General features: G+C 43.4%; 2 protein-coding genes across 4 annotated transcripts; both read left to right on the top strand.

Moving 5' to 3' along the window:
- Window positions 1–525: 525 nt before the first annotated feature.
- On the top strand, window positions 526–72,673 carry evla (Enah/Vasp-like a). Of its 3 annotated transcripts, none has more exons than XM_024429650.2 (14): window positions 526–971; window positions 30,191–30,359; window positions 30,733–30,910; window positions 39,040–39,094; window positions 50,040–50,116; window positions 50,749–51,660; window positions 51,989–52,251; window positions 52,520–52,638; window positions 52,886–52,913; window positions 59,001–59,031; window positions 59,153–59,213; window positions 70,868–70,925; window positions 71,052–71,109; window positions 71,443–72,673. In XM_024429650.2, exons 1-14 carry the CDS (start codon window positions 967–969, stop codon window positions 71,478–71,480), a joined length of 2,052 nt encoding a protein of 683 aa, XP_024285418.1. In that variant the 5' UTR covers window positions 526–966; the 3' UTR covers window positions 71,481–72,673. The 3 variants fall into 3 exon arrangements, with proteins under 3 accessions (XP_024285418.1, XP_024285417.1, XP_024285419.1); XM_024429649.2 differs by lacking the exon at window positions 526–971 and adding an exon at window positions 8,001–8,381; XM_024429651.1 differs by lacking the exons at window positions 526–971; window positions 30,191–30,359; window positions 30,733–30,910 and adding an exon at window positions 33,544–33,845.
- A 29,884-nt stretch (window positions 72,674–102,557) lies between these two features.
- yy1a (YY1 transcription factor a) lies at window positions 102,558–109,935 on the top strand. Its single transcript, XM_024429647.2, has 5 exons — window positions 102,558–103,158; window positions 104,160–104,322; window positions 104,743–104,803; window positions 106,774–106,932; window positions 107,792–109,935. Exons 1-5 carry the CDS (start codon window positions 102,657–102,659, stop codon window positions 107,972–107,974), a joined length of 1,068 nt encoding a protein of 355 aa, XP_024285415.1. The 5' UTR covers window positions 102,558–102,656; the 3' UTR covers window positions 107,975–109,935.
- Window positions 109,936–121,896: the final 11,961 nt, after the last annotated feature.

Raw genomic sequence — 121,896 nt, 5'->3', positions numbered from 1 at the left:
ATATGAGTTCTGTTATACTCACAGACATCATTCAAACAGTTTTAGAAACTTCAGCGTGTTTTCTATCCAAATCTACTAATAATGCATATATTAGCAACTTGGACTGAGTAGCAGGCAGTTTACTCTGGACACGCTTTTCATCCAAAGGTAAAAATGCTGCACCCTATCCCAAACAGGTTAAAGACATTGGAAGCCTTGCAGGGTTGGTTGTTGTCATTGTTTGGGTGTATGGAAACGGATGCAGAACACCCCCATTCAGAGTGAATGTAAAATGGTTTATGAATACACGTATGAATACAGTAAACACAGTGTTTGACAGTAAACACCATTTTTTGGGACTGATTTTTGGTCCTCTTCTTGATTTACATTTTGAAATTCCAAAGTTTATTTTAGGTGTGATGAAATGATTGGGAAAGGAAAGGTCATATTCGAATATAATCGAATTATATTGTTCTGAGAGAGAGCGTGTGAGAGAGAGAGAGAGACAGATGAGGGGGAGGAGGAGTAAGATGAATAGGATGCTTTTCTCGGTGGTCGTCGCAAGTGGGCAGCAATGGACCGGTCGCATGCTGATGTCGGCTATTTTATGAAATCTCCACTTTCCAAAATACCAGAAATACGGAGAAAATATGGCAACTCAGAGGCGCAGTCAACCACAATCCCCCCGTCTTCTAATTGAGACAACAGCGACCATCTTTTGAACATGGAATTAAGGATGCAAGAGAATAAACGGAGTGCAAAGCTTTTGAGAGAGAAAGAGAACGTTCGTATCCTCACATTGCATTTCAGCAACAGACTGACATTGCATTGCCAACAGGCATACATAATTGGTGTAGCCTACATTGGTGAATGATCTTTTAGTTATAGTGAATTAGAACGTTCTGCTTTACAAGGTAAAGCTGACAGGTAAACATCCACATACGTCCATTTTTTTCATGTCATCGTCTCATTGAATAGGAGAGAAAAATGAGGTAAGCAATTGCGCATGTGTTGGGTTTGCATTGTGGCATCATTTGTCAGAACGCGACATGTTCCTTTATAGTAATGTGTATGTGAACGTTTCCACTATATATTGTATATCAGTCATCACAACATGGTAGGCTACATTTTCAAAGTAGCCAATTCATACATTAGATAATTTAAACAATAGACAAATCCATTATTTGTGAAGGATCACTGGTAAAATGAACTACAAACCCCTTTCTGCGTTTGCAAACATTGCTGCACGAGGGCGATTCGCGCAAATTGGTGGCAGAACAAGGGTGCTGTTCTTCTAGAATGCCAGCAAAACAAACTATATTTACATGTTGCTTAGGTGTGCATTTCACATTACTTTTGAGGCTCGTAAGAATGTCCTGCTTAATATGTTTGTTTTTTAAGTATAATGGCTCTTTGGCCATTTTACTGGTCTAGCTAACAATTGATGCATCCAAAATAGTAATTTTGTAAAGATCCCAAACAAATAGTCTTAGCAATTGTTCAAGCAAGAAGCAAAACATCACTGTAAGCAAAACCCCAAAATGTTTTTGTTTCGAAGGAATAACTTAAATATAGCCTATGTTGAATGGCCACAGATGGTGATGGCTTTCTTACTGCCGCCAATAGTCGTGCGTGAAGTCAGTGTGTCCTGTACAGGAAAGGGGTCTACAGAACTATGGAATCAACCTTTTTTCCTACTCTAGTCCATAGCATACTATTCCATTAATCTTTCTTCTGTACACACCTATCCATTTCCTTTATTGGATTGTCTGCATGAAATAGCAATGTCATTGAAAGGAGACCACACAAACTATATTATTGACTGGTTTAGCTGCATTTATTTATTTTTCTTTAGGGGGTAGATCAGCTTTAATAATGCAGATAGACTAGCTTCCATCAATGTAACTGTCTGCATCAATTCCAATCCCCCATATTTTTTGTAAATGTATAAAATGCAGTGCCTACGGAAATTATTCAAACCCCTTGACGTTCCACATTTCGATACATTACAGCTTTGTTCTAAAATGAATTAAATAGTTTGTCCCTCATTCTACACACAATACCCCATTAATGGAAAGCAATAACAGGTTTTTAGAAATGATTGCAAATTTATTTTTTAAAAGTACAAAAAACAGATCACATTTACATATGTATTCAGACCCTTAACTCATTAACACCTTTGGTAGGGATTACAGCCTCGAGTCTTCTTGGGTATGACGCTACAAGCTTGGCACATCTGTATTTGGGGAGTTTCTCCCATTCTTCTCTGCAGATCCTCTCAAGCTCTGTCAGGTTGGATTGGGAGTCTCTCCAGAGATGTTAGATCGGATTCAATTCCGGGCTCTGGCGAGGCCACTTGGCTGTGTGCTTAGGGTCGTTTTCCAGTTGGAAGGTGTACATTCTCCCCAGTCTGAGGTCCTGATTGCTTTGGAGCATGTTTTCATCAAGGATCTCTCTGTACTTTGCTCCGTTCATCTTTCTCTCGATCCTGACTAGTCTCCCAATCCCTGCCGCTGAAAAACATCCCCACAGCATGATGCTACCACCACCATGCTTCACCACAGAGATGGTGTCAGGTTTCCTCCAGACGTGACATTTGGCATTCAGTTCAATCTTGGTTTCATCAGACCAGATAATCTTGTTTCTCATGGTCTGAGTCCTTTAGGGGCCTTTTGGCAAATTTCAAGTGGGTAGTCATGTGCCTTTTACCGAGAAGCGGCTTCCGTCTGGCCACTCTACCATAAAGGCCTGATTAGTGGTGTGCTGAGATGGTTGTCCTTCTGGAAGGTTCTCCCATCTCCACAGAAGAGCTCTGGAGCGCTGTCAGAGTGACAATCGGGTTCTTGGTCACCTCCCTGAGGCCCTTCTCCCCTGATTGCTCAGTTTTGCCAGGCGGCCAGCTCTAGGAAGAGTCTTGGTGGTTCCAAACATCTTCCATTTAAGAATGACGGAGGTCACTGTGTTCTTGGGGACCTTCAATGTTGCATAAATGTTTTTGTACCCTTTCCCAGATGTGTGCCTCGCCACAGTCCTGTCTCTACGGACAATTCATTCGACCTCATGGCTTGGTTTTTGCTCTGACATGCACTGTCAACTGTGGGACCTTATATAGACAGTTGTGTGCCTTTCCAAATCATGTCTAATCAATTGAATTTACCACAGGTGGACTCCAATCAAGTTGTAGAAATGATCGATGGAAACATGATGCACCTGAGCTCAATTTTGAGTCTCATAGCAAAAGGTCTGAATACTTATGAAAATAAGGTATTTCAATTTTTAATAAGTTTGCAAAAATTTCTAAAACCTGTTTTTGTTTTGTCATTATAGGTTGTGAGTAGATTGATGAGGAAAACATGTCATTTAATCAATTTTAGAATAAGGCTGTAACTTAAACTTAAAAATGTGGAAGATCTAGCAAGATCTTATCTATTTTTGCCAACTGTCTATTAAAATGTATTGTAGTAAGATCATTTATTTATTTTGGGATATAAATATCGAGTATGTCCACTTCACCGTCACACTATTTATTGGTAACCTACACAGTAAATGTAAAAGTTGTATTTTTTAGTGATCCAATATCTAGCTGCATCATTATGGTAGATCAGCTCAGTCAACAAACAACAACACACCTAAAGATTAGTAGAGACAATAGAATGATTGAGAGCTTTGACACAAATTACAGTTCTCAGCTCTCTGGGTAGAGAAAGAATATTGTAAGGCTACTGCCTTAAAGTGTCAAATAAATCCTGTGCCCTGTGGGTCAATTGTATTTTGGGACCTTTGGTTATGTTGGTATGCAGCAGGCTATACAGTCACCAAGACCTGAATACTCTATGGAAAAATACAGTAGGGAGTCTCTGTAAATTTATCTGTGCAATCTCTATCTGCTTGTGAAAACCAAAGCAATAATTCAAGAGATTTTTAAAAATGTAACTAGGCATGTCAGTTAAGAACACATTCTTATTTACAATGATGCCTTACCAGGTAACAGTGGGTTAACTGCCTTGTTCAGGGGTAGAACAAAAGATTTTTACCTTGTCAGCTCTGGGAATCGATCCACCAATGCTCTAACCACTAGGCTATCTGCTGCTCCAGATTTGAAGCTTTGGATATTGTTTTTTTCCCCCAAATCAAATCAAATCAAATTTTATTTGTCACATACACATGGTTAGCAGATGTTAATGCGAGTGTAGCGAAATGCTTGTGCTTCTAGTTCCGACAATGCAGTAATAACCAACAAGTAATCTAACTAACAATTCCAAAACTACTGTCTTATACACAGTGTAAGGGGATAAAGAATATGACATAAGGATATATGAATGAGTGATGGTACAGAGCAGCATAGGCAAGATACAGTAGATGGTATCGAGTACAGTATATACATATGAGATGAGTATGTAAACAAAGTGGCATAGTTAAAGTGGCTAGTGATACATGTATTACATAAGGATACAGTCGATGATATAGAGTACAGTATACACGTATGCATATGAGATGAATAATGTAGGGTAAGTAACATTATATAAGGTAGCATTGTTTAAAGTGGCTAGTGATATATTTACATCATTTCCCATCAATTCCCATTATTAAAGTGGCTGGAGTTGAGTCAGTGTCAGTGTGTTGGCAGCAGCCACTCAATGTTATTGGTGGCTGTTTAACAGTCTGATGGCCTTGAGATAGAAGCTGTTTTTCAGTCTCTCGGTCCCAGCTTTGATGCACCTGTACTGACCTCGTCTTCTGGATGATAGCGGGGTGAACAGGCAGTGGCTCGGGTGGTTGATGTCCTTGATGATCTTTATGGCCTTCCTGTAACATCGGGTGGTGTAGGTGTCCTGGAGGGCAGGTAGTTTGCCCCCGGTGATGCGTTGTGCAGACCTCACTACCTTCTGGAGAGCCTTACGGTTGAGGGCGGAGCAGTTGCCGTACCAGGCGGTGATACAGCCCGCCAGGATGCTCTCGATTGTGCATCTGTAGAAGTTTGTGAGTGCTTTTGGTGACAAGCCGAATTTCTTCAGCCTCCTGAGGTTGAAGAGGCGCTGCTGCGCCTTCTTCACGATGCTGTCTGTGTGAGTGGACCAATTCAGTTTGTCTGTGATGTGTATGCCGAGGAACTTAAAACTTGCTACCCTCTCCACTACTGTTCCATCGATGTGGATAGGGGGTGTTCCCTCTGCTGTTTCCTGAAGTCCACAATCATCTCCTTAGTTTTGTTGACGTTGAGTGTGAGGTTATTTTCCTGACACCACACTCCGAGGGCCCTCACCTCCTCCCTGTAGGCCATCTCGTCGTTGTTGGTAATCAAGCCTACCACTGTTGTGTCGTCCGCAAACTTGATGATTGAGTTGGAGGCGTGCGTGGCCACGCAGTCGTGGGTGAACAGGGAGTACAGGAGAGGGCTCAGAACGCACCCTTGTGGGGCCCCAGTGTTGAGGATCAGCGGGGAGGAGATGTTGTTGCCTACCCTCACCACCTGGGGGCGGCCCGTCAGGAAGTCCAGTACCCAGTTGCACAGGGCGGGGTCGAGACCCAGGGTCTCGAGCTTGATGACGAGCTTGGAGGGTACTATGGTGTTGAATGCCGAGCTGTAGTCGATGAACAGCATTCTTACATAGGTATTCCTCTTGTCCAGATGGGTTAGGGCAGTGTGCAGTGTGGTTGAGATTGCATCGTCTGTGGACCTATTTGGGTGGTAAGCAAATTGGAGTGGGTCTAGGGTGTCAGGTAGGGTGGAGGTGATATGGTCCTTGACTAGTCTCTCAAAGCACTTCATGATGACGGATGTGAGTGCTACGGGGCGGTAGTCGTTTAGCTCAGTTACCTTAGCTTTCTTGGGAACAGGAACAATGGTGGCCCTCTTGAAGCATGTGGGAACAGCAGACTGGTATAGGGATTGATTGAATATGTCCGTAAACACACCGGCCAGCTGGTCTTCGCATATTCTCTGACAGATGGACACAGGTGTAGTTCCTTGTCCTATACTCTTTGTTTTTAGATATTCGCTCATCAGCATGTGCAGGGCACTCTTTTGTGTGTGAACTATTTGTGCTTGCACATGTGATTGTCTTCATGGTGACAGTGATGGCATGTATGGCTGTATATGCGCTCATAGAGCTGTATAGAGCGAAGAGTTATGGCTTTATATTAACACAGTCGAATGCCCTACAGCGGTCAAATGTTATGTTCCCACGAAGTACATCAGACTAATATTAAACATGGGTAGCTATCAGACTAACCCTAGTGTACACACACACACACATGCACACACCACGTGTGGTCATGCTTTCTTTGTAGCCATTTGGCACCACTGTGACGTTGTTATAGGCCTAAGGCACAGCTTTCCATTTACCCCAAATGATGAAAGATAGATAAGGTACATCCTGATAAACACTGCACAGAAAAATGTCACATTGTTCTAAGGATACATCCCCATGCCTCCAAATCTGCTGGAGTGTAACATCACTGAAACGCAGTTGATACATGTTTGACAAGTTGATGCATCTCATTTAACACCATAGCATACATGTATTATATGATTCATATATTGTCTCATTGTATAGAGGGATGAATGTGTGCAAGTGTCTTATATCATGCTTTTTGAAGCTCTCCATGTGTCCTGTAGCCTATGTCTGGCCAGAGGCTGTTCTTTCAGTCAGGAAGCCGAAGGGAAGTCTTACATCTTCAGGAAACAAGGTGACTGGAAAGATTTAATTAAATGATTTATTCAACCTCAGTGCTTCCATTGCAGCCACTGCACTCCACTGCTGTCCTATGCACGGCTATTTATAGCTTTAGCATTAGTGTTTTATCATGCTATGATGACTTTGTATTCTCCCTGCCAGCCATACTCAGTCATTGCATATGGAGAAAATCTCCTGGGAAACGTTAATGCCGAATGATTTTTGAGCGCGGTTACCACGGTGACTCATCTGCTGGGAAAAAAGGTAGCTGGCGATGTGAAAACGCTGAGTTATAGGTTTTCCTGCAGGCTTTTCAGATTAGTGGCTTCTCGTGTGATCCAGCTCGACAAGCCCTAACCTTATCATATGCATCGTATTCTACTAAGATGATGTCCTCTGCAGTTTATTGATGAAGATCCAGATTCCGCTTCTTGTATTCCCACTCCATGTAGAAACCAACCATACATGTAGAAGAGTCCTTATTTTGCATGTTGTTTTCAGTGTGTGTGTGTGTGTGTGTGTGTGTCAGGATCATCATCAGAACAGACCCAATACACCCTGGTTCGACTGTCTTTTGGACTATAGATTCCCACTAGCATATTGTTTCATTGTAGTAGCAATTAACCCTATATATGGCTCCTTGAAGGCTCCTTGAAGCAATGAACCTAAACCCTCCTTTGCAGGGCTGAGAGAATGCTTTTTGTTTTCCACACTTTGCTTTGTTGCATAGCAGTTTATTGACCTATGCTTGCATCAGACTGATGGAATCTCATTGAGGAAGAATTCCCCTAGTTTACGATGCCATAAATAACTGCAGTAACACTAAGTGTAGAAGCTGTGCAGTGGCAAATAGGTCAAGTGAAAGTCATGAAAAACCTGCTTATCCATATTAGGCATATTAGGTTCTGACAGAAATTAGGCTAAATGACCAGAGTTTTAATTTATTTGGCAACAGAATGAAATTAATCAAATGTTAATGTGAAATTGTGTAGGTATTTCAGCAAACATACTAAATCTAAGATAGGTGCATGTGTGACAGTGTTGCCAGGAGACATTTTTACAAGTTCCTATCATGCCGTTAGACTAGTCCCTGATCTGCTGTTTGGCATTGACAAAGACTATAGTCGTTGGCTATAGAACACAAACAGATCTGGGACCAGGCTATCATGCCGTGCTTATACACTGGTTACAGGGATCATGTGGCTTTTCAGTGCTTTCAATGGGCGAGACTCCTCAGAAGCAGATAGGCTATACAGACCTCCAATCCTTTGAGTGGACGTGGGTATAGGCAAGGTGACTGGGCTGGCGTGATCACATGTTCTCTGTTCTCTCTCTCATTCTCTCTCTCTGACTCTCTCTTACTGACTTTCTCGCACGCACTTGCTATCGCCTTCTCTCTCTCTCTTTCCCTTCCTCTCTCACTCTCAGACAAACACACTGTCACGCTCACCTCTTCCATTTCTCTTCACTCACTCTCTAAGCCAGCTGCACTCTTTTTCCTTCACATCAGTTTAATGAGGATCCTTGTGCTTCTAGAATGATTATTTATTTTTACCTGTCTGAAGAAGATAGAAGATGAGGTGTGCGTTCCTCATACTCTCCAGTCTCACTAATGCTTTCCTTTCCATGTAATCGCTGCCACTTTTCATTTTATGCAAAAGGATTTCACTTCTACCTCCTCCATTGACACCACCTGCCAACCATGTATTCCTTTGATGACTTCGGGTAAGGATAATTGCTTTCTCACTGTGTTGCTTTTGCCTTGTCCATCTGCCTCAGAATTTTCTGTTTATAGTATATGTTCAGGAATAGGCTTGACTTTCTCATCCAAGATGAGAAATGGTTTTGGTAGCTAGTTATTAAAAATAACACTGAAGTTGCTCTCTGTCACAGGGTGGCAGGTAGCCTAGTGGTTAGAGTGTTGGGCCAATAACCAAAAGGTTGCTAGATCAAATCCCCGAGCTGACAAGGTAAAAATTCTCCTTCTGCCCCTGAAGTAGTCAGTTAACCCACTGTCATTGTAAATTTGTTCTTAACTGACTTGCCTAGTTAAATAATAAATAAATAGTTCAATATTTTACTATTCAGGTGTGACATGTGATTGGACAACAATGTAAATACAATAATATCAAATGTTTATGGCCTAGAAGAAAATGGTTTTGGTAGGTAGTTCCTATACAAAACGGAATCTCTGTTTTCAGCTCGGTAAGAAACCATTGGCTGTTTGTGTCAGTAAAAACACTGAACAGTTCCAAGGAGTGTTTCCTTCAATCCACTGAGCTGAGACTACAGCCAGCTGTTCAGAGGAATGAGTTTGATAAATCTCTCCATTCTTCCCAGAGGAAAAGGAGATGAGTTTCAATCAGTGTGTTAGCTTTGCCTCAGAGAGGACTGATCCCATCTTCGCTTGTGTACAGACTGTCCATGCTCAGGAATACTAAGCTAATGCTAATTTGTGTAGTATGGTGGGATTCCCACCACAAGCTAGCTGGGTCTCAAAAACAAAGGAGATTAGAAAGACTGGGACCAGGGTTGGGGTCAATTCCATTTCAATTCAGTCAATTAGGGGAATAGGAATACTTCTTGAATTGAAATGGAATTGGCCCTGACTAGGACATGGTGATTTGTGAGGATTGGATTTTTAGGGTTGTGTTCATTAAGTGCCAAACGGAAGGAAAAACCGGAGTTAAACAGGGAAGGACATCCTGGAGATTTCACTACAGAGTGCCCTATTGAACACAACCCAGGTGATGTCGTCAGTATGCGGGAAGAATAACCTAGGGATGCTTTATATGACATCACTGGGATTTTACAACCTCGTTGTGTTTGTGCATTGTTTGTTGATTTGAAGGAGGGGAATGTAGCTGTTTTATGACTTTCTTGATAAGGTCCAATGCCATGTTTCACACATAGGACTGTGGACAAATCTTACAACTGACTGTAGGCACAATGATGCCAGGAGTAACAGTTTTAGGAACATTGTCACTTGACAAACTGAATGCATTTACTGCCAAAGTGAACTCAGTTGGAGACCGCTGAACATTTTAATGGTATAATAACAAGCTTATAATATATATTATCCTTATGAGCTTGTGAAAATTGCATTTGGTCGAAAATAACAGTCCATATAGAATGACAAGCATATAGATTTCACTCTGGTCAGGGATCTGCATTCAGGAGGCACAACAGGGCCTGACAACCCTGGGGAGCTTTGCTGTTGCTGAACCTGCAGTTATTGGCTTTTAAACTACCTCAGCCTCTCTCTCCCACCTCTCTAACCCTAACTCCCCCTGCTCTCGTTCTCTCTCTCTGGCATTCTCTCCCCCTCTGCTATCTTCCTTACCTTTCAGTTGACGACTGACCCATAACATCAAACAGATAAGTTGTGTTAGCTGCTAGCCTAACTCCCTAGTGGTAGTGCTTCCTCAGGCCCTTAACTAGCTAGTCGCTACAGTACCAAATTAGCTGCATTTCCCTTTAAGGATAATGATTAGTGACAGATAGGGACCTGCATTTACAGAGGGCTTGGGGTGGGGGAAGGGCTGGATCCAGTAGCCATGTGTCTACTACTTACTTACCCCTTTCTTATCCTTGGTGATCACACACCATGTCATTACTGCAATTCCTTAAAGTTTGGAAGACTTGAGATGACCCACCCATCTCTGATGTGTCTCTCTCCAATGTTTGATACCAACAATATCTTTGCCACAGGCTATATGTTAGCATCGTGGATCAGTTTTTTTTTATTCCTGGAGCGACAGAGTCACTTATAGTAATTCAGCTTGACAATGGCCTATGTTCAGCCTAGTTCGTCCCAATACTCAGCCCATCCAATCCTAACTGAGGAGGACTAATTTAACCAATCCAAAACAGTGGTTCAACCCATAGTGGTGCTCTCACCCTCAGCGACTCCATGTCAACTAGTCAGAGTATAGCGTAGCTATCATAATAACATTTGAGATTGTTCCGCTTTTTTTCTGACACAACAAGAAATTGTGTTATTGAGGGTGTAGAGGGTTGGAGGACGAAGCATGGGACGGCTCATCCACACAGTGCAGTTTAGAGACGGCCCTATGGCTCATATGTCAACCACCCACCATTACTCAAATCACAACATTCCATTTCCAATTAAGTTGTATGTGTCATGGTACTTTATGTCTACTGAGATGCGTGTATGTGTGTGTGCTTGCGTGTACAGTGCATTCAAAACGTTTTCAGACCCCTTGACTTTTTCCACATTTTGTTACGTTAAAATGGATTAAACCGTGTTTTTTACTCATCAATCTACACACAATACCCAATAATGACGAAGCAAAAACAGGTTTTTAGAAATGTTTGCAAATGTATTAAACATAAAAAGCTTAAAGATCACATTTACATAAGTATTTAGACCCTTTACTCAGTACTTTGTTGAAGCACCTTTGGCAGCGATTACAGCCTTGAGTCTTCTTGGGTATGACGCTACATGCTTGGCAAACCTGTATTTGGGGAGTTTCTCCCATTCTTTCTGCAGTTCCTCTCAAGCTCTGTCAGGTTGGATGGAGCGTGTCGCTGCACAGCTATTTTCAGGTCTCTCTAGAGATGTTAGATCGGGCTCAAGTCTGGGCTCTGGCTGGGCCCCTGAAGGACATTCAGAGACTTGTCCTGAAGCCACTCCTGCGTTGTTTTGGCTATGTGCTTAGGATCGTTTTCCTGTTGGAAGAACCCTCCAGTCTCAGGTTCTGAGCGCTCTTGAGGAGGTTTTCATCAATGATTTCTCTATACTTTGCTTTGTTCATTTTCCCCTCAATCCTGACTAGTCTCCCAATCCCTGCCAGTGAAAAACATCCCCACAGCATGATGCTACCACCACCATGCTTCACCGTAGGGATGGTGCCAGGTTTCCTCCAGACATGACACTTGGCAGCCAGGACAAAGAGTTTCATCTTGGTTTCATCAGACCAGAGAATTTTGTTTCGCATGGTCTGAGTTCTTCAGGTACCTTTTTGCAAACTCCAAGCGGGCTGTCAAATGGCTTTCGTTTGGCCACTCGACCATAAAGACCTGATTGGTGGAGTGATGCCGAGATGTCCATCTGGAAGGTTGTTCTGTCAGAGTGGCCATCTGGTTCTTGGTCACCCAATGGCCCTTCTCCTCCGATTGCTCAGTTTTGGCTGGGTGGCCAGCTCTAGGAAGAGTCTTGGTAGTTCCAAACTCCTTCCATTTAAGAATGATGGAGTCCAATGTGTTCTTGGGGACCTTCAATGCTGCAGAATTTTTTTTGTACCCTTACCCAGATCTGTGCCTCAACACAATCCTGTCTCAGAGCACTATGGACAATTCCTTCGACGTCATGGCTTGCTCAGACATGCGCTGTCAACTGTGGGACCTGTATATAGACAGGTGTGGGCCTTTCCAAATCAAGTCCAATCAATTGAATTTACCACAGGTGGACCCCAATAAGGTTGTAGAGACATCTCAAGGATGATCAAAGGATACATGATGCACCTGAGCTCAATTCGAGTCTCATAGCAAAAGGTCTGAATACTTGTAAATATTTTTATTTATTTATTTATTTTTTGTAAAAAAATGTGCTAACGTTTCTCAAAACCTTTTTTTGTTTTGGCATTATGGGGTATTGTGTGTAGATTGATGAGGATGTGTATTTATTTCAATGATTTTTAATGAAGGCTGATACATAACAAAATGTGGAAAAAGTCAAGGGGTCCGAATACTTTCCGAATGCAATGTATATGATTGTCTGTATGTAGACTAATTGACTTGCGTGCCAGACAGATCAACTATATGTACTTGACGTTATTCAGATGGCCCCCTTCCACAAGGTGACAAATGCAAAGTGCAAACACTCATCACTCCATCATCGTCCTATTATCTTCATTGTAAATCCAGTGCTGGATGGCACAGCAAGGGGCATCCCAATTAAAACAGACTATACGAACAGACCCTGCATGCTGGGTGGCCATGGCGACAGCTCGCTGCTGGCTGGTTTAAGGGAAGAGTGTGTGTGTGTGTGTGTGTGTGTGTGTGTGTGTGTGTGTGTGCGCGCATGCGCAAGCAATCTGTAAATTCTCAGTGTGTGTATGTTTGGTCTACACCCTGTCACAGCTGGGTGGGGGGTTGGGGTAGGATATAGGCTAATATCCCAGAGGCAAACAGAAGAACAACAGGAGGACAACAGCACTCAGGGGGTGATGCCTACAGGAGCAGCACTACTAGGAGCATCAGCCATCTGTAATATCACAAGCCGTCTGCAGCAGGCCCTACAACAGGCCTTTCAGTGACCTCATCGTCGCTAATCTCTTTGTTGCTGGATTTGTGTTTACTCTGCACTCAGACTAGAAAAAAAGGGGCATATTTGGGGGGGTTTGTGAGAGTCCCCTCTTAATGAAAAAAAAAACAGTTTTATGACTACTGTCAAGTTGTTCCCTGATGGGTTTGAATAATCTTTTGAGGATAATAAAACAACTGATCTGTAGAGTTACATTTAAAGTGTGGTATGGCATTCTGGAAGCAAGCCCAGTAATGTGACAGTTTTGCAACAAAAACAAAGAAGGTGTTTTTCAAAAAGAAGTGGTTTTTTTGTAATCAATATGGATAGCCACCAGCTCCAAGCACTACGGTTCTACATGCCTCAGAGTGTCAGTGATTCTGGACTCTTCTACAGCAACTACTCAGCCAGGTTGGTTGTGCATTCATTTGGCAACACTTCATGATCATTAATGAATAAGCATGAATACATGTTTTTTTTAACAGTTTGCAAGTTGTTAAAAAGTATTAATAAGCATTTATACATATTAGCATTTGTAATGTCTAATTCATTAATGTTTTTAAGAAGAATAACCAACACATTTTACTATGACCAATTGGCAACTGTTAGGGAGTTAATGAGAGTGACTTAGTTATTCTAAACAAAAAACTAAAACATTGTAAACTTCTAATGCTAATGTCACTATAGATTATAATGCATACAGCAGCAAATCCCCTGGTGTTAAAATGTTAAATGGACCTTAAATATGCTGGATTCATCTCTCAGTATTCTACCATTTAAAAACAATATTTTATTATTGATTGAAAGGCATTTATTTCACTGGAATTGTAATGCAAACACAAATGTTTTGCAGATGTAAGTGGTTGACAGAACTTTTGAACATTTCTATTTTGACCTACTGAGTACTAACAAAGGTAGCTTCTTCATCCAGGGAATGACAGATGGACTTGACTGAAATGACGTGGAAAATTACTAAAATGACCTTGTGACTGAAATGACTGCCTGACTAAAATGACCATGTGTCTGAAATGACACATCCAAAGGAATACTTCTAATATAGTCTCTAATCATTCTAATCATTCTAACCCCCTGGTGTTAACATTATATGTTAAAGCAACCAACATCCACCCACTGATCATGATAAGAATAGAACAGCATGTGAATGCTACACTGAACAATCTTTTTTCAGGGTGCACTATATTCTCTGAATCTCTGAAAAGACACTGTATAAGGAACCATGTTTAATTTACACTCGTATTGAAGCACGGCTTCAGGCTAAACTCAACTCCAATGCCCTTCTTATGTTCCTCCTGAAAAGATGGATGGAATGTTTTGTTGCTGTCCCAGATGGAGATGGCTGTATACAGTGAAGACTACTGTTCACCTGGTTTCAGATCTGTTTGTGCTGTCTATAATAGGAGTTGGCTATACAGCACAAGTGATCATGAATACAGTACAACTAATTTGGGACCAGGCTTACAGTAGCCTTCACTTTCCTTTAAGCATGCATTGTGCATATGACATCATGCTGGTTGCTTAGTGAGTACTGCTTCCTCCTGATTTGGCTCGCACCAAGGCTCAAACCCAGGACATCTGCCTTGCTAGCACACATAACCACCCTCCCAAAGCATCTTACCAGTCAGCAACACTTGAAAAGCTAGCTATTTGCTGGTGCAAGTTGGGACTCTTCAAGCTGAGGAGTAAGTTTCACACATCCCCATGTGATACACATACATTAGAGACTGGTAATTAAACCTGATTAAGTCGAGAATATGTTTTTGTAGCGTCAAATGGAAATTTGCTCACCTAACTGTTACCTCGACTTTTGTCTAGTTTGCGTGACACTAGTTTGGACTAGAGGTCGACCGATTAATCGGAATGGCCGATTAATTAGGGCCGATTTCAAGTTTTCATAACAATCGGAAATCGGTATTTTTGGACACCGATTTGGCAATTTTTAAAATATTTTTTTTTACACCTTTATTCAACAAGGCAAGTCAGTTAAGAACACATTCTTATTTTCAATGACGGCCTAGGAACGGTGGGTTAACTGCCTTGTTCATGGGCAGAACGACAGAAATTTACCTTGTCAGCTATGGGATTCAATCTTGCAACCTTACGGTTACTAGTCCAATGCTCTAACCACCTGATTACATTGCTCTCCATGAGGAGCCTGCCTGTTACGCGAATGCAGTAAGAAGCCATGGTAAGTTGCTAGCTAGCATTTAACTTATCTTATAAAAAATCTATCATAATCACTCATTAACTACACATGGTTGATGATATTACTAGTTTATCTAGCGTGTCCTGCGTTGCATATAATGGATATAATGGTGCACATTTGCAAAAAAGGACTGTCGTTGCTCCAACGTGTACCTAACCATAAACATCAATGCCTTTCTTAAAATCAATACACAGAAGTAAAGATTTTTTAACCTACATATTTAGCTAAAAGAAATCCAGGTTAGCAGGCAATATTAACCAGGTGAAATTGTGTCACTTCTCTTGCGTTCATTGCACGCAGAGTCAGGGTATATGCAACAGTTTGGGAACAGTTTGGGAACAGTTACACCAGCCTAATCTCGGGAGTTGATAGGCTTGAATTTATAAACAGCAGAGCTGCTGGCAAAACGCAAAATTTCCGATTTCTGATCGTTATGAAAACTTGAAATGGCCCTAATTAATTGGCCATTTCGATGAATCTGTCAACCTCTAATAAGAACATCCAATAGTCAAAGGTATATGAAATACAAATCTTATAGTGAGAAATAGTCCTATAATTCCTATAATAACTACAACCTAAAACTTATTACCTGGGAATATTGAATGATGTTAAATGTTAAAAGGAACCACCAGCTTTCAAGGAACTTAAACGTTAGCTTTCTTACATGGCACATACTGTATTGCACTTTTAGTTTCTTCTACAACACTTTGTTTTTGCATTATTTAAACCAAATTGAACATGTTTCATTATTTATTAGAGGCAAAATTGATTTTATTGATGTATTATATTAAGTTGAAATAAGTGTTTATTCAGTATTGTTGTAATTGTCATTATTACAAATACATTTAAAAGATCTGCCGATTTAATCGGTATCTTTTTTTTTTGGTCCTGCAATAATCGGTATTGTTATCGGCATTTAAAAATCATAATCGGTCGACCTCTAGTTTGGACACCATTCGATAGTTCTTCATTTAGGACAGAGGCACACACAATTTGCACAAACTATCTACCATTACAATGTTAATTTAAAGTTCTTTCTGAATAGCATGCATGTATACCTTCATCATTTGTTTCTGAAAATCATTCCAGCAATATGGTGACTCTGTTTCACTTCAGCTGAAGTCAGTGTCACTCATGCCAAACACAAATGTGCCAGCCATTGACCTACATACAAAGTGGTCCAAGTCAGCTTTAGCTGTTTCTGTATCATTTGAGTGGGAGTTATAGTTGACAAAACATGATATCACAGTATCTGATTGTTATTGAACATCATTGGCTTTAGACACTGCAATTTGGGTGGTACATTGGCTGGTGGGTTGTGGTGGAGGAGGCTTAGAACTGTGTGTGTGTGTGTGTGTGTGTGTGTGTCGTTTTTTCACAAGCAGGGACATTTAGCTAAGAAGATAAGCACATTAATGGAGCAGGAGGAAAAGACCATTAAGGACCACATCCCTCTCTCCTATATATGGCTTATTTCTCATCCATTCAACGTGCTATACTTTCATATGTAAGAGTGGTGGGGGCAGGGTAAAACATTGAGCTTGTCTATCATGTGGTGTCCATCAAAGTGATTCCTAGGGATTGAAGTTGGAGTTTGGTGACAGAGTATTCTGTACTGTTTGCTGAAAAAAATGCAGTGCATTAATGAGCACAAAGGTTTCTTTTTTATGTATCTTTTATTTCAATGCTCAGTTTACAGCTATGTAAATCCTCATACTTTATGGCATTATTGTGCAATATTTGAAAAAGTCTCAAAGAAGTTTACCATTGTCCGAAAATGGTCTTGGCAGTCTGTTCTGTCCCTTATATAACCACACTTGCCACCAGGTCTTCCAACAGAGTGGAGTTCAATAGGTTACACTGTAACAAAACATTTTGTTATGGAAAACAAGTGTTTATTTTTGGACAAAATCATGTAGTCCCTCCCTGTTTCTGTCCATTTTCTACCGTTTGGTGCCTAATGAATACCACCCAGGCCTTCTGGGAAGTTGCCCTCCCTTCCAGTGGGACTTTCTCTGTGCTGAGATTACAGCCTGGTGCCTAAATGAGAGATAAACCCTAGTTAATTTAGCCTTAAAACAGGAGTGAGGTAACGATCTCCTCGGAAGTCGCCTGTAATCCCGCCACTGAGTTGCTCTCTGTCAGCTGGTGCGTGTGTGTGTGTTGGAGCTGCCCAAAAATAATTATACTGCACTGCACTCTGGGAAAAACACTAGTGTATAATCCACTCGGAAGTCGCCTGTAATCCCGCCACTGAGTTGCTCTCTGTCAGCTGGTGCGTGTGTGTGTGGTGGAGCTGCCCAAAAATGATTATACTGCACTGCACTCTGGGAAAAACACTAGTGTATAATCCACTCTATCCCCTCCCTGCTGCCCTCTTTTTAATAACAGGGAAGGAACTCCACTTCTCCTTTTTTAACTCATTCACCAAAATGTGCATGCTGCTGTTTTTCTTCATCGTCGTGTGTGGAGCAAGGAGTCAGGGAGGGTACAGAATACAGACTGAATGGGAGAGGAAACTTTAATTAAGTCTGCTGTTCTAATGGGAGTCCCCCTCTACTGCTGATGGGACTGGCAGCTCTGGTTTCATTCTCACTGGTCTCTCTACTACACCTGAGGATGAGTACCTGTCTGTGTAAGACAAGAGACAGTGCTGTACTCCACAGCATGCATGTGTGGGACCTGTATTGAGAGACACTTATTTTGACAGCGTAGACTCTGGCTCTGAAGTATAGAGCAGGGGTTGCTGGGAGATCTCCAGTTTAGATTTTGGTGCCACTGCAGGTGCACGATCTCTGCTTTTATTCTTTGTATGTTATTTGTCCCTTAGGCTCGATAGTCTCTAATTAATCCTTGAAGTCTAATAATGAAGTCATTGTCCCTGGATCTTCATTTTTTTATCATCAGCATTACATTTGGAGGCAGCTGTGGAATTTCTTAATCTGCCTTACACATTTTTCATTACAGGTCTCATACTTTATTTTTGGCTTTGCACTTGATGTGACTGAAATGTGAACTACAATTAGCAGAATAGCAGGCATATCATTGTTACCCCGTAAACGGATTGAGCGAGAAAGGCCTTACAAATCAATCACATGATGCAGCAGACAGAGAGAGTGATGTTGTGTTCTATTATTTGGGTCTGTTCGGGTACGTTCCACTGAACCAGCAGCATTAAACAAATACCCTACCTGTCAACAAAGGGTTTGCCCCCTGGCTGGCTGTTCATCACCTAGGGTTGTTGTTCTCTCACCGCTTGATGCCCGCTCTGCCTCCAGGGTTCCCATGGAAACCCTGAATATGTCCCAGGCAAAATGTTATTTATTTGTCATGATGGGGAAATTAGGCCAACAACTTCTGTGCCAAACCGGCATCCTGCTTTTAGAAAAAACGCTGCTTACTATTAATTTAACCCATCCCCAATTTGAGTATCCCTGGAAAAAGCCGGTAAACCAGGAGTGTGCACACCGCAGTAAAAACGGTGTCCAACTAAAAACATTTTGCAACAAAAAATAGCGTTTCTTATTGGACAAGTTCAGGTTAGTACATCCCTGTATCTGCCGTTTACTTCCGTTTGGTTCCTAGTGAATACATCCCAGAACTGTACTACCAGAAAGTACCCAGGTAACGGATGGGGTACATACAGTACATTACACCGAAACCCAACATCCATGTTACATGAAAGACCCTGTGTATGTGCGTGTGCGTATGTACAGCAGAGGCTTGCTTTGTGTGTGTGTGTGTGTGTGTGTGTGTGTGTGTGTAGGGGCAGAGCTTGCTTAATTCAAAAGGCTAGAAACATGGTGGCCTCCTTTATCCAGTTCACCCATGAGGCTTATTTGACATGGTTAAGCACTCAATGTAGCAGAAGCCTCCATCCAGCATCTCACTCCCACTCTTCTAGCTAGAACATGTCTGGAGGCTAGCCTTATCACAACTTCTGCCTCAAGATCCTTATAAGCCATCATAATGGATGTTGTACTACCTCTGTGTAATAGGTATTTCAAGGTATCCCCAAAGAAAACGCAAATACCGTATTATAATAGTGATGTGTCTGAGCACTCCTGTCCAATCCCAGTAAGCAAAGCTGGTTGTAAAGATGTCATTTCAACTGCAAAACTGGTTAAAAGTACATATTTTCAACTGATTTTGCTCAGTGGGATAGGCCTATACACTTACACAGGTACAGGGGTGATTTTAATTGTATTTAACTACATTGTTATTGACTGGCTATATTGTTTTGAGTGTTATATTGAATGGATGTTCCTTAAAACGAAATAAGTCACACAAAAGTCTCCAATAGATATTACACACACATAGCCTGTCAATGGTCATTTAATTATTTAGGGATGTTTAGAAACAAAGACCCCATATTATTGTCTGTTTTGTTCCTGTCACGTTCTGACCTTAGTTCCTTTGTTTTGTCTTTGTTTTAGTATGGTCAGGGCGTGAGTTGGGGTGGGCAGTCTATGTTCCTTTTTCTATAATTTGGGATTTCTGTGTTTTATGGCCTGGTATGGTTCTCAATCAGAGGCAGCTGTCAATCGTTGTCCCTGATTGAGAACCATACTTAGGTAGCCTGGTTTCACTTTTAGGTTGTGGGTGATTATTTTCTGTTTAGTGTGTGGTGCACCTGATGGAGATGTTTCGTTTGATCTCTTTTGTTACTTTGTATTTCAGTTCAGTTTATTAAAAGGATGAACACTTACCACGCTGCGCATTGGTCCGATCCTTGCTACTCCTCAGAAGAGGAAGAGGAAAGCCGTTACAGTTCCCCTGATAATTCTGTTAATTTGTGTTTTTTTATCAATATTTTGACTAGTATTCATGACTTGGGCATGAGAAGTGCTTATCCATTTTTTAAAGGTCTTGAGTATAAGTGTCACACCCTGACCATAGTTTGCTTTGTATGTTTGTATGTTTTGGTTGGTCAGGGTGTGATCTGAGTGGGCATTCTATGTTGGATGTCTTGTTTGTCTATTTCTATGTCTGGCCTGATATGGTTCTCAATCAGAGGCAGGTGTTAGTCATTGTCTCTGATTGGGAACCATATTTAGGTAGCCTGGGTTTCACTGTGTGTTTGTGGGTGATTGTTCCTGTCTCTGTGTTTTGCACCAGATAGGACTGTTTTAGGTTTTTGCACGTTTGTTGTTTTGTTAGTTTATTCGTGTACAGTTTCTTTATCAAAGTACAATGAATAACAACCACGCTGCATTTTGGTCCGCCTCTACTTCACCTAAAGAAAACTGACAGGGTTTAAGCCCATAGTGATTGACAAGGAGAGCCACAGTCGCCACTTACGTCCTCACTTAACTTCTACATTAATGTGGATGCAACCATGATATTTGTGCGTCAGTAACTTTCTCACTCATCATTATTCACGATTCATTCAGGATTATCCGTAATCATGGTAGCATCCACATTAATGAAGTGTTCAGAAACATATTCTATTTTCTATTTACAATAAAAGTGACTCCAAAATGACACAATACATTATTTTTTATTCATTTCTATTGGGCACAAAATAATCTGAAACAAAACCAAAACAAACAGCAAATGCATCCAACACACAAGCTTGATGTCGTCAGTGTGTGCCATGAATGTGGGACCAAATACTTAACTTTTTACTTCTTTAATACACAAGTGAATTTGTCCCAATACTTTTGGTCCCCTAGAATGGGAGAACTATATACAAAAAGTGCTGTAAATTCTAAACGGTTCACCCGATATGGAAGAAACTACCCTCAGCTGACAGTCTGCACCTTAACCTCATAGCCATTGTATCATTTCAAATCCAAAGTGCTGGAGTACAGAGCCAAAACAACAACAAAAAATTGAGCTCATTGTATACTGTTTATGATTTGTAGGTGCAGTGCGGTATGCGACCTACGAGAATCGGTCTTGGATCAGGAAGATGTTGATGTTTGTATACACACCCACTACCACCAAGTGCTAATATTAGCATTCTCTAACCACAAACCAGTCAGTGGAGGCTAACCCAATATAGAATGTGTTAAAAATGTGCTGCAGTTGTATGACTAGGCCTTTGTATTAGTTCCAGTGCAAATACTGTTACCATCGTGCTAAAGTGTGATGCTCATAGTTCGTCAGGGGCAGTGCAGGAGTTTGCAGTCTGTATGATTTGACCATTCCCATTGTGTCATGTAGACATTGCCCACTCTGTCACCCTAACTTGCAGTGCTGTAGCTCCCTTTAGCTTAGTTGTATTTGTCAGGCTGCCCTTTTCTCTAAGTTATTTTTACGTCCCCAGCGACTGCAAAGTATTTGAGTTCTTTAAAAATGGCTTTGGAGACAGCCACTAGTGTCAGATGACTATTAATAAGAGATCTGTGTCTCTTTTAAAGCATGTTATCAGGAAGCAAGGTAAGACCCAAGTGCAGATTGTGTGAAGTAACAATGTTTATTGTAACAGGGGCAGACAAACGACAGGTCAAGGCAGGCAGGGGTCAATAATCCAGAGTAGGAGCAAAGGTACAGGACGGCAGGCAGGCTCAGGGTCAGGCAGAGTGGTCTGGCGGGCGGGTACAGGGTCAGGACAGGCAAGGGTCAAAAACCAAGAGGACGAGAAAAAGCGAGGCTGGCGAAAGACAGGAGCTGACAGGAACAAGCATTGGTAAGCTTGAAAAACAAGACGAACTGGCACAGACAGACAGAAAACAGGTATAAATACCCAGAGGATAAGTGGGGGAAGATGGGCGACACCTGGAGGAGGTGGAAACGGGCACAAGTACAGGTGAAACAGATCAGGGCGTGACACATGTGGTTGTTGTACAGCAAGTATCCTCATTAAGAGTGGTCATAACCCAAATTATATTCATAGCTCTAATGTGGATACAATAGCACTATCTTCTGTAGTGGTGGAAGTCTGGTAGAAGACAGGAATCTGAATTGAGAGTGACAAGCCTACATCAAATAAAAAATGTCAAAAGTATGAAAAATTGTGAACATTTGCACCCCAAAAATATATATTTTTGAAATGCAATAACAATAATGAGGCTATACAAGGGGTACCGGTACCGATTTAATGTGCTGGGGTTACGAGGTAGTCGAGGTGATTGAGGTAATATCTACATGTAGGTAGGGGTAAAAGTCACTAGACAATCAGGATAGATAATAAACAGAGTAGCAGCAGCGTGTGTGAAAGTGTATATGTATGTGTGTGTGTGTGGCATCAATATGTGTGTGTGTGTGTGTGTTGGAGTGTCAATGTAGCAGCAGTGTGTGTGTGCATAGAGTCAGTGCAAAAAAAAGTCTGGGTAGGTATTTGATTACCTGTTCAGCAGTCTTATGGCTTGTGGGTAGAAGCTGTTCAGGAGCTTTTTGGTCCCAGACTAGGACGATCCGGTACCGCTGGTCATGCGGTAGCAGAGAGAACAGTCTATGACTTGGGTGGCTGGAGTCTGACAATTGTTGGGGCCTTCCTCTGACACCGCCTGGTAAGAGATCCTGGATGGCAGGGAGCTCGGCCTCAGCGACATTCGAGGAGCCTACAGTCGTTAAGCTTTAAGTTGCATCACATGCGATGATTGAGCAATGTCAGTCAGACAAATTGACGGCGCTATGCTTTATTTCTGACTTAGCCTGGTGGGGTACTGAAACCAATGCTTCACAGAGAAGGCATATAAACCCTCGACTCCAAATGACTCCAGAAATAGGGCTTGTTTTTGTAAGGGGATCTGTCAGACACTAAAGAACTGAGTATATCCTCAGGGACATGGGTGGTCTCTGTACTGTGTAGAAGCACCTGTTATGTGATTAGATTGAGCCCTACTCAATTTAGAACCAGATAGAACATATCTTTATGCTCTAAGTCCCAGTAATGTCTTTGAAAGCTTTGAGTAAGGAAATCCGTCTTGTGTAGACTCGGGATATCCTCCATTGCTAAGTCCTACTTGACTGAGTAAGATGACTGGTGAACTATGCCCACAGTTGAGTCTAAAACATGTTGGGGTCTACCTGTGGTTGCCAGGATACCAGAGAGGCATAAGCTTGTTTTCTGTAAGGCTTTATTTTGGATTTATTTGAATGGCTTTTATTGATTTAGTTAATGACTCAATTGAGCCCAAGGCTTCCCTATTTTGAATGTGGTAAATGAAGATGCTCTCAAACCTTCTCCTCCATTTATTGCTGTTAGCCTTCAGTTATTAGCTGTTAGCCTTTGCTTCCGTTGCTGAGATATTATTTCACCTACTGTGTCAAACTAAACCTCACTCAAAAGCTCAAATGAAGCACAGCACTGTTGCCTGTTGCGCTAACTGGCTGAGATGTCACATAAAGGGTAAACCAAACTTGCTATATCCGACTGCATGCTCAATGTCTCCTCAAGGACTTACTGTGCAATGATTGGATTTTTAGATTATCTGTAATTGATTACCACACTGCGCGTCAATTTAATTTGAAAAGCACTTGCACGGATAGTGATGGTGACTGATTGTGTGATGACTGTCTGATGGTTGATACTGAAGTGTAGTGAGAATGTGTCCGTGCCAGGCTTACAGTAGGTTAGTATTCAAGGAGGGACAGCTGTCGGTCCCTGTCCTACGGCATTCTTTCAGAGCCTGACCCCCTAATATTGTTGTAGTGTCCTGCGCTGGCCTGATTACACATCTGCCATGGTTGCTGGAACTGTACTGGAAAGGACAGTGTGAAAATAAACAATCTGGCTGTTCGGTTTGGGATGGCACAATAGTGTGAAAAAGGTAGTAGATGTTGGTGCAAGAGGTTCTGAATCCTGCACTCATACTGCCTCACCCATTCGCTGTGCTGAGGCATGGCTGAAGTGTCAGTCTCCATGCCCTCCACCTCCTAGGGAGGAAGGAGATCACAGAGGAAGGCCACATGCTGGCATTTGAATGCTAGTGATGTCCTAGGGGCCTTAGAGTCTAGATGACCCATTGTCTGTCTGTGGTGGAATCTTGGTTTAGCTGCGATATTTTAAATACTTATTTTGGATATTGAAAAGGCTTTCTATGTTGAGGCACCCACTTTGCAAAATATATCCTTTAAGTATTGGTGTCTTGAAATGACAGCTGTGAATGCTGTGCTAATTTGCCAGTCTGTACAATAAAGACTAAGAATGTTGGGTCGCCTGAAGTAAGATAATTATTTAAAGCAGTTAGCTCAAATAGCAGAGCTTCGCTGTCCCTTTGGTAATCAAGATGAACATTTTAAAACTTTTTGTCACTTCACAGTCCCCTGAGGGCATAAGCAAATCTCGCCTTTTAGAGCTCCATGTGTGAAACATCAATACCCTGTCATGCTGTCAGGAATATCACACCATATTGTTATTCATACTCTTAAATCACCCGCCGGGTGCACGGCTGAGTCACAAACTTATTAGCAAGATTGGATTATTTGAATCAACTGTATAGTGCTAGGGCACAAACCAAAACGTGCACCCTGGGTGCCCCAGGGAAGACTTTGTAAAGCCCTGCTGTCCAGGCTGTTGGTGTACTGGAAACATTTTCCCTATGAGCAAAAGATGTTGACAATACATATTTTGGGTTGAAAAGACTTTGAAAATGTGTATTTAGTTCTCTCTGGTTTGTATCAACATCTCAATGTAGATTTTTATTTACATAGATTGAAAGAAGTAATTGAAAGTGATGCATGGAGATACATGTTTTTTCCAGGACTCCAACACCACCTCCAAGGCGTTATCATTAGTGCTTTGAAATGTTCTTGTTCACCACATAAGTCAATTGTTTAATTATTGTTGTCGAAAGGGATGGAGAGTTTGGAATCAAGTCAGTCTCTGCCTGGACTAAAACCATGGTTATTTGTGGATGCAAATTCACCATTCCTCTGGTTTGAGCTCCTGGTCTCTCATTTACTTTTAAACAGATACATTCCTCCCATCTGGTGATCAGATAGTTAATTAGACACTGGTTTTCACTCACTGTGTTATTATCATAGATCAGCAACACACACCTTTCCACCCATGTCTCCAAACATTCTGACATATAGCAACTAGCGCATGTTCCAAGAACCATTACATTTTAGTAATTTAGCAAACACTCTTATCCAGAGCGACGTACAGTAGTGAGTGCATACTTTTTCGTATTGGTCCCCCTTTGGAATCGAACCCACAACCCTGGCACTGCAAGCATTTCTTAGAGCTTGGTGAGAGCATGGTTGTCCTATGGTTATTTTGATACAACCTTCCCACAACTTTCTGGGATAGTTGCTTGGCTTTGGAACATTCTCAGCACATTTAAGAAACTTGACCCCCAAAAAACATGTTATTTCTGGTATTTCATTGCTCTGACACTGAACGTGTCAGAGCAGTTCAAACATGGTTACATTTCATTTCAATTTTGGTAATGTTCTAGGAAAATTTTCTAACTGGTTTGACATTGGGAATGTTCTCAAATAGTTCAGAGAACGTTAAGAAAAACTTCTCCTGTGGGAATTTCAGTACACCAGCAAAACATTTCCTGCACATTTCCTCATGGTTCTACTTAAGGTCATGTTCTTAAATTGTTCCGAGAACGCTAAGAGAACTTTCCATAGGCCTCCCGAGTGGTGCAGCAGTCTAAGGCACTACATACCAATGCTTGAGGCATCACTACAGACACGGGTTCGATTCCAGGTTGTGTCACAACTGGCTGTGACTTAAGTCCCATAGGGGGGCGCACATTGGCCCAGCGTCGTCCGGGTTAGGGGAGGGTTTGGCCCGGGGGGCTTTACTTGGCTCATCGCGCTCTAGAGACTCCTTATGGTGGGCTGGGTGCCTGCAGACTGACTTGTTGTCGTCAATGGAACAGTGTTTCCTCCGACACATTGGTGCAGCTGGCTTCCAGGTTAAGTAGGCAGGTTAGAAGGGTCATGTTTCGGAGGAAGCATGATTCGACCTTCGCCTCTCCCGTGGCGGTTGGGGGGTTGTAGCCATGAGACAGATTGTAATTGGATATCACGAAATTGGGGTGAAAAAGGGGTTGAAACAAAAAAAGAAACATTCCATGAAAACATAAATTCCGTTCTCAGCAATTTAAATGAACAGTTTTGTATGCGTAAAAAACATGGCATGGTAGTTCCATCCCGGTGGCCCAGTGGACTGATTCCATAGACAGAGAAGATAAGATTACAGGTTTGAATCTCACTGATGCCGTGTCACAATAAAAAATAAATATGTTTGCATGATTAATGCCGAAGGAAAGGAATTTACATGTGTTCTATCTATGCTTGTTGTTCAAAAAAGTTAACCCAAAATAAGCTAGCAGTGTTATTAAAAGTATTATTTTTATTTATTTTTTATTTTATTTCACCTTTATTTAACCAGGTAGGCTAGTTGAGAACAAGTTCTCATTTGCAACTGCGACCTGGCCAAGATAAAGCATAGCAATTCGTTCCAGTCATGGGCAGCAGAGAACTGGAAGGAAAGACGACCAAAGGAGGAATTGGCTTTGGGGGTGACCAGTGAGATATATCTGCTGGAGCGCGTGCTACGAGTGGGTGCTGCTATGGTGACCAGTAAGCTGAGATAAGGCGGGGCTTTACCTAGCAGAGACTTGTAGATAACCTGTAGCCAGTGGATTTGGCGACGAGTATGAAGCGAAGGACAACCAACGAAAGCGTACAGGTCGCAATGGTGGTTAGTGTATGGGGCTTTGGTGACAAAACGGATGGCACTGTGATAGACTGCATCCAGTTTATTGAGTAGAGTGTTGGAGGCTATTTTATAGATGACATCACCGAAGTCGAGGATCCGTAGGATGGTCAGTTTTACGAGGGTATGTTTGGCAGCATGAGTGAAGGATGCTTTGTTGCGATATAGGAAGCCGAGTCTAGATTTAATTTTGGATTGGAGATGCTTAATGTGAGTCTGGAAGGAGAATTTACAGTCTAACCAGGCACCCAGGTATTTGTAGTTGTCCACGTATTCTAAGTCAGAGCCGTCCAGAGTAGTGATGCTAGACGGGCGGGCAGGTGCGGGCAGTGATCGATTGAATAGCATGCATTTCATTTTATTTGCGTTTAAGAGCAGTTGGAGGCCATGGAAGGAGAGTTGTATGGCATTGAAGCTCGTCTGGAGGTTAGTTAACACAGTGTCCAAGGAGGGGCCAGAAGTATACAGAATGGTGTCGTCTGCGTAGAGGTGGATCAGAGAATCACCAGCAGCAAGAGCAACATCATTGATGTATACATAAAAGAGAGTTGGCCCGAGAATTGAACTCTGTGGCACATCCATAGAGACTGTCAGAGGACCGGACAACAGTCCCTCCGATTTGACACACTGAACTCTATCAGAGAAGTAGTTGGTAAACCAGGCGAGGCAATCATTTGAGAAACCAAGGCTGTCGAGTCTGCCAATAAGAATGTTGTGATTGACAGAGTCGAAAGCCTTGGCCAGGTCGATGAATACGGCTGCACAGTAATGTCTCTTATCGATGGCGGTTATGATGTCGTTTAGAACCTTGAGCGTGGCTGAGGTGCACCCATGACCAGCTCTGAAACCAGATTGCATAGCAGAGAAGGTATGGTGGTATTCGAAATAGTCAGTAATCTGTTTGTTAACTTGGCTTTCGAAGACCTTATAAAGACAGGGTAGGATAGATATAGGTCTGCAGCAGTTTGGGTCTAGAGTGTCACCCCCTTTGAAGAGGGGGATGACCGCGGCAGCTTTCCAATCTTTGGGAATCTCTGACGATATGAAAGAGAGGTTGAACAGGCTAGTAATAAGGGTTGCAACAATTTCGGCAGATATTTTTAGAAAGAGAGGGTCCAGATTGTCTAGCCCGGCTGATTTGAAGGGGTCCAGATTTTGCAGCTCCTTTCAGAACATCAGCTATCTGGATTTGGGTAAAGGAGAAATGGTGGGGGCTTTGGCGGGTTGCTGTGGAGGGTGCTGGGCAGTTGACCAGGGTAGGGGTAACCAGGTGGAAAGCATGTCCAGCCGTAGAGAAATGCTTCTTGAAATTCTCAATTATAGTGGATTTATCAGTGGTGACTGTGTTCCTTAGCCTCAGAGCAGTGCGCAGCTGGGATGGGGTGCTCTTATTCTCCATGGACTTTACAGTGTCCTAGAACTTTTTTGAGTTAGTACTACAGGATGCAAATTTCTGTTTGAAAAAGCTTGCCTTAGCTTTTCTAACTGCCAGTGTATATTTGTTCCTAACTTCCCTGAAAAGTTGCATATCACGGGGGCTATTCGATGCTAATGCAGAATGCCACAGGATGTTTTTGTGCTGGTCAAGGGCAGACAGGTCTGGAGTGAACCAAGGACTATATCTATTCCTAGTTCTAAATTTTTTGAGAGGGGCATTCTTATTTAAGATGGTGAGGAAGGCACTTTTAAAGAATAGCCAGGCATCATCTACTGAAGCGATGAGGTCAATGTCATTCCAGGATACCCCGGCCAGGTCGATTAGAAAGGCCTGCTTGCAGAAATGTTTCAGGGAGCGTTTGACAGTGATGAGGGGTGGTCGTTTGGTTGCAGACCCATTACGGATGCAGGCAATGAGGCAGTGATCGCTGAGATCTTGATTGAAAACACCAGAGGTGTATTTGGAAGGTGAGTTAGTTAGGATGACATCTATGAGGGTGCCCGTGTTTACTGATTTGGGGTTGAACCTGGCAGGTTCATTGGTTCATAATTTGGGTGAGATTGAGGACATCAAGCTTAGTTTGTAGGATGGCCGGCATGTTCCAGTTTAGGTCACCTAGTAGCACGAGCTCAGAAGATAGATGGGGGGCAATCAATTCACATATGGTTCTGGGGGCAGAGGGAGCTCTATAGCAAGCAGCAACAGTGAGAGACTTGTTTCTGGAAAGGTGAATTTTTAGAAGTAGAAGCTCAAATTGTTTGGGTACAGACTAAGATAGCCTGCAGAGTTCTGTATTACTATCTCTGCAGTAGATTGCAAAACCGCCCCCTTTGGCAGTTCTATCTTGGCGGAAAACGTTATAGTTAGGAATGGAAATGTCAAGGTTTTTGATGGTTTTCCTAAACCAGGATTCAGACACGGCTAAGACATCTGGGTTGGCAGAGTGTGCTAAAGCAGTGAGTAAAACAAACTTAGGGAGTAGGCTTCTAATGTTAACATGCATGAAACCAAGGCTTTTACGTTTACAGAAGTCAACAAATGAGAGCACCTGTGGGGTGGGAGTGGAGCTAGGCACTGCAGGACCTGGATTAACCTCCACATCACCAGAGGAACAGAGGAGAAGTAGGATAAGGGTACGGCTAAATGCTATACGAACTGGCCGTCTAGCACATTCAGAACAGAGAGTAAAAGGAGCAGGTTTCTGGGCACAATAGCATAGATTCAAGGCATAGTGTACAGACAAAGGTAAGGTAGGATGTGAGTACATTGTAGGTAAACCTAGGCATTGAGTAATGAAGAGAGAGATATAGTCTCTAGAAATGTTTAAACCAGGTGATGTCATGTAGGAGGTGGAACAACATGGTTGGTTAAGGCATATTGAGCAGGGCTAGAGGCTCTACAGTGAAATAAGACAGTAATCACTAACCAGGATAGTAATGGACAAGGCATATTGATATTAGAGAGAGGCATGCGTAGCCAAGTTAATATATGGGTCCAGTGAGTGGTTGGGCTGGCTGGGGACACAGCGATTCAGACAGTTAGCAGGCCGATGCTAACAAGCTAACAGTTAGTAGGCCGGGGCTGAACAAGCTAGCAGCAAGTAGACCGGGGCAAGCTAGCAGTTAGCATGGGCTAGCAGTTACAGACCGGGCAGGTAAGCTAGCAGTTAGCAGGCCGGGGCCGGAAACTAGCAGTTAGGAGACTGGGGCAATTATTATTATTATTATTGAAACATTCAGTGAAAGATTTAAGGAAGTTATACAAAAACCTCCAAATAACCCATAATTTCTGTTCCCATAGCGTTAATAAAACCTCCCAGGGAAACTTTCAAGGAACCAGAGTAAAACGTTCTCAGAACCTTCCTGCAACCTAAAAATAAACATTGCCAGAACAGGTGAAATTGAGGATTTTTTTTTTTACATTACCCTATGTCTTTGTTGTTGACCTCTAACCCTTGTGTCTTCCTCCTTCACAGTGAACAGAGTATCTGCCAAGCCCGCGCCTCGGTCATGGTGTACGATGACGCCAGTAAGAAGTGGGTGCCAATCAAGCCAGGACAGCAGGGCTTCAGCCGCATCAACATCTACCACAACACGGCCAACAACACCTTCCGCGTGGTTGGGGTCAAACTACAGGACCAGCAGGTACACACACACACACACACACACACACACACACACACACAGACACACACTAAGGTGAATTTGTCTGTTCTAGTCATTTCTATGGACCTACATAAGTGACGTAGATATGGGGGAAGACATGTTTCACTGCAAGCCTATTCATCACACACACTGGCTTAAGAATAATAATAGAGTCCATCTCTTATGCAAGACAATCTCTTTCAAATTCAGCACTGTGATAAAAATAAAAATGCAAACAATGTTTTTGAAATGTACCAGTAATTTCTATGGCACTATTGATGGAACTCCATCTTGTACACTGATCTAAGCTGACAATAGTATTTGGCAAATAATGAATGATTGATGAGTACTTGGCTGTCTGTCTGTCTCTCAGGTAGTGATCAACTACTCCATAGTAAAGGGGCTGAAGTATAATCAGGCCACACCCACCTTCCACCAGTGGCGTGATGCCAGGCAGGTGTACGGTCTCAACTTCGCCAGCAAGGAGGAGGCCACCACCTTCTCCACCGCCATGATGTTTGCCCTCAATGTGCTCAGCTCGCAAGACGGAGGTGGGACCCTTTCCAGTGTGGCAATAACCTGTATGTCAGTCTGTTCATGTCACAGTCAAAGGGTTTAGCTGGGCTGTAGCTGAAACTGATGAATGTTAATTGTCAGTTGTACTCGACACGCTACCTACTAATTGTCAGTCAAAATGCAATTTTTTTAGCCAGTCATTTGTGGCCAGTTTAACTCCACTATCATCCCAGGATTGTTGGAACAACAAAATATTTTGTTGAACATGTTTAGGTTGTTGTAAGATATAATATCTCTTATAGATATAATCTATTTTCAGAAAGGATTTCAACCTTTTGAGTTTACACTTGGTTCAGCCAATGACATTAGTGCTGTAGGTGCTAGTCAGTCTGGTTGCTGGGTTGATCTCAACTGAGTTCTTTTTCTTTTCTTTTTTTTAACTAGGCAAGTCAGTTAAGAACAAATTCTTATTTACAATGACAGCCTAGGAACAGTGGGTTAACTGCCTTGTTCAGGGGCAGAACAACATACAATCCCAGCTCGGGATTTGACCTAGCAACCTTTTGGTTACTGGCCCAACACTAACCACCTGCCGCCGTTCTACCTCCCTCTTTTTATTTTTTTTATTTTTTTATTTCACCTTTATTTAACCAGGTAGGCTAGTTGAGAACACGTTCTCATTTGCAACTGCGACCTGGCCAAGATAAAGCATAGCAGTGTGAGCAGACAACACAGAGTTACACATGGAATAAACAATTAACAAGTCAATAACACAGTAGAAAACAAAGGGGGGAGTCTATATACAATGTGTGCAAAAAGCATGAGGAGGTAGGTGAATAATTACAATTTTGCAGATTAACACTGGAGTGATAAATGATCAGATGGTCATGTACAGGTAGAGATATTGGTGTGCAAAAGAGCAGAAAAGTAAATAAATAAAAACGGTATGGGGATGAGGTAGGTGAAAATGGGTGGGCTATTTACCAATAGACTATGTACAGCTGCAGCGATCGGTTAGCTGCTCAGATAGCTGATGTTTGAAGTTGGTGAGGGAGATAAAAGTCTCCAACTTCAGCGATTTTTGCAATTCGTTCCAGTCACAGGCAGCAGAGTACTGGAACGAAAGGCGGCCAAATGAGGTGTTGGCTTTAGGGATGATCAGTGAGATACACCTGCTGGAGCGCGTGCTACGGATGGGTGTTGCCATCGTGACCAGCGAACTGAGATAAGGCGGAGCTTTACCTAGCATGGACTTGTAGATGACCTGGAGCCAGTGGGTCTGGCGACGAATATGTAGCGAGGGCCAGCCGACTAGAGCATACAAGTCGCAGTGGTGGGTGGTATAAGGTGCTTTAGTGACAAAACGGATGGCACTGTGATAGACTGCATCCAGTTTGCTGAGTAGAGTGTTGGAAGCCATTTTGTAGATGACATCGCCGAAGTCGAGGATCGGTAGGATAGTCCGTTTTACTAGGGTAAGCTTGGCGGCGTGAGTGAAGGAGGCTTTGTTGCGGAATAGAAAGCCGACTCTTGATTTGATTTTCGATTGGAGATGTTTGATATGAGTCTGGAAGGAGAGTTTGCAGTCTAGCCAGACACCTAGGTACTTATAGATGTCCACATATTCAAGGTCGGAACCATCCAGGGTGGTGATGCTAGTCGGGCATGCGGGTGCAGGCAGCGATCGGTTGAAAAGCATGCATTTGGTTTTACTAGCGTTTAAGAGCAGTTGGAGGCCACGGAAGGAGTGTTGTATGGCATTGAAGCTTGTTTGGAGGTTAGATAGCACAGTGTCCAATGACGGGCCGAAAGTATATAGAATGGTGTCGTCTGCGTAGAGGTGGATCAGGGAATCGCCCGCAGCTGGATATAAAGCTCTAAGGTGAAGACAGAACCATAACTAGTGTATCTCTATGGCTCAGGGTGAAATCTTTCAGCAAAGTGTGGGAAATTGGTAATACAAAACAAACCATAGAACCCTGCTTGACTATAAACTCAGTGACCTATGTCGTGTTCAGTAGGGCACATTGTAGCAAAACATTTAAAAATGTTATGCAACGGAAAATTATTTAAAAGGTCTTATTGGACAAGATCAAATAGTACATCCCCATTTCACTTAGTTTCAAAATGTTTTTCCCTATTGAACACAACCCAGGCTAGGGCCCAGGCTGCCAGACTTCGATATGTTCAGTAGCCTGGTCATTGGTCATTTAAGCATAAAGTATGAGGGCTGATTGCAGAGAGTTGTGACAATACTGCATGCCTAATGCAACACTATCCAAACTAACCATTACAACTATTAACACTATCACACCAGGAAAGACACTTGCACCCATCAATGTAAAGACCTGTAGTTAGAGGAGTATGTATGGTCCTGCTAGTTTATGACAACAGAAATGTAGTGAGGTCTTTATATGAAGCCTTCCAGACTCTACCCATACTTAACAAATAGCACATGTGCCTCTCCTATTACAGGCTGCTACTTATACGCTGTTGGAAGGGGGAGTCCGGTGACGGCTCCATTCCGTCCTCTAGTCTTCCTATTGGTGCACAGCCTGGCTAAAATACCCATGGAGCCAAACTGTCTTAGACCGCCAAATCTCACATGGCACTCTCCTTTTTTGGGGAACCTTTGAGGTGACCGGAGTGGGCCATGTTGGAGGTGAGCTGAGCTATGGGGCTCCTCAAGCAAACCCAAGGTGCTTCTTTGGTCCAGGGAACGCAGTTGCAGGCATTCTCCTGCTTTATACATGCTACGGTCCCATGTTGGATCACCAGACTCGTGGCTAATGCTATTCCAGTAGTCTGGCCAGCTGCCTGACTAGAAGCCATAGTTAGTACGTATACTGCATACAGTAATAGCTTGCTAAAGACACTGTAAGAACAGCAGAGAGTGTCTCACGATTATTCTTACTCCAGAGATGTCACCAGCCACTATCAGAAGGTGCACTTCTGCGAAGATCACCCTCAGTAAGTAGAGTAGGTGATAGAGGGAGGGGGGTAATCAGGGTGATCTATATTGCATGAGGGTGCTGCTGGCAATGTGAGGCTGATGCAATTGGCAACACCTCTCTGGGTGGCATTGTAGGGCTAAAATAGGGAGGTGATGTTCTGGAAATCACTATGCAGATGTGTAAGCTGTTAATCATCACTAATCATGTAAAGCTTAAGCTGTATGCATTTCTGTTAACTGCCAATGAAAGTTTTCCATTTAAACACCAAGGTGGCCCTAAGGGGCAAAGTAGCATTTATATTTGATCATGTTTTGGGGCTACAGCACCACAGGGTGCTTAGAGGTGGGGGTCCTGAGGTTTGGAATACTGCAACTCTTTACCAGCCTAATACCAACGTATCTTATGTTTAGTTACTTTGTTGTGTCTGGAGCTGAAAGTAAGTGGCTAATAGTGATGTACCGATATTACATTTTTGTCCGATACCCAATATTTTCCTTGCCAAAAAAACAGATACCGATAACCGATATTTAAAATGTTAGGGGCCTTAAGCATTCTAGTAGTGTTAAATAGTTAACACACACACGGACACAGCGGTCTAAGGCACTGCATGAGGCATCACCACAGTCCCTGGTTCAAATCCAGGCTGTATCACATCCGGCCGTGATTGGGAGTACCCATAGGGCGGCGCGGGTTTGGCCATCATTGTAAATAAATAAGAATTTGTTCTTAACTGACTAGCCTAGTTAAATAAAGGTTACACACACACACACACACACAAACACAGACCAACAAGTTATTTTGTTGGCATCTACATATGTCCCATAACCACTAAAACATAATCAAAACCTATTTCTTTCACTTACTTGCTGTGCTGTTTCATTGTTTATTTGTTCTGTTTCATTCTCAACGCCGTTTTGGGTCTTTGCGTGTCAAAAAAGATATGTCAAATAACACTATTTGACCTGTCAAATAAGCTTGTTGACCAATCAGGACCTGACTATGACTACACATCACATAATTTAACGTGCTCATACATTTTTTACTTAGTTATTACATGATAACTCTGAGGATGATGTTGGAAAAAAATATATTGGGTATTGAGTAGACTGATACCCCATTTCATTAATCCCCAATCCTTAAGTAAAGCTGTACAGTGCAATATGAATGTCAATAGGCTGACTGGGGAGGTGATTTCACACATTCACAGTCCCGCGATAAGAGCTACAACGTTAATATTTGCGTAAACTCTTCACAGTTGGGTTCTGTGGGTGTCATCGAGTAGACTGATACCCCATTTCATTGCTTCACATTCCAACCTTGTTTAACAGTATCTAGTCTAAATATGGCATGATTCCACCAATTGTAACTTTCTGCATCACTTTCAAAGATATACTTTTATTTTTAAGGCAAACCACAAATTCCACTATTGTGACCAATCCTTAATGTGGCTAGCTTCACAACACAACCCGGTCTGATCGGGCGTCACTAGCCAGATGAAGCTAGCTGGTTGCTTATAATGTTAGACTTTGGGCAACAGGGTTAAGTAGCTGGCTAGCTATTTATTTTCATGAACTGAAGTTCAATTTCATTAGGCAAACAACAAGTGGCTACCTAGCTAATACTTACTCACAAGAATTCCTAAATCATTGCTAAGATTAATGAAATTGACTGCAGTTTCTACTGGTCATTGTTTTCAGGCTGGTTGTATTGGTGCTAGCTAGGTACCAAGCTAATACTAGCTAGCTACCCCAGAAGTTGCAGTCAAACAAATAATGCTTTATTACCAATGCGGTATTGTAAACACATTGTTCGTGGCCGGTGTTTGCAGACTTTTTTGTACAGTTTTTACAGTGCTACTGGTAGTAGTGGTGGTGCTTGGCTTGCATGTGCAAATTCAGAACACACAACATTCTATAATAGAACTGTGTTATTTGATATGTCAAATTAAAAACGTATTTAACGCGTTATGGTGTTATTTCACGTGTACCTTTTTGACACGCAAAGACCCAAACGGCGTTCAATAGTGTGCCGTGAAGCAAATAGCAGCGACACTATTACTGTGTAACTCCGGTAGGGCAACATCTGAAAAATAGCGCACTTGGTAATGTGTACCGGTGCTCAACCAGTGGCGAAAGCCAACATCACCCATGACAGAGAACGGTTGATTGTCAAGGGCAGTGAATTACATCATCTTGGCGTTAATGGATTTTGTCTTTGATTTGTCTCTCTGAAATTTTCTTACTCTTTCAAATGACTGCTCGATTTGTTGAATGCTGGATCCATACAGCAGACATTGTGGACTAGGTTAGGAATGCTGTGTTGCACGTGTAGGGCAAAATTTTATGTTATTTAGGTATGCACGGCAGCTTTGACATCGGTTTTGCACATCGGCGTTAAACTAGACATCAGGCCAATACCGATGTTGGCGTTTTTAGCTAATATCGTCCGATTCCGATATGTTCACCGATATATCGTGCATCCCTAGTGGCTACAAAAGTATGTCTACCAAAAGATAGCATATTAGCTTTGCAATGGTTTCCTTTGATCGCAAATACTATACAGTATATAGTTCAAATTCTTGGTTTCATGTATTCCAAACAAAACCGTGAAAAGATCAGGTTGGAGGTGGGCTCAGGTTGGCTCATAGACACCATGATAGATTACTGCCCTCAATGGCGATTATGAGTATTTTGGCTGTTTTATGACATAAGCGCTAGCTGGATATGTGCTAACATTAGGTGCCAAAGCATTACAGATAATTATCAGCTGCTAACAAGGGGAATTCAGAGTAGTGTCAAGAAGAATGTAAACAAGACATCCCAAGACATCACCTATCAGAGAGCTGAAGGCTGAGAGAACAAAGAAGAGCAGCACACACACAGACAGGGACACACACAACTAAACTCCTCATAGGCAGTGTAGTGATGAAACAATGTACAGTAGGGAATGATTTATATTTATGTGCTATTTTCTGAAAAAGGTGGCAGAAATGTGAAGCCTATGATTGGGTCTGTTTGATGATGATAGAATATTCAAATATTTCCCCTTCATGAGACGATGACTGTGGGAGATGAAACATGAAAGACTGTTTGGGATTGGAATTAATCTAGTTTTAGAAAGTGTTACAGTACCTTATTAAAAAACAGCCATCAGCACAAATGAAGCCAACATCCTCGCCTTAGTTGCTCATTAAGAATTGGATTAATGTATTATAAAGCCAACTGGAATACATCAGTAATGTCAAGCGAATTCTGAAAACAAACCAAGATTCCAAACCTACAGATGGTTGGATATGGTAAGGACTCGTTGAAAATATGTATTTTTGGTTGAAAATAAGTATTTTCAATATCTTGTGCTCACTGGGTAAGCAGTATCCATATAAAGATGTTCCACGTGTCCCTCATGCCGAACACACCCAGCGGAAATGACACCCAAGGGCACACAAGTGTTGCAAAGGGGCGTCTAGAGTTTATTGTTCGGTATTCCTGATATGAAATACGTGATCTCCCGGATAGCCCTTTTTAACTGCTCGGTCTCAGAATAGCGTCTCATCCTCAGTTGGGGCAGTAGGGTATGACTCAGTAACCACTTAGTTCACACTATGCAGTACCCCAGTCAGTATACACTACCAGTGATGGCACGTCATAACGACTTCAAACAAAGACGGCCTATTTTGGTCTGGTCACTAAAAAGATGTCTAAAAATGTCTAGTATACCTCACCATGATGTCATAATGACAGTTTTGTCCACTGTTTTTTTTTTGTTGCACTGGGCCATTGTCCATCTATGTCCGTCATTGTTTATCCTGCTGTTGAATATTTTGACAAAGACTTGTGAAGTTAGACGTTTTTCCCAATGGAAATTAAGAATATTACATTCAATCCAATACAATCATGTTTGCCCTTGAATCTGGTTCAGGATTGGCAATAAAGGAAGGTTGGGATTCATGCATTTGTTATGTTGAATGCAGAATGCACTGTAGAAATTGTACCCAGGTGTGTATGGGAAGGAGGGGAGGGGAGGGAAGGGAAGGTCAGGTCTATTCTGGTCCACGGTGCTGCTGGCCCTGTTTAGTTGAGGTTTCCTGTGGAAATGCCTGTGATTTACATCAATCATGCTATGGGGAAAAACACAGTCTGTCTCTTCAGGGCAGAGGCATAGCACCTCATGTGATGTGTGGTGTGTTTCACAACTGACTATTCCTACCCGCATAGCCTGGTCCCAGATCTGCTTGTACTGGATAGCCAACTCCTATGGTCATTGTCATGCCAATGACCACATAGGAGTTGACAAGACAGCACAAACAAATCTCAGACCAGGTTACCCTGCATCCACCCCACTCCAGACATTAACTCCTTGTACTTATTAAGACCGTCTCAAAAAGTCTCAGTATCATCATTAGGACAACTATTTATGCCTGGGCAGGTTCCAAACCCGGCATATGTTTGTAAAATAATTCCCAATGTCAAAATAAGCTGACAGACAACAATACACCACTTCCAATGTAAACAAGCAAGACATACTAATAATGTCTAGTGCTAAATGTATTGAACCCCATGGTAATATGCTAATGTCAACAACCAAGACATTCCATAGCTAATCATGTGTCTTTCTCGGGAGAATTTAGAGGAGAGGAGTGCGTGAGGATACACAGTAGCAGCAAGAGAGAGGACGGGGGAGGGACACACTTCCCTTGTGAGATGACACATGCCATTTGACCCAGCATGCAATTTATGGAATTAACTGGCTGTCTGTCAAAGCCCTGTCTGCATTTGAGGCGGTTATTTTGGCTGTTAGGTCGTATTGTCATTATTTTTTACATTGAACAAGATAAGGCAGCGCCATGAGCAATAGTGTGGTTGTCACGACTTCTTGTTAAACTAAATTGACACATCTCACCAGATCAGCACCTGTATACTGTACAAATACAGTTTAATATGTGCTCAGTGTTGTAAAAAGACAGACCCACAGGCAAAATAGACACTGCTGCCGGACCCTTACATCATTATTTATCTGTTGGTTATTGTTATACTGTATGTAACCTCAGGCCTACATTCAATATGCTAAATATATATCTCTATTACTGCTGGGGACGGTGTGGCATGTGAAGAAACTATTCACAAACACCAACGATACACAAGAATATATGTCCTTCCGTACAGGTTGTCTTTTTCTAAAAGCTAAAAATCTGTTTCTGTTTCTCACCTCAGGCCCTGCTGTCCAACGTAAAAATGGGCCCTCAGAAGACCCCGATGCACACAGGAGGTAAGGCCCCTCTGACTTTCATAAAAACACCAAATAGTGATGACAAAGCGTGGTGCACAGTAGAACTCACAAAACAAAAGACATTGATAAAGAAACTGGTTTGAAAACTTGCTTGTATCCATCACTGAAAGTGTTCTTCATTTAATTTGTCTGAAGGTAGTTTGTTTAAGGATACAAAACACATCAGGCCTACCACATACCTAGTGGCTCGTGTTGTGTTCTTAGTCCACTCTAGTAGTGGAAAGAGGTGCTAAACTCACATTAGGGTTGAATATTTTCCCTGTATTTTACAAATGTTCCATCCCGAGAATAAATCACTTTTCTCCCGCGTAACCTAGTATTTTTTGCTAAAACCGGAAGTGTCATTCAAAAGAAAATAAATATGTCTGGATTTGATTAGAGCTTTGATCAGCATGAAAATTAAAACCTGATGCTACCTGAGCCTGATGAGCCATATATTAAATACATTTTATGAGCCGAGCCCAAATGATTGTGCCACTATCCAACACATACACTATATAAACAAAAGTATGTGGACACCACTTGAGTGGATTCAGCTATTTCAGCCACACCCGTTGCTGACAGGTGTATAAAATTGAGCACACAGCCATGCAATCTCCATAGACAAACATTGGAAGTAGAAAGTCCTTACTGAAGAGCTGTGACTCAACTTGGAAGCTTCATGAAACGGGTTTCCATAGCTGAGCAGCCTAAGATCAATTCTGCACAATTCCAATTGTCGGCTGGGGTGGTATAAAGCTCGCCGCCATTGGACTCTGGAGGGATGAGTCACGCTTCACCATCTGGCAGTCCGACTGACGAATCAGGTTTGACTGATGGAAGGAGAACACTACCTGCTCGAATGCTCGAATAGTGCCAACTGTAAAGTTTGGTGGAGGAGGAATAATGGTCAGGGGTTGTTTTTCATAGTTTGGGCTAGGCCCCTTTAGTTCCAGTGACGGGAACTCTTAAAACTACAGCATACAATGACATACCAGACGATTCCGTGCTTCAAACTTTGTGGCAACAGTCTGGGGAAAAACCATACCCGAAATGGTTTGTCGAGATCTGTGTGGAAGAACTGTCCGTCACACTGCCAGATGGTGAATCGTGATTCATCACTCCAGAGAACGCATTTCAACTGCTACCATGGCGGCGAACATTACACCACTCTGGCCGACGCTTGGCATTGCGCATGCTGATCTTAGGCTTGTGTATGGCTGCTCGTCCATGGAAAACAATTTCATGAAGCTCCCGACAAACAGTTATTGTGCTGACGTTGCTTTCAGAGGCAGTTTGGATTTCGGTAGTGAGTGTTGCAACCGAGCACAGGCGATTTTTAAGCGCCACGTGTTTCAGCACTCAGCGGTCCCGTTCTGTGAACTTGTGTGGCGTACCATTTCACGGCTTAGCCGTTGTTGCTCCTAAACGTTTCCACATCACAATAATAGCACAGACCGGGGTAGCTCTAGCAGGGCAGAATTTTGCTGAACTGACTTGTTGAAAAGGTGGCATCCTATGAAGGTACCATGTTGAAAGTCACTGAGCTCTTCAATAAGGCCATTCTAATGTTTGTCTATGGAGATTGTATGGCTGTGTGCTCAATTTTATACACCGGTCAGCCATGAGCGTGGCTGAAATAGCCAAATCCAGTAATATAAAAAGGGTTTCCACGTACTTTTGTATAGTATATAGTGTATAAATCTAGAACAGGATTATATATTTTGGCCGCAAATGTCATGAAACTCTGGTGATGGCCCTGCAGTACAGGCTGGCAGTGTGGTGCAAGGACAACAACCTCTCCCTCAATGTGAGCAAGACAAAGGAGCTGATCGTGGACTACAGGAAAAGCCCATTAACATCGACAGGGCTGTAGTGGAGCAGGTCGAGAGTTTCAAGTTCCTTGGTGTCAACATCAACAATGAACTATCATGGTCCAAATACACCAAAACAGTCTTGAAGAGGGCACGACCAAACCTTTCCCCCTCAGGATTAAAAATGTAAAAACACATCACGACAAGAGACAACACAACACTACATAAAGAGAGACCTAAGACGACAACATAGCATGGCAGCAACACATGAAAACACAGCATGGTAGCAACCCAACGTAACAGCAGCACAACATGGTTGCTGCACAAAACATGGTACAAACATTAATTGGGCAAAGACAACAGCGCAAAGGGCAAAAAGGTAGAGACAACAATCACGTGAAGCAGCCACAACTGTCAGTAAGACTGTCCATGATTGAGTCTTTGAATTAAGAGATGGAGATAAAATGTTCCAGTTTGAGAGTTTTTTGCAGCTCGTTCCAGTCGCCAGGTGCAGCGAATTAGAAAGAGGAGCGACCCTGCTTTGGGGACCTAACAGAATGTGACTGGCAAAACGGGTGTTGTACAGTGCCTTGCGAAAGTATTCGGCCCCCTTGAACTTTGGGACATTTTGCCACATTTCAGGCTTCAAACATAAAGATATAAAACTGTATTTTTTGTGAAGAATCAACAACAAGTGGGACACAATCATGAAGTGGAACGACATTTATTGGATATTTCAAACTTTTTTAACAAATCAAAAACTGAAAAATTGGGCGTGCAAAATTATTCAGCCCCCTTAAGTTAATACTTTGTAGCGCCACCTTTTGCTGCGATTACAGCTGTAAGTCGCTTGGGGTATGTCTCTATCAGTTTTGCACATCGAGAGACTGACATTTTTTCCCATTCCTCCTTGCAAAACAGCTCGAGCTCAGTGAGGTTGGATGGAGAGCATTTGTGAACAGCAGTTTTCAGTTCTTTCCACAGATTCTCGATTGGATTCAGGTCTGGACTTTGACTTGGCCATTCTAACACCTGGATATGTTTATTTTTGAACCATTCCATTGTAGATTTTGCTTTATGTTTTGGATCATTGTCTTGTTGGAAGACAAATCTCCGTCCCAGTCTCAGGTCTTTTGCAGACTCCATCCATCTTGGCTCCATCCATCTTCCCATCAATTTTAACCATCTTCCCTGTCCCTGCTGAAGAAAAGCAGGCCCAAACCATGATGCTGCCACCAACATGTTTGACAGTGGGGATGGTGTGTTCAGGGTGATGAGCTGTGTTGCTTTTACGCCAAACATAACGTTTTGCATTGTTGCCAAAAAGTTCAATTTTGGTTTCATCTGACCAGAGCACCTTCTTCCACATGGTGTGTCTCCCAGGTGGCTTGTGGCAAACTTTAAACAACACTTTTTATGGATATCTTTAAGAAATGGCTTTCTTCTTGCCACTCTTCCATAAAGGCCAGATTTGTGCAATATACGACTGATTGTTGTCCTATGGACAGAGTCTCCCACCTCAGCTGTAGATCTCTGCAGTTCAGAGTGATCATGGGCCTCTTGGCTGCATCTCTGATCAGTCTTCTCCTTGTATAAGCTGAAAGTTTAGAGGGACGGCCAGGTCTTGGTAGATTTGCAGTGGTCTGATACTCCTTCCATTTCAATATTATCGCTTGCACAGTGCTCCTTGGGATGTTTAAAGCTTGGGAAATCTTTTTGTATCCAAATCCGGCTTTAAACTTCTTCACAACAGTATCTCGGACCTGCCTGGTGTGTTCCTTGTTCTTCATGATGCTCTCTGCACTTTTAACGGACCTCTGAGACTATCACAGTGCAGGTGCATTTATACGGAGACTTGATTACACACAGGTGGATTGTATTTATCATCATTAGTCATTTAGGTCAACATTGGATCATTCAGAGATCCTCACTAAACTTCTGGAGAGAGTTTGCTGCACTGAAAGTAAAGGGGCTGAATAATTTTGCACGCCCAATTTTTCAGTTTTTGATTTGTTAAAAAAGTTTGAAATATCCAATAAATGTCGTTCCACTTCATGATTGTGTCCCACTTGTTGTTGATTCTTCATACAGTTTTATATCTTTATGTTTGAAGCCTGAAATGTGACAAAAGGTCGCAAAGTTCAAGGGGGCCGAATACTTTCGCAAGGCACTGTATGTGAAGGATGAGGGCTGCAGTAGGTATCTCAGATAGGGGGGAGGGGGGAGTGAGGCCAAGAGGGTTTTATAAATAAGCATCAACCAGTGGGGTCTTGTGACGGGTATACAGAGATTACCTGTTTACAGAGGAGTATAGAGTGCAGTGATGTGTCCTATAAGGAGCATTGGTGGCAAATCTTGTATTTCTCTCTCCAATTTTGTTGTTTCCAATTGGTTGTTACAGTCTTGTCCCGCCGCTGCAACTCCCGTACGGACTCGGTTGAGGTGAATGTCGAGAGCCGTGTGTCCCCCAAAACACAACCAAGCCAAGCCGCACCAATGTGTCGGAGGAAACACTGTGCTCCTGGCGACGATGGGACAAGAACATCCCTGCCGGCCAAACCCTCCCCTAACCCGGACGATGCTGGGCCAAATTGTGTGCCGCCCCATGGGTCTCCCGGTCACAGCCGGCTGCAACAGAGCCTGGGCTCGACCAGGATCTCTAGTGGCACAGCTAGCACAGCTAAAGAACATCTAGCCATTCGAGAGCACCCTTACCTGCCGATCTATAGATTATGTCTCTGTAAACTAGCATGGGTAGGATGGTCATCTGAATCAGGGTTAGTTTGGCAGCTGTGGTGAAGGAGGAGCGATTACGATAGAGGAAACACAAGTCTAGATGTAAGCTTAGCCTGCAGCTTCAATGTTTTTTTTATTTTTTATTTGACCTTTATTTAACCAGGTAGGCAAGTTGAGAACAAGTTCTCATTTACAATTGTGACCTGGCCAAGATAAAGCAAAGCAGTTCGACACATACAACGACACAGAGTTACACATGGAGTAAAACAAACATACAGTCAATAATACAGTATAAACAAGTCTATATACGATGTGAGCAAATGAGGTGAGATAAGGGATGTAAGAAACATTAGTGTTTAGAATGTGAATGCACATTAGAATGTGCAAAGTAGAAATAAAAATAATGGGGTGCAAAGGAGCAAAATAAATTAATTAATTAAATACCGTAGGGTAAGAGGTAGTTGTTTGGGCTAAATTATAGGTGGGCTATGTACCGGTGCAGTAATCTGTGAGCTGCTCTGACAGTTGGTGCTTAAAGCTAGTGAGGGAGATAAGTGTTTCCAGTTTCAGAGATTTTTGTAGTTCGTTCCAGTCATTGGCAGCAGAGAACTGGAAGGAGAGGCGGCCAAAGAAAGAATTGGTTTTGGGGGTGACTAGAGAGATATACCTGCTGGAGCGTGTGCTACAGGTGGGAGATGCTATGGTGACCAGCGAGCTGAGATAAGGGGGACATTACCTAGCAGGGTCTTGTAGATGACATGGAGCCAGTGGGTTTGGCGACGAGTATGAAGCGAGGGCCAGCCAACGAGAGCGTACAGGTCGCAATGGTGGGTAGTATATGGGGCTTTGGTGACAAAACGGATTGCACTGTGATAGACTGCATCCAATTTGTTGAGTAGGGTATTGGAGGCTATTTTGTAAATGACATCGCCAAAGTCGAGGATTGGTAGGATGGTCAGTTTTACAAGGGTATGTTTGGCAGCATGAGTGAAGGATGCTTTGTTGCAAAATAGGAAGCCAATTCTAGATTTAACTTTGGATTGGAGATGTTTGATATGGGTCTGGAAGGAGAGTTTACAGGCTAACCAGACACCTAATTATTTGCAGTTGTCCACGTATTCTAAGTCAGAGCCGTCCAGAGTAGTGATGTTGGACAGGCAGGTAGGTGCAGGTAGCGATCGGTTGAAGAGCATGCATTTAGTTTTACTTGTATTTAAGAGCAATTGGAGGACACGGAAGGAGAGTTGTATGGCATTGAAGCTTGCCTGGAGGGTTGTTAACACAGTGTCCAAAGAAGGGCCAGAAGTATACAGAATGGTGTCGTCTGCGTAGAGGTGGATCAGAGACTCACCAGCAGCAAGAGCGACCTCATTGATGTATACAGAGAAGAGAGTCGGTCCAAGAATTGAACCCTGCGGCACCCCCATAGAGACTGCCAGAGGTCCGGACAGCAGACCCTCCGATTTGACACACTGAACTCTATCAGAGAAGTAGTTGGTGAACCAGGCGAGGCAATCATTTGAGAAACCAAGGCTGTCGAGTCTGCCGATGAGGATGTGGTGATTGACAGAGTCGAAAGCCTTGGCCAGATCAATGAATACGGCTGCACACTAATGTTTCTTATCGATGGCGGTTAAGATATCGTTTAGGACCTTGAGTGTGCTTGACGTGCTGTGTACCGTCTAGCCATACTCACAAGTACTTGTATGAGGTGACTACCTCAAGCTCTAAACCCTCAGAGGTAGTAATCACACCGGTGGGGAAAGGGGCATTCTTCTTACCAAACCACGTGACCTTTTGTTTAGGAGGTGTTCAGGACAAGGTTAAGGGCAGAGAAAGCTTGTTGGACACTAAGAAAGCTTTGTTGTAAAAGCTTTTAACACATACTCAGCTGGCCCCTCCACCGATTTTAAGACTGTATCATCTGCATATGAATGAGAGAGCTTCCTACTGCTTGAGCTATGTTGTTGATGTAAATTGAGAAGAGTGTGGGGCCTAGGATCAAGCCTTGGGGTACTCCCTTGGTGACAGGCAGTGGTTGAAACGGCAGATGTTCTGACTTTATACACTGCACTCTTTGAGAGAGGTAGTTAGCAAACCAAATACCCCTCAGAGACACCAATACTCATTAGCCGGCCCACAAGAATGGAATGGTCTACCGTATCAAAAGCTTTGGCCAAGTCAATAAAAATAGCAGTCCAACATTTCTTAGAGTCAAGGGCAATGGTGACATCATTTACGACCTTTAAGGTTGCAGTGACACATCCATAACCTGAACCGAAACCAGATTACATACCCAAAAGAATACTATAGACATCAAGAAAGCCAGTCACTTAATTATTGACAAGTTTTTCCAAAATTTTTGATAAAAAGGGCAAAATAGAAATTGGCCTTATAACAGTTAGGATCAGCTTGATCTCCCCTTTTAAATAAAGGACATGCCGTGGCTGCATTCCAAGCAATGGGAACCTCCCCAGGGAGGAGAGACAGGCTTGGCAACGATAGGAGCAGCAACCTTAAAGAAGAAAGGGTCTGAACCAGATGTTTTTTTGGGGTCAAGTTTACGGATTATGCGCATTTTCGCAGCTTTTTGTTAAAAATCGCGCAACATTTCAGCGTCCTGCTACTCATGCCAGGAATATAGTATATGCATATGATAAGTGTGTGTGTATAGAAAACACCCTGAAGTCTCTAAAACTGGTTAAATCGTGTCTGTGGCTAGAACATAACGTGTTTAGAAGTCAAAATCCTTCGAAAAACTGTTCACCAAAAACACAAAAATAATATCCATCCGCCAGTCAATGTATTGTCTAAGGCTGAAGAAAATACATGGCAATCCCCTGTAAACGCCTACAGCTTCCACACGATGTCGCCAATGCTGTCATTTAGGGGCGGCTTTATCCTTGGTTTGGTGACGTATAGGCACTTCCTTTCTTGGGGCGCACCACAGGATGTTATGAATGTGAAAACATGGACGATGATTTCAAGACTTGCTGCTATCGAATACAGATCGCCCCGTGATCAATTTAATAGATTATTAACGTTTATTAATACCTAAAGTTGTTTTAGAAAAGTAATTTGAAGTGATTTGTAAAAGTATATAGGCAACTTTTGTAATTTTAAAAAGTGACGTTGCGTCTTGTAAAGGGGCATTTTTCTGGATCAGACCGGTCTTCAGCAAATCACATTTTGGGTATACAATGACGGATTTAATCGGGAAAAAGACCCAATTGTGATGTTTATGTGACATATAGGAGTGCCAAGAAAGAAGCTCGTCAAAGGTAATGAATATTTTATTTCTGCGTTTTGGGTAGCGCCGGCTACCGCAAAATCTGTTGTTTTGTTGATGGTCTGGTATTCTTGGGGGTGCATGCTATCAGATAATAGCTTCTCATGCTTTCGCCGAAAAGCATTTTACAAATCTGACTCGGTGGCTAGATTCACAACGAGTGTAGCTTTAATTCAGTACCTTGTATGTGTGTTTTAATGAAAGTTTGAGTTTTATGGAAAACTTTCGGTGGCGCTCTAAAATATCCGCTGATTTGATCCCGCCACAGGGACCTCCTCCCTAACAAGTTTTAAGGAGCTCCTTTAGCACCTCGGACTCAGTGACCACCTGCAGGGAGAAACTGTTGCGGGGCAGGGGAAAAAGAGGGAGGATAATTGGGGATAGTCACATTAAAAGGGGTGGGAGATGAGGAAATGTTGGACAGGCAAGGAGGCATGGCAGAGTCAAATAGGAATCTTGACTTAATGAAGTGGTGATTAGAGCTCAGCCATCATTGTCAACATTAAGGGATATGGGCAGCCGTGAGGAGGAGGGTATATTCTCCAGGTCTTTAACCATTTTCCATAACTTCTTGGGGTTAGACCCACAGAGAGAGAACTGCTCCTTAAAGTAACTAACTTTTCCCTTCCGGATAGCCTGAGTGCACGTATTTCTAATTTGCCTGGACGATAGCTAGTCAGCCTGAGTATGCATTGTCATGACTCTCCTGGCTGAGAAGCCATGGCCTCAGATCAGCTTGGCAAATGGCTGATGATGACCACACCCCTCTCACCCACAGAAGAGGAAAGGGGGGACTGGGCCGGTTTTGACTGTCATAAATTAGGGAGGAGGGGAATCTCCCTCCTGCTCTTCAGTATCAACCAAAGGAATGCCTTTGTCCCCCAGAAGACTTTTGCAGCCAAAACTATAACACCCAGAAAGTGAATACTCAAACAATATTTCTAAGATAGGAATGTTAGGAATGGTCAGCGCAGATCTAAAGAACAATGATGTCATATTACTTGTCATTTTGTGATGTTATTAAAAACTGTATGAACTAAATACTGTAACTTAGGAAAGAAACCCCCCTTGGCTGTCAAGTTTCCATCTAATACATTGTGAATACAATATGAAGAATGATTAAACTTTTGTTGCTAAGACAGGAATGTGATTTTGGTTTTCTAATGAGATAATGATTTTTTATGTCCTTTGCACATTAAGTAGCCACTTCCCGAATGAGGTCAGAAGAGAGTGTCAGTGTGATGGACCAGAGTGCTTAAAAGGACTCACTAAGAATTAACATACCATACCAGAAGATGTGAAGATAACACTAGAGGAGCTGATGGTAGCCGATAACACCCAGCAACAATCAACAAAGATTTATTTGAAAGCTTAAAGCGTAAAACCAGCAAATCAAATTGTTTGGGGAATGACTTGGTGGAGACAACCAAGCACTGAAAGTGTTCCTTGGTAAAGATTGCCACTCCACCACTTTTGGAAGATCTTTCTTGCCCAAAAAGGTTAGAACCAGAAAGGTTAACATCAGTGTTCAAAACACTCTTTCTTAACCACGTCTCAGTAATGACCAACACATCAGGATTGGAGCTGTGAATCCACACTTTCAATTGATACATTTCAGGTAATAAGCGTCTAGTGTTAACGTGCAGAAAACCCAGGCTTTTACGAGAGCAGAAATCAGTGAAGCAGATATCAGAGCACAAATCAGAATTGGGGCTAGCAGCAGTAGATGGGCCAGGGTGTATGTGCACATTTCCATATATAATCAACTGTAATACAATCAGGGCATGGCAGAGGACTGCTCTGCAGTGTTGATTTATAACATTTGAATGTGCATTAGATGGCAACAAGATCATATTGTACAGCAATTTCATCAGGTAACATGATCACAAAGCCGACAAGAGGTGGTTAGAATAGGATGGGAGTCCAAGAGTCTGTGTAAACAATAGAGAGTCAGAGTCCCGAGTGTGGGAATAAACAGACTGTCCCCCGGTTGGGTAAACAAGCAAGTTCATAGTCAACAAAGAACACAGGAGTCAAAAGGCAAATAGCATAGAGTACAAGTGAAAAATATAACAACTTGGGGCTAGCCATTGCAAGTTCAGAGTCACTCGACTCAACAGTGCATGTGTGCTGGAGGCGATCGAAAGCTCGGGAGAGAGGGGGGAGTGTGGCGAGGGTACCTATACCAGACAGGGGGAGACAGGCCAGGAAAGATGGTGAACAGATCGCCAGGTGGAATCCAAGCAGCAGTGCAGCAGGCACCCGGGAGTAGGTGTCACACCCACTTAGGAGAAGCTTTTTTGGGAGGCAGATTCCTTGTAGAAAATCCCAGCTAGCTAGCTAATGTAGCTCGCAAGTCTCTGTCCGTCTTTTCCGCGTGGAAAAGGAGATCGTTAGCAAGCTATATCTTTCCAGTATCGACGAATGATCCTTTACAACGTCCAAACAAAGTTGTCCTGTGGCTGTTGTATTTTGGGGATTCTGAGGAGGATATCTTCTCTGCAAAGATGGAGGGGACTTCAAAGGCCTCTGCATTTAGGTCGGGAGGGGCTGTGAAACTCACACCTCTCTCTTCACACTTATGTGCTAATTTCAGTCAGATTCTTTCCTAGCAGCTTGGTAGCCTTATTTAAGCTTTATATAACAAAATTACCGAGAGGTAATTGTCTTTTACTTTTTGGCTTCAGAAAGTAGGTTCAGACGGAATATTACTCACTCAATTTTGTGTTGGATGGTATTTCCAGGTTCCGCTGTGTTTCTTCTGTAGGTTTTGGCTTGTTAGAAGTTATTTTTTCTTGATAGGCCTTGGTAGTAATAGTCCATTCAGGTAATTTTGTCCAAAGTCAAGGTTTTAGGTATGGAATGGTGAATTGGAACTAAGGTTTTGATGTTGAGGTTAGTATCCTGTATATGTCCTAGCAAAAAAATGCATGTTTATCTACATTTATCCAACTCTAATTTTATATTTTTGCAGAAGAATTCAGGAACCCATGCTCTGTGTCTATTCACTCTCTCTCTCTGAAACAATGTATTCGTGGGCCCAGATTGAAAGGCTGGAAATAGGGAGAGGCTAAAACTTGTGTCTGTGTCCTCTGTGTATCTGCAGGCAAATGATGGAGCAGCATCAGATGCAGATGCAGGGAGTGGCCCACAAAGAGAGGGAACGACAGACATCTGGCTCAGGTAAGGCCTGCAGACAAACATACTTACTGTGGACAAACACTACCATGTTAGACAAGGGTCTGTCAACACACAAGTCACAATACGTTTTACCCATGTCAGATAACATCTTAAGATGCTATTCTCTCCATGGGAATAGCATGACAATCATGGTAACCAAACACAGCCTAGTGTAGCAGCGCATATGGGTCGTATTCATTTGGCACCAATGGTGAGAAAACAGACTGAAACAGGGAGGAACTACTTGAATATGTCCAATAAGATATGCTCACTATGGTTTTCCGTTGTAAAATGTTGTGCTACAGTGTACCCTAATGAATACCACCATGAGAGAGCTACCTCTGAGATAGAGAGCTACCTCGGACACATCTGTGCTTGTGTTGAACCCCCCTCTTTATTTACTCATGCTTATCCATGCACAAACAGGAGCCACACTCATTCTGTCAGCGTGCTATCGGCAGCTGAATGGCAATGCGACTTCCTGCTTTCCTGAGAGTTCGCATTCTGCTTCTTTTTCTTATGTAATTGTTTGTCTTTGTTTCTTTTTTATTTCTTCATCTTTGCTTAGTTTCTCATTATTCTCTCTTTCACATCCTTTGTTTTCTACCCCACCCTCCTCCATCTGTGTGTTATAGTTGTTTCCACCCTCCAATATAAGGTGTCCTCCCCTCCCTCTCACCCGTCAAACACCCCTCCTGAGTACAGACACTACCGGGCCGCCACACTGCCGCCTTCCTACGCCCGAGTGGCCTCCAACTCCTCCCCCTCCTCCTCCTCCTCTTCCTCCTCCTCCCAGGAAAGAGAGGTGCTGGGTGGACGGGCTGGCGACAACTCCGCCCAGCTCTCCCAGCTCTCCACCTCCCTGGCCTCGGCCTTCTCACCCGTGCAGCCAGGGGTGCCCATGGCCCCGACCCGGCAGGTGCGCCAGATCCCCCTCTCTCCCCCCACTGCTCGGACCCTCCACCACACCCAGTCCCTCCACCAGGGTCATGCCCTGCAAGACCCTGTGCTGCCCCCCAAACATGGCACCTGGTCAGCCTCCCACGCCCACATGTATGGCCCTGTGCCCTCCACGCCCCCCTTGGTGGGCATGATGCCTGTGCACATGCCCCCCGTGCCCCAGCCCCAGCATGTCGTCCCCGTGGCCCACCCTCTGCCGCCCCTCCACAGCCGCGTCAAGACCCACCCCTTGGACCAGCCTGACCAACCCCACATCCCGTCCCACCTCCCCCACGCCAACGGCCAATCAGAGGACTATTATAACCTTGCTCAGCAGCAACAGCAGCAACAGCTGCAGCTAGGTTACGGCGAGGCTTCTTCCTTACCCCCTCTGATTGGTCTGTCTGCCCAGGGCCCTGTCCCTGTCTCTGCCCACCAGCCCCAGTACCCGTCCTCCTTTCACCCCCAGCAGCAGATGTACCAGGCCACGCCCCCACCACCACCAGCACCCCAATTCTCTCCCCCCTCATACACCACAGCCCAATCAGAGGGGGGCTCGCCCAAGCAGACACCCTCTCCTGTCGCTCAGGCTGCCACGGCCAGCTGCAGTAAGTATAAGCAGAGCTCAATGAGCAAGGCACTTGAACAACTAATGTGTGTTCTGTGTGTGTGTCGGGGGTGGGGACTCCACACACCTCACACAACATGCATCTGGCTTATATGGATGGAAGCATATACCTATTATGAATACAATAACAGTTCCCATAGAAAATTCAGCCATCTGTTACTGTACTTTTGCATTTTGATTAACTTTAAATTAAATTATTCTTATCTGAGACCATTAATCTAATCAGTTCCAATCAGTGCTCGCCAACAGTGTTAGCCAATGAGGAATCTGATGTCAACTGATGTGAACCTATGCTGTTTCTCTCCCAGGTCCGGTTTCTCTTCCCTCATTGCTGGCTTTGGCCCCACCAGTGGCCCCACCTATGCCTATGCCCCCCCCTGCCCCTATGGCATCCATGGCCCCACCTCCTCCACCAGGCCCCCCGCCTCCGGCCACGGTGCCACCGCCCATGCCCCCTCCACTGCCGGTTGATGGAGGACCACCGGTAGGGGAGGCAGGGAATGAGCTGCCGCAGCCACTCTCAGGACTGGCGGCTGCCCTCGCTGGAGCCAAACTCCGTAAAGTTGCAAGGGTTAGTATCTCAGCTTAGACTTGATCATGGTCAGTAAGAAGAAAACGTTTTGAAACAAGGAGGTACTACCTAAATGTCCAATAAGAAACTTAATTTTTTTCTTTCTTTGCAATATGTTTGAAAATGTTTTGCTACGGTGTGACCCACTGAACAAGACCATTCATATCTATGTGAAAATTGCTTGGACATTCTAACCATACACACATTACCTGTTGGTTGGCTTCTATAAAATGGAACTCGTATGGTGACCAATGTTGTGTCTCCTCAGGATGAGAACAGTCCACCAGGAACAGGTGGCGCCAAGAACGATGCCAACCGCTTGAGTGGAGGTAGTGGTGCTGGAGGGGAGGGGCTGATGCAGGAAATGAACGCCCTTCTAGCACGCAGGTGAGAGGAAAACAACAGTGTGAAAGAAATATGTATTTAATCAAATTGAAATACATGTAATTGAAAATCCCTACCCCAGCTATAAGCACATCAAAATACCACATTTTTTTAAATGAACATTCTGGAGTTCAAAAAGGTATTCCTTGATGTTATTGTAAGTAATTAGGCTACTAGCCTGTGAAATAACACAAAATGACTGGAGTTGTCTTTTTCATTATCTAAATGCCTGAATTTGCTTTTCCTGCAGACGGAAAGCCTCAGAGAGACTTGAAGAGGTAATACAGTTTATCTTCTTTTAAAATATCAAGTATTAGTTTCCCAGGGTGGGTCTATCCAGCAACAATAATTGCATTCAAGCAATCTAAAGAGACTTGTGCACACACTTATTTGTACACTGAGTGTACAAAACAATAGGAACATCTTCCTAATATTGATTTGCACACCCTTTTGCCCTCAGAACAACCTCAATTCGTCGGGGCATGGACTCTACAAGGTGTCGAAAGCATTCCGCAGGGATGCTGGCCCATGTTGACTCCAATGCCTCCCACATTTGTGTCAAGTTGGCTGGATGTCCTTTGGATGGTGGACCAATCTTGGCGCACATGGGAAACTGAAAAATCTAGCAGTGTTTACAGTTCTTTACACACTAAAACCGGTGCGCCCGGCACCTACTACCATACACCACTCTAATGCACTTAAATATTTTGTCTTGCCCATTCACCCTCTGAAAAGCACACATACACAATCCATGTCTCAATTGTCTCAAGGCTTAAAAATCCTTCTTTAACCTGTCGCCTCCCCTTCACCTAAAGTGATTAAAGTGGATTTAACAGGTGACATCAATAAGGGATCATAGCTTTCACCTGGATTAACCTGGTCCCTCTGTCAGGAAAAAGAGCTGGTGTTCCTAATGTCTTGTACACTCAGTATAATTTTTTCTATATATATACACACAGTACCAGTCAAAAGTTTGGACACATGTACTCATTCAACCATTTTTCTTTATTTTTACGATTTTCTACATTGTAGAATAATAGTGAAGACATCCAAATTATGAAATAGCACATATAGAATCATGTAGTAACCAAAAAAATGGTTTTCTACATTGTAGAATAATAGTGAAGACATCAAAACTATGAAATAGCACATATGGAATCATGTAGTAACCAAAAAAACATTTAGATTCTTCAAAGTAGCCACCCTTCGCCTTGATGCCAGCTTTGCACACTCTTGGCATTCTCTCAACCAACCTGGAATGCATTTCAATTAACAGGTGAGCCTTGTTAAAAGTGAATTTGTGGAATTTCTTTCCTTAATGCGTTTGAGCCAATCAGTTGAGTTGTGGCAAGGTAGGGGTGGTATACAGAAGATAGCCCTATTTGGTAAAGTACCAAGTCCATATTATGTCAGGAACAGCTCAAATAAGCAGAGAGAAATGACAGTCCCATCTTTACTTTAAGACATAAAGGTCAGTCAATCTGGAACATTTCAAGAACTTTCAAGTGCAGTCGCGAAAACCATCAAGAACTATGATAAAACTGGCTCTCATGAGGACCGCAACAGGAAAGGAAGACCCAGAGTCACCTCTGCTCCAGAGGATAAGTTAATTAGAGTTGACTGCACCTCAGATTACAGCCCAAATAAATGCTTCACGGAGTTCAAGTAACAACATCAACTGTTCAGATGAGAATGTGTGAATCAGGCCTTCATGGTCGAATTGCTGCAAATAAATCACTACTAAAGGACAACAATAAGAAGAAGAGACTTGCTTGGGCCAAGAAACAGGAGCAAATAGCATATATTTGGACTCACCTTTGGACAGGTGAGTCTGAGAGGATGGCTGTGGTTTCATTGGCTCTTAACCAACCGTGCTATTTTGTTTGTTTTTCCACATTGTTTGTAACTTATTTTTTACTGTTGAATTCGGAAGTTTACATACACTTTTAGCCAAATACGTTTAAACTCAGTTTTTCAGAATTCCTGACATTTAATCCAAGTAAAAATTCCCTGTCTTTGGTCAGTTAGGATCACCACTTTAATTTAAGAATGTAAAATGTCAGAATAATAGTAGAGATAATTATTTATTTCAGCTTTTATTTCTTTCATCACATTCCCAGTGGGTCAGAAGTTTACATACACTCAATTAGTATTTGGTAGGTTTCGGGTAGCCTTCCACAACCTTCCCACAATAAGTTGGGTGAATTTTGTCCATTCCTCCTGACAGAGTCAGGTTTGTAGGCCTCCTTGCTCGCACACACTTTTTCAGTTCTGCCTACAAATGTTCTATGGGATTGAGGTCAGGGCTTTGTGATGGCCACTCCAATACCTTGACTTTGTTGTCCTTAAGCCATTTTGGCACAACTTTGGAAGTATGCTTGGGGTCATTGTCCATTTGGAAGATCCATTTGCGACCAAGCTTCAACTTCTTGACTGATGTCTTGAGATGTTTCTTCAATATATCCACATCATTTTCCGTCCTCCTGATGCCATCTATTTTATGAAGTGCACCAGTCCCTTCTGCAGCAAAGCACCCCCACAACATGATGCTGCCACCCCCGTTCTTCACAGTTGGGATGGTGTTCTTCAGCTTGCAAAAGCCTCCCCCTTTTTCCTCCAAAGATAACAATGGTCATTATGGCCGAACAGTTATATTTTTGTTTCATCAGACCAGAGGACATTTCTCTAAAAAGTACGATCTTTGTCCCCATGTGCTGTTGCAAACCGTGGTCTGGCTTTTTTAGGTCGGTTTTGGAGCAGTGAATTTCTTCCTTCTTCCTTGCTGAGCGGCCATTCAGGTTATGTGGATATAGAACTAATTTTACTGTGGATATAGATACTTTGGTACCTGTTGCCTCCAGCATCTTCACAAGGTCCTTTGCTGTAGTTCTGGGATTGATTTGCACCAAAGTACGTTCATCTCTAGGAGACAGAACACATTTCCTTCCTGAGCGGTATGACAGCTGCGTGGTCCCATGGTGTTTATAATTGCGTACTATTGTTTGTACAGATGAACGTGGTACCTTCAGACGTTTGGAAATTGCTCCCAAGGATGAACAAGATTTGTGGATGTCTACATTTTTTTCTGAGGTCTTGGCTGATTTCTTTTGATTTTCCCAAAGAGGCACTGAGTTTGAAGGTAGGCCTTGAAATACATCCACAGGTACACCTCTAATTTACACAAATGATGTCAAATGATTATTAGCCTATCAGAAGCTTCTAAAGCCATGGCATCATTTTCTGGAATTTTCCAAGCTGTTTAAAGGAACAGTCAACTTAGTGTATGTCAACTTCTGACCTACTGGAATTGTGATACAGTGAATTATAAGTTAAATAATCTGTCTGTAAACAATTGTTGGAAAAGTTACTTGTGTCATATACAAAGTAGATGTCCTGAACCGACTTCCCAAAACTATAGTTTGTTAACTTGGAACTCCCTCTCCCGGATCCGGGAGAATTGTCATCAACTGACACTAATTAGCATAACGCAACGGACAAAAACTATTACTAGAAAATATTCATATTCATGAAATCACAAGTGAAATATATTGAAACACAGTTTAACCTTTTGTTAATCACCCTGTCATCTCAGATTTTGAAATTATGCTTTACAGCCAAAGCAAGACAAGCATTTGTGTAAGTTTATCGATAGCCTAGCATTATGCCTAGCTAGCAGCAGGCAACCTGGTCACGAAAATCAGAAAATAATCAAATTCATTTGTTTACCTTTGATGAGCTTTGGATGTTTTCACTCACGAGACTCCCAGTTAGATAGCAAATGTTCCTTTTTTCCAAAAATATAATTTTTGTAGCCGAAATAACTCGGCTACTGAGAATTCGACCGGAAATTGCGGTCATGACAACGCTGAAAAATATTTCAAATTACCTCCATAATATCGACAGAAACATGGCAAACGTTGTTTATTATCAATCCTCAATGTGTTTTTCAAATATCTATTCGATAATATATCAACACGGACAGCTGTATTTTCAGTAAGACCGTGAGGAAAAATAGCTACCTCTGTCTATTACGCAAGAATGACTCTGAGAGCCCTCAGCCGGACACTTACGCAATGTAGTCGTTTACGCTCATTCTTCAACATAAAAGCCTGAAATGCTGTCGACACCTTGGGGAATACGTAGAAAAAGGAATCTGGTTGATAGCCCATTTACTGCTCAATAGGGACGCATCGGAACGCAGAGCTTTCAAAACATGAGTCACTTCCTGATTGGATTTTTCTCAGGCTTTCGCCTGCAAAATCAGTTCTGTTATACTCACAGACAATATTTGTACAGTTTTGGAAACTTTAGAGTGTTTTCTATCCTAAGCTGTCAATTATATGCATATTCTAGCATCTTGTCCTGACAAAATAGCCCGTTTACTTTGGGAACTTTATTTTTCCAAAAATGAAAATAGTGCCACCTAGTTTCAAGATTAACAAGAAATTTGTGGAGTGGTTGAAAAACGAGTTTTAATGACTCCAACCTAAGTGTATGTAAACTTCCGACTTCAACTGTACATAATGTTGTTGCTACTGTCTTTTATGACCTCAAAGATCTTCTGGACATCAGAATAGCGATTACTCACCTTGAATTGGATGAAGAATTTTTCTTTAATGAGTCAGACGAGAGGGATTTACTCTTGACACCCAAACAGGCCCTCATCCTCATAATTTGCAGGAGAAAGAGATGGAATAGTTATCCCCAATCGGTCCCATTGGCCAATGTACCATCGCTGCATAATAAATTGGAAGAACTTAAAGCACATATCCTACCAACGGGACATTAAAAACTGTAATATCTTATGTTTCACCGAGTCATGGCTGATCGACGACATTAACAACATACAGCTGGCGGGTTATACACTCTATCAGCAGGATAGAACAGCAGCCTCTGGTAAGACAAGGGTTGTGGTCTATGTATATTTTTAAACAAGTGCACGATATATACGGAAATCTCAAGGTTTTGCCCGCCTGAGGTAGAGTATCTCATGATAAGCTGTAGGCCACACCTAGAGTTTTCATCTGTATTTGTCGCAGCTGTCTACATACCACCACAGAGCGATGCTGGCACTAAGACCACACTCAATGAGCTGTATACCGCCATAAGCAAACAGGAAAACGCTCCTCCAGAGGCGGCGCTCCTAGTAGCCAGGGACTTTAATGCAGGGGAACTTAATTCCATTTGACCTCATTTCTACCAACATGTTAAATGTGCAACCAGAGGGAAAAAAACTATAGACCACCTTTACTCCACACACAGAGATGCATACAAAGCATCTCTGACCATAATTCTATCCTCCTGAAAGCTGCTTACAAGCAAAAATTAAAGCAGGAAGCACCAGTGACTCGGTCAATAAAAAAAGTGGTCAGATGAAACAGATGTTAAGCTACAGGACTGTTTTGCTAGCACAGACTGGAATATGTTCCTGGATTCTGCTGATGGCATTGAGGAGTACACCACATCAGTCACTGGCTTCATCAATTAGTGCATCGATGACGTTGTCCCCACAGTGACTGTATGTACATACCCCAACCAGAAGCCATGGATTACAGGACACATCCGCACTGAGCTAAAAGGAGCGGGACTCTAACCCGGAAGCTTATAAGAAATCACACTATGCCCTCCGATGAACCATCAAACAGGCAAGCGTCAATACAGGACTAAGAACAAATCGTACTACATCGGCTCCGACGCTCGTCGGATGTGGCAGGGCTTGCAACTATTACAGACCACAAAGTGAAGCACAGCCGAGAGCTGCCCAGTGACACACATCCAGGCTGTGTAAGAACTATTTGACCAAGAAGGAGGAGTGATGGAATGCTGCATCAGATGACCTGGCCTCCACAATCACCTGACCTCAACCGAAATGAGATGGTTTGGGGATGAGTTGGACTGCAGAGTGAAGGAAATGCAGCCAACAAGTGCTCAGTATATGTGGGAACTCCTTCGAGACTGTTTGAAAATCATTCCTCATGAAGCTGGTTGAGAGAATTTAACTAGGCAGGTCAGTTAAGAACAAATTCTAATTTTCAATGACAGCCTAGGAACAGTGGGTTAACTGCCTTGTTCAGGGGCGGAACAACATATTCTTTACCTAGTCATCTAAGGGATTGGATCTTGCAACCTTTCAGTTACTAGTCCAACACTCTAACCACTAGGCTACCTGTCGCTCCAGTGTGTGTGTGTGTGTGTGTGTGTGTGTGTGTGTGTGTGTGTGTGTGTGTGTGTGTGTGTGTGTGTGTGTGTGTGTGTGTGTGTGTGTGTGTGTGTGTGTGTGTGTGTGTGTGTGTGTGTGTGTGTGTGTGTGTGTGTGTGTGTACACACACACACACACAATCATCCATTTTCATTTTCCATTATAGGAGGATCCCAAGCCAGGACAGAACTCTACAGGTATACACACTCTTGCCTCCACATTTTTCTGAGTCTGACCATTATATTTTTTATTGCCTGTATAGAGCGATATTGCTTTTTAAAATGTGTCTCTTCTAATTGTGATCGTCTCTCCTTCTAGGTGTTGGGAAGAATCCATGGGACCGAGTAAACTCTGTAGACAACTCTTCACTGGTATTAAAGTTAGTATCGTCATCTGTTTGATAGGGGCTCCCAAACCTTTTGAAATATCTTGTGGCACAATGAGAAGGGATACAGTGCCTAGTGAAAGTCTACACACCCCTTGCACCCCTTCACATTTTGCTGCCTTAACATGTTCACTAAAAATGTATACAGATCTACACAACCTAAAAAAAGTTATAGAAAATGTAAAAAAAATAAAAAGATGTCTTGATTGCAGATGTCTTCACAACCCAGAGCTGATACTTGATGGAAGAACCTTTGTCAGACATTACAGCTGAGAATAATTTGGAATAAGATTCTAGCAGCATTGCACAACATACAGTGCTTTCAGAAAGTATTCATACCCCTTGACTTATTCCACATTTTGTTGTTACAGCCTGAATTCAAAATAGATTTTAAAAAACACAATACCCCATAATAACTAAGTAAAAAGATGTTAGTAATACATGGAAATGTTTAGAAAATTAAATAGAAAAATGCATAATTTACATAAGTATTCACACCCCTGAGTCAATACATGTTAGAATCACCTTTTGAGAGGCGCATACATGTACCGATAGAACAGTAGCTCTGTTTTGTACTGTCAAAACTGTGATTATATGAAGAAGCCAGACAATATAGTTTAAATTAAGCCTCTAAAGTCGTTAGATCAAGCAACCGGGAGAGAGTGAGCGGTCAGTTATATACAACAGCGAACCAATCTGTGGGTAAAGCAATGCTGTGACTCGAACCCAACAAGCCATGGCTTCCCTTAGAGGAAAAGACAAAGAACAACTCGGAGATGAAAATAACGACCAGCTAATGGATATCCAGGATAACACCAAAACAAAATAACTGTTACAATCTGTTGTTAAAAAAAAGTTGATTTTCTCGAAAGGAAAGTAGAGTCTATCGTGTCAGATATGCATATACAGGGCGGGTGCATGGACGAACAGGACAACAAAATTTGCCTTCTGGAAACAAAGGAGCAAATTTTAGAAGAGAAACTGGACCAGCAAGAAAACAGAATGAGTGACATAACTCGCCAACTGATTGCAGCAATACTGCAACAATGGAAGAGGCAAGTGGAAGGGGAGAAGGTAAAGAACTTGTCTGTTGACCCTACATTAAAGACCAAATTGGTTAAAGAAAAGTGTGCTAAATAAAATAAGTATACCAGTTTCATTTAAGGACCAATAAATTGACAGCTGCGCCATACAGGTTGAAAAATAGTTGGGAAGAGATTTTTGATGTGCCGAGTCCATGGCACATGGTTTATGTATGAACTGATACACAAAACAACGCAGGATTAAAAACTTAGAGTTTTTCAATTTAATTTATTATACAAAATTATTGCAGCCAATATAGAATGTTATGAATATGAGGGATACAACCATCCCAGCTCAACAGATTTTGCTGTGAAGAGACAGACTCGTTAGATGACTTGTTTTCGTACATACAGTATGTAGCTTGTTTTTGGTCGCAGGTTCAAGAATGGCTAAAGAAGAATTGTAACATTTACCTGGAGCTAACTCTGCAAATGGCACTACTGGGCGACTTGAAAGGCCATAGTCAATCGATCAATAATATAATAATACTCTTAGTAAAAATTTTCATCTTTAATTTACAATCTGTAGAAACTATGAGAATAGAAAGATTCTGAACTTTTGTGACACAGTACAGCAGAGTTGAAAAATATATGGCAATTAGAAATCAACACTGGATGGTTTTCAGAGATATATGGGACGGCTTGAGGGGAGCTGAAGCATAGGACTAAAAACAAATTTAAACAAATTTTAAAAGTTAACTAATGGAAAATGCATTGGATTTGTATAAGCTGTAAGTAGAAGCGTAAGTATTGTTGTACATTAGTTTACTCCAATTAGTGGAGGAGTGGTAGGGTTAGGGGAAAATAACACAATAAGATTTGTAAAAATAAAACACAATAATGGAAATGATATTGGGTGGTTCGAGCCCTGTTCGAGCCCTGAATGCTGATTGGCTGACAGCCGTGGTATATCAGACCAGGTATGACAAAACATTTATTTTTACTGTTCTTGTCATTTTGGTAACGAGTTTATAATAGGATTAAGGCACCTCGGGGTTTGTGGTATATGGCAATTATACCACAGCTGAGGGCTGTATCCAGGCACTCCGCATTGCGTTGTGCATAAGAACAGCCGCTTTTGGCCATATACCACACCCCCTCATGCCTTATTGCTTAATTATATAATATGTAAAAGCTGTAAGAAGAAGCCTAAGTATTGTTGTTTATTAGTTTACTCCAATTAGGGGAGGGTTGGTAGGCAGGGTTAGAGGAAAATAATACAGAAGAAAAAATATTGTAAACATTTTTGAAATACAATCTGCAATATTAACGCTGATCTATGCCCCGAGGAGAGTGAGAAACATGAAAAAAAGTGATAAGCATACTAGGCTACATACAGTGATGCCTAAGACGACCTTATTGTAAATTGAGACAATATTCTTTCCCCCTCCCCCCAGTAAAATCTAGACTCTATTGTCCACAAGTAACTGTTCTTCTCGAGGAAGTAACTTTAGAATTAGCAGATGCCAATAGGATACATGGACACTGAAAATACCAATATAAAAGAGGAAGTATAGCATGTACAGTGCCTTCAGAAAGTATTCACCATCCCTTGACGTTTTCCACATACAGTGGGGAGAACAGGTATTTGATACACTGCCGGTTTTGCAGGTTTTCCAACTTAAAAAGCATGTAGAGGTCTGTAATTTTTATCATAGGTACACTTCAACTGTCAGAGACGGAATCCAAAAAAAATCCAGAAAATCACATTGTATGATTTTTAAGTAATTCATTTGCATTTTATTGCATGACATAAGTATTTGATCTCCTACCAACCAGTAAGAATTCCGGCTCTCACAGACCTGTTAGTTTTTCTTTAAGAAGCCCTCCTGTTCTCCACTCATTACCTGTATTAACTGCACCTATTTGAACTCGTTACCTGTATAAAAGACACCTGTCCACACACTCAATCAAACAGACTCCAACCTCTCTACAATGGCCAAGACCAGAGAGCTGTGTAAGGACATCAGGGCTAAAATTGTAGACCTGCACAAGGCTGGGATGGGCTACAGGACAATAGGCAAGCAGCTTGGTGAGAAGGCAACAACTGTTGGCGCAATTATTAGAAAATGGAAGAAGTTCAAGATTACGGTCAATCACCCTCAGTCTGGGGCTCCCTGTAAGATCTCACCTCGTGGGGCATCAATGATCACGAGGAAGGTGAGGGATCAGCCCAGAACTACACGGCAGGACCTGGTCAATGACCTGAAGAGAGCTGGGACCACAGTCTCAAAGAAAACCATTAGTAACACACTATGCCGTCATGGATTAAAATCCTGCAGCGCACGCAACGTCCCCCTGCTCAAGCCAGCGCATGTCCAGGCCCATCTGGATGATCCAGAGGAGGAATGGGAGAAGGTCATGTGGTCTGATGAGACAAAAATAGAGCTTTTTGGTCTAAACTCCACTCGCTGTGTTTGGAGGAAGAAGAAGGATGAGTACAACCCCAAGAACACCATCCCAACTGTGAAGCATGGCGGTGGAAACATCATTCTTTGGGGATGCTTTTCTGTAAAGGGGACAGGACGACTGCACCGTATTGAGGGGAGGATGGATGGGGCCATGTATCGCGAGATCTTGGCCATTAACCTCCTTCCCTCAGTAAGAGCATTGAAGATGGGTCATGGCTGGGTCTTCCAGCATGACAATGACCCAAAACACACAGCCAGGGCAACTAAGGAGTGGCTCCGTAAGAAGCATCTCAAGGTCCTGGAGTGGCCTAGCCAGTCTCCAGACCTGAACCCAATAGAAAATCTTGGAGGGATCTGAAAGTCCGTATTGCCCAGCGACAGCCCCGAAATCTGAAGGATCTGGAGAAGGTCTGTATGGAGGAGTGGGCCAAAATCCCTGCTGCAGTGTGTGCAAACCTGGTCAAGAACTACAGGAAACGTATGATCTCTGTAAGGTTTCTGTACCAAATATTAAGTTCTGCTTTTCTGATGTATCAAATACTTATGTCATGCAATAAAATGCAAATGAATTACTTAAAAATCATACAATGTGATTTTCTGGATTTTTGCTTTAGATTCCGTCTCTCACAGTTGAAGTGTACCTATGATAAAGAATTACAAACCTCTACATGCTTTGTAAGTAGGAAAACCTGCAAAAACGGCAGTGTATCAAATACTTGTTCTCCCCACTGTAGATTAAATGTAAAAAATCCTCAGCAATTTCAATGTCAACAATGAAGAGGCGCCTCCTGAGTGGCATGGTAGTCTAAGGCACTGCGTCGCAGTGCTAGCTGTGCCACTAGAGATTTTGGGTTCGAGTCCAGGCTCTGTCGCAGGCGGCCGCGGCCGGGAGACACATGGGGTGGCGCACAATTGGCCCAGCGTAATCTGGGTTAGGGGAGGGTTTGGCAGGCAGGGATGTCCTTGTCCCATCGCGCATCAGCAACTCCTGTGGCGGGCTGGGCGCAGTGCACGCTGACACGGTCGCCAGGTGTACAGTATTTCCTCTGACACATTGGTGCAGCTGGCTTCCGGGTTAGGTGGGCATTGTGTCAAGACGCAGTGCAGCTTGGTTGGGTTGTGTTTCGGAGGACGCCCAGCTCTCGCCTCTCCGTACAGGAGTTGCAGCGATGAGACAAGACTGTAACTACCAATTGGATACCATGAAATTGGTGAGGAAAAAGGGGTAACCATTTTTTATAATAACAATCATAATACAAATAAAAAAACAATTATAAACTCTGAAGAGGCGACTCCAGGATGCTAGCCTTCTAGGCATAGTTCCTCTGTCCAGTGTCTGTGTTATTTTGCCCATCTTAATCTTTTCTTTTATTGGCCAGTCTGAGATATGGATTTTTCTTTGCAACTCAGCCTAGAAGGCCAGCATCCCAGAGTCGCCTCTTCACTTTTTCATTATGAGGTATTGTGTGGAGATTGATGAGGGAAAAAAAACAATTGAATTAGTTTTAGAAAAAGGGTTACATTTAAAAAAAAAAAAGGAGAAATTGAATATTTAAAGAGGAGTTGGAGAAGCCTATGCTGCCACCTACTGTAGTAACAGCAGAGGTGTAGGAATCCTGATAAATAAGAATACATTGTTATACCCTTATATCCAAGCACATGGACCAAGAATGTTTTCTAATGTTGAATTGTATTTACATGGTTAAAAATACACATTGATTTCAATGTCTGTCCAACCAGCGGCAAATATGGTGTTTTTAGATAGAATTCAAGCTATTAGATCAAATCCAGACAGGAACTGTTATTTTAGCAGGTGACGTAAATCATATATTGGATAAGATTGACAGGCGTAGTAATAAAAAAAAGGCAAAGTCAAACTTAAATGAATAATTCTTTATTGTCAGTTAACTGGAGAGGTTCCAACAAACTTGATGCACCATAGCACACGTTTGTCAGGAGCAGGGGCAGTTCCGTTAGTTCTCTTATACAGTGGGGCAAAAAAGTATTTAGTCAGCCACCAATTGTGCAAGTTCTCCCACTTAAAAAGATGAGAGATGCCTGTAATTTTCATCATAGGTACACTTCAACTATGACAGACAAAATGAGAAAAAAAATCCAGAAAATCACATTGTAGGATTTTTAATGAATTTATTTGCAAATTATGGTGGAAAATAAGTATTTGGTCACCTACAAACAAGCAAGATTTCTGGCTCTCACAGACCTGTAACTTCTTCTTTAAGAGGCTCCTCTGTCCTCCACTCGTTACCTGTATTATTGGCACCTGTTTGAACTTGTTATCAGTATAAAAGACACTTGTCCACAAACTCAAACAGTCACACTCCAAACTCCACTATGGCCAAGACCAAAGAGCTGTCAAAGGACACCAGAAACAAAATTGTAGACCTGCACCAGGCTGGGAAGACTGAATCTGCAATAGGTAAGCAGCTTGGTTTGAAGAAATCAACTGTGGGAGCAATTATTAAATAATAATAATTAAATTACAATTGGTGGCTGACTAAATACTTTTTTGCCCCACTGTATACTGCTTACACTGAAGTTATATTTGCATGATTCAACTTATTAATTATTCATAATTAATGAATCATTAACATTTGGTTCATGCATGTGACAGACCAATACCTCACAAGGCTTATATCTCTCCAAGCTGAGACCTTGAAACTGAGATATCCTTTCGTTCTCAAAACAAGTTCTGGGCGTGCTGCCAAATTGCAGATACTGATAGTGACGAATTTTTCAATCAGTCACTTGCATTAACACAGAAATTGGTTATTAGAAAAAGCACAAACATAACATTTTCCATCACACCATCTTGGAAAACAATAATCCATGCTTTCTGGGAAAGTCTAAAAGTTATGAACTGAGCTAGAAAGTTGGCTGTCCGAACTATTACAATGTAAACTTACTTTCAATCTGTCTGTCTGCATATTTCAAGACATGGCATATGGGGGTGTACTTAGATGCCCAATGGGCTGGACAATTATCTTCTCATCTTGAATTTCTTTAAATAAAAAACGTGGAAATCAATCAAGCCGCCCATTATTAACACCAGTAATATGGACCGAATGCAATGTTGTTGATCCCTTTATATAGTTGGGGCAATGTTATGGGTATGTTGTCACCACAGGGACTGGGGAGTTTGTTAGGATCAAAATAAATATGAAAAGAGCAAAGCCGAGGTAAAAAAACAACAACAACTCAGTCTTCTGAAAACCTAACCCTGGGATAGGGTTTTGTTTTTCTGCGGGACAATTACACAAATTGTAATGCAAAAAAAAACACAACAGAATGGCTTTGCAAGAGAGGTAGAGTGTTCCTGAATGGTCCAGTATAAATCCTGACTTAAAACTGCTTAAAAAATCTAAGACAAGGTTTAAATATTGCTGTCCATCAATGATTTCCTTCCAAATATACTGAGCTTGAGCAATTCTGACCAAAAAAATTAGTTGGGGCATGGACTCTACAAGGTGTCGATAGCGTTCCACAGGGATGCTGGCCCATGTTGACTGCAATGCTTCCCATAGTTGTGTCAAGTTGGCTGGATGTCCTTTGGGTGGTGGACCGTTCTTGATACTGTTGTGTCTTTGGCATCATTAAAAGTGAAGACTGTTATTTTATCGAATCAATTCTCTATAATTATTATTACGTGATTAAACTAATCTTGTAAATGTAATTAACTAGGAATTCGGGGCACCACGGAAAATCCTCAGATTACCAAGTTAGAATTTTCCGATTATAACTCTTCAGATATTTTCATATCTGATCAATTAGTCTTCTATTAATGAATTATTCTTTACCTCATGTCAGTCTCACTCCAAACGTCGTAAATTGTTGGTTATCTGCACGAACCCAGCCTTTATTATAAATCATCCATACACAAATTGGCTTAATAATTTATTTACTAACTAACTAAATAATCACAGAAATGCATAAACAAACAAACAGTAGATATTTATTACTAACAAGGATAGGGAAGATTCTCTAGTGGGCTAAGCCGTTATGACGGCTTGGTGGACAAAGAGAAGTGGGTGTGTACTGAGAAAGAGCGGGAAAGACAAAAGTTGACACAGTTGATAATTATATTAATTGAAATGCTAATTCTTTGCACATGAACGCTCACTCATTTGGGAATAATTGCTGTAAATATATATTTACGCCCATGTGTCATTGTGATCTTCTCTGTTGGAATCGTCAGTCCGTCTGCTGGAGAGTCAGTTCATCCGAGTCTCTCTCTTTCTTTTGTTGTTAGAATGGATACTTCAGAGTACCATTCAAAAATGTTCTCATAGATAGATGTTTCGGCGGTTGTCGGTATTCTCATCCCAGGTTTACATAATTTCTAGCTGCAGACTATTAATTAGTATCTAAGATTTGCTCTTATTCTGTAGGGATTGATAGTCTCAGAGTTGAACCATTTCCAGCTGTGTAGCCAATGCTCCACGTGGACTAGTTTTTTAGTTTTGGTAATCAAACCTGTGCCCCCTCAGCTTACACCGAGGTATGCGTGGTCTAAACTATTTGCAATCACAGCTCACGCTGTGGGTTTTCTCAGTCTGAAGAGGATTTTCTTAGGAGGGGCTTTTATTCGTGACAATAGGAAAGGCGGTTCTATGATGCCAGATCATGTCGGTGCTCACAGGGGCGGGCAATTGACTTAGTTAAACTTTAAAGGGAATACAATTATCTCACATTAACGGTTTAACATCACATTACATCATTTCACAAATAGTTGAATCTTTACTCATTCATTATATACAATAATTAGATGCAAACCTTATAACTGAGGAACCTGTGTAAACAGAGTTAGGGTAATGTGGCTGTATTATCTTTCATGAGGTCACAAACATGAAACAAAATGGACCGGGTCGTAGCTGGCTTCTCCACCGACCGTTTACACATTCTCCAAAATATGGATATTATTCAATTCTCAAATTCTGGAATGTACTAGAATTTGGCTGGAGTTCCTTTGTTCTACTGTGAAACTCTCTCTCCATACTGCATGGCCAGGGGGAGAGAGTCTCCGCCGGGAATTTACGACCTGAGATAACAGAACCTGGATGTAGGAGAGAGTGAGAGAGGGGGAAGCCACGATCTATACCCAGCAAGGGCCACGTCATGACAATACATATGGGAAACTGTTGAGCGTGAAAAACTCAGCAGCGTTGCAGTTCTTGACAAAAACCAGTGTGCCTGGCACCTACTACCATTCACCATTCAAATATTTTTTCTAGCCCATTCACCCTCTTAATGACACACATACACAATCCATGTCTCAATTGTATCAAGGCTTAAAAATCCTTCTTTAACCTGTCTCCTCCCCTTCATCTACACTGATTGAAGTGGATATAAAAAGTGACATCAATAAGGGATCATAGCTTTCACCTGGATTCACCTGGTCATTGGTCATGGAAAGAGCAGATTTTCATAATACTTTGTACACCAAGTGTATTTTGCCCTAAGAGTTGTGCAATGTTGGTAGAATCTTATTGAAAATGATTCACAGCTGCAATGGCTGCCAGAGATGTTTCCACCAAGTATTAACTCTGGAGTGTGAAGACATACACAATCAAGACATCTTATATTTTTAATTTGTTAATTAATTTTGTAAATGTTCTCTAACTTTCTTTTACTTTGAAAATGTGGAGTAGGTTGTGTAGATCTGTAAGGGGGAAAAACATATATTGAATTCCTTTTTAGATTTAATTTTAAGGCAGCAAAAAGTTGAAGACTTGCGTAGACTATTATATTGTTACATTATTATTTTGCCTATTTAGTGTTGTAGATTACACTGTAATGAAAAGCACTATATACGAATGAAATGTATAATTATAATTTTTTATGTGGGATTTTACTGATGTGTGGATTTGCTCATCTGAGGCATAGTAACTGTTTAGCCTGGTTCTGGATCTGTGATATCTGTATAGCCAACTCCTATGGCAGTTGTTGGCTATACAGCAAAACAGATCTGGGACCAGACTATAACTTTTTAGGTAAATAAGGGGATTTATTGAGAGGTTCATATTACATAGCATTATGTTCTCTTAGATAAGGAAATATGCACTTTGTAGCCAGTTTATTTGGTACACACATTAGTACTGGGTCAGACCCCCCTTTGCCTCCAGAACAGCCTGAATTATTTGGGACAAGGAAATGTTGCTCAATTACTATCAAGGGACCTTACATGTGCCAGGAAAATATTCCCCAAGCCATTACACCACCGCCACCAACCTGTACCGTTGACACCAGGCAGGATGGGACCATGGACTCCACCAGCCTGTACCGTTGACACCAGGCAGGATGGGGCCATGGACGCCAAATCCATCAGCATGATGCAACAGGAACCAGGATTCGTCGTACCAGGCTATGTTTTTCCACTCCTCCATTGTCAAGTGTTGATGACTGCATGCCCACAAGAACAGCAGCTTCTTATTTTTAGCTGAAAGGAATGGAACCCGGTGTTGTCGTCTGCTGCAATAGCCCTACCATGACAAGGACTGACGAGTTGTGCTTTCCGAGATGTTGTTCTGCACACCACTGTTGCACTGTGCCGTTATTTGCCATTTGTGGCCTGCCTATTAGCTTGCACGATTCTTGCCTTTCTCCTTCGACCTCCCATCAACAAGCTGTTTTCGCCCACATGACTGCCACTGACTGGATATTTTTGTTTGTCGCACCATTCTCGGTAAAACCTAGACACTGAAATATATTCTCAGTATTTTCAATGGGAAACAAGAACCATGAGAGTGTTTGCTTAATGCATTGAGGAAGCTTGTGATGATAATATATAGTACTAGTCAAAAGTTTTATTATAGTCCCACTAAATTATAGTCCCACTAAGCGCAAACCAGATGGGATGGCGTATGGCTGCAGAATGCTATGGTAGCCATGCTGGTTAAGTGTGCCTTGAATTCTAAATAAATCACTGAAAGTGTCACCAGTAAATCACCCCCACACCCTCACACTTCCTCCTCCATGCTTCACGGTGGGAACCACACATGCGGACATCATCTGTTCAGCGTCTCACAAAGACACGGCGGACTGATTTTCACCAGTCTAATATCCATTGCTCGTGTTTCTTGGCCAAAGCAAGTCTCTTCTTCTTATAGGTCTCCTTTAGTGGTGGTTTCTTTGCATCAATTTGACCATGAAGGCCTGATTCACGCAGTCTCCTCTGAACAATTGATGTTTAGATGTGTCTGTTACTTGAACTCTGTGAAGCATTTTTGGGGGGCTGCAATTGCTAAGGCTGGTAACTCTAATGAACTTATACCCTGCAGCAGAGCTAACTCTGGGTCTTCCTTTCCTGTGGTGGTCTTCATGAGAGCCAGTTTCATCATAGCGCTTGGTGGTTTTTGTGACTGCACTTGAAGAAACTTTTAAAGTTCTTGAAATGTTCCCGATTGACTGACCTTCATGTTTTAAAGTAATGATGGACTGTCGTTTCTCTATGCTTATTTGAGATGTTCTTGCCATAATAAGGACTTGGTATTTTACCAAATTACCAAATCTTCTGTATAGCACCCCTACCTTGTCACAACACAATTGATTGGCTCAAACGCATTAAGAAGTAAAGAAATTCCACTACTTAACTTTTAACAAGGCACACCTGTTAATTGAAATGCATTGCATGTGACTACCTCATGAAGCTGGCTGAGAGAATGCCAAGAGTGTGCAAAACTGTCATCAAGGCAAAGGGTGGCTACTTTGAAGAATCTGAAATATAAAATATATTTTGATTTGTTTAACACTTATTTGGTTACCATATAATTCCATATGTGTTATTACATAGTTTTGATGTCTTCACTATTATTCTACAATGTAGAAAATAGTTTTAAAAAATTAAAGCCCTTGAATGAGTAGGTGTGTCCAAACTTTTGACTGGTACATGGCCCGCCAATTTGGATTTATCGCCTTAATAAACAGTGAATGGATTGTTGCCTTACATTGCTAACACCACCATGCTATATCAATATAAGATACTGTACCTTCATCTAATAATCAAGGATGAATGTTGCTTGTCACTTGTCATTAGCTGTAGAACAGCTCTGCTTTAATGTACTGTATAGGTCTTATTTACAATGAAATTAATATTTATCGATCATTTCCAATCATCCCTATGGTTGTTGTTGTTTTGCAGGGTGCGACCAGTGGGCAGCACTAGTGAAGGAGACATAGACTTTGACAGGATGAAGCAGGTAGAAATCTCATTTCAAAACTGTAAAACATATTGGACGGATCAGTGTGGCATTCTTCAATCGTTAATGGAATAAAAGTATTGTGAAAGAAGCAGAAAATGTCAACTGTATTTTTTATTCCCACAGGAAATCTTGGAGGAAGTTGTACGTGAATTGCAGAAGGTGAAAGATGAGATCATTAATGGTAGGTGATACAAAGTGTTTATGCATGTTGTTATTGAAAAGGCTTGCCAGCATCAGTGAGCAATTTACCTGCAAACTGACTAAGGTCCTTCCTATTCATGTTCTATACACTTTCTGTAGTTCGATTCAGTTTTTCCGTTACGGCGAACAAAGGTATCCTAATTAATTATGTCCTAAGATGATGCTAGGTTCATCTATTTACTTCTTCATAGAAAATTCAATTTTTCTTTTAAATAGATGAAGGTTCAGTGATAATGCCGTCCTCCAGTACCCATTCTCTACAGAACACACACACACGCACACATGATTTTCTCAGTTTTGTGTTCTCTTTCAGCCATTAGACAAGAAATTGGTCGAATCCAAACATCATAATATCTGGACAGTGGGACATGCAGGAAGTATGAAGGATAAGATCTGCTCAGAAGAAATGTTCTCAACGTTTCTGTGATATGAAACATTGCTGTGACGCTGCAGAAAAGTTGAGCCAACATTGAGTCTGCTGTGCAGAACAGAGGGATGAAAAAAAAGTGAGAATGAAACGGAGAATGAGAGAGATAAAATAATGGTTAAATGAAGAAAGGATGTACGGACGGAAGGATGGACGGACGCTTGCACCGTTTTCCGTTTTTTCCTTTCCGTGCATTTACAGACTCAGTTCAGTTTGCAGGTTTCTGCTCTGTCTGTTCTAAGTCTTACAAAAGGAAATATTTTTGTTTTCTACGTTTGTACTGTTTTATTATTTTAAAAAACTGTGATTATTTTATGATTTGTAATATTATATATAGAGACAGACAAAACTGTTGTTCTACATTGGCGGGTCCTGGAGGAAACTTGCACACCATTTACATCAGCCTTTTATATTGTATATGATTTACTTTATCCTTGGGTGTTTGACCAGCACATATGGCACATACTGTGCTTTAGTCACCTGACCTCGGCAGTTTTTAAAAAGCTTTTTATCTATTTACCAGTAACAGGGCAGTGTTCATTAGGCACCAAACAGAAGACAACTGACTGAACCAGGGAGGGACTACCTGGACATGTCCAATAAGAAACACTCATTTTTGTTGTACGTTGCTAAAGGTTTTCATTTGTGGATCGTTCACAAAAAAAGTATCCAAAACTGTAAATTCACCATCTAAGTTTTCCCAATGTAGATCAAATTATCCATAGGCTATCCCTACGAAACCCAAAGTAACTATACAGTATGTGTATATGATTTGTTCCTGTGTTTTACCATGCATGAATCTGATCTTTATTAATTTTTTAATTTTTTTTTTTTTTTAAAGTGGTATGTTTACAATGGTGGTTTGTTTTTATGAATGTCCTCCTTGCTATTTAAGGTTGAACTTGAATTTGATATGTGAAAATAGAGCCAGTTGCTCTTGCAAAATGAAAAGAATACATACATCAGTGCAACAATTATTTGTGATGACAGGAAAATGCTTATTTGAGGAAAATATTTGATTGAATACCGGTTGTGACATTATGTTAACTTTGACTAAGTTCTGAATAAAATTTCAAAATTGAAAGTAAATTAATTTAAACAAAACAATAGACCTGTCTACAGTATAGAGTGGTGTGTTTTATTTATACATCGTTATGGCATAGAAAAAGACACTGCGGCCTAGATTCAATCAAATCAAGCGTTAACCGAAGAGAACCGACACACGCATAGCTGATGTTTTGGCAGTGTCGGAGGTGGAACAGCGTTGGAGCTGACAAATCGGTAAGCAGCTGCTGTTGATCATTGTCACAAAGCCACACTCATGCTAGAAGTTCAGAACGAGAAAGTGTAGGCTATATAGAAATAATGATGCAAAATTAAATGAAATATTGAGAAATTCTATAAACCTAATCGAGGTGTAGATTACATCTCACATTCCAGTGTTCGAAATTCTAAACAAGGCTGCATGGAATTTATCTTAATGAGACTCCATGTAGCCAATGGCAATGTCTGCTTTAGGAATAATGCTCGGAGCCGCTTGTGGATTTGACAGCTCTAACGCAGTTCCACCTCGAACACCGCCAAAGCAATTGCTATGCGAATGACGGCTAAAGCAGATCTGATTGAATAGAGCCCTGAATCTACAACTAGTACTTACAGTGTAGGCAATACAAAACCTGACTGATATAGAAGTTATGTGATTTTATTATGAAAACAGTTAGTTCTCGTAAAGAAATATCAGTTACATAGTTCTGGCATTACACATGTATATGCACACACAGAATCATCTCACCTTAAATAAAAAATAATCAAATTAAATAGCTAAATTCAACTCTGTTGAACATAGTTAGCAATATTTAATATTTCTCTTCTTGAATGAAAAATATATTCTGCGTGGAGCGTCAAACAGTTTCACTGAAGAAAGCTCCTCTCACTGCAAGGTAAGTTTCAATGCTCATTTCATCTCTGCACTGTACTGCACGCTCATGGTGAATAAACATAAATACAATAGATTGAAATAGCTTGTTATCCTTTGTATTGAATGTATATAGCTAGGGTCTTATTTTATATTCCTATCTAACTGGTAGAGCCAGTTGATTAGCTATTGCTTGTCCCTTTATTCTAAAATTATTGGTCACTCATTTGAACAAGTCATCAGCCAATCAGAGTTGAATGGTTCTGACTCTTCTCTTGTTCTTGTGCCCATGGATTTTAGTGATGGACAGTTTATCACTCGATTTGTGCTTCTCAAACCAGAGTTGAGCTCCTTTGACCTGTCAGAAACAAATATTTCAGTATTACAATCAGTAGCACTGGATGTTGAGGTGTTTTTCCTGTTTGACAAGCTCATATTCCCGCTTGATCCTGGCGTATGGACTTAAGCTACCATCAAGGACAAAGTCCGACAACACCCGGGTCCTGGAAGTGTGCTGTGGTAGGGAGTCATAGAACTCTGCTGCCATCTTCTTCACCTACCACAGATAACAATTAGTTAGAGGGTGCTCTGTCGGCATGAGGAGCCAACATAAGACTTTCTGACTCACTGCAACATGTTAGTTCATTATTTGATGTTGATAATGACATATTCCTAGTAACATAACATGAAATATCACTAGGGCGTGTCATTTACAAAATCATCTTTCCAAAAACTGACAAAACTACCTGAGGGGCACACATTTTATGAAGACAAATAAAAACACCCGCGACAGTCGACTTTGGAGTTCATGTTTGTAGAGGTTAAGTGTCAAATGATTATATTTGTCATTCTCGGGCAGACACACCTGTAGATAATGAGTTACAAATTCAGGCCAATCTTTCAATCAATATTTGCAGTTAAAATGGCTTTTGTCTGCTATCTGATTGCTTCTCCCACTGGTGACATTTAGAACGTTATGTTTCAGACTGACATCTGCAACCAGCAATCGTTTCCCTGAGCCACAAATAATCAAGTAGGCCACATATACAGTGCCTAAAGAAAGTATTCATACCCATTGACTTCTTCCACATTTTGTTGTTTGAATTGAAAATTGATCAAATTAATTTTACACACAATACTCCAAAATGAAAAAGTGAAAAAAATGTTTTGAAATGTTTGCAAATATATTTAAATTTTATACAGAAATATCTAATTTACCTAAGTATTCACACCCCTGAGACAATACTTTGTAGAAGCACATTTGGCAATGATTACAGCTGTGAGTCTTTCTAGGTAAGTCTCTAAGAGCTGTCCACACCTGGATTGTACAACATTTATCCATTATTCTATTCAAAATTCTTCAAGCTCCATCAAAATTGGTTGTTGATCATTGCTAGACAACCATTTTAAGGTCTTTCCATTGATTTTCAAATATATTTAAGTCAAAACTGTAACTCGGCCACTCAAGAACGTTCACAGTCTTCTTGTTAAGCAGTGCCAGTGTAGATTTGGCCTTGTGTTTAAGGTTATTGTCATGCTCCCAGTGTGTAGTGTTTTTCCTCTATGATTTTGCCTGTGCTTAGCTTCATTCGGTTTCTTTTTTATCTTGAAAAACTCCACAGTCCTTAACGATTACAAGCATACCTATAACATGATGCAGCAACCACTATGCTTGAAAATATGGAGCATGGTACTCAGTAATTTGTTGTATTGGATTTGCCCCAAACATAACACTTTGTATTCAGGACAAAAAGTGAATTGCTTTCCCACAGTATTTCCTTTTCACTCTGTGAAATGTGACAGGGGAATACCTAGTGAATGCATTCAACTGAAATGTGTCTTCCACATTTAACCCAACCCCTCTGAATCAGAGAGATGCAAGTGGCTGCCATAATCGGCATCCACATCTTCAGCACCCACGGAAGAACAGATTTTTACCTTGTCAGCTTGGGGATTCGATTAATTTTGGTTACTGGCCCAACAGTCTAACCACTATGCTACCCGCTGGTTAGGTTAGTATTGTAGAGTAAGTACAATGTTGTTGAGCCATTGTCACGAACCTCGCCGAAGATGGTGCCTCTTCCTGTTCGGGCGGTGCTCGGCGGTCGTCGTCGCCGGCCTATTAGCTGCCATCGATTCCCTTTCCGTTTGTTTTGGGTTATTGGGTAATTGGTTACACCTGTTTTGTATTAGGGTTTGTTTGTAGGGTATTTAAGGGCACTAGGCCCGCTGGGTATTTGTGCGGGCTTGTTTTTGTTACTCTGTGTTTGATGGTGTGATTTATTTGTGTATTTATTCTCCGGACTATTTTGTCCTGTTGTTTGGACTGGCAACTTATATACGCCCTGTGTGTTGGCGTGACTGTTTTGTTGCACTGGGGAATAAATTTGAAAAGAAAGACTGAACCCTGCTCTCTGCGCCTGATTCCACCCACCACTCCTAGTTGATCGTAACAGAAGCCCGCACCAACAGAAATGGAATCAGCAGGAGCAGCGACCACCCCTCTCCCCACTATGGAGGAGCGCGTCCATCACCACACAGCGGTCCTCCATCGGATTGGTACCGCGATGGACCAGATGATGGAGAGGATGGAACGATGGGAGAGGAGTGGTCTACCGACGTCTACCCCAGCTCCCCCACTGCCGACACCACCTACTCCACCTACGTCGTCCTCTGGGTCCGGCGCACTGCATCTCTCCCCCCCGAGGGAGTACGATGGAGCGGCGGCTGGGTGCCAGGGATTTTTGCTCCAGCTAGAGCTCTACCTGGCTACCGTGCGTCCTTCTCCCTCGGGTGAGGAGAGTGTGAGCCTCCTCGTCTCCTGTTTAACGGGCAGGGCCCTGGACTGGGCTAACGCGGTCTGGAACAGTCCAGACTCGGCTCGGGACAACTACCTGGAGTTCACCCGCCGTTTCCGAGCTGTGTTCGATCATCCATCAGAGGGTAAAGCGGCGGGTAAGCGACTGTTCCACCTCAGACAGGAGACGAGGAGCGCACAGGACTTCGCGTTGGAGTTTAGGACCCTAGCTGCTGGTGCTGGGTGGAATGACAGGGCCCTGATGGACCATTACCGGTGTAGTCTCCGGGAGGACGTCCGCCGGGAGCTAGCTTGCAGGGAAACAACTCTCTCCCTGGATGAACTAATAGACATGTCTATTCGATTGGACAACCTGCTAGCTGCCCGCGGGCGTTCAGAAGGGGTCCTGTTAATTCCACCTTCCAGCTCTCCCACTCCCACTCTGATGGAGTTGGGAGGAGCTGCATCTAGGGGGACCAGAGGGGGCTCCTCCTGCTCCTATTGTGGACGGAGAGGACACACTTCGGACCGGTGTTGGAGGAGTCCCTCTGGGAGTCGAGATGGTCGGCGGAACACTCCTCGGCCACCCCAGGTGAGTAAGCACCAAACTCACCCAGAGCTCCCTGTTGGTCACATGTTTTTGTTAATTTTTTTTCCTGCGTTTTTCCCCTCTCTTCAGCATAAGGCGCTAGTCGATTTAGGCGCAGCTGGGAGTTTTATGGATCGTGGACTCGCCCGTAAATTGGGTATTCCGTTAGTGCAGATAGACCCACCTGTCCCCGTGCACTCCTTAGATAGCCGACCGTTAGGGTCAGGGCTGGTCAGGGAGGCCACGATTCCGCTGGACATGGTAACGCAGGGGAATCATAGGGAGAGGATCAGTTTCTACCTTATTGATTCACCTGGGTTTCCGGTGGTGTTGGGGGTTCCCTGGCTGGCTATTCACAATCCCCTTATTTCCTGGAAACAGGGGGCTCTTAAGGGGTGGTCAGACGAGTGTTCAGAGAGGTGTATAGGAGTTTCCATCGGCGCCACGACAGTGGAGAGTCCAGACCAGGTTTCCACCGTGCGCATTCCCCCAGAATATGCCGATTTGGCTATCGCTTTTAGTAAGAAGAGGGCGACCAAATTACCACCCCATCGACGGTGGGATTGCGTGATAAACCTCCAGGAGAACGCTGCACTTCCACGGAGTCATGTGTACCCACTGTCACAGGAGGTGACGCTGGCTATGGAAACATATGTCACGGAAGCTCTGAGACAGGGGTACATACGGCCCTCCATGTCACCCGTCTTCTCGAGTTTCTTTTTTGTGAGGAAAAAGGAGGGAGGTCTGCGTCCGTGCATTGATTATCGAGGTCTCAATTCGATCACAGTGGGTTTTAGTTATCCGCTACCTCTCATCGCTACGGCGGTGGAATCATTCCACGGAGCGTGTTTCTTCACAAAACTGGACCTCAGGAGCGCGTATAATCTGGTGCGTATTCGGGGAGGAGACGAGTGGAAAACAGCGTTTAGTACCACATCAGGCCACTATGAGTACCTCGTCATGCCGTATGGGTTGAAGAATGCTCCAGCCGTCTTCCAATCCTTTGTAGATGAGATTCTCAGGGACTTGCACGGGCAGGGGGTGGTAGTCTATATTGATGACATCTTGATTTATTCTACCACACGCGCCACGCATGTTTCCCTGGTGCGCAGGGTTCTTGGGCAACTGCTGGTGCATGACCTATACGTCAAGGCTGAGAAATGTGTGTTCTCCAAACCAGCTGTTTCCTTCCTGGGTTATCGCATTTCCAGCTCGGGGATGATGATGGAGTGTGACCGCGTTAACGCCGTGCGTAATTGGCTGACTCCGACCACGGTAAAAGAGGTGCAGCGGTTTTTAGGGTTTGCCAATTACTACCGGAGGTTTATCCGGGGTTTTGGCCAAGTAGCGGCGCCCATTACCTCACTGTTGAAGGGGGGGCCGGTGTGTTTGCGGTGGTCAGCAGAGGCTGATGGAGCCTTCAACCAGTTGAAGGCACTGTTCACTGGGGCTCCCGTGTTGGCGCATCCAGACCCTTCATTAGCATTCATAGTGGAGGTGGATGCGTCCAAGGCTGGGGTTGGAGCCGTGCTGTCTCAGCGCTCGGGCACGCCACCGAAGCTCCGTCCCTGCGCTTTCTTTTCTAAGAAGCTGGGTCCGGCGGAGCGGAACTATGATGTGGGGGACCGGGAGTTACTAGCTATGGTAAAAGCCCTGAAGGTGTGGAGACACTGGCTAGAGGGGGCTAAACACCCTTTTCTCATTTGGACTGACCACCGTAATCTGGAGTATATTCGAGCAGCGAGGAGACTGAATCCGCGTCAGGCTAGGTGGGCCATGTTCTTTACACGTTTTAGATTTACGATCTCTCACAGACCAGGTTCCCTCAACACTAAGGCCGACGCGCTGTCCCGTCTCTATGACACCGAGGACTGGTCCATCGAACCCACTCCCATCCTTCCAGCCTCTCGGCTGGTGGCCCCAGTGGTATGGGAGGTGGACGCGGACATCAAGGGGGCATTGAGGTTTGAACCTGCGCCTACACAGTGTCCGACTGGTAGAAGTTACGTACCGCTTGGTGTCCGTGATAAGTTGATTCGGTGGGCCCACACACTACCGTCTGCGGGTCATCCGGGGATGGATAGGACGGTGCGGGGTCTTAGGGGGAAATACTGGTGGCCCACCTTAGCTAGGGATGTGTGGCTCTATGTCTCTTCCTGTTCGGTATGCGCCCAGAGTAAGGCTCCTAGGCACCTTCCTAGGGGGAAGTTACAGCCCCTCCCGGTTCCACAACGGCCATGGTCCCATCTCTCGGTAGATTTCCTTACTGATCTTCCCCCATCTCAGGGGAACACTACCGTTCTGGTCGTTGTGGATCGGTTCTCTAAGTCCTGCCGTCTCCTCCCATTGCCTGGTCTCCCTACGGCCCTACAGACTGCAGAGGCTCTATTTACCCACGTCTTCCGGCACTATGGGGTTCCAGAGGATATCGTCTCCGATCGGGGTCCCCAATTCACGTCTCGGGTTTGGAAGGCGTTTATGGAGCATCTGGGGATCTCGGTCAGCCTTACCTCTGGTTATCACCCCGAAAGTAATGGGCAGGTGGAGAGAGTAAACCAGGAAGTGGGCAGGTTTCTGAAGTCGTATTGCCAGGACCGGCCAGGAGAATGGGCGAGGTACATCCCGTGGGCAGAGTTAGCCCAGAACTCTCTTCGGCATTCGTCCAAGAATATGTCGCCATTCGAATGCGTACTGGGCTACCAGCCGGTCCTGGCTCCGTGGCATCAGAGTCAGACCGAGGCTCCTGCGGTGGAGGAGTGGGTACAGCGCTCTAGAGAGACCTGGCGGGCAGTCCAGGATTCTCTCAGGCAGGCCAGTGAACGGCAGAAGAGAGATGCTGACCGCCACCGCAGCGAGGCCCCGGTGTTCGCACCAGGGGACAGGGTCTGGCTCTCGACCCGAAACCTGCCCCTCCGCCTGCCCTGCCGGATTCTGGGGCCGCAGTGTGTGGGGCCATTTAAAGTCCTGAGGAGGATAAACGAGGTGTGTTATAGATTGCAACTTCCCTCTTATTATCGTATTAACCCCTCGTTTCATGTGTCTCTCCTCAGGCCGGTGGTAGCTGGTCCCCTACAAGACAGTGAGGTACTGGAGGTCCCTCCACCCCCTCTGGACATCGAGGGGGTCCCCGGCGTACACAGTACGAGCTATTCTGGACTCGAGACGCCGGGTGAGGGGCCTGCAGTACCTCGTGGACTGGGAGGGGTACGGTCCGGAGGAGAGGTGCTGGGTACCGGGGAGGGACATTTTAGATCCATCCCTCTTGAGGGATTTCCATCGCCTCCACCCGGATCGCCCTGCGCCTCGTCCTCCGGGTCTTCCTCGAGGCCAGGGTCGGCGCGCTGTGTGAGCCGTGCATCGGGGGGGGTACTGTCACGAACCTCGCCGAAGATGGTGCCTCTTCCTGTTCGGGCGGTGCTCGGCGGTCGTCGTCGCCGGCCTATTAGCTGCCATCGATTCCCTTTCCGTTTGTTTTGGGTTATTGGGTAATTGGTTACATCTGTTTTGTATTAGGGTTTGTTTGTAGGGTATTTAAAGGCACTAGGCCCGCTGGGTATTTGTGCGGGCTTGTTTTTGTTACTCTGTGTTTGATGGTGTGATTTATTTGTGTATTTATTCTCCGGACTATCTTGTCCTGTTGTTTGGACTGGCAACTTATATACGCCCTGTGTGTTGGCGTGACTGTTTTGTTGCGCTGGGGAATAAATTTGAAAAGAAAGACTGAACCCTGCTCTCTGCGCCTGATTCCACCCACCACTCCTAGTTGATCGTAACAGCCATCCTCAGTTTTCTCCTATTACAACCATTAAACTCTGTAACTGTATTAAAATCACCATTGACCTCATGGTGAAATCCCTGAGCGATTTCCTTCCTCTCCTGCAACTGAGTTAGGAAGGACGCCTGTAAATTTGTAGTGGCGGGGTGTATTGATACACCATTCAAAGTGTCATTTATTTCTACGCATCTACCAACACGTGCCCTTCTTTGGGAGACTTTGGAAAACCTCCTTGGTGTTTGTGGTTGAATCTTTTTTTGAAATTCACTGCTTGACTGAAGGACCTTATAGATAATTGTATGTGTGGGGGTACAGAGATGAGGTTGTCATTCAAAAATCATTATTATTGCACACAGAGTGAGTCTACACAACTCATGTGACTTGTTAAGCAAATATTTACTGCTGAACTTATTTAGGCTTGCCATAACAAAGGGGTTGAATAGTTATTGACTCAATACATTTTAAAACTGTGGACAGATGGCAGCATTCGCCAAAACTGAATGCGCGAACCACTGCAAGGTGACTGGGAATATGGTTGAATACAAACAGTGCAGTTTTGCCCTCCGTAAGGCAATCAAACAGGAAAAATGTCAGTACAGAGACAAAGTGGAGTCGCAATTTAACGGCTCAGACATGAGACTTATGTGGCAGAGACTTCAGACAATCACAGATTACAAAGGTAAAACCAGCCACGTCACAGACACCGACGTCTTGCTCCCGGACAAGCTCAACACCGCCAGCTTTGAGGATAACAGTGCCACCGACGCGGCCCACTCCCGAGGGCTCTCGTGCTCCATGGCCGACTTGAGTAAGACATTTAAGTGCATTAACCCTTGCAATGCTGCTGGCTCAGATGGCATCCATAGCCACGTCCTCAAAGCATGCACAGACCAGCTGGCTGGATTGTTTACGGACATATTCAATCTCTCCCTATACCAGTCTGCTGTCCCCTCTTGCTTCAAAATGTCCACCATTGTTCCTGTCCCCAAGAAAGAAAAGGTAACTGAACTAAATGACTAGTAACCACAAAATTGTTAAACAAATCAAAATATATTTTTAATTTTAGATTCAACCCTTTGCCTTGATGGCAGCTTTGTACACTCTTGGCATTCTCTCAACCAACTTTATGAGGTAGTCACCTGGAATGCTTTTCCAACAGAAAGAGCTCCCACATATGTTGAGCACCTGGTTGGCTGCTTTTCCTTCACTCTGCGGTCCAACTCATCCCAAACAATCTCAATTGGGTTGAGGTCGGGTGATTGTGAAGGCCAGGTCATCTGATGCAGCACTCCATCACTCTCCTTCTTGGTCAAATAGCCCTTACACAGCCTGGAGGTGTGGTGGGTCATTGTCCTGTTGAAAAACAAATGATAGTCCCATTAAGCGCAAACCAGATTGGATGGCATATCGCTGCAGAATGCTGTGGTTGCCATGCTGGTTAAGTGTTAAATTGGTTAAACTGGTTAAATTCTAAATAAATCACAGACAGTGTCACCAGCAAAGCACCCACACATCATCACCCGTCCATGCTTCACGGTAGAAACCACACATCCGTTCACCTACTCTGTGCCTCACAAAGACACCTTGGTTGGAACAAAAATCTCAAATTTGGACTCATCTGACCTGACCTATGGACAGATTTCCACCAGTCTAATGTCCATTGCTCGTGTTTCTTGGCCCAAGCAAGTGTCTTCTTATTATTGGTGTCCTTTAGTAGTGGTTTCTTTGCAGCAATTCGACCAAGGCCTGATTCACACACATTCACATTCTCCTCTGAACAGTTGATGTTGAGATGTGTCTGTTACTTGAACCCTGTGAAGAATTTATTTGGGCTGCAATCTGAGTTGCAGTTAATTGCCGATTTCTGAGGCTGGTTACTCTAATGAACTTATATCCTCTGCAGCAGAGGTAACTCTGGGTCTTCCTGTGGTGGTCCTCGTAAGAGCCAGTTCCATCATAGCGCTTGATGGTTTTTGCAACTGCACTTGAAGAAACTTTATCCTCCTTCAATTCTAGATATGATAGAATATTGTTGCATTAACACATGCCTATTTAGGCCTATGTAAATTAATCTCAACCAGATGCATTGTTGAAAGAACCATGACTTGATTATTATAGTTTGGTTTAAGTTTCATTGAATACCTTTTCAGAAATTCTTTATACAACAAACACAAAACTAGGCTACACAATACATTGACATTATCAATTTTGTTACAATAAATGAAACCATTGATTCTCAACTGGTGGGGCACTAATTAGAGCAGTGGTTCCCAAACTGTTTTTAGTCCTGTACCCCTTCAAACATTCAACCTCAACCATGGTCAACGCACTCTCAAATGTTGTTTTTTGCCATCATTGTAAGCCTGCCACACACACACACTATACAATACAATACATTTATTAAACATAACGGTTTTCTTCCGTTGAAGGAGAGTCGGACCAAAATGTAGCGTGGTTAATTCGATACATCTTTAATGATGAAGAAACACGATAAATACAAAAACAAGAAACGGAACGTGAAAACCTATACAGCCTATTTTTTTATATATTTTTTTTAATAAAAAATAATTTATTACCTTCAATACCATTCATTCTTTACAACTCATAATTTTCATATATACTCCAACAATGGTATTTTAATTTAACTAAACAAAACAAAAACCCCAAACAAAACCTCAGGGGAGCATCTTCCCTCCCCGTCACCCTACAAACTACCTTTCCCTATCTCCCCGTCCCTAATCTATCCCCTTACAAATCTAAATGACACCCAGCCCTAAACCCCCCTTCCACCTCTCCCGAGCAGCATGCTGCCCCCACTTCCTCTCCTCCCTCTTCATCCTCCCCCTCAAATCTCCTTCCACCCTCCTCACTATCCCTTCCACCCCCAATCTCTCCCTGTCTTCACCATGTTCTGCCTGGCTTCCCACAGCCCCCGTTTAAAGAGACTCATGAGAAGCCAGAGCAGAAACCTGTCCCTATCCGTCCCTCTCGCTCTCCCTACACCTCTCTCTAACCTGGCCCACGTCAATACAAAATCCCCCCTTACCAAACCTAACAACACCCGTGCCCTAGCCCATACTACTCCGGCAAAGGCACAGTCCCAAAAGACATGGCGCACAGTCTCCTCCCTGCCACAAGAGGATCTTGGACAGGGGGGGGGATTGCACCAAACTATACCGGTACATGATGGAACGTACCGGCAAGCACTTATGGAGGCTCAACCAATTCAGGTCCTTGAGCCTGTTGTCCAGACCCCGCGCCTGCACTCCCTCCCAGACCACTTCCGAGATGCCCACTACAGGCGCCGGACTCCCTGCCTTTCTGACCTCCTCGTACAGGTGCCTGTGATCTAAACCTACTCGGGCAACTTCAACCTCAGGGTGTGCACGCAGCCACTTGGCCGCATGACCAAAGTGCCACGGCAGCTGTTCCGCCCGAGGACCCGTGTTAGACCACACCATTACGCTTCTCGCCTGATATGAGAAGAACACCCGCAGGAGGTAACCGGACGGGTGTATCACTGGATGAGCAAGCTCCGTTAACAAGAAAGAAACAAAAATTGCGTCCAGCTTGAGGGGGAAATGTGGTACCCCCTACCTCCCTCCCCGATGGGACAGAGCATGCGTGCCCTGGCGACCCACTCGCACCTGCCACTCCACATGAACTGAAACACAAGCCTCACTAGAGGCCTCCTCAGACAAGCCGGCAATGGGTAGATGTACGCCAAATACAAAAGAGACGGCAACACATCCACCTTTAGGACCAGGACTTTGCCCATAAAAGACAAATACCTAGCCTTCCACATTGCTAGCTTCCTCTGTACCACTGCGATACGCATGTTCCAGTTTAGCGTCGCTGAGCCGGAGGTCTCAAAATGGACCCCGAGAATCCTCAGGGCCCCCTCACAGAGAGATAACCCCCCCGGGCACATCCGTTCTACCGCGCCATCTTCCGAAAAACTTGACGGAAGACTTTGCATGGTTCAGAACCGCTCCCGACGCTCGGGTGAAATCCCCAAAGATGGCAAGGGACCTTGTCAGGCACGAGTCCTTGCACAGCAGCAAGGAAGTGTCGTCGGCGTACTGCGTCATCTTAACACGCAGCCCACCACTTCCAGGGATCAACAAGCCTTCCACCCCTGTGTCTGTGGCAGCCCCCAGAGGCTCCATGTACAGAACGAAGAGGAGAGCCGAGAGTGGGCACCCCTGCCTGACCCCAGACGAGAGGTCAAAACGTCACCCAAGTGACTATTTACACTAACTCGGCACCCAGCTCCGACATATAATGTACGAATCCATCCTATGAACTTCTCCCCAAATCCTAATCGACCTAACACTCTGAATAAAAAGGATCTATTCACGCGATCAAAGGCTTTCGCCTGATCTAGCGCTGCTACCATTAAAGGCAGTCCTCTATCTTCAACCCAAGCGATGGAGTCCCTGATTAACTGTAGGTTCCATCTAATAGAGCGGCCCTCTACCCCGCACGTCTGATCCTCATGGACGACGTAGGGAAGGGCTGTGCGCAACCGGTCTGCTAAAACCTTTGCAAGTAGCTTGTAATCTACACACAGCATGGTCAATGGCCGCCAGTTGCCAAGGTCTGTTACTTCCCCTTCTTATATAAAAGTGACAGCACACCAACAGCCATTGATCCCCCGGGACCCCCGTCTCAAGGATGGCCTTCAAGACTTCGAGGACCACTGGTCCAAGTATACCCCAAAACTTGAGATAAAACTCAGCCGGCAGCCCATCCATCCCAGGCACCTTCCCTTTTCCCATCCTCCTAAGAGCGCTCTCAACCTCTTCTAGTGAAATCTGGGCCTCCATCACTTCTCTAATGTCCTCCGGCAACCGCCTGGACAAGTGTTCTAAAAACACATTTCCCTGCTCTACATCTATTTCCCTTTCCTTAAATAAACCTTGGAAATGATCAGTTGTCACCCTGACCATATCCTCTGGTTCTCTAACTATACTACCATTTTCTTCCCTAACGCCATGCATTACCTTCCTACTCTGTCTGGCCCTAACCGACTTAAAGAACATAGCAGAACAAGTCTCATTGTGTTCTAGAAAGCCACTATGCGCACGCTCCAGGAAAGCTCGAGCCTTCCGCTCCTGCAACTCCCTGAGCTGCGCATTTAGGGTTGCGGATCTCTCCCAGTCAAACGACCCGCCGAGGTTGCCTGCCTCATACTCGAGTTCAATTAACCTTGGGATACGATCCAGCTCCCTCCTCTCCTCCCTTTTTTTCCTCTTGCAATACCCTATTATAAAAGCCCTAATCCTCACCTTAACTAATTCCCACCACTCTAACACCCCTCGCACATGGACCGGAGGCCTTCAAGCCTCCAAAAGAAACCAAAAATCCTGTCAACAAAAGCCTGCTCCTCCAGCACATCCCGATCTAACTTCCAGTACCCCCTAACAAAGAGGCAGACTGGCGACCCCACCTGCAGGAGCACCCCGTCGTGATCCGAAAAGAAAACAGGCAACAGCCGCCCAGACAACTTACCCAAAGACCTGGGTACAAAAATATAGTCGAGCCTCCGCGCAACCCCCCTAGAGTTGCGCCATGTAGAACCGGCCATTTTCAGAGTAGTGTGCAGGCCTCCATCAACCAGACCATGGCAAGCCATTAGCCTGGTAATGGCGCCTGCACTGCTATCCCCCTATTCCTAAATCTGTATTAAAATCCCCCTATCACTAATTTCCTATTTGTGACACACAGGGGCGTCAGACAGTCCACCATCTCCCTCCTGTCTGCCACCACCTGTGGCCCATACACCACCACTAATCTAAATTTACAATCCCTTATCGTGACATCCACCCCTATAACCCTCCCCTGCATTACCACAAAAGAATCCTCCACTTTTACCTCCCTGTGCCCACACAAAATCCCTACCCCCGATGAGTGCACCCCCCCAATACCCCAAACCGACTCCCCCTTGTCCCACTCCCTCTTAAACTTACTAACATCCCCTCCATCCCTCAGGTGAACCTCCTGTAAAAAACAAAAATCAAACCCCACACCCTCCAAATAACTAAAAACCGCCCTCCTCTTAACAAAATCCCTTAAACCCCTTACATTTAAACTAACAAAAGTAAAATTAGACCCCATGAAATAATAAAATAAAAACATGTAATACACTCAAATTCTAAACCCAGACAGAAAAAAACAAAAACAGGAGACTCACCCGATGCTCCCCTGCTCCATATCTACCGGTGAGAACACCATCTGTACTCCCGACATCCCCCCCTCTTCCTCCATCTCATCAACCCAGGATGCAGGAATAGTGTTTGGCTCCGGGGTGCCCTGCACCCTGGGTCTACCCCCACACTCCTCCCCCTCCCCAGTGCTGCAGCTGGTTTGGAAAAAAATCGGGAGGCTGAGTCCCCAAACAAAAAACTCCCCACCTCCTCCTGTACCCAGTCTTGAGTCTTGTTAGGTGTGTCCCCACCCAACAGAAGTTGAGGGCCTGGGGAAACCAGCAGCAACCCAGAGGTTTCTCCCACCCCCATCACTCTCTTGGCCATCCCCTCCCTCTCACTGTCGGCCAATCGCACCCTCCTCTTCATTCTCTTCTTTGGTGATGGCGGCAGTGGAGAGACACCACCCTCCCCCCGCCAGCTCCTCCACCATACCCCTCATCTCTTCCACCAGGGCACTTTCCCCCAGTCCACTTGCTCTTCCACCGTCTCCTTCTCCAACACTCCTCCCTCGCTTTCTTCTCTCTCATGCTCCTCCACTCGGTTGCCTTCTTCCGCCGCTTTTCCTGGTTCTCCTACTCCCGTGCCTTCTGTTTCCTTCTCTCTTCCATCCGCCGCTTCTTGCTCCTCCTCCTTCCTTGCGGCCTTCCCCTCTGGACCTGTACTCTGGTCATGAGGCGTGCTTCCTTCCCCTCCTCTTCTTCCCCCATCCCCCGCTCCTGCTCCCCCCCCCAGCCGCAGACGCATATGACCTCTGACGAGCCGGGCACCCCCGCCACAGGTGTGCAGACGAGCCACACCCGTGGCACGCCTTAGGCTTGTCACAATCCCTCGCCTCGTGTTCCTCAGATCCACAAAATCTGCATTTTCTTGTGCTGCACGAGGCGAATATGTGGCCGTAGGCCATACAGCGCCTGCAAAATGGGGGCTGACGTGCATAAAACAACGTCCCCCTGTCAGCCCCTAGGGAGAACATAGCAGGAGGATGGAGGTAGCCACCATGTCCCTTTGGGTCCTCCCTGAGGAGGGCCTGGAAGCCTCTCCTCCCATTCCAAAACCCAAGGGAGTCTTTGAGGTGCCTTGCTGAGGAGACGTTATCCATGTATCTCCCCAGAAAGGCCCTCACCTCTTCGTCCTTAACGTATGGGTTGTAAATGTTGACAGTTACAACCCTAAAGTTGTTCTTCGCCAGGCTTGTTATTTCATAGTGGCTCATCGGCCTCTCACCTCCCACTGCTCTTGCCCTTCTCAGGATATCATCGTGTTTCTCCTCTGTATATAGTGCCACGTCGTATGCTCCCTCCAACGAGTTGCCTTGGAAACAAAACACGTCCTTCACCGTCAGCTTTAGAATCCCCATCAATATTATCCTTCCAAAAGTTTCCCGTCCTAAAGGCTCCAACTCCTTTTCCTTCCAAGCAAACCGAATCGTGTTGGCCAGCCCAATCCCAGGGACCGACCGTGTTGATGGATTTAGCACCATCTCCGCAAGGAGAATGGCGCTCGTTCTCTTCTCTTCCAAAACAATGAAAAAAGAAAAACCAAAGTGACTGAGCCTATCTTTTTTTAATAAAAAATAATTTATTACCTTCAATACCATTCATTCTTTACAACTCATAATTTTCATACATACTCCAACAATGGTATTATAATTTAACTAAACAAAACAAAAACCCCAAACAAAACCTCAGGGGAGCATCTTCCCTCCCCGTCACCCTACAAACTACCTTTCCCTATCTCCCCGTCCCTAATCTATCCCCTTACAAATCTAAATGACACCCAGCCCTAAACCCCCTTCCACCTCTCCCGAGCAGCATGCTGCCCCCACTTCCTCTCCTCCCTCTTCATCCTCCCCTCAAATCTCCTTCCACCCTCCTCACTATCCCTTTCCACCCCCAATCTCTCCCTGTCTTCACCATGTTCTGCCTGGCTTCCCACAGCCCCCGTTTAAAGAGACTCATGAGAAGCCAGAGCAGAAACCTGTCCCTATCCGTCCCTCTCGCTCTCCCTACACCTCTCTCTAACCTGGCCCACGTCAATACAAAATCCCCCTTACCAAACCTAACAACACCCGTGCCCTAGCCCATACTACTCCGGCAAAGGCACAGTCCCAAAAGACATGGCGCACAGTCTCCTCCCTGCCACAAGAGGATCTTGGACAGGTGGGGGATTGCACCAAACTATACCGGTACAAGATGGAACGTACCGGCAAGCACTTATGGAGGCTCAACCAATTCAGGTCCTTGAGCCTGTTGTCCAGACCCCGCGCCTGCACTCCCTCCCAGACCACTTCCGAGATGCCCACTACAGGCGCCGGACTCCCTGCCTTTCTGACCTCCTCGTACAGGTGCCTGTGATCTAAACCTACTCGGGCAACTTCAACCTCAGGGTGTGCACGCAGCCACTTGGCCGCATGACCAAAGTGCCACGGCAGCTGTTCCGCCCGAGGACCCGTGTTAGACCACACCATTACGCTTCTCGCCTGATACGAGAAGAACACCCGCAGGAGGTAACCGGACGGGTGTATCACTGGATGAGCAAGCTCCGTTAACAAGAAAGAAACAAAAATTGCGTCCAGCTTGAGGGGGAAATGTGGTACCCCCCTACCTCCCTCCCCGATGGGACAGAGCATGCGTGCCCTGGCGACCCACTCGCACCTGCCACTCCACATGAACTGAAACACAAGCCTCACTAGAGGCCTCCTCAGACAAGCCGGCAATGGGTAGATGTACGCCAAATACAAAAGAGACGGCAACACATCCACCTTTAGGACCAGGACTTTGCCCATAAAAGACAAATACCTAGCCTTCCACATTGCTAGCTTCCTCTACCACCACTGCGATACGCATGTTCCAGTTTAGCGTCGCTGAGCCGGAGGTCTCAAAATGGACCCCGAGAATCCTCAGGGCCCCCTCACAGAGAGATAACCCCCCAGGCACATCCGTTCTACCGCGCCATCTACCGAAAAACTTGACGGAAGACTTTGCATGGTTCAGAACCGCTCCCGACGCTCGGGTGAAATCCCCAAAGATGGCAAGGGACCTTGTCAGGCACGAGTCCTTGCACAGCAGCAAGGAAGTGTCGTCGGCGTACTGCGTCATCTTAACACGCAGCCCACCACTTCCAGGGATCAACAAGCCTTCCACCCCTGTGTCTGCCCTAATGGCAGCCCCCAGAGGCTCCATGTACAGAACGAAGAGGAGAGCCGAGAGTGGGCACCCCTGCCTGACCCCAGACGAGAGGTCAAAAACGTCACCCAAGTGACTATTTACACTAACTCGGCACCCCGCTCCGACATATAATGTACGAATCCATCCTATGAACTTCTCCCCAAATCCTAATCGACCTAACACTCTGAATAAAAAGGATCTATTCACGCGGTCAAAGGCTTTCGCCTGATCTAGCGCTGCTACCATTAAAGGCAGTCCTCTATCTTCAACCCAAGCGATGGAGTCCCTGATTAACTGTAGGTTCCATCTAATAGAGCGGCCCTCTACCCCGCACGTCTGATCCTCATGGACGACGTAGGGAAGGGCTGTGCGCAACCGGTCTGCTAAAACCTTTGCAAGTAGCTTGTAATCTACACACAGCATGGTCAACGGCCGCCAGTTGCCAAGGTCTGTTACTTCCCCCTTCTTATATAAAAGTGACAGCACACCAACAGCCATTGATCCCCTAGGGGACCCCCATCTCAAGGATGGCCTTCAAGACTTCGAGGACCACTGGTCCAAGTATACCCCAAAACTTGAGATAAAACTCAGCCGGCAGCCCATCCATCCCAGGCACCTTCCCTTTTCCCATCCTCCTAAGAGCGCTCTCAACCTCTTCTAGTGAAATCTGGGCCTCCATCACTTCTCTAATGTCCTCCGGCAACCGCCTGGACAAGTGTTCTAAAAACACATTTCCCTGCTCTACATCTATTTCCCTTTCCTTAAATAAACCTTGGAAATGATCAGTTGTCACCCTGACCATATCCTCTGGTTCTCTAACTATACTACCATTTTCTTCCCTAACGCCATGCATTACCTTCCTACTCTGTCTGGCCCTAACCGACTTAAAGAACATAGCAGAACAAGTCTCATTGTGTTCTAGAAAGCCACTATGCGCACGCTCCAGGAAAGCTCGAGCCTTCCGCTCCTGCAACTCCCTGAGCTGCGCCTTTAGGGTTGCGGATCTCTCCCAGTCAAACGACCCGCCGAGGTTGCCTGCCTCGTACTCGAGTTCAATTAACTTTTGGATACGATCCACCTCCCTCCTCTCCTCCCTTTTTTTCCTCTTGCAATACCCTATTATAAAAGCCCTAATCCTCACCTTAACTAATTCCCACCACTCTAACACCCCCCTCGCACATGGACCGGAGGCCTTCAAGCCTCCAAAAGAAACCATAAAACCCGTCAACAAAAGCCTGCTCCTCCAGCACATCCCGATCTAACTTCCAGTACCCCCTACCAAAGAGGCAGACTGGCGACCCCACCTGCAGGAGCACCCCGTCGTGATCCGAAAAGAAAACAGGCAACAGCCGCCCAGACAACTTACCCAAAGACCTGGGTACAAAAATATAGTCGAGCCTCCGCTCAACCCCCCTGGAGTTGCGCCATGTAGGACCGGCCATTTTCGGAGTAGTGTGCAGACCACCATCAACCAGACCATGGCAAGCCATTAGCCTGGTAATGGCGCCTGCACTGCTATCCCCCTATTCCTAAATCTGTATTAAAATCCCCCCCTATCACTAATTTCCTATTTGTGACACACAGGGGCGTCAGACAGTCCACCATCTCCCTCCTGTCTGCCACCACCTGTGGCCCATACACCACCACTAATCTAAATTTACAATCCCTTATTGTGACATCCACCCCTATAACCCTCCCCTGCATTACCACAAAAGAATCCTCCACTTTTACCTCCCTGTGCCCACACAAAATCCCTACCCCCGATGAGTGCACCCCCCCAATACCCCAAACCGACTCCCCCTTGTCCCACTCCCTCTTAAACTTACTAACATCCCCTCCATCCCTCAGGTGAACCTCCTGTAAAAAACAAAAATCAAACCCCACAACCTCCAAATAACTAAAAACCGCCCTCCTCTTAACAAAATCCCTTAAACCCCTTACATTTAAACTAACAAAAGTAAAATTAGATGCCATGAAAAAATAAAATAAAATCATGTAATACACTCAAATTCTAAACCCAGACAGAAAAAAAACAAAAACAGGAGACTCACCCGATGCTCCCCTGCTCCATATCTACCGGTGAGAACACCATCTGTACTCCCGACATCCCCCTCTTCCTCCATCTCATCAACCCAGGATGCAGGAATAGTGTTTGGCTCCGGGGTGCCCTGCACCCTGGGTCTATCCCCACACTCCTCCCCCTCCCCAGTGCTGCAGCTGGTTTGGAAAAAAAATCGGGAGGCTGAGTCCCCAAACAAAAAACTCCCCACCTCCTCCTGTACCCAGTCTTGAGTCTTGTTATGTGTGTCCCCACCCAACAGAAGTTGAGGGCCTGGGGAAACCAGCAGCAACCCAGAGGTTTCTCCCACCCCCATCACTCTCTTGGCCATCCCCTCCCTCTCACTGTCGGCCAATCGCACCCTCCTCTTCATTCTCTTCTTTGGTGATGGCGGCAGTGGAGAGATACCACCACCCCCCCCCCCGCCAGCTCCTCCACCATACCCCTCATCTCTTCCACCAGGGCACTTTCCCCCCAGTCCACTTGCTCTTCCACCGTCTTCTTCTCCAACACTCCTCCCTCGCTTTCTTCTCTCTCATGCTTCTCCACTCGGTTGCCTTCTTCCGCCGCTTTTCCTGGTTCTCCTACTCCCGTGCCTTCCGTTTCCTTCTCTCTTCCATCCGCCGCTTCTTGCTCCTCCTCCTTCCTTGCGGCCTTCCCCTCTGGACCTGTACTCTGGTCATGAGGCGTGCTTCCTTCCGCTCCTCTTCTTCCCCCATCCCCCGCTCCTGCTCCCCCACCAGCCGCAGACGCATATGACCTCTGACGAGCCGGGCACCCACGCCACAGGTGTGCAGACGAGCCACACCCGTGGCACGCCTTAGGCTTGTCACAATCCCTCGCCTCGTGTTCCTCAGATCCACAAAATCGGCATTTTCTTGTGCTGCACGAGGCGAATATGTGGCCGTAGGCCATACAGCGCCTGCAAAATGGGGGCTGACGTGCATAAAACAACGTCCCCCTGTCAGCCCCTAGGGAGAACATAGCAGGAGGATGGAGGTAGCCACCATGTCCCTTTGGGTCCTCCCTGAGGAGGGCCTGGAAGCCTCTCCTCCCATTCCAAAACCCAAGGGAGTCTTTGAGGTGCCTTGCTGAGGAGACGTTATCCATGTATCTCCCCAGAAAGGCCCTCACCTCTTCGTCCTTAACGTATGGGTTGTAAATGTTGACAGTTACAACCCTAAAGTTGTTCTTCGCCAGGCTTGTTATTTCATAGTGGCTCATCGGCCTCTCACCTCCCACTGCTCTTGCCCTTCTCAGGATATCATCGTGTTTCTCCTCTGTATATAGTGCCACGTCGTATGCTCCCTCCAACGAGTTGCCTTGGAAACAAAACACGTCCTTCACCGTCAGCTTTAGAATCCCCATCAATATTATCCTTCCAAAAGTTTCCCGTCCTAAAGGCTCCAACACCTTTTCCTTCCAAGCAAACCGAATCGTGTTGGCCAGCCCAATCCCAGGGACCGACCGTGTTGATGGATTTAGCACCATCTCCGCAAGGAGAATGGCGCTCGTTCTTTTCTCTTCCAAAACAATGAAAAAAGAAAAACCAAAGTGACTAAGCCTATCTGGTGACAACAAACACTGAGACAGGAACAATGGTGACAACAAACACTGAGACAGGAACAATCACCCACGAAACACTCAAAGAATATGGCTGCCTAAATATGGTTCCCAATCAGAGACAACGAGAATCACCTGCCTCTGATTGAGAACCGCCTCAGGCAACCATAGACTTTGCTAGAACACCCCACTAAGCTGCAATTCTAAAACCTACGAAAAACCCCAATACACAAACACACCACAAAATAAACCCATGTCACACCCTGTGTGACTGTGATTGGATGTTAATTATTTGACTAGCCTACCTGTATTTGACATTGTGTTGTTATTTCGCTGAACATTAGATGGTTTAATTTTTATCTTTGGCAGTGAGACGGGGCTACTAAGGAGAGAAAAAAAACTCACCCAAATGTATAGCCCCGTTGGAAAATATAAATGGACTGTTTGAAAATGTGAAGCAAAAAAATATATATATATTTATATTTATATTTGTATATTTTGAATCACATTTTTATTTGGCGTACCCCCGACGGCATTGTGCGTACCCCAGTTTGGGAATACCTGATTTAGAGGATCTGGGCTGGGTTTCCGAAAAGCCTCATAGCACTAAAATCATCTTTCGTCCATTTAGTTTCAATGGAATTAAGATGATTTCAGTGCTATTGAAGTTTTTGGGAAACCCAGCCCTTGTTGATTTCGTGGTCCAGCCCAGCCAGCATCTCAAATCAGAGTGTATTAACTTTATTCATCTAGAATATGGTCAGATTTGTCATGTAATTGCTATCAAAATATACAGTTGATGTTGGAAGTTTAAATACACTTAGGTTGGAGTCATTAAAACTCGTTTTTCAACCACTCCACAAATTTCTTGCTAACAGACTATAGTTTTGGCAAGTCGGTTAGGACATCTAGTTTATGCATGACACAAGTCATTTTTCCAACAATTGTTTACAGACAGATTATTTCACTTATAATTCACTGTATGTCAATTCCAGTGGATAAGAAGTTTACATACACTAAGTTGACTGTGCCTTTAAACAGCTTGGAAAATTCCAGAAAATTATGTCATGGCTTTAGAAGCTTCTGATAGGCTAATTGACATCATTTGAGTCAATTGGAGGTGTACCTGTGGATGGATTTCAATGCCTACCTTCAAACTCAGTGCCTCTTTGCTTCACATCATGGGAAAATCAAAAGAAATCAGCCAAGACCTCAGAAAAAAAATTGTAGACCTCCACAAGTCTGGTTCATCCTTGGGAGCAATTTCCAAACGCCTGAAGGTACCACGTTCATCTGTACAAACAATAGTACGCAATTATAAACACCATGGGACCACGCTGCTGCTCAGAAAGGAGACGCGTTCTGTCTCCTAGAGATAAACGTACTTTGGTGCGAAAAGTGCAAATCAATCCCAGAACAGCAAATGACCTTGTGAAGATGCTGGAGGAAAGTATCTATCGTAAAGAAATTCTACAGTAAAAACGAGTCCTATATTGACATAACCTGAAAGGCCGCTCAACAAGGAAGAAGTCACTGCTCCAAAACCGCCATAAAAAAAAGCCAGACTACGGTTTGCAAAAGCACATGTGGACAAAGATCGTACTTTTTGGAGAAATGTCCTCTGGTCTGATAAAACAAAGATAGAACCGTTTGGCCATAATAACCATTGTTATGTTTGGAGCATGGGGGTGGCAGCATCATGTTGTGGGGGTGCTTTGCTGCAGGAGGGACTGGTGCACTTCACAAAATAGATGGCATCATGAGGACGGAAAATTATGTGGATATATTGAAGCAACATCTCAAGACATCAGTCAGGAAGTTAAAGTTTGGTTGTAAATGGATCTTCCAAATGGACAATGACCCCAAGCATACTTCCAAAGTTGTGGCAAAATGACTTAAGGACAACAAAGTCAAGGTATTGGAGTGGCCATCACAAAGCACTGACCTCAATCCTATAGAAAATTTGTGGGCAGAACTGAAAAAGCGTGTGCGAGCAAGCAGGCATACAAACCTGACTCAGTTACACCAGCTCTCAGGAGGAATGGGACAAAATTCACCCAACTTATTGTGGGAAGCTTGTGGAAGGCTACCAGAAACGTTTGATCCAAGTTAAACAATTTAAAGGCAATGCTACCAAATACTAATTGAGTGTATGTAAACTTCTGACCCACTGGGAATGTGATGAAAGAAATACAAGCTGAAATAAATAATTCTCTCTACTATTTTTCTGACATTTCACATTCTAAAAATAAAGTGGTGATCCTAACTGACCTAAGACAGGGAATTTACTATGATTAAATGTCAGGAATTGTGAAAAACTGAGTTGAAATGTATTTGGCTAAAGTGTATGTAAACTTCCGACTTTACTTTTCCAGATATTTTTGTGTTTTTTTTGCAATGCGAATATTGGGCCACGAGTAGCGACTGAGCCAACCGGTTTAATTTGGGTCGCAAGGCAAAACCAGTTGAGAACGAATGAATTAATAGCTATAATATAACCTAGTGCAAGGGCCACTCACCAAAAATGTATTGTTCCGTGCCCCAGAAAATGGAATTGCAAAAATTCAGCAACATGTTATTTATAGCCTACTGTGTGATTCAAAGATTGTAAAAGTTGCACATACATTTTCGTTATCTTATTTGTGCATTCTGTGTTCGTCCTCGAAACGAGGAAATGTGTTTCAACCATTATACAATGGTTTTCTCACTTAATATAAGACCTTTGGATTAAAACTAAAGACAGGACAACAAACAGCTCTCAAAACAAGGAAGGTCCTGCTGTTATGTCATCTGAGAAAAATCTGCAGTGCCTTCAGACAGTATTCAGACCCCTGGACTTTTTCCACATTTTGTTACGTTACAGCCTTATTCTAAAATTGATTCAATAAAAAAAATCCTCAGCAATCTACACACACAGGTTGACATTTTTGCAAATGTATTAAAAATAAAAAGCAGAAATACGTTATTTACATAAATATTCAGACCCTCTGCTATGAGACTCGAAATTGAGCTCAGGTGCACCCTGTTTCCATTGAATGTCCTTGAGATGTTTCTACAACTTTACTGGAGTCCACCTGTGGTAAATTCAATTGATTGAACATGATTTGGATATACAGTCCCACAGTTGACAGTGCATGTCAGAGCAAAAACCAAGCCACTCCTCAGTAAAAGGCACCTAAAGACTCTTAGACCATGAGAAACAAGATTCTCTGGTCTGATGAAACCAATATTGAACTCTTTGGCCTGAATGCCAAGTGTCACATCTGGAGGAAACTTGGCACCATCCCTACGGTGAAGCATGGTGGTGGTAGTATCATGCTGTGGGGATGTTTTTCAGCGGCAGGATCGAGGGAAAGATGAACGGAGTAAACTACAGAAAGATCCTTGATGAAAACCTGCTTGAGCACTCAGGACCTCAGACTGGGGAGAAGGTTCACCTTCCAACACAACAACAACCCTAAGTACACTGTAATGAATACTCAGGGAGAAAAAGGTGTAGATTCCCACGCAAAGAACAGCAGGTGTTTATTTCTCCTTCATGGCATGAATCATGGTCACAGGCAGGCAATGGTCATACACAGGCAGGCAAACAGGCAGGTGAAAAAAAACTAGGACTGAAGGCTATAACTGGTTCTCACAAATTAGTTAGGAAAAGGCTGAGTAGAGTCAAAATGAACAATACCTCACAAAGGCACAAACAGAATGAACTGAACTAAATAAGGAGCTGATGAGACCAGGTGAGTAACTAACACAGGTTAAATCAATGAACAAAAATGAAAGACAGGGCTACGTTCAAGAACACAATGAAACAGAACACAAGGTTGACGAAGAAAATAAATACAGAACCTTACACACACAGCCAAGACAACGCAGGAGTGACTTTGGGACAAGTCTCTGAATGCCCTTTTTTTTATAAACCTTTATTTAACCTTTATCCAACCTGACAAAGCTTGAGAGGATCTGCAGACAAGAATGGGAGAAACTACCCAAATACAGGTGTGCCAAGCTTGTAGCGTCATACCCAAGAAGACTCGAGGCTGTAATCGCTGCCAAAGGTGCTTCAACAAAGTACTGAGTAAAGGATCTGAATACTTGTGTAAATGTAATATTTCCAGGGGCTTTTAAAAAAATACATTTGCTAACATTTCTAAAAACCTGTTTTTGCTTTGTTATTATTGGGTATTGTGTGTAAATTGCTGAGGGGGGGGGGGCAATTTAAAATCCATTTTAGAATAAGGCTGTAAAATGTAGAAAAAGTAAAGCTGTCTGAATACTTTCTGAATGCACTGTATTTAGCATATTGTTTCAGGATTCCTTCAGTCCGGTAGCTTGTAGGGATGCCATAACTCTGGAAATCCCTTCTGTTTTTACTGAGTTAGGTAAATCAGTTTGTTTTATTGAACCGTAATTATGGAACAATCAAATAAATATTCTCATATTGGATGTTTTGGTGCCTCTAGGGCAATTCAGAGAGCTGATCGGGGACCTTATAATGAATGTGTCTGTTTGTGTTTTCTTCTGCTTGCATTTAGTAGGCCTATTTGTATTTTGATGTTTCTATTTCTGTAATTCAGAGCTCATCTGTAAAAGAGACCTTGGTCTTAGTATGACTCCTTAAAAATATGTAACATGGCAACCTGTAACGGCTCTCGTTGGTGGTAGGAAGAGTGGACCAACACGCATCGTGGTAAGTGTTCATGATTCCTTTTATTCAAAATAACAAACGCAAACAGTTCTGTCAGACACTAAACCGAAAACAAGATCCCACAAAACCCAAAAGGAAAGTGACAACGTATATATGATTCCCAATCAGATACAACGATAGACAGCTGCCTCTGATTGGGAACCCCCCACACACACACACACGGCCAAAACCAAAGAAATAGAAAACATAGACTTTCCCACCTGAGTCACACCCTGACCTAACCAAACATAGAAAATAATAAGGAACTTTAAGGTCAGGGTGTGACACAACCTCAATGTTGCTAAGGAAAATTACCCAAAATACCCCCAAAATGTGCAAAATTAACTTGTAAATTTTACACGCTTTTTACCTATACAGTATTCATATTCATAAATCATCTACATAATGATGTTGGAATGTTGCCTGTTTTGGTGGGTGGCCTGTGTGTCTAGGTCACGGCTGCAGTAAGAGGTGTGTGTGTGTAAAACACAAGTCTCGCGAGACTACGTAGCCAAAGCGAGACCCATGAAATCAGCGACATTAACTGGGTCATGGCTAGAAGGGATCCAGGGCTTCAAAATTGCTCAAAAAGCTTCAAATTAAAAGTCCTACGTTTACTTGAACAAGATCACAAATCATAGTATATTTTTCCTGTTTCAAGATACATTCTATTTCTCTGATCTATCCACTCTCTTTGATGCCATGTTAGGAGGCATTGAGGCATATTGTTGAGTTCTAGTGGTTATTTGTAGTCTGCTCCCAATAAGGGCTCTGAGGATTCAGAAACCAAATAGTTTATGTTCTTGAAACATCTGTGCATTGTTAGATGTGCTGTACATTGTTATAAACAGTTATGTTACACTGTTATTGACTGTTATAGATGCGTATAACATTATACAGCACATGTACAGTGCCTTCAGAAAATATTCACACTCCTTGACTTTTTCCACATTTTGTTGTGCCTGAATTTAAAATGAATCAAATTGAGATTTTTACAAATGAATTAAAAATGAAAAGTTGGAAAGCTGAAATGTCTTGAGTCAATAAGTATTCAACCCCTTTGTTATGGATAGCCAAAATAAGTTCAGAGGTAAACGTGTTTAATAAGTCACATACTAAGTTGTATGGACTCACTCTCTGTGCAATAATAGTGTGTAACATGATTTTATCTGTAAGGTCCCTCAGCCGAGCAGTGAATTTCAATCACACATTCAACAACAAAAAGATCAGAGGGGTTTTCCAATGCCTCGCAAAGAAGGGCACCTATTGGTAGATGGGTAAAAAATGTAAAAAGCAGACATTGAATATCCCTTTGAGCATGGTGAAGTTATTAATTACACTTTGGATGGTGTATCAATACACCCAGTCACTACAAAGACTAACTCTGCCGGAGAGGAAGGAAATCGCTCAGGGATTTCACCGTGAGGCCAATGGTCTCTTTGTGACCTGCACTTTTGGAGCTCAGAGCTTAAGAATTTTACTGTACCTTGCAATTACATCTGCGACCCATTGCATGTGACTAATAAACAAATCAAATCTAACTTTAAAACAGTTATTTAATGGCTGTGATAGGAGAAAACAGAGGATGGTCAACAACATTGTAGTTACGCCACAATTCTAACCTAATTGATAGAGTGAAATGAAGGCAGCCTGTACAGAATAAAGCATATCACAAAACATACATCCTGTTTGCAAAAAGGCATTAAAGTAATACTGCAAAAAATGTGGCAAAGCAATTAACATTTTGTCCTGATGTCACGATCATCGTATGGAGGGAACCAAAGCGCAGCGTGGTGTGAATACATTCTTCTTTACTGAAGGAAGAACACGAAGAACACTTAAACAAAAACAACAAAATGATAAGACGAACGTGACTGCTATTTAAACACTGTGCTAACATGCAACATAACATAGACAGTACCAAAACGCATACATCACCCATGTCACACCCTGATCTAAACAAAATAATAAAGAAAACAAAGAATACTAAGGTCAGGGCGTGACACCTGAATACAAAGTGTTTGGGGCAAATCCAATACAACACATTACTGAGTACTCATCTCCATATTTTCAAGCATAGTGGTGGCTGCATCATGTAATGGGTATAATCATTAAGAAATCATTAAGGACTGGGGAGTATTTCAGGAAAAAAACAAACGTAATGGCACTAAGAACCGTCTAAGTCATAGTGGAAAACCTGGTTCAGTCTGCTTTCCACCAGACACCGGTAGATTAATTCACCCTTCAGCAGGACAATAACCTTAAACACAAGGCCAAATCTACACTGGAGTTGCTTACCAAGAAGACAGCGAATGTTCCTGAGTGGCCAAGTTACAGTTTTGACTTAAATTTGCTTGAAAATCTATGGCAAGACCTAAAAATGTTTTTCTAGCAGCAATCAACAAGCAAAGCTCTGACTTTCTGCACATTATCACACATCCCTGTGGCTACCAGACCTATATTATACTGCTCAGTTTATACACTTGCCCTCCATCCCTCCTTCCCAATACACATGTAAATATTGTACTATAAATTGTGCCTTCCTGTATTATACTTTTGCTAAAATATTATTATATTCTACTCTCATTTACTTTATATTTGTATTCTTATATTTTACTATTTCTTATTGTTCTTGTATTGTCGAGAAGGAACCTCCAAGTAACCATTTTGTTGGACAATGGATACCATGCATATCCTATACATACAACTAATAAAACTTGAAACTTGTGATGAGGATCTGTGGTAAGAATGTCAACTTTCGTCAGCGGTGATACTGAAATTGTATGGTGACAACTTCTATAGTTTTAACAGTACAGTAGAAAACAGCTGTATAGGGCTGTAAATGAGGAACTACATGTATGTTGAGAATATCCATTTTTGTCACCGGTGACAGTAGATTTTGGCTGAAAAAAGTATCTTATGCAGTCAATCTCTATAGTATGACACTGGTGTTCTGGGACACGGTAGCACACGCATTGAATCAGGTCAGGGTTACACAGCTGCAGAACTGGGTGGACTGGGGACAGGGACAGGGACAGTCAGGAGTCGTCAGGCGAGGTAGAGGCATGTTCCTATGGCTCAGGTCCTCTGGGAGGGGAGACAAAGAGAGAAAGGGAGAGAGAGTGAAATTAGAAAGAGCATGCCTAAGATCACACGGTACACCAGATAAGACAGACTGACCATAGCCTCCCGGCACACAGGCTATTGCAGCATAGGGGCTGTCGGGGGACACTGTGCCCCATCCAAAGTTACTCTTGGAATGGACCAATTTGAAAATGTTATCTTCAATGTATCCTGAAAAGTATCAAAGTATCAAAATCCTGTTCTGTTACGAGTTGACACCTCTGGGCAACAGTGTTGGTATTGTGTGGTTATTGTTGTTGTTTTTTACAGGGGACTATAACGATCAACATCATCATTATATACTGATCAAAAATATAAATGCAACATGCAACAAATTCTCATCATGGTATTTTTGTGCATTGAAATTGCCATCAATAAAATGCAATTGTTTTCGTTGTCCGTAGCTTATGCCTACCTATACCATAACCCCACCACCACCATGTGGCACTCATGACATCAACAAACCGCTCGCCCACACGACATTGACATCAACATCAACAAACTGCTTGCCCACACGAGACCATACACGTTGTTTGCGGTTGTGAGGCTGGTTGTACATAATGCCAAAGAAAATAACCTAAAATTCTCTGGCAACAGCTCTGTTGGACATTCCGGCAGTCAGCATGTCAATTGCACGCTCCCTCAAAACTTGAGACATCTATGGCATTGTATTGTGTGGCAAACTACACATTTTAGAGTGGCCTTTTATCATCACCAGCACAAGGTGCACTTTGTGTAATGATCTTGCTGTTTAATGAGATTCTTGAAATGCCACACCTGTCAGGTGGATGGATTATCTTGGCAATGGAGAAAGGCTCATTGACAGGGATGTAACAAATGTGTGTACAAAATTTTAAAGAAATAACCTTTGTAAAAACCTATGTAAAATTTCTGGGATCTTTTATTTCAGCTCATGAAATATGGGGCCAAGACTTTACATGTTGCATATATTTTCAGTGTAGTTAAATTGATTTAAAAAATATATTGTTCGTTGTTTCAATAAATGTATGTTTAAGTAACTAAACTATATTTGTTGTGATTTTAATTTAGTAAAATTATTTCAGGGGGACTTTTATTTTGAAAAGTAGCCGTATAATCACGTGACCTTAAAGTCGCTATTTTCACAATGCTTGTGGAGACGGGAGTAGAACAGAGTTGAGTAGGTTGAAGGCAGTAAAAAAACATAACAGGTGCGAGGAATTCAGGGGTTTCCAACATGGCATCATGCGATACCCTGTACATCGAAACGGACGGCTCAGAGATGCCAGCTGAGATAGTGGAACTCCATGAAATCGAAGTGGAGACCATAGAGACAACAGTTGTTGGAGAGGACGACGATGAACAGCCCATGATCGCTTTACAGCCCCTTGACTCAGATGATCCACACTCAATGCATCACCATCATCAGGAGGTAATATTGGTGCAAACACGAGAAGAGGTGGTTGGTGAAGATGATTCGGACATGCACGGAGACGATGATTACGAGGACCAAATTCTTATACCTGTCCCAGTCCCTGCCGCCGAAGAGGAATATATCGAACAAACTCTAGTGACTGTCGCCGGGAAGAGTTCGGGGCGAATGAAGAAGGGGGGAAGCGTGAAGAGAAATAAAAAGAGTTACTTGGGTGCACCGGAGGCCAGTGGTAGAAAATGGGAACAGAAACAAGTACAGATAAAGACTTTGGAAGGAGAGTTTTCGGTGACCATGTGGGCATCGGGTAAGTTTAACGTTAGAGTTCTATTGAAAGTGTGTTATTGCAAATTTGCCAGCTGTGTTCTTGCGTTGTGTGCCCTGTAAACTGGGCCTCGTACGGGCGTTGTTCTCTGGCTAATTTTAGCAGAATTCTTAACTGTTTTTCAAGTCCGAATTGCATGCTGTGTATTTGAAATGTTTTTGTTTTTATGGGAAGCCATGTTTTATGTGTTGATGGGCGCCGCCATGTTCCCCTGGAACAGTATGGCGGACCGGAAAAATGGCGTTGATTTGGCCGGGGAAAGATGGCGGCGGTTGGGAGCGAGCGGGCTGTTGCTGGCTCCAGGAGTAGGCCGCTGTGGCGCAGTTCAGCACAGGGGCCTCTGTTCGAAACTCGTGAAAAGCGGGGGAGGGTAGATGTCAGACTGTATATGCTACAGCTAGCCACGGTTCTGACCGCGGCGAAGAGTCGACAAGAATGGAATCTCAATTATTTATATGGGTCTTTAAAACAAAACAACAACAAAAAAGAATTTGTGCAAAGTCTGCCTTGTTGGCTTTATGAGACCGAGTGAGAAGATGTCGTTCGATTATTTGACTTTCGTCAGACAGTTCGCTATGGCTGGCTAACTTTAATTCTAGTAACAAACTAATGTGTGTTCACAAACTTGAAACGGCAGCCAGTTAGCTAGCTACGTTGATTAGTTTTTCCAAATCCCGATGTTAGTCTGTCTGCATTGTTGCAAGTACAGCTATGGCTATTCACTAAGTCGTACCATTTAAAAACTAGGGCCATTTAAATGGAACTAAAATGTGCACTTGCTGTTCAACTGTGCAGACCAAATACTGCTTTCAACTGTAAAATATGAGATTGTATACCATTTACACAACTATGCTTCCCAGTTTTAAGGCTATACATTTTCCAGGTGCTGGGAATGGTGATTGGCATTTTAATTGGCCATTTGGGTCAGACATCAAATGCAAATAATATCCCTGTTTTAACTCTGCTCTTTTGCTCGGACTCAGATGACAAGAAGGAAATTGACCATGACACTATGGTGGAGGAGCATGTCATCGGGGAGAGTTCCCCTCCCGATTACTCAGAGTACATGACAGGGAAGAAGCTCCCGCCTGGAGGCATCCCAGGGATTGACCTGTCAGACCCCAAACAGCTGGCAGAGTTCGCCAGGTGAGCTGGTGACACAAGCACATGTTCATTAGGCACCTAACGGAGGGAAACTGGGGGGGACTTGTCCATTTAGAAACCCCTGTTTTTGTTTTCTATTGCAAAACATTACCTGTTTTTATTTAACTAGGCAAGTCAGTTAAAGAACAAATTCTTATTTTCAATGACGCCTAGGAACAGTGGGTTAACTGCCTTGTTCAGGGGCAGTACGACAGATTTTTACCTTTTCAGTTCGGGAATTCGATCTTGCAACCTTACAGTTAACTAGTCCAATGCTCTAACCACTAGGCTACCTGCTGCCCCTGTTGCGTGATATAATAAATTAAACCATATGTAGGCTTATGTACTGTTACAACGTTCCCCTCTTGAACTCTCCTCAAGTGTAGTGAATACAAGTTCTTTGACCTATCATGTCTTTTACAGGATGAAACCACGAAAAATAAAGGAGGACGACTCTCCCAGGACGATAGCCTGCCCCCACAAAGTAAGCGTGCTCTACTAGTCTTAAGGACTAGATTCCATCGTTGGCGTTGTCAAATCCACAAGTGGTACCTTTGCGTTACCTTATCGCAGACACTGCCATTGGATGCAACAAAACCACACCCTACTTTATGTCTGACAAAATCCCTTGCAGCCATGTACGTTTATGCCACCGCGCTACAAGTTCAAACATTCGAATGCATGATGTTCTATTGTCTACAGCTTGATTACACTGATAAGATATAGCCCCCCCATCCAGATTTACATCAAAACATGTATATAAGCATATCATTATTTCTATCATTGATAGAGCCTAGACTTTCTAGCTCAAGTTTTGAACTTCTAACTTGGTAGGTATAATAAAGGAAGAGTGGCTTTTGACACGGAGCAGACGCTCACCGATTTGTCAGTTTGTGTTTACATGTTGTGTAGCCATTAGCGATGATGCCAATGATAACTTTCTTCTGGTAGAGATGGAAAGGCGTTCCAAAAAGTAGCCCATGGCTACCTGTCAGAATGATATGATTATTGGTATCTGTCCAGTGGCCATTTGTTTAGCAAACTGCAATCATATGAGTGCTACAGCAACACTGCTTAACCTCTCTGGGATAGGTGGGGACGCTAGCGTCCCACCTGGCCAAAAGCCAGTGAAAATACAGAGTGACAAATTCAAATAAATTACTATAAAAATGAAACCTTCATGAAATTACACATGTAAGATACCAAATTAAAGCTACACTTGTTGTGAATCCAGCCAACATGTCAGATTTCAAAAAGGCTTTTCAGCAAAAGCAAAAGATGCTATTATCTGAGGATAGCACCATAGTAAACAAAGAGAGAGAAGCATATTTTTAACCTTGCAGGCGCTACACAACGCAGAAATAAAAATATAATTCATGCCTTACCTTTGACGGGCTTCTTTTGTTGGCACTCCAATATGTCCCAGAAACATCACAAATGGTCCTTTTGTTTGATTAATTCTGTCTATATATATATATATATATATATATATATATATATGACAGAATTAATATATATATATATATATATATATATCCAAAATGTCCATTTATTTGGCGTGTTTGATCCAGAAAAACACCGGTTCCAACTTGCGCACCATGACTACAAAATATCTCAAAAGTTACCTGTAAACTTTGCCAAAACATTTCAAACTACTTTTGTCATACAACTTTAGGTATTTTTTAACGTGAATAATCAATGAAATTGAAGACTGGATGATCTGTGTTCAATACAGGAGGAAAACAAACTGTAGCTAGCTTTCTGGTCACGCGCCTCTATCTAACAGTACACTACAAGTGACCCTCGTTTTGAACAGGGCTAATTCATTACACAGAGGAAAAACCTCAACCAATTTCTAAAGACTGGTGACATCCAGTGGAAACGGTAGGAACTACAAGAAGGTCCCTTAGAACTCTGGATTCCCAATGAAAACCCATTGAAAAGAGTGACCTAAAAAAAACTGAATGGTTTGTCCTCTGAGTTTCGCCTGCTAAATAAGTTCTGTTATACTTGCAGACATGATTCAAACAGTTTTAGAAACTTCAGAGTGTTTTCTATCAAAATCCTATCCAAATAGGATTTCTACCCAAATTCTGTCCAAATACTAATAATATTAGTACCTTCTGGGGATAAGTAGCAGGCAGTTCAATTTGGGCATGCTTTTCATCCAGATGTGAAAATACTGCCCCCTGTCACCAAGAAGTTAACCAAACAGACTCTTCCTTTCACTTGCGTTAAAGGGTAACACCCATAAATACAATTCTTACATTTTTCTCAGACCTCAAGAGTAGTCTCCTAATGTGGTTTAAACATTTGTTGAGGACATCTTTTTACAATAGTGTGCTTTTGGGAAAACAGAAACCGGGAGAAAGGTTTAAGTGCTCTGATGTGGACCTTTTGATCTTGTCATTTCTGAAATTACACAATGATTAATTGCTACCTTTGCCTCTGCAGGGGTGCACTAAAATGTTCAGGGATAACTCGGCGATGAGGAAGCATTTGCACACCCATGGACCGCGTGTTCACGTCTGCGCCGAATGTGGAAAGGCCTTTGTTGAAAGCTCTAAACTGAAGAGGCATCAACTTGTTCATACCGGAGAGAAGCCTTTCCAGGTATGTTTCCCCCAGCCCCTTCAAAATGGCTTCTAATTGAGAGATCTACTTGTCTAACAATTACAGTTTCACAGGGATGCCATTTTGATCTCAATAGGTAATCCACATGAGTAGTGTAGAGCCGTAAAAATCGGGCGGTGGCGCTATAAGAGGGGCATGAACAGATCTCCCTGGGAGAATCTCAATTGCATACTCCTCGTGTCCTCTCTCCCCTCGCCTCCTCAAAACTCAGCCAGAGGATGCGAGGGGTATGCAATTGAGTCTCACCCTGTGTGATCACGCACCCCACGCAACTGGGACATTTGGAATGCAACTCCACTGAAGCAACCTGTGTTTGAAATAATACTGTGACTACAGCTGCATGTATGTTTTGAAAGCACAAATTATTACACACAAAGTTAGTAATGTTTATCAAGCTGCTTTGCTGTCACACTGCCATAGAGGAAAAATGGAGCACAGTGACAGTCATGCTTGTGCCTTTACATCACTGAAAATCGTCAGTTTCTAGCCCAAACCACTCAAAAGTTATGCCCCATATTACCGGAGCTACCTTCTCCGCTTTCTACTGCAATACTACTCGGTATCGTGATGCCTGTCCTGGTATCACATTGTTAGTAAAATGTTGGTGTTCCGAAAACCCCATTCTAGCAGTTTACACTGTTCTTCTTGTTTCCGTGTGCATTTTTGTCACTTTTTTGTGCCATCACCAGTTTGCATCCCTGTGTATACATTTTGTTTGATTTGCAACACTTTCAACTTAACTTAAACATGGCATGTATAGCCATACACCCATAGGTGCCCAGATTGTCAACCAGCATTGTAGCCTCATAATAAAATCTGCTCTCTCCTTCTCTTTAAGTGCACGTTTGAGGGCTGCGGTAAGCGGTTCTCTTTGGACTTTAACTTACGCACGCACGTGCGGATTCACACTGGAGACCGACCCTACGTCTGTCCGTTCGACGGCTGCAACAAGAAGTTTGCCCAATCTACCAACCTCAAGTCTCACATCCTCACACATGCTAAAGCTAAAAACAATCAGTGAACCAACCAACCACTGTGAGGGTACGCCCCCCCCCCCATATCTTCGCCTAATGTACAGAGAAGAAAACTACAAACTCTAATGATGCTTAACACCAACCCTGCCACCTTGGCACGATCTTGAAAGAAAAGCATAACGTTTCTTCTTGTGAAGATAGGAAGTTCTTGGACCTGCAACCGATAAGACAAGTTATTTATAATGCAGCACCCAAAGAGAAGGAATTGACATTTTAAAGTTATGTTCTCCATCAGCATAGCAAAAGAATTGCTTTTAAATTTTGTACCCTTTTTTTAAGTGTGCATATTGTACACTTTCTCTGGCTTAGTGGTATTATGCATGTTTGTTTTCCCTGGGGATTGAAATCTATGATGGCTCTTGGAGGAGAATTTGCAGTTTATTGTACTTCCTTGCTTTTCCTCCCTGTAAAATGTTTATTTGGATGGGTAGGGGTGTTCTTTACAGATTTTCATTTTGTATAATTGTAATGTACACATATATTGGAATCATGTAAATAATGGCAATGTGATTTTAAGTAGTGGTTTTCTTTTATCCCTGCACTGCCAGAGAGCAAAAACATGTCATATCCATCAAATCCTTTCTGTTTAGTTGAACACACAATACAACCAGAACTGGTGAAACAGTTGCGTTATTGAAATATTTTTTACAGGCACAACTAACTTTTGCTAATATTGACCTCCCCAATAAGCGGCCAATAAAAACCTGTCCATAAGCAAGCAATTATTTGTTTGTTTCAGACAATTCCTATTGTATTTTTTTTATTTAACCAGGTAAGACCCATTGAGGTTAAACTTCTTTTGTGAGGGTGACCTGGCAAGAAGGCAAAATAAGGAAATGGCAGCGTGTACATGAGAAATTCTAAATACAAACAAGACTGTGTCACAGGTTGGGGATACAATTTAAAGATCAGAAACAACTGAAGCTATTGCAAACAGTGTTGTCGATCAGTCTTAAAGACAGGCAAGGACACAAGTCCCTTAACTTTATCTTTTGAAGCATGTTCCAGGTTGAAGGGGCATAATGGGAGAAAAAAAATCCACATCTCAGTTCTAGCCTTAGGAACAGACAAGGACAGCAGCAACTGTGAGCAACGACTTTGAGTGACTGATCTGGTCAGTAAGGAACATAGATACAAAGGGAGTTGTCCTATCAATGTTTGTTTGTAAACAAGTGTACCAGTGGTTAAGAGAGAGGTCCATTGAACCATAGCATACAGATCACAGTGATGGGTGAGTGATCTAGCATTTGTAATAAATCTTAAAACACCATAATATACGCTGTGTCCAGAGTTTAAGGTACTTGCTGAGGCCTGCATATAGACTATCACCATAATCCGGCACTGATAAAGTGCTTTGAACAAGATCCTTGACTAACATTGAAACGCAAGATTTGTTCCTAAAATAGAAACCCAATTTCAGTTTCTCGATCAAGTTATGTGCTGTTTAAAATTCAGCTTTTTATCTAACCACTTCCCAAGATACTTATAGGAGGTGACTGTATCAATTTGCTGGCCTTAGTTAAAATCTGCAAGTGACTCCGTCTGTTTACTTTCAGGGAAGAGAATCATAAGTTTCAATTTGAAAAGCTACCTTTGAATAACATCAAAGCCAACTAAGTCCTGAAAAGCCTCAATATTAGATGCGCTAGAATAAATTATTTTGTAATCCGCATGGAAATTTGCAGAGTCAACCGTCTTCCCTATATCATTTATATACAGTGTAAAAAGGATCGGACCTAAAAATGAGGCCTGGGGAACTCCTTTTGTAAGCCTTTGAAACTCCAATTCCATACCCTTTGTGCTATACACTGTTTTGTCAGAAAGGTAGTTTTGGAACCAATCCATTGCATCAGCACTTTTAAACCAACCTTTTTTAGTCTATACAACAGCAAGGCATAGTCAAGTGTCGAAGGCCTTTGATAAGTCAATAAAATGTGAAAAACAGTGATTTTTTTCTTGTCATGGGTATCTAGAATATCACCTACAATGTTACTTACTGCAGTAATTGTACAATGCTTGGCTCTAAAACCTGACTGGAATTGAGAACTGAGTTATTATGAAGAAAGTGAGTTCACCAGGTTTTACATATCTTTTGCCAGTGCAGACAGTTTAGATGTGGGATTTATTTATTTTATTTCACCTTTATTTAACCAGGTAGGCCAGTTGAGAACAAGTTCTCATTTACAACTGCGACCTGGCCAAGATAAAGCAAAGCAGTGTGACACAAACAACACAGAGTTACACATAAACAAAGACAGTCAATAACACAATAGAAAAATCTGTGTACAGTATGTGCAAATGTAGAAGAGTAGGGAGGTAGGCAATAAATAGGCCCTAGAGGTGAAAATAATTACGATTTAGCATAAATACTGGAGTAATAGATGTACAGATGATAATGTGCAAGTAGAGATACTGGGGTGCAAGAGGGTAAGTAATAATATGGGGTTGAGGTTGTCGGGTGTGCTATTTACAGTTTGGCTGTGTACAGGTACAGTGATCAATTCAAACATTTTCAAATCAAATTTTATTTGTCACTTACACATGGTTAGCAGATGTAAATGCAAGCTTAGCGAAATGCTTGTGCTTCTAGTTCCGACAATGCAGTAATAACCAACGAGTAATCTAACCTAACAATTTCACAACCGCTACCTTATACACACAAGTGTAAAGCGATGAAGAATATGTACATAAAGATATATGAATGAGTGATGGTACAGAACGGCATAGGGAAGATGCAGTAGGTGGTATTGAGTACAGTATATACAGTGGGGAGAACAAGTATTTGATACACTGCTGATTTTGCAGGTTCTCCTACTTACAGAGCGTGTAGAGGTCTGTCATTTTTATCATAGGTACACTTCAACTGTGAGAGATGGAATCTAAAACAAAAATACAGAAAATCACATTGTATGATTTTTAAGTAATTCATTTGCATTTTATTGCATGACATAAGTATTTGATCACCTACCAACCGGTAAGAATTCCGGCTCTCACAGACCTGTTCGTTTTTCTTTAAGAAGCACTCCTGTTCTCCACTCATTACCTGTATTATTTGAACTCGTTACCTGTATAAAAGACACCTGTCCACACACTCAATCAAACAGACTCCAACCTCTCCACAATGGCCAAGACCAGAGAGCTGTGTAAGGACATCAGGGCTAAAATTGTAGACCTGCACAAGGCTGGGATGGGCTACAGGACAATAGGCAAGCAGCTTGGTGAGAAGGCAACAACTGTTGGCACAATTATTAGAAAATGGAAGAAGTTCAAGATGACGGTCAATCACCCTCGGTCTGGGGCTCCATGCAAGATCTCACCTCGTGGGGCATCAATGATCATGAGGAAGGTGAGGGATCAGCCCAGAACTACACAGCAGGACATGGTCAATGACCTGAAGAGAGCTGAGACCATAGTCTCAAAGAAAACCATTAGTAACACACTACACCATCATGGATTAAAATCCTGCAGCGCACGCAAGGTCCCCCTGCTCAAACCAGCGCATGTCCAGGCCCATCTGAAGTTTGCCAATGTCCATCTGGATGATCCAGAGGAGGAATGGGAGAAGGTCATGTGGTCTGATGAGACACAAATAGAGCTTTTTGGTCTAAACTCCACTCGCCATGTTTGGAGGCAGAAGGAGGATGAGTACAACCCCAAGCGCACCATCCCAACCGTGAAGCATGGAGGTGGAAACATCATTCTTTGGGGATGCTTTTCTGCAAAGGGGACAGGACGATTGCACCATATTGAGGGGAGGATGGATAGGGACATGTATCGCGAGATCTTGGCCAACAACCTCCATCCCTCAGTAAGAGCATTGAAGATGGGTCGTGGCTGGGTCTTCCAGCATGACAACGACCCGAAACACACAGCCAGGGCAACTAAGGAGTGGCTCCATAAGAAACATCTCAAGGTCCTGGAGTGGCCTAGCCAGTCTCCAGACCTGAACCCAATAGAAAATATTTGGAGGGAGCTGAAAGTCCGTATAGCCCAGCGACAGCCCCAAAACCTGAAGGATCTGGTGAAGGTCTGTATGGAGGAGTGGACCAAAATCCCTGCTGCAGTGTGTGCAAACCTGGTCAAGACCTACAGGAAACATATGATCTCTGTAATTGCAAACAAAGGTTGTTGTACCAAATATTAGGTTCTGCATTTCTGATGTTTCAAATAATTATTTCATGCAATAAAATGGAAATGAATTACTTAAAAATCATACAATGTGATTTTCTGGATTTTTGTTTTAGATTCCGTCTCTCAAGTGTACCTATGATAAAAATTACAGACCTCTACATGCTTTGTAAGTAGGAAAACCTGCAAAATCGGCAGTGTATCAAATACTTGTTCTCCCCACTGTACATATGAGATGAGTAATGTAGGGTATGCAAACATTATATTAAGTGGCATTGTTTAAAGTGGCTAGTGATACATTTTTTTTACCTGTATGGCAGCGGCCACTCAATGTTAGTGGTGGCTGTTTAACAGTCTGATTGCCTTGAGATAGAAGCTGTTTTTCAGTCTCTCGGTCCCTGCTTTGATGCACCTGCACTGACCTCGCCTTCTGGATGTTAGCGGGGTGAACAGGCAGTGGCTCGGGTGGTTGTTGTCCTTGATGATCTTTATGGCCTTCCTGTGACATCGGGTGGTGTAGGTGTCCTGGAGGGCAGGTAGTTTGCCCCCGGTGAAGCCCTGTGCAGACCTCACTACCCTCTGGAGAGCCTTAACGGTTGTGGTCGGAGCAGTTACTGTACCAGGTGGTGATACAGCCCGACAGGATGCTCTCGATTGTCCATCTGTAAAAGTTTGTGAGTGCTTTTTGTGACAAGCCAAATGTCTTAATTCCCCTGAGGTTGAAGAGGCGCTGCTGCGCCTTCTTCACCACGCTGTCTGTGTGGGTGGACCAATTCAGTTTGTCTGCGATGTGTACGCCGAGGAACTTAAAACTTCTCCCCTCTCCACTACTGTCCTGTCGATGTGGATAGGTGGGTGCTCCCTCTGCTGTTTCCTGAAGTCCACGATCATCTCCTTTGTTTTGTTGACATTGAGTGTGAGGTTATTTTCCGGACACCACACCCCGAGGGCCCTCACCTCCTCCCTGTAGGCCGTCTCGTCGTTGTTGGTAATCAAGCCTACCACTGTAGTGTCATCTGCAAACTTGATGATTGAGTTGGATGCGTGCATGGCCACGCAGTCGTGGGTGAACAGGGAGTACAGGAGAGGGCTCAGAACGCACCCTTGTGGGGCCCCAGTGTTGAGGATCAGCGGGGTGGAGATGTTGTTACCTACCCTCACCACCTGGGGGCGGCCCGTCAGGAAGTCCAGTACCCAGTTGCACAGGGTGGGGTCGAGACCCAGGGTCTCGAGTTTGATTACGAGTTTGGAGGGCACTATGGTGTTAAATGCTGAACTGTAGTCGATGAACAGCATTCTCACATAGGTATTCCTCTTGTCCAGATGGGTTAGGGCAGTGTGGTTGCGATTGCGTCGTCTGTGGACCTATTGGGGCGGTAAGCAAATTGGAGTGGGTCTAGGGTGTCAGGTAGGGTGGAGGTGATATGCACTTCATGATGATGGAAGTGAGTGCTACGGGGCAGTAGTTGTTTAGCTCAGTTACCTTAGCTTTCGTGGGAACAGGAACAATAGTGGTCCTCTTGAAGCATGTGGGAACAGCAGACTGGGATAAGGATTGATTGAATATGTACGTAAACACACCAGCAAGCTGGTCTGCGCATGCTCTGAGGACGCGGCTTGAGATGCCGTCTGGGCCTGCAGCCTTGCGAGGGTTAACACGTTTAAATGTTTTACTCACGTCGGCTGCAGTGAAGGAGAGTCCGCAGGTTTTGGTAGCGGGTAATGTCAATGTATTGTCCTCAAAGCGAGCAAAGAAGTTGTTTAGTCTGTCTGGGAGCAAGACATCCTGGTCCGCGACAGGGCTGGTTTTCTTTTTGTAATCCGTGATTGACAGTCGACCCTGCCACATACCTCTTGTGTCTGAGCCGTTGAATTGCGACTCTACTTTGTCTCTTTACTGACGCTGAGCTTGTTTGATTGCCTTGCGGAGAGGAATAGCTACACTGTTTGTATTCTGTCATGTTTCCGGTCACCTTGCCCTGGTTAAAAGCAGGAGTTCGCGCTTTCAGTTTCATGCGAATGCTGCCATCAATCCACAGTTTTTGGTTGGGGAATGTTTTAATAGTTGCTGTGGGTACGACATCGCCAATGCACTTGCGAATGAACTCGCTCAGCGAATCAGCGTATTCGTCAATGTTGTTGTTTGCTTCGATTACGTGGATTGGGATATGTTCCGCATTGCGTCAATCTTGAAGCATGGAATCAGATTGGTCGGACCAGCGTTGAACAGACCTGAGAGCGGGTGCTTCCTGTTTTAGTTTCTGTCTGGCTGGAAGCAACAAAATGGAGTCGTGGTCAGCTTTTCCGAAAGGAGGGTGGGGGAGGGCCTTATATGTGTCGCGGAAGTTAGCATAACAATGATCCAGGGTTTTACCAGCCCTGGTAGCACAATCGATATAGTCTTGTTTTCAGATTAGCCTTGTTAAAATCCCCAGCTGCAATGAATGCAGCCTCAGGATATGTGGTTTCCACATGAGCTGCTCAGATAGCTGATGCTTAAAGTTAGTGAGAGAGATATAAGACTCGGGCTTCAGAGATTTTTGCAATTCGTTCCAGTCATTGGCAGCAGAGAACTGTAAGGAAAGGCGGCCAGAGGAAGTGTTGGCTTTGGGGATGACAAGTGCAATATACCTGCTGGAGCGTGTGCTTCGGGTGAGTGTTGCTATGGTGACCAGTGAGCTGAGATAAGGCGGGGCTTTACCTAGCAATGACTTACAGATGACCTGGAGCCAGTGGGTTTGGCGATGACTATGAAGTGAGGGCCAGCCAATGAGAGCATACAGGTCGTGGTGGTGGGTAGTATATGTGGCTTTGGTGATAAAAAGGATGGCACTGTGATAGACTACATCCAGTTTGCTAAGTAGAGTGTTGGGGGCTATTTTGTAAATTACATCGCCGAAGTCAAGTATCAGTATGATAGTCAGTTTTACGAGGGTATGTTTGGCGGCATGAGTGAAGGAGGCTTTGTTGCAAAATAGGAAGCCGATTCTAGATTTAATTTTGGATTGGAGATGCTTAATGTGAGTCTGGAAGGAGAGTTTACAGTCTAACCAGACACCTAGGTATTTGTAGTTGTCCACATATTCTAGGTCAGAACCGTCCAGAGTAGTGATGCTAGTCAGGCGGGTGGGTGCGGGCAGCAATTGGTTGAAGAGCATGCACTTAGTTTTACTAGCATTTAAGAGCAGTTGGAGGCCATGGAAGGAGTGTTGTATGGTGTTGAATCTCGTTTGGAGGGTTTTTAGCACAGTCTCCAAGGAAGGGCTGTCATTGATATATACACAGAAAAGAGTCGGCCTGAGAATTGAACCCTGTGGAGACTGCCAGAGGTCCGGACAACAGGCCCTCCGATTTGACACACTGAACTCTATCGGAGAAGTAGTTGGTGAACCAGGCGAGGCAGTCATTTGATAAGCCAAGGCTATCAAGTCTGCCGATAAGAATGCGGTGATTGACAGTGTCGAAAGCCTTGGCCAGGTCAGTGAAGACGGCTGCACAGTACTGTATTTTATCGATGGCGGTTATGATATCATTTAGAACCTTGAGCGTGGCTGAGGTGCACCCATGTCCAGCTCGGAAACCAGATTGCATAGTGGAGAAGGTACGGTGGGATTCGATATGGTCGGTGATCTGTTTATTAACTTGGCTTTCAAAGATTTTAGAAAGGCAGGGCAGGATGGATATTGGTCTATAACAGTTTGGGTCTAGAGTGTCTCCCCCTTTGAAGAGAGGGATGACCGCAGCAGCTTTCCAATCTTTGGCAATCTCAGATGATACGAAAGAGAGGTTGAATAGGCTAGTAATAGGAGTTGCAACAATTTTGGCTGAAAATTTTAGAAAGAGAGGTTCCAGATTGTCTAGCCCGCTGATTTGTAGGGATCCAGATTTAGCAGTTGGGTGCTGCAGGGGGTGCTGAGATGTTGGCAGCCAGATGGAATGCATGGCCAGCCATGGAAAAATGCTTATTGAAATGATCGATAATCATAGATTTATCGGTGGTGACAGTGCTTCCTGTCCTCAGTGCAGTGGGCAGCTGAGAGGAGGTGCTCTTATGCCTTATGTAAAGGCGTGACAGGCTGCTTTCCAGACTTTTGGAATGGTATTACTCACCAATTAAATATTTAATATGAAAGTGAGAGGGGCAGCAATGATCTCTGTACCAATTTTTAGAAAATAAGGGCTTAATTCATCCTGGCCAGCTGCTTTCTTAATATCAATAGATGCGAGTGCCTTTTACAACTTCTGAAAGCTCAATCTCGGTGAAATGGATTTAGTGGTTTTCCATCATTTCGAAGCTAGATTTGCATTTCCATGTTAACAAGGTGGACTTATTTCTCAGTACCCTGAATAACTGCCATTCAGCCTGGGAATTACCCTTTCTGGCTTTGGCCCATTGTGTATTTGTTTATGGATCATATCAGATAATTCACCTGTAAACCAGGCTAACAACATTATCTTGAATGAAGTGTCTGAGCTGTAAATTGAGGACCAATTAAATCAGATTCCCTCCCTCCCGCAAAAAAATTGAGGATGAAGTGCTTTGAGAGACTTGTTAAGGATAATTTCACCTCCACCTTACCTGCCACCCTACACCCACTTCAGTTTGCATACTGCCCCAACAGGTCCACAGACGATGCAATCTCCATCACACTGCACACTGCCCTACCCCATCTGGACAAGAGGAATACCTATGTAAGAATGCTGTTCATTGACTAGAGCTCAGCATTCAACACCATAGTACCCCCCCCCCAAGCTCATCATTAAGCTTAAGGCCCTGGGTCTCAACGCTGACCTGTGTAATTGGGTAACAGTAACTTTCTGATGGGCCGCCCCCAGGTGGTGAAGGTAGGAAACAACATCTCCACTTCGCTGATCCTCAACACTGGGGCCCCACAAGGATGCGTGCTCAGCCCCCTTTCCTGTACTCCTTGTTCACCCATGATTGCGTGGCCATGCATGCCTCCAACTCAATCATCAAGTTTGTAGACGACACAACAGTACTGGGCTTGATTACCAACAATGACGAGACAGCCTACAGGGAGGAGGTGAGGGCACTCGAAGTATGGTGTCAGGAAAACAACCTCTCACTCAATGTCATCAAAACAAAGGGGATGATTGTGGACTTCAGGAAACAGCAGAGAGAGCACCCCCCCTATCCACATCGGCGGGGCAGTAGTGGAGAAGGTGGAAAGTTTCAAGTTCCTCGGCGTACACATCACAGACAAACTGAAATGGTCCACCCACACAGACAGCGTGGTGAAGAAGGCTGAAGAAATTTGTCTTGTCACCTAAATCCCTCACACACTTTTACAGATGCACAATCGAGAGCATCCTGTCGGGCTGTATCACCGCCTGGGACGGCAACTGCACCACAAGCCTCTCCCGAGGGTAGTGCGTGGTCTGCACAACTTATCACCGGGGGGCAAACTACCTGCCCTCCGGCACACCTACAGCACCCGATGTCACAGGAAGGCCAAAAATATCATCAAGGACAACAACCACCCGAGCCACCTCCTGTTCACCCCGCTATCATCCAGAAGTTGAGGTCAGTACAGGTGCATCAAAGCTGGGACCGAGAGACTCCATAACAGCTTCTATCTTAAGGCCATCAGACTGCTAAACAGCCATCACTAACATAGAGAGGCTGCTGCCAACATACAGACCCATATCACTGTCCACTTTAAATAATGGATTTAATAAAGGTATCACTAGTCACTTTAAATAATGCCACTTTAATAATGTTTACATATCCTACATTACTCATCTCATATGTACAGTATATACTGTATTTCATACCATTTATTGCATCTTGCCTATGCCGCACAGCCATCACTCATCCATATATTTATATGTACATATTCTTATTCCATCCCTTTACATTTGTGTGTATAAGGTAGTTGTTGTGAATTTGTTAGATTACTTGTTAGATATTACTGCACTGTCGGAACTAGCAGCACAAGCATTTCGCTACGCTCGCATTAACATCTGCTAATCATCTGTATGTGACAAATAAAATTTGATGTTCTGATTTTACAGCCCATTGTTTACAAAATTATTTACAAACAGAAGCAAAATCACCATTACAATAACAACACAGTAACATAACAATACTGGTTCAGGCAACATATAATGGCAACAACCTCACTAGTGTTCTGACTTTACTTTCATTAATCTGATGACTGTTATTTATTTAATCCACTAACTATGTTTAATTGTTACCCGATTAAATAACGGAAGAGGTTGTTTAAAGAGTTACCATCTCCTGAATTAAACTCTAAGGTATATCTAGTTCATCGATAAATAGTAATCTTATTAATCAAATCAAATCAAATGTATTTATATAGCCCTTCGTACATCAGCTGATATCTCAAAGTGCTGTACAGAAACCCAGCCTAAAACCCCAAACAGCAAGCAATGCAGGTGTAGAAGCACGGTGGCTAGGAAAAACTCCCTAGAAAGGCCAAAACCTAGGAAGAAACCTAGAGAGGACCAGGCCGGTCCTCTTCTGGTTGTGCCGGGTGGAGATTATAACAGAACATGGCCAAGATGTTCAAATGTTCATAAATGACCAGCATGGTCCAATAATAATAAGGCAGAACAGTTGAAACTGGAGCAGCAGCACGGCCAGGTGGACTGGGGACAGGTAGTCCTGAGGCATGGTCCTAGGGCTCAGGTCCTCCGAGAGAGAGAAAGAAAGAGAGAATTAGAGAGAGCACACTTAAATTCACACAGGACACCGAATAGGACAGGAGAAGTACTCCAGATATAACAAACTGACCCTAGCCCCCCGACACATAAACTACTGCAGCATAAATACTGGAGGCTGAGACAGGAGGGGTCAGGAGACACTGTGGCCCCATCCGAGGATACCCCCAGACAGGGCCAAACAGGAAGGATATAACCCCACCCACTTTTCCAAAGCATAGCCCCCACACCACTAGAGGGATATCTTCAACCACCAACCTACCATCCTGAGACAAGGCCGAGTATAGCCCACAAAGATCTCCGCCACGGCACAACCCTCCGCCACGGCACAACTCTCTTATCATATCATCATTCTGAACAGTCGTAACCTCATGCATCTGCAAAAACCCCAGCTGTGCTCATGATTGCACACTGAATGGCGCCGAAGGGGATGGCTGCCGCCTTATCGTCTCTTAACCAACCGTGCTATTTTGTTTGTTTTTTCGCGTTGTTCGTAACTTGTTTTGTACATAATGTTGCTGCTACCATCTCTTATGACCGAAAAGAGACCTTCTGGACATCAGAACTGACATTACTCACCTCAGATTTGACGAAGAGTTTTTCTTCAATGAGTCGGACGGGGGGGATATACTACTACAGACACCCGACCAGGACCAGATCCCTGTCATTCGCTGGAGAAGGAAAATTATATTTTGCGGAAAAATATCAGGGTGCCTTGTGAGGATCAGGCAATGAGTGGCTAATCTGCCTTTGCCTTCCATCCTGCTAGCTAACCATCAATCGCTGGAAAATAAATGGGACCAACTGAATTAACGTATATACTACCAACGGGACATTAAAAACTGAAATATCTCATGTTTCACCAAGTCGTGGCTGAACGACGACATTAACAACCTACAACTGGTGGGTTATACACTCTATCAGCAGGATAGAACAGCAGCCTCTGGTAAGACACGGGGCGGAGGCCTATGCATATATGTAAACAACAGCTGGTGCACGATATCTAAGGAAGTCTCAAGGGTTTGCTTGCCTGAGGTAGAATATCTCATGATAAGCTGTGGACCACACTATCTACCTAGAGAGTTTTCATCTGTATTTTTTTGTAGCTGTCAACATACCACCACAGACCGATGCTGGCACTAAAACCGCACTCAGTGAGCTGTATACCGCAATAAGCAAACAGGAAAACACTCATCCAGAGGCGTCGGCCCTAGTGGCCGGGGACTTTAATGCAGGGAAACTTAAATCAGTTTTACCTAAATTCTATCAGCATGTTAAATGTGCAACCAGAGGGTAAAATATTCTTAACCACCTTTACTCCACACACAGAGACGCGTACAAAGCTCTCCCTCGCCCTCCAGTTGGCAAATCTGACCATAATTCTATCCTCCTGATTCCTGCTTACAAGCAAAAATTTAAGCAGGAAGCACCAGTGACTCGCTCTATAAAAAAAGTGGTCAGATGAAGCATATGCTAAACTACAGGACTGTTTTGCTAGCACAAACGGGAATATGTTCCGGGATTCTTCAGATGGCATTGAGGAGTACACCACATCAGTCACTGGCTTTATCAATAAGTGCATCGGGGACGTCGTCCCCACAGTGACTGTACGTACATACCCCAACCAGAAGCCATGTATTACAGGCAATATTCACACTGAGCTAAATGGTAGAGCTGCCGCTTTCAAGGAGCAGGACTCTAACCCGGAAGCTGATAAGAAATCCCGCTGTGCCCTCCGACGAACCATCAAACAGGCAAAGCGTCAATACAGGACTAAGATAGAATCGTACCACACCGGCTCCGATTCTCGTCGGATGTGACAGAGCTCGCAGACTATTACAGACTACATCATCGGGGTCAAGCTTCCTGTGATCCATGACCTCTATACCAGGCGGTGTCAGAGGAAGGCCCTAAAAATTGTCAAAGACTCCAGCCACCCTAGTCATAGACTGTTCTCTCTGCTACCGCATGGCAAGTGGTACCGTAGCACCAAGTCTAGGTCCCAGCCATAAGACTCCTGAACAGCTTATCAAATGGCTACCCAGACTATTTGCATTGCCCCCACCCCCTTCTACGCTGCTTACTACTCTCTATTATTATCTATGCATTGTCACTTTAATAACTCTATCAACATGTACACTAGCGTTCAAAGGTTTGGGGTCACTTAGAAATGTCCTTGTTTTTTGTACATTAAAATAACATCAAATTGATCAGAAATACAGTGTAGACATTATTAATGTTGTAAATTACTATTATAGCTGGAAACGGCAGATTTTTTATAGAAAATCTACATAGGCGTACAGAGGCCCATTATCAGCAACCTTCACTTCTGTGTTCCAAAGTCACGTTGTGTTTGCTAATCCAAGTTTATAATTTTAAAAGGCTAATTCATCATTAGAAAACCCTTTTGCAATTATGTTAGCACAGCTGAAAACTGTTGTCCTGATGATTAAAGAAGCAATAAACTGCCCTTCTTTAGACTAGTTGAGTATCTGGAGCATCAGCATTTGTGAGTTTGATTACAGGCTCAAAATGGCCAGAAACAAAGACCTTTCTTCTGAAACACGTCAGTCTATTCTTGTTCTGAGAAATGAAGGCTATTCCATGCGAGAAATTGCCAAGAAACTGAAGATCTCGTATATCGCTGTGTACTACTCCCGTCACAGAACAGCGTAAACAGGCTCTAACCAGAATAGAAAGAGGAGTGGGAGGCCCCAGTGCATAACTGAGTAAGAGGACAAGTACATTCGTGTCTAGTTTGAGAAACAGATGCCTCAAGTCCTCAACTGGCAGCTTCATTAAATAGTACCTGCAAAATACCAGTCTCAACGTCAACAGTGAAGAGGCGACTCCGGAATGCTGTCCTTCTAGGCAGAGTTCCTCTGTCCAGTGTCTGTGTTCTTTTGCCCATCTTAATCTTTTATTTTTATTGGCCAGTCTGTGATACGGATTTTTCTGTGCAACTCTGCTTAGAAAGCCAGCATCCCAGAGTCGCCTCACCAGAATTGTACTGTCAGAGAGAGTGGTGGAGGTGAGGGTCATTAATGTTCTGTTTTATATTCTGTGAACATAAGAA

Source organism: Oncorhynchus tshawytscha, linkage group LG24 (assembly GCF_018296145.1).
Source record: "Oncorhynchus tshawytscha isolate Ot180627B linkage group LG24, Otsh_v2.0, whole genome shotgun sequence".
Lineage (NCBI taxonomy): Eukaryota > Metazoa > Chordata > Actinopteri > Salmoniformes > Salmonidae > Oncorhynchus > Oncorhynchus tshawytscha.
The sequence above is the reverse complement of the archived record's forward strand: the minus strand, read 5'-3'. Positions and strand labels throughout refer to the sequence as shown.

Excerpts from the sequence above, each read along its gene's own strand:
- evla (XM_024429649.2), top strand. The coding sequence starts at position 8,359 with ATGTATTCCTTTGATGACTTCGG. Across the intron at positions 51,661-51,988 it reads GGCTGCCACGGCCAGCTGCA|GTCCGGTTTCTCTTCCCTCA; the intron begins GTAAGTATAAGC and ends TTTCTCTCCCAG. Across the intron at positions 70,926-71,051 it reads ACTTTGACAGGATGAAGCAG|GAAATCTTGGAGGAAGTTGT; the intron begins GTAGAAATCTCA and ends TTATTCCCACAG.
- yy1a (XM_024429647.2), top strand. The coding sequence starts at position 102,657 with ATGGCATCATGCGATACCCTGTACATCGAAACGGACGGCTCAGAGATG. Across the intron at positions 104,804-106,773 it reads CGATAGCCTGCCCCCACAAA|GGGTGCACTAAAATGTTCAG; the intron begins GTAAGCGTGCTC and ends TTGCCTCTGCAG. Across the intron at positions 106,933-107,791 it reads CCGGAGAGAAGCCTTTCCAG|TGCACGTTTGAGGGCTGCGG; the intron begins GTATGTTTCCCC and ends CTTCTCTTTAAG.